The sequence below is a fragment of the Oreochromis niloticus genome, linkage group LG8 (assembly GCF_001858045.2).
Source record: "Oreochromis niloticus isolate F11D_XX linkage group LG8, O_niloticus_UMD_NMBU, whole genome shotgun sequence".
Classification (NCBI taxonomy): domain Eukaryota; kingdom Metazoa; phylum Chordata; class Actinopteri; order Cichliformes; family Cichlidae; genus Oreochromis; species Oreochromis niloticus.
The window spans coordinates 5,870,977-6,015,155 of NC_031973.2; the positions used below are offsets into that span (position 1 = coordinate 5,870,977).

The 144,179-nt window shown below is 39.8% G+C and overlaps 2 protein-coding genes and 1 long non-coding RNA gene across 10 annotated transcripts in view; all 3 read left to right on the top strand.

Annotated features, from left to right (window-relative positions):
- Positions 1-3,740: 3,740 nt before the first annotated feature.
- On the top strand, positions 3,741-11,478 carry ormdl3 (ORMDL sphingolipid biosynthesis regulator 3). Its single transcript, XM_003448664.5, has 4 exons — positions 3,741-4,060; positions 4,627-4,832; positions 5,459-5,610; positions 7,924-11,478. The coding sequence occupies exons 2-4, from the start codon at positions 4,659-4,661 to the stop codon at positions 8,057-8,059; spliced, it is 462 nt and encodes a 153-aa protein (XP_003448712.1). The 5' UTR covers positions 3,741-4,060; positions 4,627-4,658; the 3' UTR covers positions 8,060-11,478.
- Positions 11,479-29,065: 17,587 nt separating this feature from the next.
- On the top strand, positions 29,066-72,589 carry LOC102075756 (uncharacterized). 2 transcript variants are annotated; one of them, XR_003221264.1, is made up of 6 exons: positions 29,066-29,119; positions 51,793-51,925; positions 52,049-52,091; positions 54,285-54,346; positions 71,194-71,262; positions 71,527-72,589. It is a non-coding gene; the product is annotated as an uncharacterized LOC102075756 (long non-coding RNA). The 2 variants fall into 2 exon arrangements; XR_003221263.1 differs by having other exon boundaries at positions 71,194-71,256.
- Positions 72,590-90,379: 17,790 nt separating this feature from the next.
- The window catches only part of thrab (thyroid hormone receptor alpha b), a 165,391-nt gene continuing 111,591 nt past the window's right edge, over positions 90,380-144,179 (top strand). For 2 of the 7 annotated variants that reach the window (XM_005453782.4, XM_019362300.2), the window contains exons 1-2: positions 90,380-90,965; positions 113,079-113,161. The gene's annotated coding sequence lies outside the window, so the exon portion shown is untranslated. Of the gene's footprint in view, positions 90,966-113,078; positions 113,162-125,715; positions 125,865-125,895; positions 126,005-136,009; positions 136,111-144,179 lie in introns of those variants that run through there. The other 5 variants (XM_013273433.3, XM_013273436.3, XM_019362298.2 and 2 more) reach the window with 4 other exon arrangements.

The window sequence follows — 144,179 nt, forward strand, 5'->3', positions numbered from 1 at the left end:
GATGGCAGCAACCAGTTCAAAGTGTGTTGATGGTGACATCTGCTGGTCTTCTACAATCAGACGCTGCTGTTTATCTGCATATTGCAGTCTGATGAGTGAAATATACAGGTGCCAAATACTCACTAATCTTTATGGTATCAGTAGCAAGAGATGTACAAAAAATGACTTTTTCAAACCTTGTAGAAGCTTTTTTTAAACGGACCAAACTGACTGTGTATTCTTTGACTGATTTAGCTTAAACTGCGATATTATAACATTATATGGCACAATATACTAAAGAATGCAACTTGTAGGCCCTTTGAGTTTGATTTTTTGCCACATCACAGAATATATAACTGCTTACAATTTTTCATTCCTGATTTTATGACTAATGTAAGCTACACTAGTTTCATTTTGAAAAGGTTATGATTTTTTTCAAATTACAGAGCAATATTTGGACTTGAAACAATGTAGAAAAAACAAAGAAGCATTCAACTAATTGTTTAAACTATGCTATAACACATGATTTACATGAACTGTTTAGTAACAGAATTTCAAGGCAGACAACAACAAATATATATGGTAAACTTCCTGGGTACAGATTTTTTTCCTGTCCCATTTTTTAGTTAAAATGTTCTTCCCAGAATACATGCACATGAGCTACAGTAATGTCTGTAAACTTATGGATGATAATTGGATACAGATTTATGCCTTGAAGAAAATATTCCTGGCTAAAACCATGCAAAGAATTTACAGTTGATTCGCATCTTAAGGGAGACATGGAAATATGAAATGCATCTCATCATTAAAAGCTCTTGTTGCTGGCATGCATCCTATTAATGGAATCGCATTACATCTGAAAGACTTAGCTAAATGAGCCGTAGGCAAAACCCTAAGAGTAGAGAAGTGGAGTTTACAGAGGAATATGTCTAAACATCTGTTAGATTTATAGCTGTGGAGAAATGAATGCAACCGCATGACACCGAAGCTTTGATCTATCATCATCAGTGGTAACTAAAGTTGTAAGACAACTATTAAATGGCACTCTGGACTAAACCAACAGCTAATGATTTAAAATGGCATTTTAACATATAACAAAACCTGTTTTTCTTAATTACATTTTGGTATTAAGGTTTACCCGCACCATCATTTACACGAGTGTGTGTTACTGAAATCACTGAAATACTCATCTCTTGATGTCAAACGTGCCCAGATGAGTACTTTCATTATCCCCCTCCTCCTTATATGTATTTTATCAGTGTCATGTACTTGGTCATTGTTCCAGTGCCAGAGATGATCTCACAGCACTGACATGCATAGTTCTCATTTGAGCAGAGCTCTAGGTTTACATATCTGACACAACTATAACTCCCAAGGCTATGAGCACACGAGACAGTCCACTGTCAGACGGCTAAACCCGTTTGATGCCACTCATCACAGGGGTACCCTTGGATACAGTAGGTGTCACATAACATTTCATGCAAGCAGAGGACTGATGACCCCCTTGGCTTCAGGCTACTGTGGGCCAAAGTTAGTATATGGGTTTATCTTGGGATCTAGAACACGACACTGTTGATCTTTTGATTTTGAAACCACAGTATGATCCCGTTAGACATTTACTGTTGCCTCTAGCAAGGTCTCCTCTCATCTTGGCTACATGAAGAATCGAGAGCTTTCTTTTATGTGTGTGTATAAAAATTTTGCTACTCACCATTTTGGAATTTTTAGCAGCTGTGAGAGCGTGGCTGATACTGTTTTAACTTGTGACTCCTTGTGTGTTACTGTGGCAAAATGCTAGCCTGTTGAAACCTAATGTAGTGTCTGTGGAGACTCACTGTCATTGGGATTTTATCAGAATATTCACTTTAATTCAGTTTTATTTATCTAGCACCAAATCATAACAACATTTGCCTCAAGATTCTTTATATTGTAAGGTAAAGACCCTACAATAATACAGAAAAAACAGCGAAAACCCCAATATTAAGATGACCTGCTTTGGGGAAACGCTTTGGCGACAGCGGGAAGGAAAAACTCCCTTTTAACAGGAAGAAAACTCCAGCAGAACCAGGCTCAGGGAGGAGCAGCCATCTATTGTGACCAGCTGGGGGTGAGGGGAGGAAGACAGGACAAAGAAACACTATGGAAGAGAGCCAGAGATATAAAGAAAAATAACTAATAAACAGCAGAGGATGAATGTATGGATTCATTGGTAACTTGTGATGTACTAATATATTTCAAGAACTGTCTAAAGACCAATTTCTGTAGCAACTGGAGTGAATCCATTGCTGGATGATCTCTAGATAATTTTGTGTTTAATCTCTCTGTTCCATCATATATTTATAAAATGTTTGTTTTTCTAAAAAAAACAGCCCTTCAACAGCTTCTCCAACTTAGGGCTGTGGGGGGCTAGACTCTTACTCTGCTGATATGGGGGGAAAGTATGGTGACCTGCAATATTTTTTGTCCTTTGTCACATCCTGTAATTGTGACAGTGTCTAACATTTTGATTTAGTCTAGTTTTCCAAGGCACTGCTATCCAGTGGTTATGAACAAAGACCATCATCATAAATCATGTGCATGTTATCATCACACTCTCTTGCTGCCTTGGCTACAGTATGCCAAACAGGGGAAAACAAACAGAGGAAGTCACCAAGTCTAAAGCTTTGCAGATTTCAGTGGAATATGATGGAAAATACCTTAAAGACAAGCAAATGCAGCAACAATAAAGACTATGAAGCTACTTATAACAGGATGACACTGGTGGAATTTTTTGCCTTTATTCTTGTAATTTTGACATTTCACATGGTGGTGAATAGCGACATGAAGTGAAACAGTGCATGTCAGTCTCACAAAGCTCCTGGGGCTAAAAACAAGAAGTGAAATGCAAATCTCAGTATGTTAGCTGGCTACTTTTAGCTGCTCCTTTATTCACAAGGGGATGCCACTGCACGACACATCAAATATGGTGCCAGATTGACAGATTTTTACAGCAGATGACCTTCCCGCCACAACTCCTAAGGGATATGTATCTCCTCACTGGATCAAACTAGGCATACTTCCTTGTTAGGGGAATGTGGAAACAACTAAATGATGGAGCCAATGGCCAAACTAAGGTTGTGTTCCTACTGAAAGCCAAAGACTATTACCAGACAGAACATTAACTTAAGGTTTCTACATTTATTGATAGAAGGTGTGTTAGAAGATGATGAAACAAACCTTTTATGTTTATTGAATTTGCCTAAATTTACTCAGGGAACTGGGAAAGTAGCATTTGACTAAAATGCCATATTGTTTGTCCCCAATGTGCTAAATTCCAGGTCAATTCAGCACTAACGTCAGCATCTGGGCACCTTAAAGGTGCTGTTATAAACGGATTTAGTATTATATACCCAACTGTAAGGCAATTATTTTATTAATAATACAATAGTAAAATTATTTTATATATATATATTTTAGTTTTTTGTCATCAGAACTAAGACGTTTTTATTTATTTATTTATTTAGATAGTTATTTTTGTTTGTTTAAAAATAAAAATATAAGCAATTTAATTGTATAAACTATACTTCCTCGTTTTTAAAATCAGGATTCTTGTTATTAAACGTAGCCTATAAGTGCCAATCACTTTTCCCTGAGCTCCTCCTCTGCCCTGACGTCAGGGAGACGTAGCTACGTGTTTTCAGCGCACTACGCTGTGATTGGCTAAATAAGCTCACGTGACTTGAACACAGCGTATCACTGAAAATTGCGAGGAGCAAAAAAACTCCTCTGAAACGTGTGCCGTGAGAGAGCGACGATGACGTAACACCGTGGACCGTGCTGTGTTGTCACCAGCTGTTGGCTAAAAGAAGACGAAAGAAAAGTGGACGCGTCTCGATGGATTGCGTGTTCACGAGGGGACCGTAGGGCTTACAGCCACGTTCGGAACTGAAGGAGGGGAACCGGGCGACTAATGGAAGCCCCGCAGACTCGTCAGCCGCGCAGGGATAGTATTAGTTACATAACTGAAGCCATCGATAACGGAAAAACTGTGATAACGGAGTAGTGCCCGTAAAGGTCGGAGTTGAAGCCATTTTTCTCTGCAGTAAGTGCAATGATTTCATTAATTAACCCAACGCATTTGAACTTTTCTTGTTTTTTGCTGTTTTTGCTTTCATGCTTCACTTCAAGATCTTTTTAAGGATCAATTGTCTCCAGTGATGTTTCCAGACAACTTGCAAAAGAGCATGCTGGAATGATCAGCGCTTGCGACATTGTTTACTCTAGTCAATCAGTTGCTACTGAACCAGCAGACACCAGCTTGCTCAGCAGTTTTTATTCACGCACAAGGCTACTTCTTAAAATGTGTAAATCTCATTTGATCATATTTCAATGTTTTCTCCATTTATACCACGGCAACAGGCATCTGATTGGCTTGCAGATGTCAGGTTAAAGCCATCATATAACCCACTGTTGCTTTATTGCAATACATAGTAATACATGAAAGTCATTATTTCCTTTATGCAGTTTCATTTAAGGGCAACCAAGCTACATGATTCATTTTCTTTTAGTTGAGTTCACTACAGGTGTCTGTATAACCCTTTAAATATTACCGCTTACCATTAGAGGTTGTAGATAGTCAGAAGGTAACATCTTTGGTTTTTGTTTCAGGAGACCGTTACACAAGTCTTACCGCCGCCATCATGAACGTGGGAACAGCACACAGTGAGGTTAACCCCAACACCCGAGTGATGAACAGCCGGGGTATGTGGCTGTCTTACATCCTGGGCATCGGCCTCCTTCATATCATCCTGCTGAGCATCCCCTTTGCCAGTGTGCCCGTGGTCTGGACCCTCACCAACCTCATCCATAATCTGGTTAGTGGTGTAGTGGTGTCCCTCAAAGGACCAGCACAGCCACGGTTTGCCTTAACCTTTACTGACTAGGTCAAGTCAGGTCAAATCAAGTCGAGGGCACGTGCAGCAGAGTGAAGAGGTTTAGGATGTGGTGAATGAGAGTAAGTTGAGAGCTGAGTCAGAGACATAACTGCTTGCTGCTTCACTGCTCTTAGACATGCCTTTGGTTAATGAGGTGGTTCTTTAACAAGCTTCTTATTTTTTTTTTATTTTTTTTTTTCAAATTTTCATAGTTCCTTTTTTTGTCTTTTTCAAATTGGACAGGCCCACATTTCTTGAGAAGAGCGCAGTATTAACCACACCGTGATCCGGTTACACAAGTGAATTTGCTAGTTGAGGCATGGGCTGTTTCATCATGCAGCTTAAAAGTGTTCCTAATATTGAGAACACATCCGACTTTTACTTATGAGCTTTACAGCAGATTTAGATTTATTTTAAAAGAAGAAGAAGAGGAAGCCCTTAACTTAGTAAGTTAACTTCCTGGAAGATTTTGTACTGAACAAAGTTTGCACTTGTATTCACATATCGATAATCCACTAGTGTGGCAATCATGTGACAACAGTGTTCTGTTTTCCCCTTCTCTGTAGTGCATGTACCTGCTTCTTCATACAGTCAAAGGGACACCTTTCGAGACCCCTGATCAGGGCAAAGCTCGCCTCCTTACACACTGGGAGCAGATGGACTACGGTGTGCAGTTTACGGCTTCACGCAAGTTCCTCACCATCACACCTATTGTCCTGTAAGTTGCATTCCTCTGCTTTTTTGTTTAGTGCTGCTTTTTAAGGACCCCAAAAAACGCTAGAGGACAATATAATGGGACAACACCTGAAGCAAATATGTTAGGTCTAAGGAGAGTGTAGACAGGAAATGACAACCAGAGTAGGTCATCAGTTCTCTGACAAGGACATGATGTCTCACTACCTTGTCATCCATCAGCTATTTTGTGTGTGACAGGCCTAAAGCACAAGCAGCTCGCTATGAATGAACCTGTGTGTTTGTGGCTTAATCACAATGCCAGTACCTTTTATTCTGAGTGAACTTGCACACACTTATACCTCAGTGAAAAATGTATGCTGCATTATAAAATTGAGTGCTTACTATCCTTTGGCGTGAGTGTGGATTGATTAGCATACACACTGCTCCCTTATTAGCCAAGCCTGCACATTGAGAAGGGGCACAGTGTGTGCAGAAGTGCCGCTTGCTGCTTTCTTGGCCTTTTTCTGTCCTTATTAACCACCACAGTTCAGTTTACAGGAAGCACTCTGCTTCCCCAGGGTTTATTTGCCAGCTCAGCACGAACATTGTAGCGATAGCGCTTTTGCAGGTGTGGACTTTGTTTTTGCACTTATTTAAAGGGGCTCTTTGTCATTTTGTTTCGTAACCAGCGCCAGCAGGAAGAAGTGAGCGGTCAGTCTTTAGACTCCAGATGTAAAGGCTACACATCTGCTGAAATCTTCTGGGAGTGTTTTTGTACATGTCCTTACCTGTTCCGCTGAGAGCAGGAAATGCAATTCATCATTCTCACTTAACAAAAACCCCTTACTGCCACACCTAAAAGTGCGACTCATATTAAATCAGCATAGTTTTATTTATCCCAGCATCTCACCAGGATTAACACAACTCTGCAAACATACAGCCAGCACACAAGCCGAGTTTATATAGAACATGTATGTGGTTTTGGGGGGGCGGGGGTCTCAGGGGGCCATAATAAAAATAATAAAAAATCAATAAAATAAGTGTAGGATCACATGATGAAGAACTGTAAAATAAGATGCACACATTGCTGAATTCTGCTAAACTCTATAACAACATTTGTTTTTTACTTCTCATATTTTACTTTGGTTTCCTCTGAGGTTACAATAAGAAAAACTAGCTTACATCTTCCTCATTATGCCCCACTGCACTCATGCAAGATGTTGAACTATGTTGTAAATGTAGACTCTAATCTTTACAATCATTAGAATCTTAATATGTATTATATATTATGTCTCCAACCTCAAACTTTTATACCTTTATTGTGCAGACCCACTGTACTCTGTTTGCCTTTTTATGATGTCGCAGGTCGGGTTGAATTGTGGCTGAAGGCTCAATTATACAAATAATTTTTCAGATTGTTGCAAGTTGAAACATTTCTGTGATAAACACAAGCTTTATAGATATGTTGATTAGGTGTCATCGCTGAATGTAGAAATATTGAATAGGTAATAGAATATTTACTATTTATGAACAAATAGATTGTGTTATACATGAAATCTAGCCTTAGCTCTTTAGACCATTCTAACCACCCCCAATGCAAATGGAAAAAACGTTTATTGATGATGAGACAGAGAGCTTGGCCAGAGACTGCAGTGTGTGGAAGGCCTCTTGAGGCCTCTCGAGGATGGGCAGTGGCTCCCAAGCCGGTTAAGTCCCCTGAAACCTCTGAGAGAGGCAGACAGAGGAAGAGGGGAGGGAGAGCAATCAGAACAACTGCTGTGTGGGACAAGCAGGCATCTGTAGATAAGACCGAAAAGGGAGTGTTTATGTGGTCCTGCTCCCGAACTTCAGATAAATCATCTCATATTCATACATCACTTTAAGTGTTTTATCTACTTCTCATCCTCGTCAAAATTGGAATCATCAGTTAGCCTAACATGCATGTGTTGGGATTAAATTAGATGGATTTAGATTAGACTTTTTAGCTTGTTGGTGCTTGGAAGCCTAATGTAGATTTAGGCTTAGAGATTCTCATTTCAGCTCATTTGCTCATAACCAGTGTTGTAATTCTGTTGTTTGGCACGTTAAAATGGTCTCACATAACAACTCCTGGCACAGCTTTTGGGAATTAGGAAACATCTGGGCGTGATTGCCAGAATAAAACTAAGTGAAAGGTTTTTTATACTTAAAGGGACATTTTTTTAAGGAATTTTCCTTTACTAAAGACATTGTGGTTTTCTTCAGGCTTTTAACGGACTGCCTTGCTTTCATACCAGCAGAGAGAACTCTAGACATAAGATTTGTGTCCTTTGCTCATTGTAATCTTCTCCTTTTTTTGTGCCTATTCTTGATTCAGGTATATATTAACCAGCTTCTACACCAAATACGATCGGGCCCATTTTGTTGTCAACACTGTCTCCTTGCTCACGGTACTCATTCCCAAGCTGCCCCAGCTGCACGGTGTGAGGATCTTTGGGATTAATAAGTACTGACACGGCAGAAGAGGACACCTCCTTCCTGCGTCCCTGTGGACTGCTGAGAGCACACAGAGTATCAAGCTTCTGATTTGGCTGCAGAACCATTGGGATCTGTGGTCGTTTGGCGCCTCGCTCTGCAGAGCAGCACTCTAAATAAAGCCTATTGAGCATACTGCCATGGTACCAAACCCCAGGATGGAGACACAAAACACTAGAGAGCACAAAGGGAAAGTGTTCAGTTGTGATTATTTGTGGAAAATCTTCTTTGAGTCTCGTGATTTTTCCAGAGACATTTTAAAAGGATTTCTCAAAGTATTGTGTACATTTCTGTAGACGTTCTCAAATGTGACAAGTGCCGGGGGAACAGGACAATGTAGTTGTACAAATGTGGTGTGCCATTTTACACTACTGGCACTCTGAGGCAGTAATCAAAGTTATTTTGTATGTAATGATACGCTGCTGTATTTATTCAGCTTCACTCTTGCGTGTAGCTTCCTCTTCCTTGAGGTTTCTGAGCTTAGAGGAGAGCAACAATAGTTTAATGAAATGGTAGGGGACCTGTGAAGTGCAGCGGAGGCGAGACGCAAGAAACCACAAGATTTTATATTTAGCCCTCGCTGTTCTGCTCAGGGCCAAGATTGGGAAGTTAAGCAGCCTTTATTTTTATCTGACCATTTCCTTATTTGGACACCTCTTGTCCTGGTTTGTGCGCTGCAAACCTCCTGTCTGTGTGCAAAAGCACTCGACTGATCTGACTTATCCAAAGGTCCTGCAGTCTGGCTCTGGAGATGGGCAACATATGTTCACGTATGTTTGTTCCTGCTCTGTAAAAGTCCTCAGGATCTGTTATGTTGAGCATGAGTCAGCTGTGTCTGCAGCTCAAACCAGTCAGCAGATTGCATACTGAGTTCTATGTTTATTAGGTACGCTTTGTGCAGTCTGATGCACTGTAGCACTGTTGCTTTCATTTACCTAAGAATTAAAAATCCTCCAGAATGATGAAAACAATGCAACAACAAAGCACTCAGGACAAAGATAGAAAAATAAACCCTTGCAAAGCGGGATTAATCACTTTGTCTGCCAGCTGTAGCTGCCGTTTTTCTTTAATGCTTTCTTTCCTAAAGCATCCTGATCTGGATCTAGGCCAGATATTTGGTATAAAAATGACTTTTCAAAGGTTTGAAAAATGAATTTAGGATGTGGTGTGCTTCATTTCTCTTGCATCAAATTGGGTGGAGTTGCAGGTGAGGATTGTTAGCAGGCTCCATAACATCAATTTTACTGAGTTTTTTATGGCTGTACTTAATTCTCTAGTGTAAGATTTTGATTAGGTAGAAGTAAACTTGTTAATATGGGATAGAAATGTCCAAATCACCCTCTGGAATGTATTTCAAAATTCTCCTCAGAGAGCCGGTATTCATTTACGTTGAGCCTAGTTTTGATCCTGAATTTGGGGATTTATTTTTCTAGGTGGAAAAAATAGCCAAGCAGTAGTCAAACAGTGGCCCCGGGCTTACATTCAATATCACCTTAGGTAGTTTTTAATGGAGGATGCTTCTGGCTACTTGAAGTCTAGTTTTCACTCTTGATTTTTCTTTGTGTTGCTCTTCTGTAAGTACCTGTCTCATGAACTGCTTTAGATTCCACTTTTTTATCATGTTTTTAGCTTACTCCGTCTCCCGTTTGGTGCTGGGCAAGGAGGCTGCGATGAATTTGCCAGATTGTTTTCTGAAATTAGCTGGTGCTGGAAACGAGGCTAATGAGAACAGTTTGTGGACTGAGAAAAGAAAAGATAGAAAAGGGAGACAGGCTCACTAAAGAAAATAGCTGCATAAGATTTTTAAAGTAGGTACGATCCAGATCTTTCAAGAATATCAAGTACTTCCTCGTCATCTGATTGAAATCTCCACTACTAGTCCTATGTGCTGAAGGAGGTCATTGCATTACAGTAAAAATGCTGGTTGCTATTTTCTGAGAAATACAGTGAAAGAGCATCTTTTCAAATCCGCCATGTTTCTTTGTTTTCATTGCGTTTGTCAGTGAAAGGCCAAAGCAGGCCTCATCGTAAACATTCAGCGTCTCTGAGTTACTGTGGGCTGTGTATCACGTGCACAACAGTGCTTTGATTCAATTACACAAACAGTTGTGGGCTACGTCTTGACCCGATTATCTTTAAGAAGACACAATTCATAATTGTTAGTCAAAAATGTTGCCTGACCATCCCAGGTTTAATTTTCCTGGAGCAAAAACCGCAGATGGGCAGAGCTGAAAAATGAATACATTCTTCAAAATGTTTGAAGAAGCATCATTTCATATTTGACCTCTGAAATTGATTAATGGTACTGATTAGTTGGGGACAGGCAGAGAGGGAATGAAACATGAGCTCAAACATGGATTTGGTTTAAAGGTAACTAAATTGTATAATAGTTAATGATAATTCTCATTCAAGGTAAAATTATGTTTTACATTTCTTCTCTTGAACTCAATTTTACGATACCAGATGTTCAGTCAGAGGGGAAAGTCTATGCTGAGATATGAGGATCCATTCAAATCTGTACTGAAAAAATAAAAATGTATAGATTAATAGTTAAACCACTATTGTGCCCTTTAGCAGTAGTAAAAGCAAGAGCAATTATAGATCTAATATTTAGAATGACTTAGAGTGGCAGCGGTAGTAATTGTAGCACATTCATACTTTCCTTAGATTTGTGGTTCACGCTGTCACTACAAAACATGAAAACATTCACGTTATTCAGTGTGTTTAATTGGAAAAAAGTAATAAATGAATCAAACATGGATCATAGAACCAAAGAGTTCACGTATGTGTACATAATAGTTGATCTGCCTGAGCCTTCATGTCTTCATCATGTTTTCAGATGTATTATGACTCTAAAGGGCTTCATTGTAAGACTTGCTACAGCACAAGATAACAATGCATTTACTTTTTTTTTTTTTACCAGACTGTTTGAGAACATAGGATAAACTGAATGTTGATTAAATGTGAAAATTGCGCTTGTAGCTCCTAGTTTGATTTTCTTTTTAAAAAAGTGTACTTGCTTTGTTTTTGAAGGACATTGCAAAGCCATTTTCTGTAAGAGCGCTTGACTCTAAATACAATGTTTTTCAAGCATCATCTCAAAATCCTTCATTGTTGTACTGCGTTTGTGTCGTCATGTCCTCGTTTGCTGGCGTTTAATTAAAATGCAGAAAATGTGTTGGATCTGTAAAGCAATTGGTAATACGAAGCATTGTGCTCATGATTTTTTTGTATGCTTTTCAGTATGTACAACAGGTACAACATGGGGTGAGTCAGCCTCTCCTGTCTTGCTGTGGCTGTGCTTAACTTTTGTTTGCACATCCAGGACTCTCAAGAAGGTTGAGTGTTGACTCTAAACACAGATGTAAGCATCAGACGGATTACTGCTCATCAAAAAGAGAAAGGCTGTATTTAGGACACCTTTTTCAGTGAATACAATGTACTGACATGCCTCCTCCATGACGTGTTTGCAGGAGTTTACTTCAGCCTTTTAGGTTGCTTTACATTATGACTAGTTAGTCCTTGCAGTACAATAGAGTTTGCACAAAAGGAAAAATGAAAATTGTACTTAATAAAAGTAGGAAACACTTTCAGAATTGTGCATAGATGTGATATTTTGTGCTATATTCTGTACTTTGTCTTTGCAGGTACAAGGGTTTGTAGAAAATGCCTGAGAGTATTAACTCTTGCAATGCACCTCCTGAATGCTATGCAGTAACAGTAGCTGTTATTTTTAGTGCAGTGCATCAGGTTATTCAATCTGAATGATTGTCCTAAACTCTGCAGCTTGAAACAGTACTTCTTTGTACTCTCTGTCAACTCTACCTGATAGTAAACCTATGCATCAAATCAAAAATTAAATCCATGGTCTTCTTTTCCCCCATTGCAAGCTGATACTGACACTGTACAGTGCTCACCCTGTTAAACAACACCGGGGGCTGTTTAAACATTCAGTAAGCGAAAGTAACAGTGGGGTATTATGAGGCAGTAAATTAGCAGGGTGTCACACATTATATGAAAGCAATCAAATGATTTAAGTCACAACAATATAAATCCTCATTTTAGGGGCAAAGTAAGCTTTTTATTTGGTGTTAAGCAGATATGAAAAGGCATCTTTCCCATATGTTTAAATACATTTTAAAGTCTTTAACCATGAGCTGAAATCATGTTCAGTCCAAACATTGTATTTTTTCATAGAAATAGTTGAATGACTTGTTCTATGTTGCTCATATTCTAGTACTACATCAGTAAAATCCAGTATGTTGATCATGTGCTTCTTTTTAATGATAGACTATTACAATGCTTGTTCATGCAGAAGTGCACACCCAGTCGTGACATTTATCAAAATTACCTGTATGTGTTTAAATTTGCATAAAGGCCTTCTGTGTTGTTATGCTACGAAAAATAAGAGGAACTTAAGATAAACAAAACTATATGAAAATTAGCATTATTTTAAAAGGTCAGTTACCTTAAAGCAAAAACAAAGCCGTATCGTGACTAACTCGTTTAAGATGGCAGACACAGTAAATGGCTTTTTAATTATTGTAAGGAGGACAAATGTCATAGGCAACAGGCAGAGGTTACAATAAAAACATAGTGCTTTCTGTCAGTGCGCCCCAGGGTGGCTGTGGCTACAACGTAGCTTGCCATCACCAGTGTGTGAATGTGTGCGTGAATGGGTGAATGACTGGGTATGTAAAGCGCTTTGGGGTCCTTAGGGACCATAAAGGCGCTATATAAATACAGGCCATTTACCATTTTACCATTTAAAAAGTATTTTTATAAGACTAAAACTACAGTGAGGGTAATTCCTCTACATTTTTTATTGTAGTTAGTTTTCTAGTTTCTAGGTCTAGTTTTTCTTTTAGTTAACTAAAATCTTTTTTGACATCTAGTTTTAGTGTTTAGTTTTAGTTAACTATAATAACTTTTCCTGAAGTCTGAAAAACTTTCCACTTATCCAGTTCTGTATTGCAGGGGTACTGGAGTCTGTCCCAGCTTTCATAGGGAATGGGACAGCACACCACCATGCTTCCCAGTCTGAAAATTGTGACTCTCAAGTATTGCTTTACTTTTAAGGGCTTAATGATAATAATGAATCTATTCTAAAGTGTTTGTCTCAGGATGCTTTGGCTCAGCTTGCTATTTTCATATTCTTTTTACACTCCATTTGAGGCCGAAGAGACCAGAGCAAATGTGAATGTGTGACCCAGAGTTTATCCAAAAAACAACAACAACAAAAAAAAATGTTTTGGGCTATGCAGTTAAAATCTGGGCCACATATTATGTGCACAATGTAACAAATAACCAGGAACAATGAAAAAATATGAAATATGTATAGAGAATTCTGCAGTTTTAAAAAAACAAAACAAATATGCTACAAGCCAGTCTGTATTTCTACAGTAGAGGGCAGCAAATAGCTGCCACTGACCTTAATATGAAGAGACGTTCCACCTCTATAAATAGAAATACCTCAAGGCGGAGATTATTGGTCTTTCTCGCTTTTTGTCAAGGGGTTTTCTCGTCTCTGTTCATTCACTTATTTATGCTGATTTACACTGTCATAGAAATGTAATGACTTCTTTCTTCTCATCGCTCTCCTTGAAAAGGTGTTAAATTGGTCTGACAGTTAACACTTAATCCAAGCTAACATTTGTCAGTTTGTATGGACGCATGAACGTAAATTATAAAAAATATTTGTTAGCAAAGGATGCAGATATCTGTCATGTTAAACATACGCAGCATGCAGTAAAAATATCGGAGCTGTTTATTTATAATGTCAACATTTATAGTAATTTGATCCTTTTGTTTCATGTGGGGAATTCAACACCTTGTAGTTCCAGTCAATGAATATCAGGGTTTGGTTTACTTTGGGATTTACTACACAACACTGTGCTGCACTGTATATGCTCATAGAGTCAGAGGAGTCATGTCTCACAGGGTGAAAGTTATTGTACTGAATCACTGATTAAATCTGATAAAGATATATTCTTACAGTTTGAACCTTTATTGCTCAACCAAGTCATAAAATTACTATATTGGTATATAATTAGTTACTTGTCCAAGTTAGTTTGTTACAGTTATTTAACCACTCTAACCCTTTTAAGATTGTTTACTTGAAATAAAAACAACCACTAAAACTTTGCAATATTTGTATTTGTAATATTTATTTATATAAATTCTTTTTTTTCCCTACCATCTCAAAACTGGCCACAGAGATTTACTGAGGGCACTAAATTAAAACTAATTCCGCCTCAACCAGATACAACAGAAAATAGCTGCTTACATGTAAATGTAACAATTTAATATAGCATAGAATAACACTCATTTGAAGCTTATTTAGTTAATGAATGTTGTTACCTTTAATATATGTTATTTTTTGATGACAGAAACCATCTTTCTGCAGTATGAGAAATCTTACTTTTAACATATTTTATTGTTATTTTGAACATTTTATTTGTTTTTTATAATCTTAGAAATACTGCTAATAAACATGAATTAAGATTTTTAATAACTGAATATATTTAAAGGATGCAAAACTATAAGATATAATGTTATGATTTGATGTAAAGTAAAAAAAAAAGTATTTTCAGTTGGGAAAACTGTTTAGAAAAACACATCTCTTATGAAGGTGCACTCCCTAGCACCTCTGCAGACTCCTAGAACCAGCAGATTTGAACTATTCTGTAAAATGTTCTGAAATGTCGTGTTTTCAGAGCCTTTTACACAGAATGAAACACACAAAAGAGTTTTTAGGTCTCGCTGCAGAAGGCATGAGCTAATATTTGTGTACCTGTTGTGAACATTATCTTTCTATTTAACATTTACACAACCTCAAAAAAATTCGTATCAATTTTGTATCAAAACTAAACTTAAATATGTTTGTTTAATCTTTAAACAGTAGCTACATCTGATCTAGACATATGCTAAACTTTTCCCTTTGAAATTTACTGTAACCTGATTTTAGATTTGACAGTATTTACTATTTAGAGATCTTTTAAACCTGCTATCATCAGAAAATTAAACATTCACTTTTCAAGCAGGTTGAAGGAGACATATTTTTAAAAACCGTGACTGGCTGACCAGATTTAGCTGAGAAAATGTGATCTGTGGACGTCAGGTGGTTGGCAGTGATTACCTTATGATTGCTTTTGTGTCTCATGCGTGTTTTCTCACACTGCTGCAGAAATGTAAACGAATATGTCTGAAACATCTATGAAACCCAATGACCCTCTGATCTTGTATGCATGTTTAATTTTCCCTCATTTTATCTTAACTCACAACTTCAAAAATAAGTTTGTGCTTATCCCACAGAGGCAGCATGTCTGCTTTTTTCTTTGGAGGAAAACAAAGTCACATGACTGCCAAACAACCAACAACCTCATTAAGTATGGATGACCTCCCGACCAGAAATGCAGTACCCCCATCAAGCCGTCTGCAACCGAGGGGGCACGTGTCTCCTCAAATTGAACATTTTGAAATATGCATGCTCCATGTTGTGAGGCTCCCACTGCGTGCGCTTGGTTTTCCTGTGGATGTGACAGCGCTGGGTCTAATAAAACACAATGCACTCGAGATTCATTTCTCAGCTGCCCTGCTGTGACCTTGACAAGCTTCCACCAGATAATTATGTGTTGATCAAGGGTGTTGAGAGTTTCATGTCATAGGGAAGAAGGATGTCTTGATGCGCGGAAGTGGTTAACTATAAATAGAATCAAACAAGAACTGGATCAATTAATTATGAGCTCTGGATTCCCCGCAGGGTCTTTGAGAAAGCCAAGGACGGGACTGACAACAGGAGACGGCGTCCCTGTAAACACTGCCCTGCTGCCATTGAAATGCACTGTGGGGTTTCCAGAGTTTGCCCCTAGACTTTCTTAAGGTCACTCTACAGTTTAATGACTGCTCTGTCAAACTCTATAAAAAGTCAAACTCAGCCTGAAGTGGACGTAAATATGGTGTGAAGCAAAAAAGGCCTTTACTATATGTTACTAAATGCTATAGTTATATAACATATGTTCCTTTACTATATGCCTAAAATTAACATAAAGTAGTTCAAACTTTAGTAATACGGTATTTGATTATATGTTTGTGCATACAGTCAAGCACAAACATATAATCAGTATATGGATTTATATACCATATGTGCATTTCAGTCATCTCGAATTCCAACATCTAAATTACACACTAAAATAAGCATTGCTGTTTGGCTTTTATTTTGTGGCTGAAGTCACATTCCCAGTGCACAAAAAACGAAAAAGTTTATTTTCTCATACCTGAAAAAAGCGATTTGAATATGAAGTCCAGAAATGAGCTGGTGGGGTTAGTCGCCATTGTATCATATGACAAAAATGGGAGTTTGGACGTTCTCCCTGCACCTCTGTGGGTTTTCTGCAGGTACTCCAGCTTGTTCACTCAGGCCAAAGATATGCATGCTAGGTTAATTATAATCTGTTAACCTGTGTTAGCTCTGTGATGGACTGGCAGTCTCTTCATGGTGTACCACACCACTCTGCCCATGTCAGGTGGAATAAGCTCCATGGGAATCTATGATAGACACTTAAGCAAAATGGATGATATAATTAACACATTCTGCTTTCCAAAGTTGTTAACAACATTTAGAGAGACCCCATCCTTCTCAAAATATCTATGCATGCATCCATCCTCTGGTGCTTATCTAGGTTCAGATCGTGGGGACAGCAGTTTAAGTAGTGACCCAGACTCTTTCTGGTCATTTTCTGGAGGTGTTCACAATCCAGTCTTTCCAGTTTACTAACAGAAAAAAAATTCTCAACCTATCTCTATGGGAGAGGCCCGCCACCCTTCAGTGGAAACTCAGTTTCACCGCCTGTATCTCATTCTTACACGCAAAAGGATAAAAAACTGCAACTTCAACATTCCACCATGAGTCAGAATCTAGTCGTGATGTGGCTGTGGGCTGTCAGGAGACATTCTACGTCTCTACACTAAAAGTGGGATTGTTGTGACATTTGATTTTGCTGCAGGAAGCTTTGTTGTTTGAGTTTCAGCACCATCCAGTTTTGAAGCAAGTTGTTACTGGAAGCCTCTGTAGCTTTAAAGCTGCTCGACACTTATTTGGATACAAGTACATGAAAGTTAAATAAAAAGTCAATGAATGATGTCGTAATTGGTCAATTATTACTCTTCTGATTCCCTATCATGTTAACTGATTAAATAAGTTAGTTTAATTAGTGCTTTTTGCACTACTGACAAAAAATGTATAAGAGTAACCAGGTGGTTCTCACTCCTATAATCCCATATTGTTAAAGCTGCTGGTCCTTCTGCTGTCACTCCCAAGTCATCAATCTTTAAGCTACCCAAGCACCTTTTAGTGCCTAAATGTAACCAGCAATTAAAAGCAAAAAATTATTGATAATTATTTCTTGTGCGTGAAGGTAATGATGCAATGTCCATAATGGTGAGATACATCTGAAAACACTGCATTATGTGAAGCCCCCCAAAAAGAATATGCTGGATAAGCACAAATCTGTTTGTAACTATGATAAAAATGTCAATAAACAACTAAGATGTCCAACTATTTATTTTTTATATAACTAGATCATCATTTTTAAAGTACAATAATTAAAAAAAAAAAACCAAACAACTATTGCATATTTTTAAAAAAGGCCTTAAAAAGTCTTAAATGTAATTAGGTGCAGAAACACTGGGGGATATGCTTAATCAGATGAGCCATAAACAGGATATTTCTATCCACGTTAACACACTCACTGATCTAAATCTGACTCTTGGCTTTTTATAAATTCCTCTTGTCTGTCTTCCCGCTCATAACAAAAAATGAAAATGTATAAACTTGTAATAAAGAACCTCAAAGAGTCCAAAGTGTTTAGCTCAAGTCTGAAACCCACTTTTGTGCCTTTATAGACGAGGACGTCCGCAGTGACGCCTTCAGATGACGAATAGTTTTTGAGCATGAGCTGTCTGGCTTATGTGTCAACTCATAAAGCCTTACCCAGATCTATCACATGTACTATGAATATTCATAAACTGTTCTTGTTTTACATTATTAACATACTCATTCCACCCAATAATAAGATTTATGATGGCTTTGTGACACTCAGAGTTTAAAACCAGCAGTGGAAAATCTGCCGGTCACCATGGTAGTGCCACATAAATTAAGAAAATGCTCCAGAAATGCTGCAATAAAAAAAAAACACATCGCGGCTTAAGAGACAGACCTAATTAGATTTAACTTCACTGCAATTTAGCCCTGCACTGCTGGGTATTAAGCCATGACTAAATCTGAACACCCCTAATTAATTACCCAGGGCTTACTGAGCATCTTGTGCTTGCTTTGTATTTTTGTTTTGTTTAGTTTTATTTTGCCTTTTCAAGGACGGTCAGCTGTATTGTTCTCCCTCAGTCTTTGTCTGTGGCTGTGTTCGCTTCTGTTGTGTTGTTATTCTCACATTTTGTGGAGTAAAGAGAAAACGTGGAAGGGTGAGCTAACTGAGGAGGAGATGCTGAGAAGATGAGAGAGGAGAACAGTGTTTGTGGGTCACTCAAAACCATGTGACTGAAGGCATTTTCAGGTCTGAGCAGAATTAATTAAGACCAACAAAAATAGAAAAAGCAACAAAACAGTCTTTTTTAATAGTGGACATAAACTAATATAGTACTCCCACAAAAAAGGGCACTGCCAACATTTTTAATGATATGTAATAATAATAATATTATATCAAATAAAGAACATAACTGTATAAAATTAAAATACAGATTGCAGGAATACCTCCTCAGTGGCACAAGCTGTGTTATTGTGCTACACAAACACACAAGCCCGGTTGAGCAATTTCAGTTAATACAACCAAGCTGTGAAAGCTAGAAAAAGGTAGATGTCTGCGCTGTCAGATTACCAGCTACCGTGTTAATATAATGAGAAAACTAGATGCAAAAAAATAAATACCAACTATTCAGATGTACATGTTTTATACAGAAGTGCTCTCTTTAAAGACTACCACGGTGGTGTGCAGAGGCAAAGGTACAATGCACGTGCTGTTGTCCAAATACTTGTAAATCTAACCATATCCAAGCCTGATTATTGCATCTCCAACTAAATATCTTCTTTTCAGACAAATTTAGATTAAAGTAGCAGTAGGACTTTGAAATTCTCCCCCTAGAATTTCATTTCATTTCATTTCTGACTCAAGGACTACAAACTGGAAGGTGTGTCATAAAAGCACTTGAGCCCACACCCTGCGCTCTCATCACGAGTACCTTCTGAAGGATAATTTCATCTGCTATACCACAATTACATTACTGAGCATGCAAAAAGCTGAAAGCTGCCTCTGAAGGCCTATGTTCAGGCTGAAAGCATTTCGAATGTATTAGTAAGACAAATCACACTTAGTTCGAACGTACTGTGTCTCTTTCACGGACCTGTTTCCACTTGTCTATAGATTCTTTTTAATCTTCCTAAGTGGTCCAGGTTGTGTCCCTGTAGGATCAGAACAAGAGAAAGAGAAAACTTGTCGTGCAGCTTTCGGATTACCCCGCTGCCCTGCTGCATGTACATATATTATTATAGAACTGTAGTCTTATTTATCCTCAGGTTGTTGCTGTATTTTCAGATCAGATCACAAAGCTGTTCCCCAGCTAATGGCATTCAGCCATGTCAACGTGCATCTGCACCTGCATAAATATGAATGTCTGCGTAGTTCAAAGGGGAATGCAAAGATAAAAGAGACATCTTGAACTCAGCCCACTATGACGATTAGCATTAATGAACGATTAGCATTTTTATTATATAGAATCCAGTTGCCTGCCTTTGATCACCACTCTGCACTGGATGATTTATGCTTGAAAGGTTTTTACTGCAGCTAGCCCCTCGCGGCTTTGTCATATCTTATCACTGCACTGAATTTCAGTGCATAATCAGATGGGTGGGATATATGTTTTTGAAGAACAGACAAGACATGACTGTAAGTCACTTAGCTTAAATCGTTGTTGATAATTTGCTATTAATCTGAGCAGTCATTTGGTGTGGAAGCATCATCTCTCTTTTGTTTTCAGTGATGACAAAAGTTTGAAGCTTCACCCTCTTCATTTAAGGCTTATGCTGAATATTAATCATTTAATCTGTGCTTTTTTAAAAATAAAGCCACATGAGCTTTCTGTCCATTTCTCGAATAAATGGATTTAGACAAATTATCTATAGAGTGTACGTTTTGTGCATCATTATCAAGTCCCATTGTTAGCTGCTGCCTGAGGGCATGCTAGCTGTCCAAAAATAATTAGATGGGATGGTTCTATATGAACTTTGGATAGTTGGTTTTCTTAAAATATACATTTTAAAATGTTACTGGAATTTGAAATACATATTATTTTGTAAAATATGTTTTGCTATATCAGGGATGTTAAATTAAAATTTAAGGAGGTCCAGTTATAGAACATTTCCTCCATCAAAGGTCCAGAATACGTTATAATTCAGTGCAATCTATTTTGAAGGGCTTGTCTGCATGTCATCCTTCACTGCATGAACCTCTTCTAAGGTCTTTCTTTTTTCCTCCTGCCTTCATTTTATTTTTTTATTTTTTGAGTGTGGCAGCTTCATTTACAACATCCTTTGTCCAGTATATCTACTATTCCTCCTCTGCACATATACAAATCATCTCTAAAGCACTCAGCCTGTGCTGTTCCTCTGATATACTTCTAATCTAGTCCATCCTGATGACTCCCAACCAAAATCTTAGCATCTTCAGCTACGCCACCTCCACCTTCTGTCTTTTTGTCAGGGCCACAATTTCCAAACCATACATCATAGCAGGTCTCACAATCATCTTGCAAACCTTTCCTTTCACTTTTACTGCTATCCTGTTGTAAATCACTCAGGACACTCGTCTCCACCAGCTCCACTCTGCCTGTACTCTCTCCTCCACCTCTCTTGTTGATTGTCTGCTGCTTTACAAGGTTGACCGCAGGTATTTAAACTCATATACCTTCACTTCCAGCCTTTGTAAATGAGAAGGAGACAAGAGAAAAGGTGAACATACATACATATTCTTTTCCTTATACTGACTTTCATTCCTCTTCTTTCCACCACATACCTGTGCCTGTCCAGACTCTCTTCCACCTGCACCCTACTCTCACTATAGATGACAGTATAATCTGCAAACATCATAGAGACTCATGTGTCAGCCTGTCCATCCCCATCACAACCAAGAAAGTGCCCAGAGCCTTTGCCTGAGGTAATCAAATCCCCACCTTGAACCCAGTGTCACCCCTACTACACAGCTCACCACTGTCTCACTGTCTTCATGCACCGGCCTCCCATACTTCTCTGCCACTCCTGACTTCCTCATGCAGTACTGCAGTTCCTCTCTCTCCCCATCATATGCTTTTCTTGATCAACAAAGACACAGAGCAACTGCTTCTGGCCTTCTCTAAGCTTCTCCATCAACACTCTCAAAGCAAACATCACATCTGTAGTACTCTTTCTCAGCATGGATCCCCACTGCCGCTCCCTGGCTCTCTTCTCTCTTTAGCTTCAACAACATGAGGGATAAATCATTTTGAGTGCAGCAAATTTCTTCTTAGGTGTAGTTACTGAAAGATGGGGTCTTCTGAAAAGAATAAACTTTCACTTTACATGTGTGCAATTTTTTATAGAGCAGCCACAGTAAGAAGACTGGAGTCAAGATGCAGAGAAGACACTGGGTCTGTGACCATAATATTAAAATGAATAAAATGAGCTTAGAATTACTCCCTTTACTCTGCCAAACCATCGTGCTTTAACACACTCTTATGTTTTACACCTGGATATAATTTACAATAAGGAGCTACAGTATAATCATACATTAAAGCGTACAGTCTTTAAGCTATTACTGCCAACGCTTGAAGCTCTAAAATGCCTCAGGGACCACAAGTGTGTGCGCAGCCAAAAACCTCCAGTATAAAAGATTCTTTCATCACATATATGTGGGGTATGAAACTGTTACCGTTTCTGGATGTCCCCCTAGGTTTAGGTGGATGTTATGATTACATCTCACATGAATGATGAACTGCTGTGGTTTAGTAATGTGGTTCACAGATTCAGTCTGTTGCTTATGTGGGTTCTTTAAATTAATGTATTTTCTGTGGCAGATTTGTAGAAACAAAGTGAGTTTTATGTGATGCTGTGACTGTTTATTTGTTTTTATTTGGAATGACGAGATTTGGAATATGAGTGAATATTTTCCATTATGAAGAGATCCAGGTATGCAGTGCAAGATACAGATATTTCATCTGCTATACCACAGATGGTATAGCATGGGTTAATCTTCATTGTTCACCCTAAACCAACAAGATGACTGCTGCAGATATTCAGCACCAGAGAAGCCAAAGGTTGCTTCCAGATTAGATACTTTAGGTGTTTTAAGTTCTCTTCTTTATGCTGGATTTATAGGACTTTGGGAATTCAATCAGTGCATAGTTTTTGCAGATGGGCTTCAATCTATAACAGGTGTGTTGCTTGTGCATGATATGCTATGCAGAGATTTAATGCTGTTTTGCTGTAAAGCTTGTTTGAACAGAAAAGAGAACAGCTACATCAGCATAAACACAAAAAAGAATGCAGGTTTTTCCCCATATTTCCAAAAGTGGCCTCAGCTGCAGCAGACAGCTACAACGTGTAGACGTGCCTCTGCAGAGCTCTGTATGGCATGAATGCTGGACCATGTTTGAGCCATTTTCAGTGTGACACTTCATGATTTTGGTTCAGCTACCTTTCATGTCTGATGTGCAGTGGCTCAGTCACACTAGAGTAAATATAGGATTGAAACTTCCTTGCGACTAGGAAGGTTGTTAAGGGGTGATTGCACTGAATTTTTCCACACTGGGTGGCTGATTGCAAGTATTTGAGGGATGATGGTTTTGCAGTCTCAACCTCTAAGCAAGGTTGGGCATTTTTTGTTGGAAGGCAATTGCATAAGTCGCCTGGCGGGAGACTGCAATCGCTCTCAGACAGATTGGGAAAAGTTTGCCAGTAACTTCCATCTAATGAGTGAGTGAGTCAGTGAAACTAACTCATCTGCAATGTGTTGCTTTGCAATAAGGGACTCGACTTAACTGGATGCTAGCTGGTTGTATTCTGGTTATATTCTGACTATTAAAGCAATGTCATTGTGCAGTTAAATTGCCATCTTGCAGCAACTATGTTACTTTAGAGGAATTTCCTTTGCAGATATATGAATTTCTGGTTAAACTGAATGTAAGTAATTTAAGTTCATCTGGCCACAGATTTGCAGTTTTCTCAGATTTGTCACAGTCATTGATATAATATCACAAACAGATGTACTTGCCAACTTGAGCCAATTTAATCACAGGCTGATAGCAGACCACTTCAAAATTCATTGCACATGGTCACATACATTGTGGTCCTGCCATGGTCTCCAGCTGGTCACTAGTGTAACATCAACTTTATTGATGTCAGTGGATTACTCCAGAGGTCTCTCTGCTCTTGTCTTTACAATGTAAATTGCTGTTATTCTGAATCTAGTTTAGCCGTAGCTGCTTGTGACCAACCTCTAAGTCATTGTTTCCCCTCAGGGAGCCCACCCCATGCTTTATGGATCATCAGACTCACAACTCATTATTTAAATAATTCAGTAGTGATAGCATGTAAATGATGAGCTATGTAAGTCACCCTGGATGAGTCTAACTTTGCCATGAATAATGTAGACTGCAGCAGGATCTCAGAACTCTGGACACAGCACTGCCTCCATACCACCCCACCCCTTTATCATGCATGGCCCTTCTTTCATTCATCCCTCCTTTTTACTACAGTTTTATTTATTATTACATTACTCTTTGGTTATCCACTCTCTTTGTCTCCAGGTTTTATTTGATCTCTGTCTCGCTGCCATCCAGTAAAACTTCTTTTTTGTTTCTATGCTTCACACTGGTCTGCCTGACCAGTTTCCTCTGTGAAAGCATTAAGAAATTATTCACAGTGATTATTTTCCTCTGCCTGGGCTTACATTGAGTACTTGGCTGATACATGAGGAGCACCAAGGTCAGCCAGGCTGCTGCTGCTGTACCTCCCATATACATCAGTGAATAGAAATATCCTGCTGCATTGCCTGGAGAAAGCAAAAGTGTTACACATGAATCAGACTTTGAAGCCTCTGCTAGTTAGTACTTGCATAACTTTAGTCCTCACTCCTCTGTGAAAATATTATGGGATAATTAGATAAAGCAATGTCAAAGCAAGTCAAAATGTGTTTTAATTTTCTTGAAAATATAATTAAATCTTTTTAAAATTCTAACCCTAACTCCAGTCTAGACTCCAGAGATTTTAATACAATGTTTGAGAAGATATTTGCAGGCTGGAGAGGTGCTCAGAATTTGTAGTGAAAGAAAAGTCCAAACAATTACTGGAATAATCATTCAAATGTAATAATTAACCACAAAACTAAAGTTCAGGACGACTATAATCAAAGAAAAATGTTTTTTCTTTGTGCAATAATTTATGTTTAGCTGTACGGGCAAAAATGGGGAGGTGGGTTGCAAAGCAGGTTGCAGATACGGTAGCACATGTAGGCAAGGTGAAGTAATTTAAAAACTGTGTACAGTATATGAGAATTTCCAAATGGATTCTTGGAAAATTATCACCTGAGCCATAAGTTAATGTTAGCTGGAACTGAAATCAGCTGCTGATAGTTGCATGACTGAAAAGGAAGGTTTACAATATGGTAGTGAAACCTACTGTGATGTGTGGTTTGGAGATGATGGCACTAAAGACAGGAGGTGGAGCTGGAGGTGGCAGGGTTGAAGATGCGACAATTTTCATTGGAAGTGACCAGGATGGACAGGAGTGGAAAAACATATGCCAGAGGCACAGCTCAGGTTGAGCAGTTTGGAGACAAAGTTAGAGAGGCAAAGCTGAAATGGTTTGGACATGTCCAGAGGAGGAACAGTGGATATATTGGATACAGGTTGTTGAAGATAGAGCTTCTAGACAGGAGTAAAAGATGATGATGACAGAGAAGAATGGGTGAAATGAAGGAGGACATGCAGAGGGTTGATGTAACACAGGAGGATGCAGATGATCGAAGCGTTGAAAACACTGAAAGGGATCCAGCAAAAAAAGGGGGGCACAGCGTAAAAATTAAAGGGTTGGTACTTCACAGTAAATGACTCCTCTGGTTTCAGGCCTCAGGTAATCACTGGCCTAAACGGGTTTGCATCCAAGTATTAAAGATAATCCCTGTTGTAACTGTAATAATCAATTTACAGTACTTTAGAACCTGTAAAAATGGGGATACTTGCTAAATGGTTGATGTAATATTTTTTTTAAACCCTTTGAATTATAGTGGAAAGTCTTCACTTCCATCAGCGTTTTTTATTGCTTAATCTCAAATCCCTTTTGATGCTGCACTGAAAAACTTCCTGACTGTAAATTGTGAGCTACAAGGGAAATAAATTTGAGCTGATTAGTGGTAATTTTTTTAAAACCCATTTTATTACATTCATTTACTTTAATAAAGTTTAAGACTTTAATATAGTTTCCCTGATTTGCTCCCTAGATGAACCAATATTGCATTTGTATACTGTAAAAGAATATTACCTGCCAAAATGATTGAGTGGGCTGATCTTATCACTTACCTTTTCAATATTGCTAAAAGATATCATCATTAGACTGATGGACTGGGACTTTTCTCTGTGATTACTTTTTATGTTTTACTTCAACAGAGTCGAATATTGCTTTGACTATTAAAGTCAATAAATTTCAAAAGCCTGTCCAAATGCAGATGATCTATAGTTGTAGGAAGTGGGCTTGAATATAAATGGTGGAGCCTGGGACCAAAAGGCTTGCTGCCTTACAAGAGGTACATAAGTGTGATTAAAAATGTACGTGCATCACCATAACTGCAACACTTAACCCTAACCACAGCTCTCGCCTTGTCCCCTATGGGAGTTTAGATTGAGGGGGACAGAGAAGAGAGGGGTGAGGGGGAATTATATGTGTATATGTCTAAGAGTGATGGGTGATGGTTAGGAGAGCGGAAGACACCGTCTGCCGACTATTAGCTCGGGCTTGACTTAGACACAAGGCATGGCAGGCAGCCGATTAGCTGACAATAAGAAGATGAGTGGCCTGTCCATCCACCTGGCATACATCATGCAGACAGGCCATGGCCCTGCTGTTTACATTTGCACTCCCATTAGGGAATCAGCTCTCAGTCATATTTCTTAGATCCTGGAGGAGCAGATCAATGAAATGAGATGGACTTGTTGCCAGCAGGCCCCTTGTGTCTGAGTGGGAACATCTCTCCTTATCGGATCTGGAGCAGACGTGGGGAGAGCCTTGCCTCAGCACTTTGCCAGAAGGATGAGGCGGGTGAATGCACTGGTGATGAGTCACTTCCATATGTTGTTTATTGATCCGCCGTGGGATATTATACCTCAGTGCTCCTTAAGTGTGCTGTCTGCTCGTCCACTTTTCTTATTTGCATGGAAATGATGATCTCTGAGAGTGATGGAGTATTCCTGCTGTACAATCAGTTACTGCTGTGTCAAAATGAAAGAAATGAAGCAGATAACAAGGGATCAGAGGGTTTAGTGTCTGGCAATTGGGCAGGTACATCGTTTATTCTCTACCAAATTGGTTTTGGTTTGCGGGAGATAACATTTTTTCCCTCTGGCTGATGTGGGAAAGTGAATTCATTGCAGGCAGAGCGCAGAGAGATTTTGTGCTGCCTATTAAAATTCCACATGAATGGTCACACACTGCACCATTATCACAGTCTGCTCAACTGTACTTTGTGACATTTACACACTTCCTTTGTGATTTAGCCGTTTGTTTAAAAAAAGCTAATTTCTAGAGGAGAGTTTGCAAAGTCATAGAAAATTGAAAGGCTATCTTTACAAACTGAATAACACCAAAGGAAATGAAGAATGGCTAACTTGATTCTGACTAGTTATTAGATCTTCTGTGCTTCAATTCATCCATTCCTCTGTCTGATCCATATCTGTTTTCCACCTGCTTACCCAGATTCAGGGGCAGCAGTCTAACCAGAGCTGCCAAGACTTCCCTCTCCCCAGGCAGGGCTTTTCCTGAAGCCAGTTGGCACCCAGGCATCTATAACAAAGTGGACCCCTAGAGCTCCTCCTGCAGGTGGTGGGATCCCAAAGAGGATGGATCCATGTGGCTCCTTCCCTCTGAGCTGGCTGAGTCCTACAGGTAAAGGACATGTCACCACACACTCTCTGACAAGCCCCTCCCCAAGACATGAGTCAGTGCCAGATCTCAGTGACGGGTAAAGACGCTAGAATTGAAAACGAACCAACATTTTTACACTGCTTTTCTGTTCCAATGTGCCCTGTTGTCATATATATAGAATTCTTTTGAATGTATCTAGATTTGGCCCCTCACCCATGACCATTTTGTCCTTTTAGACCCTAAAAAACATTCATCTGTGGAACAATATACAAGTAGTTAAGGATGCTGGGTGAAAAGACCCTATCTATCTATCTATCTATCTATCTATCTATCTATCTATCTATCTATCTATCTATCTATCTATCTATCTATCTATCTATCTATCTATCTATCCGTACTTCCATCTATCTATCTGTCCTTCCATCTATCCGTCCTTCCATCTATCCGTCCTTCCATCTATCCGTCCTTCCATCGATCTTCCATCCGTCCTTCCATCTATATCACTGAAATTTGTAGTCTTTAGTCATCAGCATCGGGGTGGAACATCTCAACACATGACCTCATTTCAATGCTTCGGTTCCTGCTGATCTTTGCCTTCAGTCACTTCTGTAGACTTTGCTTAATGTGAGTCTTCCCAGAGGAACATATACAACGTGCCGAGCTATCCAATGTGACTGAGGTGACTGTGGCTTGACATTGAATGTGTCCTGCAGCCTAATGACACTGGGATCCCTACTGGCATAATGCAGACATAAGTCACATGACATAAGAGTCTGTTGTAGCTCACATTGTGACATGGATATTAAAATATAAATAGAAAGCTGTCTACCTGCAGTTTGCCGTAAAAGTCTATACTTCAACTTAAACACTCTTTTAGTTGAATTCAGAACCATTTTTATTGTCATTTATTGGCATCCGAGGAGAAATCGAGTGACAAGAATAGAATCGGTTGATGTATTACAGTATAGGCCGCCAAAACATTTCTGCTTTGCCAAGTGTTATTATCTTTACCACAGTATTAAATGTTTTATTGGCCATATAGTGTTGGTGGGAACAGAGTATTTCTAGAAAGAAATGAAAGCTTAGAAATATAGTGTTATGTTTTCTAGCTGAGGCTGATACATACACATAATGCACTCATGCTGATTAGCAGAGTAATTACTTGAATTGCTTCCTGTGATTCATTTTAGCGTAATGCACCATAAAGGCCATAAAGCTTACATCATACACACCATAAAGTTCCAGCCAGATGAAATCAGTTTTAATACCAAAAGGCAGCAGGTAAAAGAAATAAGGCCAAAAGAGAGACAAGGCTGGAAGTACACTACTTCCTTCGTATTCTCCAGTTGCTAGGGGGAGCTAAGGGAAGATCCACCCTAATGTTACTGAAGGTTCCTGGCTGTTGTTAAATGAAGATGATAAATCGGTGGCAAAGTGGGTGCTGCTCCAAAAACATCTTTGTGTCCATTATTTGGATACAAAGACCTTTTTATTCAGGTAAGACACCGACTTGTCTCCAACAATAAAAAAGGTTTGACATAAACTAGAAACAGAGAACATTTAACTTTAAAGTAAAAGTTTTGTGAACTTCTCTGTTTCTGGTTTGCATCTCACTTTTTAGTTTCACTACTACTTAGGGCAGAGGTGTCCAACTCCAGGACTCAAGGCCCAGTGTCCCCAGGTATTAGATCGCACCCTGGGTCAACACACCTGAATCAAATGATTAGTTCATTACCAAGACAGTTGATGAGGTAATTTAGTCATTGAAATCAGCTGTGTTGGATCAAGGACACATCTCAAACCTGCAGGATGCCGGCCCTTGAGGCCTAGAGTTGGACACCCCTGACTTAGGGAGTAGTTGGTGAGTGTTTGCACAAAAATCAGTGTTTTTTTTACACACTACAGGTGACCACAGCAATCTACTAATGGCCAGTGCAATTGCAAGGAGGTTTTCAGTGCAGCACTGCATACTTCTATGCAACAAATTCAACCTGAGACACAGTGAGAACGTCTACAGCTATGCTAGAAGCTTTGAAAAGTTGTAATTGGTGATGAAAGGGCTTTCAGAGAAATGTGAATGTCAAGTTTATTACAGTAACTGAGGTTTGAGTCACACAGGCCTTGAGCCTGGGTGACAAGTCCCTGGTTCCTTTGGTTGCCTGGGAAAAATGTGTATTTCTTGACCAGTTGCTGGCTATTGCGAGGTAAAATTGGTCACAAAGCAAGTGCTGCACTAAAAACATCTTTATGATTGCTTTGTTTGCTAGCTGATAGCCGAGGTTGTCTATAGTTTGCATAGAAATTGCAAACTTGTCTGCAAACACTCTCCAACTATTCTCCAAGCTGCAGTAATACTTGAAAAAGTGCAATGCACACCACAAATGGAGACCGTCATCTTTTAAAGTAAACATTGTGTCTTAATGCTGAAACCAACACATTTTCAAAGATGCAACTTTTACTTTTCTCTTCAGAATTTCTATCTCATTTAGTGAGCTGTTGGGATGTGTTTAGAGACAAGTTGGCATCTTCTATACAAACTACAGGCAACTGCAGAAGTCTGCTAGTGACCAAAGCAATCATGAAGAGGTTTTCAGTACGACACCGTGTACTTGTTTGCGATCAATTTCTCCTAGCAACAGCACACAACCTCCTGCAACCACTTGTCAAGCAATTGGGGTATACACAATTTTTCTTAGAAACTGGTGATCACCACAGGTTTACTGACCGGTGTCTAGGCCTGTGAACTGCGGCTTTAGAACTTTTATTGTCACTGTACAGTTGCTTGCACAATGAAATTGTATAACAAGACCACAAGGTGTGAAAGTAAAAGACAATATACAAAAGGAGAGAGAGAAAAAAGCTGTTCTTTAGTCTGTTGGTTTTGCACCTGATGGATCTGAACCGTTTTCCAGAGGGCATGATGTTGAATAGGTGGTGGTTAGGATGGAGGTGGTCTCTTTTGATTGCCCCGGCTCTGGAGAGGCATCTAGAGCTGGCAATGGAGTCCAGGGTGGAGAGTGGGCAGCTGATCACCTTCTCTGCAATTCTGATGACCCTCTGGAGTCTCTTCTTATTGGCTGTTGTGCAACCAGCATACCACACAGGGATGGCGTGCACCAGCACACTCTTGATTGTCGCACGATAGAAGGACACTAGGTCGCTCTGCAGCCTGTGGCACTGCTGGGCTTTCTTCACCAGGACTGATGTATTTGTGGTCCAGGAAAGGTCCTCGGAAATGTGGGTACCGAGGAACTTGAAGGAGGACACCCTCTCCACATAGTCACCTTTTATGGAGAGAGGAGGGGGATCAGTTTTTTTTTTTCTTGCGGAAGTCCATGACCACTTCCTTAGTTTTCCTGGTGTTTAGGGTAAGGTTATTGTAATCTCACCATTCTGTCAGAAGCTGGACCTCATTTAGCAGTCAGTTTCACAGTGATTTCCAGCAACCACTTTGAACCACAAATACTTTTTTCTGTGGCGACTGGTTGTCGCCAGGTGGTTTTCACACATTTGCTATATAGTTGCTAAATGGTCTCAAAGCCTTTGTGAAAGGGTCATAAAGACACAATATATTTAGCTTCTTTGAAAATCAGTTGCATCAACCTTGCTGGGTTTGATAATAGTCTGAAAAAAATTGTTGTACTTCTGATACTTTTAATACAGTTGTTAAAGAAATCCAACTGTAAACAACAACACTGCCAAAACACTGAAGACTAAATATAATGGTCTGTACTACTACCTTACAGAAAAGTACAACCTGGCTTTGCCCAGAAGTGGAGAAAACTGGTGCGCGATTAGGGAAGAAGGGAGTGCAATTTGAAAATGTGACCCAAAGAAAATGCAACATTTTCACCGAACTATAAATGTCCAGAAATGTTACAGACTAAGTATTGTAGTTTAGCTGCCAGTAAGGCTGCCACGGAGTGTGTAATGCTCAGTCACATGCCCTCTTTTTAATGCTCCACTTCCTCTGGACCTTTGCCTTCAGTATGTTCTGTACACATTGTTTGGATGCGCAGTTTCCCTGAGGAACATATACAACATGCTGAGCAATGTAATTTGACTGAGGTGACAGGTGATGGTGACTGTGGTTGTACAGCGAATACATCCTGCAGCTTAATGGTACGGAGATGTCTGTTGGCAGAATTCAGCCATATAACCCAAATGTCATGCATTAGGTGTACTGTAGTTAATTATTTAATTGACAGCTCCACATGCAATAGTTTACTTTTTTATAGAGGATTCTAAGACACGCAGAGACAATTTTCTGAATACTCTGTGCGGCTTTGAAGAAGCTGTGACAACCTGAAACAATGGGTGTAATTAGCATTACAGGCTATATGTGAATTTCTGCACAAAATTTGCAAGAGACTAAAGTCAGGAAATGTGAGCCTTTGCCCCTTTTTTCATTTGTCTTCTGATAGTCCCAAAACATAATGGGAATGCAGGACTTAATTGCTAGAATATCCTTTAAATCAAACGGTAATCACCAGGATATTAAATGTTAATGAAACTAATCATCAGCTGCAATTTTCTCTTTACATCCCATTCCCTTTGTGCTCTGTTCAGCACTTTTTATCTATTTCAGTCGTCCTCCATACAGTTTTTTTTCTGTCATCCTGCTATTTTACTCCTGTGCTGTTATTTTTTTATGTGCCACTGTATTTTCCATTGTTCATATTAAAAGCTTTTAACCTAAAGCACCCACACTAACAGAGATGGACTCTGGCAGCTTAGTGGAGCCAAGCTGACACGCCTTAAGCTGCGTGTGTGTGTGCGCATATATGTTCCAAATGGTTGACCATGTGTTAAGGAAACTATGCTTTTGTACAAATATCTGAACGCCTGCATGGGTGTGCTTTTATGTCGGGCAGGCAGCGTGTCTGGATGGGGTAAATGTGTGCTACATGGGAAAACCTACACTAATACATAACCTGTGTACACAGAAAACATCAAACGACATAAGTCATGCTCGTGTTCAAAAGCATAAAACAAGCATGACATTGTTCTTTAAAACGTGTCCGTGAGCATGGCCTTCAGCATGCACCAATAGATCTGAAATGTTTATAGGTGTGGAGTTGTAACTGCGCCACCCATGGGCTTCATCTAAACTCTGTATAAAATATGCAACTTTGAATCCAAATGCTAATTCTTGGATTCCTTCACTTTTTTTTTTTTAGCTTAACCTTTGTGCTTAGATTGCCAGCATGTTGGTGTTTTTTGAGCCAGAAGTGACATTTCCATCAGAAGAGACTGCTTAGTTAGGCCTCAGTCATATGGCCTGGAGAGCCATCTGCAATCAAAAGGGAGAAAAGAGTATTCCCCAACTGGATGTAAATGGTTGCTTGAGGTTGCTGGGAGTCACAAGCATGGTGCTACACCAAAAATCTGCCTCGCAGCAGCTTTGCTTTTTAAAATCTCAGATCCAGTGTGAATTGTAAAAAGTGCAAACACACACACACACACACACACACACACACACACACACACACACACACACACACACACACACACACACACACACACACACAAAAAAAAAATTGCCTTTAAATTAAAAGCTGCATGTTTTGAAACATGTTGGTTGCAGTGGCAAGCTTTTATTTTGAAGGCAAACTTCCTGATTAGCATCACACTTTTTTAGGATTCACTATAATTCAGAGGGTAAATGGCAAGTGTTCACAAACAAGTTGGCATCTTAGGTGGGTTAAATCAGCCAAGCCTTCTGCTGGACCATCTCAGATTAAAATTTTATGGTTGAAAATTTGAACATTAATGTTGATTACAGTCAAATTGTAGCTTTAAATATCGAATACTTTTCAGGATGGGTTTTTTTTTTTTTTTTTTTTTTTTTTAAATGGTCAATCAATCCACTTTTGGGCCTTTTTTTCCTCCTTTTTTTTCATTTTTTGAATGAGCCTCATGCAAACTATGAGCAGCCCTGGTAATCTGACAGCAACCGAAGCAATCGCAAGTAGGTTGTTTGTGTGTCACAATTTTTGTGATACACTGATATCACCTGGCAATGGCCAGCAGCCTCTAAGGTGCACTTGCCAACCGCTCTGAGCATACACAGTTTTCCCCGGTGACTGGTAGTGGCCAGATTGTTGCTGACAGGCCTGTAGACCTACATGACTGAGACCTTATCATATTTAACCAGCAAACCTGGTTAGCAAGATGCATCCACAAACTGTATGGGTGTAATGCACACAGACATATCTTTTCATTGGAAGCAGAGTAATAGAACAGTAGGATGGCTGTACCAACAGCAGGCCATAATATTTTTGAGACAAAGCCATCCAGGCACAGACACATTAAAGAAGCTTAGTGATCCAAATAAGCAGAAATGACAGCTACCTAGTAAAGCTTTCTGTGTCAGCACACCTGTGAATTAAACCAGCCATACCCCTGTTGTAAGCCTTGCAAAATCCCAGGTGGTGAGTTATGAAATATGGGGAAATTATCTCTGTTTGTGCTGGGATGTCATAATGTTATTTTAATGGGTATTTTAAGACTGAGAAGGTTCAAACTAAAGATGTCTTTATGCTGTGTCTGCAGCCTGCAACATTGCTGTTAACATTAGCTAAGTGTTTTTCCCACTGCCAACATCCTCCTTTCTGCCTACTCTACAGTACCTGTGGTGATTTCTCTCTAATTCAGTATATTTTAACTGCCTGCTTTGTTCTGCTCCCTGCTGAATTTTCACTCTACTTCACATGCAGCTCACAGCACCATACAGAGCCAAATGGCACCTGTGCCACTAAATTTAACTGTAACAGTTTGGATAATAATGGCACTGACTTCACAGTGAGTATTTCTGACTGAAGTTAGATGTAAGGTTATTTTAGACCACCTGCCAAGCAGTCCATTAGCCTGGTCTCATCACAACTCATGGCTACTTTTTTCCCCCTCCCCCAAAACGGTGCTTTTGTAAATCCCCATTTTGGTTCTTTCCATTTGTGTTTCCTCTCCAGCCGTTTCCTGTTCGGTTTCATTGTGTCTGACCTTTGCACCTCTTCATGGCTTTTTTCTCTCATCTGTTCCTTATTTTATTTGGCCAGTTCTTACCTGTGGTTTAGGTTTTTTGATGTTTTTAGACCTTGCCTCTTTGACAAAGAGCTGCATCCATGTAGAGTTGTGCAAAAGTCTTGAACACCTCTCATTTCTTTCAATTATTCATCCAAGGATTTTTTTTTTGTATTTTTAAAGTGTTTATGAGCAATAGTTTCCTCCAGCTTTCAAAAAGTCTTTCAGAGTTTTTCGTTAGACATTATGAATAAGGAAGCAGCTGAAAGACCCTTTTTTTCTAGTTATGACCACAGCACAGTCAGTGGACCCTTAGCTATCAAAGTCTGTGTCCTATTAAACGATAACCGACTGCTCCGATTATGATTATTGCTGTGGCCGTGGCTGTAACCTTGGCTGTGCTTTGGTTGTAATGATTATGGCTGTGACACATTTCAATCGATCCGGTGCTATTGCAGCCATTGTATGTGCACAGTGATTTGACATGATTGTGCTGGCATAGCTTTGATGACTACAGTGTTTAAAGCACAGCTGCTGTAAACATATCATAGCTTCAACCGCAGATGTAGACGCACTGTTTTAACCCCCTGGGTGGCTGTATACTGCTGCAGCTTGGCTTTTTGAAAAGCGTAATAAGCAATAAATTTTGCAAGGGAACATAAAACTTTGTCCAAGGTAACATAAAACTACAAAAGTAGTACTTACAAAAAAATCCCATTGAAACCTGGCACTGTTGTACTGAACCTTGACAGAATTGTGCAAATAGACAGTTCTGGCTTTCAGAAGTGGAAATTTGTATGCTGTCATCCAGCCTTTCTTTCCCTTTCCCTGGACTTTTACTGATGTTTGGGCGATATTGGAAGTACAGTGAATTCAATATCATGCTGTGTGCTCTTCTTTGACGTAATATTAATTGGTTCCTGGAAGAGGAAACTGTATTTGCATAAAGTAAAAATGGTCCCTCAAACTGATTTACTTTGTTGTGGCTTTTTGTTTTGATTGCGGTCCACCATTTTCTATTATGTTGTATTTCTTGAATCTGGTCCATCTTTTGGTTCAAGTTTTAGTTGTGCCTGTTTTTATTTTCCTGCCTGTGTTCTGGACTACCGCTTCCTGATCAGGTAATCCTCACGTGCCATATTTTTTGATTCTCCTTGTAGTCAAGCTATCCAGCCATTTCTTATTTAGTTTTTTTTTAAATATATGACCTCTTGAAAGAGGTGGGAGAAACGCTCTGTCACTCATCCAAGTGACATCTTTAGTCTCAGCTGACTGCAGGTTTCCCCAACCTTATAAACAATACATTTGCAAATTAACTGAACCTAGCTGACTGAATGAACAACGGGCTGTGAGGTCAGTTCAATTAATACGATGAATGAGAGCCACAGACCTTTGTTCATGAGTTTCTTATTTTTGTTTTTTCCTCTTCTTGCCTGTGGTTTATGTTTTTCGTGAATATACAGTGACTGTGCTGTTTTTGGACCTTGCACTAATTTTGTCTTGTCTGATATTTGTCTGCCTGTTTTATTTGCCCCGCTGACTGCGTTCATGTGTATCAATGTATGTAAGTTTACAATTCACGTATTTTAAATTTTAACTTGTCTCCTGTATTATTGAGTCATGTTCTGCTGTCTAACATTATGTAGCTTATCTACATCCCAATAATTGTCAAATATCCAATTATTATCTTTTATCTATTTGTCTATTATGTTTCAGTAATGAAAGAAGATAAATGGGATAAAATAATGACTTTTTATTATTATAAGGCTCCAGTTCTGTGTTGTGTGTAAATCAATAAACCTTGAAAGGGAACCTGTGGAAAGATCGTTAATTTTTACCTGGAATTGCTGTTTTTTTTTGTTTGTTTTTTTGTTTGTTTGTTTTTTACTCTGCAACACTTAGTCTGCTTTCAGAAATATGTGACCATGAAATGTTAGTTTGTTGTTGGCCTAGGCTGTCCCCATGGAGACTTTGCAAGTCTCCCAGGGTGGACAAGTCCCCTGCTGTCTGGACCTTTTGTTAGCCCTCTTCTCCATCACCAGTGATTCGAAAGACAAGGACAAGGTTTATGGTCAAAAATACTGGCTAGATGTAACCTGATGGCCAAGGGGATGGGGCTGTAATAAATATGTTTTAATAGTTCAGTTTTTTGTTTTTTTTTAAGTTTATGAATAATTGTGGGGGAAAAAAAAAATTCAATTCTATATCCCAGATCTGTTTGTTGACTGAGCGGCACAACAAGCCAAAGCAGTGCATGTGAACTGAGAGCTGCAACACAAAAAATAAAATTAAAAAATATTAAAGTTACATGGAAACATTCAAGTTACATAAATATGTCATTTTAGTTGATTTACATAATTGTTTGGAACTTACTTTTACTGAAAAATAGGGTTATTACTTCTAATAATGTTGCACCCTCAGAAAGACATGACTCCATTCTCCTTTTGGCAACTTTATTCTCCTCAGTTCAGGTTTGGAGTTTACAGGCAGCACAGCATATCATCAGCAAACAATGTTCTCACGTCTCACACACCGTTTTTCTTTTCCTGCGCTTACTGATGATATCACGTGTCTGAACTCTGACCTCCTGGAACTAATGAACTACAAAAATTAACTGAAACTACAATAATCAACTGGAAATGTGTCCAAAAATAAAACACCATTAAATAAGTATAGTCTTTAGAGATTTTGCCAACGATTCAGAAAATGTAAGTTTTATAACTACTTTTAGGTTGCAACAATAACAATGCCCAGGCTCCAGTACTTGTGGTCAATGTGTTTTCCAAATCGTGCTCAGATATGGTTAGGTTAATGTATTAAGAGTGGTATATGGCTTGCAGTCACCCTGCTGTATACATTAACGAACTAATTCATTATAATAGCTGACACATGTATTCATAATTTAAATAACTGCTGCCCTAATGAGAATTTATGAAGCTCATTTGAATGTCAAATTTCAGCACAAACACTTTGTTACTGCTCCATTTGTTCTAATTGAAGCAGCTCCAGAGAACACACTTCTCCAAATGTGTTTTCCAAATCGTTTATGATCGGACGAACTGTTTGTGCTCGCAGATTGCTTTCAGAGATGGTAATAACAGTCCTTACTAGACTACAGTACATTGCAAAAGTCTTTAGCCGCCACTCATTTCTTTATGTTTTGCTAAGAAAATTGGAAATAGATGCAGCAATGGATTGAAACAGGAAAGCAAAACATAGTTTTTATAATTCTAGTGAGCTTGAAAGTCTGCATTTAGCATGACGTCCTTTATACTGAACTTTCTTCTCCAAGCTTTCATGTAATTTTTTTTCAAAGTGGTCTTCAGGAATAGTCCTCCAGGCTCCTTGAAGGACATTCAAAGCTCTGCTTTTCAATGTTGGCTGCCTTTTGTTCTGCTTCGCTGTTTTCCTACCCAGGTACGTTGGCAGTGTGTGTGTGGAATCAATGTTATGCTGGAAAAATGGTGCTTTTCGAAAAGGTGGTGCATAGTGGAAGTCTGTGTTCATAATTCCATCAATTTTCAAATCAAATCAAAATTTATTTCTATAGCACATAATAATACAACAAAGTTGACCAAAGTGCTTCACAGTCGGACAATGCAATAGCCCAAGACAGTTAGAATAAAACGGTTAAAAGGAGGGCAAGAAACAATATGGATAAACAGCATAACTAGCCACGAAGTTATCAACTAGTTTGAATCAAAAGCCGGACTAAAATAAGTTTTAAGACTCAATTTAAAGGACTGGATGGACTCGGAGGAACGAATACAAGGAGGGAGGTTATTCCAGAGTCTGGGTGCTACTATAGCAAAGGCCAGATCACCTCTGGACTTCAGACAAGACCTCAGTTGCATCAGGAGCATCTGATTGGAAGATCTTAGTGCTCTATTAGGATTATACAAATGGACGAGTTCAGATCGATAGCTGGAAGCCAAATTGTTTAGAATTTTAAAGGTAAGCAAGAGAATTTTGAAATTGGCTCCCTGTTGAATATTGTATCAATGTAAGTTGGCTAAAACTGGTGTAATGTGGGCATAATTTCTAGTACCAGTTAAGAGACGCGCAGCTGCGTTTTGAACTAACTGGAGCTGGTGAAGAAAAGAATACGGGAGGCCCGAGTAGAGGGAATTACAGTAGTCCGATTTGAAAGTGATAAAAGCATGAATAAGCTTTTCGAGATCCAAGATAAAACTATGCCTTTAAGACCAATGACATGTTCCAATCTTGAGATGAGAATGTTGTGGTCGACCGTGTCAAAGGCAGCAGTCAGATCTAGTAAAACTAAAACCACTGAATGGCCCGAGTCAACAGTTAGGGTTTTTAATGATCTTCTAAGTAATGCTGTCTCAGTGCTATGGCGAGGTTTAAGGCCAGACTGAAATTTTTCATTGATACCGTTAGTATCAAGGAAGGTCTGAAGTTGTTTTACGACTGCTTTTTCTGGAATTTTGGATATGGGGGGGTTTGGAGCTCGGTCTGTAATTAGTTAGAGCACTAGGGTCAAGATTCTTTTTCTTTATAATGGGTTGCACGACAGCGTGCTTAAATACTTGGCGGTACACAACCCGATGACAGTGATACATTCAGTAAAAGTTGCATACAGGGACCAATAGTGGGCAAAGCTTCCTTAAGAAAACGAGAGGGAAGGGAATTTTGACAAGATCTCCAACAAGGCTGGCTGAAATACAGCCTTAAACCATAATAGAGCCTCTACTGTGTTTTAGATTGCTGTAGAAACTCACTGAGCCACACATTTCACATTTGGATCATCCACTGATTTTCAGTTCAGTTCATGTACACTTTGGCATACCTCAGCCTTTTCTCCCTGTTTCCCATCCACGAGAATGGCTTCTTAACAGCCACCTTTCTACTGAGATCATTTCTAATGAGGCTTCAGTGAACAGTAGATGGATCCGCTGAAGGGTGAGACACATCTCTCAGGTCCTGTGTCGGGCTTTGGCTGTCTTGAGCCGCCCTTTGCTGGATTTTTTCCTATTTCTTAAACGCATTACTTTCAGATGCTATTCATCTGCTGCTACTAACAAAGTGCCTAAAGAAACACTGGTCTGTTGCTAAGTTGTCTTTTATGTGTAGACACAACACTGGCTCATCGCTTGAGCTAGGTCTCTCTTTTATGTTTGAATGATTCATAAGTCAGTGTTAAGTGGCTTAATGAACAAACACAAAAACATTCCTCTGAAAATGATCTGGTACAAGGACCATAAAAGACGTAATGCCTGAGGAAAAAAATTGAAAGACCTCCAGAAAACCTGGAGAAGTGTTGCTTAAGACCACTTTAAAAAAATGCAAGAACGTCTGGCTCCTTGGAAACAAAATATAAAGAAATCAGGAGTGGCTCAAGACTTTTCCACACCTCCTGTATATGATTTGGAGTTAAAGCTGTTCCACTAAGGTACAGCCTCAAAATAGATAACATTAAAAAAAATGAACTGTTTTTATTTTTATTACAAGTTTTGTATCAGTTTGGGGAAGATTATCATCTATACAGGAAATTAAATCTGCTACTGTGATGAATTGTTTAAGATGCAGCACAGAGATATCACCGAAAATGATCAAACAATTTACTCTTGGATAACATACTACATTAGAACAGCAAACATGACGAGAACATGAGACCAAAACATGCTAATCCCCTCTCAGAGAACGATGCGTTTCAACAATTTTTGCTCGAATAGGAAGAGCCTCTAATAATCAAAACCCAGGGCTTACATCAAGGCCAGAAGAAAAGGATTTTTCCACAAGAAAATAAAAAAACGTCTGAGAGAAAGCCAGCTGTATCTTCATATGGATTCAGAGTGAAGCTCTTTGAAGGGGTTTGCATTTTTAAAGATGTTCTCAATCACAAGGCTTCTGAACCCATCACGAGGTTTTAGTTTGTAGCTGTATAAAATATTATCCCAGAAGAGTTAGCCAGCTGAGTTTCACAAGAAAATTTCCTCTCAAGTTAAAGAGGGAGAGGGCAGGACAGTGCAGAGCTGTATATGAAAATATACATGGAAACACACACACAGTCGTACACACACATCAGTTGATGGCAGGCTCATTCCCTTTTCTGTCGCTGTCCTCATGTGTCTCCGCCTGGCCTTTTCCTCCAGCTGCTGCTTTGATATTAGCTTCATGAAATCTGTGTGAACACCACAAACGCAGCTAATCTGCCCCGCTGCAAGGCCTCATTCAGATGGTCGCTCAGTCTCTTCTCATCTTCTCGAGTTTTCTCACAGTCTCTAATCCTCCCACCGTCAACACAACACAAGGGCTGTCAGTTGTCGCTCTTTTATTTCTTCTCTCCTTTTTTTAATAACATAAAGCAAGTTGGATGAAAGGATCGAGTGTTTTCCATCACTGTATGCAGACTCCTGACTGTGCAGCTTTGCTAAGGTTTCCTCCAGGTGTCCTGGGACTGAGGTTCATTGATTAGTCCTCTACTCAACCATTTTTGTTACAGCCAGATGGGGCATTTTATTATAAGAATCACTACAACGAGTGTGTCATGGAAAAGAAATGCAAAATTGATCAGCAACAAATGAGTGATGATAAAAACATCATTTTAACTAAGGCAATTACTCTGCTTAGCCTGAGGACACTGGTGCTCTAATAGTTAATACTCTTCTTTCTATTAATTTTAATGCCAGCCTTTTCTTGTATATTACATAGTTGTATACATTTTTCATTTTGACATTAATAATTGGATGGGCTGGGGAAACTGGTGAATGTTTTGAACATTGAATGTCTGAATGGATTTGCCGTTTCTTTTTGGACAATTCGGTCATGGAAAAGCTTTTAAAGTTCTTGATTAGCTTCTACCAGCATTTAATTTTGTATGTTAAATTAAAAAAAGCTTTTTTTAGAAAAATAAAGGTAATATTCTCATCAGTACAGAAACATCGGTGTCCTATTTCATATGTCGGTACAGTTGAACATTTTACACCAACTGATCACCCAAATATTTCTTAAGAGTATTTTTGCAATTTAACTGATGCAGATGTGTCAAATCATGTATTTCACTTCTTAAACTTGCCATTTTGAATACATGAATGATTTAAATGATTTGAGATGGCACTATCCTATCAGTATTCACACACTAAGTATCTACATACCTTGTAGGTGAATGGTTAGTTATCCTAGTTTGCATTGCATTCTTCACAGTTTCAGTAGCGAGTTTTAGTGAGTAGTAGCAACTGTGGCAACCTGTTAGCAATCATAGCAATCACAAAGAGAACATGAATTTTTCCCCTAGTGACCACTGGTTTTCAGGGGATCACTGACTGGTCTCTAGGCCTGCATGACTGGGGCTTTAGCAATCAACTATACAACGGCTGTGAGCAACCAATGGCGTCCTGTGCAGGGATACTTATATTTTTCCCTGGAGACTGATGCTTGCCAGGTGGTCACCAAACAGTCTGAAGGCTTTTGTGCAATTTGGAAAAAATTACTAACACAATAAGTACTAATGAATTCTAACACAATAAGTACTGATGAATTCTACACAAACAACCAAACATAGAATGAAAATGTAATTTTTGGCCAGTAAAGTGTCCAGTTTTTTCTATAAAAGTTTATTGGTATTTCGGTAAATGGGAAAAATTCAATGCATATTTATTTAAGAGGTTTGTGTAACTGAGTCAAGCTTGTTGTCTTTATCTATATTACATTTCTTGATTACTTTAATGTTGATTTAGTGGTAAACATCATAAATCTGGTCCTAAGCACATCCTTTTTTTTCAGTGTTTAGATAAGAAACTCCTCGCTGATCAATACTTTTCTCAGCTGTGCCAAAATTGAAAACTGATGTCTCTGATTGGCCTCAGGCCTTATTTGGTTATTGAGCCCAGGTTTGGAGTCTATTTTCCTCTGCTGAAGTAGACACAATGAAGCGAAACCCAGGCAGGCTTTATTCAATACAGTGGAGCAGATAGAGCATGTACTGTAGGAGGTTTTTTTGGACTACGGATTATTGGTCTTCTTAATGCATTCGATTGATTGCCACTCATGAACACAAAGCAATAGATCACATATTTTTATTGATTTTATAAATCTAATTATATTTATGAGAAGTATTTGCAGGTTTTCTATTTGCTTCTTAGACAGTGACTTAGTTTGAAACCAAAGCTCTCTGAGACTCTGTGACTCTACACACACTTAAGATAAAGGCTTGAAAAGACCATTTGTTGCTTGGGAACCCACCTTACAGACAGTACATACACACGTTACCCAAGATTCAAAGATTTCTCATTAAAACGAATTGCATGCTCAGTGGTCAGAGCCAATACTTCCAGAAAAGACCTCACCAGTCAAAAGAGATGAGTCATTTTCCATTGAATATACTCAGTGAGTCTGTATGCTGTACTGCAACAAGACCAGCAAAATGAACATCTAGCTGTCAATGCGCTGTACTATCTATCAGGCCAGTCCTTAACATCAGTGTTTTATTGTAGTAATTATGTTCTATAAAAAAGAAATATAGTGTGCTACAATAATGCAATATTTATATGAGACACAAGAATGCAATAATATGTATATTTATGTACAATTATACAGTTCTATGACTATAAAAATACAATAAGAAAAGGGAACTAGATGATGCTGATGAATGCTAGAATGATTCAGTTATATAATACAACCATTAAGTTGTTACAGCACTCTTGTTTGAGGAGCTTGTAATGGTAAAAATGACATAAAGCACATCTGTTATAATCAATGGCTTTCTCTTTGAAGATCACTTTTCTCTCAGACTTCAGGCGTACTCGTGCTTCATGGAGTTTCTAAAAGTAGAATGAGAGGCAGAGCCTTCATCAGGCCACTCTCGCAGTTTGGATTCGGGAAACAAACACTTCAACTTTTAAGATTAGATTTACTTTCTGCTAAAGTAGGTGTTAGAAACATGGGCAGTTTTTAACACATATTTAGTAATTCAGTAAACAAAGTATAAAGAAATGTAAACATAAAGAGGTTTACAGGTAGGTCAGAGCAGGACGAGACATTCCTCATGGTATTAAAAGGTCATAAACTGTAGTATAAACTGTTATAAATAAGATGTTACTCTTTTTATGTGACTTTATGTGCTAATTTTGTCTGCAGTGTTACTGTTTGTTTAGACTTACTGATGGCCACAAATGGACAGTGTGTATAATATAATTGAAATAGAATATAAAAGGCTTTCAAGTGTAAATAATTTACTCTTGGAATTACTTGTGTTTATGTGATTGTCTCACCACCACCATTTGCTCATCAGTGAAATAGTGCGACACGATTAGAGTCACCTGTCGCGTTTTCCTGCACACAACATGTTTCAATTATCTGAATTATAAAACAGTTGTGTTTATGGACTGTACAGTACTTTGCTAAAGTCTCAAAGTGAGCGATATTTCTCCAGACTTTTTGAATGTCTTCAAAAAGCCTCAGATTTGGTCCCCGACTTAAAAGATACCATTTTAATGAAAAGGAGACTACAAGCTCTGTACACAAGGTTGCAGTCATTTTGGTTGCAGAGCAGTCTCCAACCACTGTTTTCTCTATTAAGACCTGATACATGATGCATCCGGCCTTTCAATTGATGGGTGAGGTTGTTGGTTTGATATTTGGCTGCTCCAGTTTCCAGGGCAAGATTAAGGCAACTAAACCATGAGTTGCTCTCCAAAGCATTCACTGGAGTATGAATTTGTGTGAAGAAAGCACTCTACAAAAAATGGTAGAAATCAGTGTAGAGGCAAATATAAAGGCAAATATAAAGTGTTTGAAGTGCTCAAATAGAGTAGAAAAGCACTATGAACCAGTCCATTTGCCATTTAATTTCCACAGTAAACTAATTAGGAATCTGCTCACTGAGATCTTAAATAAAGACGTAGTAGTAGCAGTAGTAGTAGTAGTATTTTTAAAAAATTTCTTTTGCAGCTAAAAGATTGATGCCCTGCTGGGTTTTTGAAACAATCCAGGTTTAAGGGACTACCATGGTGGCTTCTCCTTTCAGGCCCAGAGTCTACAACTATCTTGCATCCAGTCATGTGGATATGTTGCATATGTGTCACTATTGTTGCTGAGACAACGCTTTATATGATGATGACACAGGGCTGTTCAGTGAGCCCTGTGTCATCATCATCATCAGCACTGAAGTTGTTTCTAGCCATCTTCATTCTGCTTGGATAAACACTGAGAAATAAAACTAGAGCCAACTTGATAGTTAGAAACCATTTAATGGGGATTTGGTATGCAGTATGTAGGGATGTGAATAAAAAAAAAAAAAATGTGGCTCATTTTTATGCTCTTGCACTGTCTGATGCAGCACTACAGTTGTTGAGTCCTAGGGCTCTGTTGCTTTTTATGCTAGCAATCTAATGAAAAGCTAATTTACACCTCAGATCTCAGCAAAATACTTAGATAATAATAATTAGATAGCTGATTTATCATTCAGATGCAGCTAGGGTCAATTACTCAGTACTTAACCCTCTGTAGCAACTCGTCAGTTACTAAGATAAAAGACAGAATCGATTATTCATGTGTTAATTGGATGGAGATGCACCTTTTAGTTTTGATGCTCTCTAGCTCTTGGCTGACACCCGATCGTGCGCCCACCTGTCTCATTAAAACATATCAAACACTGCCTGAAATGTGTCCTCGTGTGCTCTCTATTATCTGGCACCTGATACTGAAACATGTAAACAGAGTTGACCTTTTCCTGCTGCCATATGCTGCACTGTGATGTGACGCCAAGCTCACCTACATGTCCACGATTCCCACTACACTGTGAAGGACACAGAATGAAGAAGATGTATAAATTACAGCAAATTTTTTAAAAACACACAATTGTTTCATTTGGTATTCTATGGTACATTTTAAAACCTAGTTTATATAAGTACAGCTGCGAAAGAGGGTTTCCACCAGGCTCTGTCATGGCTGTAGGATACAAACAGGACTCAAACGTGGGAAGTTAACTGAAAGCGGCAGCTTCATTGCTGGACATAATTCTGCATTTATGCAGCAAACAAAGAACTAGAAATAAAAAGTAAGGAACTAGGAAACTAAGGAACTAAACTGGGAAACAGAGGACTAGGAAATTACTAGGAGCACAGAGGAAACCCACAGCAAAGAGGCTGTACGACATGACAACGGACAGGGCTTAAATACACAAAGGAGTAACGAGGGAATGGGAAACAGGAGGGAAACACGGCTGGAACTAATCTGACATAACGAGACTGGGAGGAAGCAAAACTGAATGCACTGAACACAGGACAAGGAACTATCAAAGTAAAACAGGAAACAGGACACAGGCATGGAGACGTGGACTTGACAAAGAGACACGACAGACTGGGGAGACACAGGAGATGAACGAACACAGAGACGAGGCTGACTCGACAAGAAATGACAAACACAGGACGGCCCAGAGAACACACGGAGACGACAGACGAAAACAGGCTGAAATAAACACTAAGAGAGGAGTAAAAGGATCACTGAGAACTGAAGAAAAACAAAACCATGAACAACAATAATCAAAAGATATAATTCCAGAGTCTGAAACGACCCAGTACCATGACAGACTCTTTGCAGTCCTGTGAAAAACTAACTATACCACATGTTTCAGGAGCTTGTAAAACCACCTTTATCAGCAATAACTTGAAATAACATTTTTTTGTATGAGTTTAACAGTCTCGCACATCATTGAGGAGGAATTGTAGCAAACTCTTCTTTACAACATTGCTTAAGTTTATTGAGGTTTGCAGGGTTTTATTTTGCAGAGCTCTCTTAATGTCCTACCACAGCATTTCAAGAGGTCTAAACTTTGTACTTTTGCAACACCTTAATACTTTTCTTTTTATGTATTTGATTATTATATTTTAATTATATTAAATTCCTATGGAAGGAGCACTTAGTTTTTCACAAAACTGCAAAAAGGAAGGAAAAAATGTTCTTTTTTGCTCGACTGTATATCTAACAAAAAGGCTTTAGCGTAAAATGACATCTTTTAACTTATTAAGACTCATGTTTATTTAAAAACAAAGCAGCACATGACAAGATAAAAGCTTCAGCTATAAGCGTTACTTAACATTATTAAATTATAATGTTATTAAGTAACCTGAGGTTATAGTAGGGAACCAAAATTCCCTTCACTGTTGTTATTTTGTTATACTCAGAAGACAGATTTCTCTGTCCAAGTCATTCCATCATCACTAGAGCCTTTACTGCAAATCCTTCACGGCAAAGGAAACAAAGGTGGGAAGAAGCAATTAGGGGGCCACTGCTTAGCATCTGACCCAACATATTCCCGCCTCAGGGCTACAGAGAAAGAAGCAGAGGTGACAATGAGTTAAAATTAGATATAAAACAAGCAAATTAAACAAAACTAAAACAGCGGTTATCTACTTTCTTGTCCCCTTTGTGCTTTCTCTTACTCTTTTTATCACGGTGTGCGACCTGAAACACAGAGGCGTACTGTGTGATGCTCATTAGTCTGTGACTCAAAGCTAATCAATAACAAACCCCTACCTGGTGTATACCTTTCATTAACAAACATCAGATTTTAATTAGCAAATAGCACACAGTGGCAGCGTCCTCCACTGAGCCACTGAAGTTGGCTTCTTATCAAAGCTTAAATGTAATCTTAGAGTCTGGCCCAGACTTTAGATTAAATTAAGAGTTTGTTTAAAATAAAGCAAAAAGCACAGATTTGAGTGAGGAAGCAGCTTTTATACATTATTGCTGTTAAATTAAACTATGTTTCCACTTTATTACATTGTGGAATAAATTTTTGATAGCTGGTGATAACAACATTATACTCGCAGAGCAATTTTTATGTGGAGTCATATCGATTTTGCGAGAAAGAAGCAGGATGAGGCTCTCCTGTTTGGGTTTTAAAGAAAGGCTCATTTGACTTCTTGCTTACTCCTATCTGTTATTTATATGGATCTTATTTTGTTTATTTCCAGTTTTCTAAACCTGATAACTGGTTGGGTCACCAGTAACAGCTGCTATCAAGCGTTTGTGATAACTGACAATTAGTCTTTTACAGCACTGTGGAGGAATTTGGACCCACTGTTCTTTGCAGAATTATTTTTATTCTGCCACATTGAAGCATGAACCATGTTAATGGTCATGCCACAGTAATCAATTGGATTCAGGTCAGGACTTTTACTTGGCCACTCCAGTCTACTCAAGTCTTCATTTTGTTTTTCTTAAGCCATGCAGAGGTGGAGGTGCTGGTGTGTTTGGTGTGTTTTGGGTCATTGTCCTGCTGCAGAATCCAAGAATCCACTACATCGACTTCCCAATATAGAATTGAATTCAAAATCCTGCTCCTCACATACAAGGTCTAAAATAATCCGGCCCCATCTTATCTTAATGACCTTATAGTACCATATCGCCAAATTAGAGCAACTTGCTCTCACACTGCAGGCTTACTTCAGTTTTCAAGGCCCCTGTTCTATGGAACCAGCTTCCAGTTTGGATTCAGGACACAGACACTATCTCTACTTTTAAAATTAGGCTTCAAACTTTCCTTTTTGCTAAAGAATATAGTTAGGGCTCGATCAGGTGACCCTGAATCCTCCCTTAGTTATGCTCAATAGGCGTAGGCTACTGGGAGATTCCCATGACACACTGAGTATTTCTTCTTCAGTCACCTTTCTCACTCATGTGTTCACAGGCCTCTCTGCATTGAATCATACTTGTTATAAATCTCTGTCTCTCTCCCACAGCATGTCTTTTATCCTGTCTTCCTTCTCTCACCACAACTGGCAGCAGATGGCCCCGCCCCTCCCTGAGCCTGGTTCTGTCGGAGGTTTCTTCCTGTTAAAAGGGAGTTTTTCCTTTCCACTGTCGCCAAAGTGCTTGCTCATAGGGGGTCATATGATTGTTTTGGTTAAATGCAGAATTCATGGTTCCATTTACCACATCAATGTGTTAGTTATGCCAGATGTAACGGGATTCAAACCTTCCAACAAGTTCAGCTTTTGTGTCGTCAGTACAGAGGTTATCAAGATGGGTTTTTTTGGCAAATGTGAGACAAGCTTTTGTTCTTTTTGGTCAGCAGCAGTCTTCTCCTTGGAACGCTCAAATGGATGCCATTTTTGCCCAGTTTCTTTCTTGAATCATGAGCTCTGACCTTAACTGAGACATGTGAAGTCTTCAGTTATTTAATGTTAATGTTTTTCTGGGTTCTTTTAGCACCTCCTTTAAAGTTTTCCATGTGCTCTGAGTAATTTTGGAAAGCTGGTCATTCTTGGGAAGCTTCACCACTGTTCCAAGTTTTCTCTGTTTGTGTGAAATGGCTCTCACTGTAGTTCACTGGAGTCCCAAAGCCTTAAAAATGGCTTTGTAACCCTTTCCAGGCTGATCGAGTTGAGTGACTTTGGTTCTCAGGTGTTTCTTCAGATGGTGGCATGATGTATTGCTTTTTGAGATCTTTTAGCGTGCTTCACTTTGTCAGACAGGTTACATTTAAGTGATTTCTTAATTCAAAATGTCTGCCAGTAATCAGGCCTGAGTGTATTTAATGAAACTGAACTCAACTTTCCAAAAAAATGCTATTCACAGTTAATTTATGACTTAAACCCTTAATCAATGAAATCATCATTTAAAAACTGCATTGTGTATTTACTTATGTTATCTTTGTCTAATATTAAAATGTGTTTGATAATCTGAAACATTTAGGTGTGATAAATATGCAAAACACTACAAAATCAGGAAGGGGGCAAAATTTTTCTCATCACTGTGCCTGTGTAATCAGATGCTTTTGCATACCTGTGATTTGAGGCAGATCTCTGACTATATTTTATTAATAGTGAACAGACCCGGAGCAAAGACATCACCCTGTATACCTCCCATTCCACCCCTTTTCATTACTGCCTGATGAGGGTTGGAACATCCCTTAAGGGCTTAGGCAGTGCACTAATAGTGGCTGTCTGGTGACTGAGAAGTCTTGTGCAGAGTGCAGTCACCCATGACATACTGAGCTCTAACCACTCATTCATTCAGCTAGAATGAGTCAACCCCACTAGCAGCAGCACCTCTTGTAAACACAAGTGGTCGTAATGCAAAAAACACTTAACTTTTATAATCATTTAGCACAATAAATCACAAACTGTAGACATTTCAGAGCAATCAAAAACAGCAGGTGTTTAAGAGGCGTTTTTTTTCTGGGAAAAACCACAACTCAGCCGATGAGTAGTGCATGTTATTGCAGCTAGTACATATTAGATAAAGATATATCACATGGAGGGTTACAAAAGCATTAAAAATGGAAAAGAAGATGTGACAGTGCCACTGCTCCTCAGCAGTCATGGCTGCAGATCATACTCTTATTCAAACTCAGCCTGCCATTACTGCGTCTGTTTTTGACATTATCAAGTTGATAAAATCTGTCCACGGACGTTTACGCAGACATGATCTTCTGGCATTGTTTCCACACATTCACATCCAGAAACACACAGACACACAAACACGTGCAGACAAATGCTGAAAACAGTACAGGACTCGGTCGCAGCTGATAATTTCGTTATCTCAGGCCGTGCATGTCTGCACAGGTGTTTGCAGTCATTCTGGCTGATAAGACCACTGCTGTCATTGTCAGGGTTCAGTATCACTTTTGATTCCTGCATTCGTGTTTATTCTTGTGAGATTTGAATTCTTGTTTTAGTTCAGTTCTTCTTGTATTTTTGCGTTTCTTTGGGTGTTTTGGCTCCTGTTTGGATTTCATTGCTATTTTGTTTTTGAAATGTGATTCATATTTTGGGTTCACGTCATCCAAGTGATTTGCTCTGGTTTTTTGTAATATTGTTGTATTTCAGCTCTTGCCTTCTTGTGCTTGTGTCTTCTGCATCCTTGTTCTGACTTCTTGTTTAGTTTTATTCTAAATGTCTTAGTGTTGGTTTTGTGTCCTTTTCCTGTTTTAATTTGAAGGGTCAGGGTGACCTGTAATTACTTTTTTCCTCCTGTGTTCTGCCTTCACCTGTGTCCTATTTCCCATTTGTTATCTGTGAGGACTTGGAGTCTGTATGAACTTTCTAAGTTCAGTGTAAATCCATGAGAAAGTCTTGCTTTTTTTCATCCATGGTTTTGGATTTTGGGTTTCCTTTTGGACTTTTTATGGCTCCTGTGTCCTACATTTTGTAGCCTTCACATTGCATTGCTGCACACAGTTAACTGCAACAGCTTATCTTGTGGAAGTACACTGTAGGCTACTGGTGACTATTTATGAACAGTAACATCCTATATATATACAAAATTCCTTACAATGAAAGACCCTCAAAGACAATCACACAGTTTCCTGATCCGTTACTGATGTGCAAAAGCTTCATTAGCGCAAACTGGTTTGAATTCTCATAGAATACTTCTGGAAAGTAAATGTTTTATTTTATAATGTTATTACTGAAATGTCAAAAGAAAAAAAGTTAATTCTGAGCGTGGGGAATGAGAATGAGAGTGGGTGATTTAAACTTCATTTTATGGCTCCTCTTGTCCACATTTTGAATTGTCTTTGAGCGCAAACATCCAGTATATTAATCACTGGGCACACCAGCTCCTGGCATGGAGCTTCACACATACAGTTTCATGTGTATGTGTCAAAGAGGGACAAGTTGTAAAATGTTGTATAATTAACGCATGAAGAAGCAGTAGAGAAAAAAACATGCAATTATGCAAATATCTATATTCATTCATTTATTATAAGAAGACCCCACATTCATCAGCATTTCAATAAAGATGTTAATTTTTCAGTTGGCTTCGATTAAGCTGCATTTCTTTGCCAGCATGTTCTAAAACAGTTTTTTACTGAGATCATACTGAGGTTTAGCCTCTTCACACTGCTGGAAATGATTCATTTTTAATCACCTCAGAGTTGCTTAGACATACAGTATATGTGACAGGCAGAGGTTGTGCTATAATAAGAAGTTACAGGCCAAAAACTTATAGCCAAATAAAAACCTCTGGTGAAACCAGCAGTATGTGCTTAACCTTGGATTTTTTTGTAACTTAGGTGCAATGGGGCATGCTCTAAACACAATATTGACATAATCAGACCATCATTTACTTTTGGCACTTGTTTTGTCAACTCATAAACTCAACTCATTGAGAGAATAGTTATTTGCTTCAGAATGGCTTGAATGACCTGCAAAACGTCAGCAGATTTTAACACTGATTATTAGAAGTTGAAGTAATTTCTGTGGGAAGAAAATAGCAGTAAATCCACTGACTACTAATCAGTGGTACATTTCTTGTAGCAATCCCTGCGGTAGCCACTAACAATGTGGCTGTCGAAGTGGCACTAACTTTGGACCCAGCTGCTTTTATGGTACAATGTGGGTCCAACATTTTTTGTTAGCAAAAAAGGTTAAGCTAAAGGTTCAACAGGTTTATTGAAACACAAGGTGAGTATTACATGGATTGGTACTTACAGAGCACTTTCTCACTACAAGCCTCATTTATACACACTTGTTCATCAATTCATACATGCTGTTTTCTATGCCGGAGCACTTTTAACCCAATGTTCACACACTCACACAGATGCAACTCAGAGTTCAGTATATTGGCTTTCGACATGCAAGTTGGAGGAGCCAGGGATTAAGCCATGAACCTCCCAATTAGTCAATCACGCACTCTACAGGAGGTAGACTGGCTGTGGCTCAGAATTACAGAGGTTTGTAAAGGTTTGCAATTTTCATTTTGTCCAGTCTTGAATTAATTAATTGTTTTCCATCTTAGGAACTCGAGGCTTCAAGGCTTAGATTAACAAGTTATTCTTTATTTTTTGGAGCTGTAGGTGAACAACAAATGGCACATACATGCTGGCGAGGCAGAACAAGGTAGGTTTAGCTATGGTGAATGGCCTGTATTTGTATAGCGCTTTTTACTAGTCCCTAAGGACCCCAAAGCGCTTTACACAACCAGTCATCCACCCATTCACACACACATTCACACACTGGTGATGGCAAGCTACATTGTAGCCACAGCCACCCTGGGGCGCACTGACAGAGGACATGTTTATATCTTTAGAAAAGGTAGCAAGACACAAACAGTCTGAGCAACTCTAATGAGGAAACAGGTGAGCCGGAGTTAAATGCTGAGGATAAATGATAATGAGACACAGGTGTGCCAGCCTGAGCCTGGAGAAGCCACGCCTATTTGGGGAGGAGCTGAACACAGATGACAAGGCTTTAAAACTAAACAATGAGCTGAAAAAACACCGATATCAGTACAAGCCTTAACTGTATACCTCCCATGTTGTAGCCTTGGAACAGTAAATCATGATTCAGCCACTACTGTGTAAATGTACAGACATTTCTCCACATGATAATGATAATGAATACAGATCATGTATTAATTTGTCTATTTTAGCATCATATCTGTTCAACCTTTTAAATATTGCATCACATAAAAATATTCAGCGCTTCTCGTTTGTACCTTTTCTTATCATATTTATTCAGTCACACAACAAGCCCAGAGCAAAGAGAACAGTTGCCAGGTTCCCACAATGCAATGTGTTGCCCTGTGTTTGTTGACATGGCAAATAAATGGTGCAATTATTTCGTGGTATTTACTTTGCCTCTGTGAGAATGCAGCTGGCATTAGATTTACTGAGACTCTTTACTGTACCGTGTAATAGCGATAGTGAGGAGCAGTTAGACAATGTTAGTGTTGGACATAAATGGAAGATTGTGTCTCTGGTTTTCTTTTTACAGCTGCTTTCTTCCTTGTAGCTTTCTCTCTCGCGCTCTCTAATCTTTTGCTGCTCATCTGGAGAGCATTAGCAAAATTGTCTGTAATGGCAGTGAAGCTGTTTAATTTTGTGATCGTGCAAGGAGACAAAGTGTAGGAGATGTCACATAAGATTTTTAAGATGCTCAGATTAGCTGAGGCCCTTGGAAGGGGTCTAGATAAAGACAGTGTGTCCTGTGAAAGAAACTGGATTTAGGAGATAGTATAGCATCCACAAGAAAGTACTTATATATGCAGACACTTCAATCGAACAGACTCACCCACCTAAAGGTCCCAAAGGGCGAAAAAGATAATAAAAGAAAGAAAGTGGAAATAATTACATGATAGTGGAAAAGGGTATAGCTATTGAATAATAACATAATAATAACATTAAGTTTTTAAAACATTTTTAGAGCCTTAAAGTTGTAGAAATCTGGTAAATCTTCCAAAAAATCGAAATTCTTAATGATAAGAACGAATAATGAAAAGTGAATCAGCACAGCGCTTTCTGTTTGCTTCTCCATCCAATTTCAATATTGGTGCTGAATATAGGCAGCGCTTTATTAGAAACAGATGTAAGCCAACATGTACTGCTCTCCATTGTAATCCAAAATGATCCTCTAAGCAAAGCCCAGCTGATTAGGATTGCTTAAGACTGATACACGTAGAGATGTTTGGTCATTTCAAATTCCATCATTTTGTTTATCTGCTGATATTTTTTTCTTTCAGACGCATGAAACTTACACGGATTTCCCTGAAATTTGTTTAGTTATTTGTTCATTTATCCAGAATGGTTGAAGGGTGTTTCTCCTATCTCTTTTTTATTGTTTTCATTTTCATTTATTGTCATTATAGATGCAGTTATGGCTACATCTCCATGTAACTAATAATCACCCATTAATACCAGTCTGTGAATAAATCAGTCAGGCTCTACCTTTAACTCATTTACATTTAATGCACCATTTACATAAGTTATATGTAAGAAATCATCTAAAAAAACTTGAATTTGCTGGACACTACATGCATTTAGGCATGCAGACATGTCAAGACAACCTGCTGAAGTTCAACCTGAGCATCAAAATGGGGACAAAAGTTAGTGAAAATGGCATGGTATTTCAGGAACTTCTGATCTACTGACATTTCCCCCGATGCAAATATCCAACGAGTAGTTCTGTGGGTGAAATGTCCTAAAGCCAGAGGTCACAGGAGAATGGCCAGCAACTGCCTGATGCTATCATGTCAATATGGGACAAAATCTCTGAGGAATGTTTCCAACACCTTGTTGAATCTTTGCCTCAAAGCAGTTCTGAAGGCAAAGGGGGTCCACACCAGTACGAGTGAGGTGTACCTAATAAAGTGACTGGTGAGTATATAACTGCTAAATAACATTCCACTGTTTCTTTCATAAAAGCTGGCCAAGATAGCTGGATAGCTCAAAACATTTGAAAAATACTACAAATAAAACATAAAATATAAATCACAACAAATACACTGTAAAAAATACTCCAAACATAAAATATTAAAACATTAAGTGGCTTCACAAAAGAAACATCACGGCACCTCTCACCTGTTTTTAAATTCACCAGCAGACAGAGCCGTGTTTAAATTTAGATCTTTCTGTAAATTGTTCCTTGTCTAATGTGCAGAAGTAAGAAAATGCTTTTTCCCAGATCTGTCAGAACTCTGCATCAAAAAGAGGCCATCTAGAGAAGTCTACCTGGTAACTGCTGGGACAGAGAAGGGCACGGATATAAGCTGGATCTTTACTTAAAATGAGTTTATAACAAATGTAAAGAGCAAAAAAGTATAATGGTGCAATCTATTAAGCAGAGGACTTTAATCTGGAAAAGCAGGGTTTGTACCATGCAGGCCCCGAAGTCGTGACAGATTTTGTCTGTTTTTAGGCTACAGTCCTTTTTTCTTTTTCTTTTTTTTAAATTAAATTAAATTAAATTAAATAATTGAAGATGCTCTTTTAAAGATGATTTTACAACATATTCAATGTTAAATATTTTCAATAGAATCAATATTTTTTGGTATTTAATCTCTTGTTTTCAGGAATCTAAGGAATTATCCAAGTGACCTTTACATGCATAATTTCAGAGTCAGTAGGTGGACATAAATGATGCACTACATGAATATAGATCAGCAGTCTTATTGATGCACACACGAGCACACTCAGCGACTGGATTTCATTCATTTTCATGTGATATTCATAAGAAACAAACAAATTAAATAAAAAAAAAACCAATGTCTACAAACTATAAGGGAACAGAAATGATACATGCTCCTGGTGTCATGAGTAGATACAGTTTACATGAAATATAAAATAAGCAGTTAATGTTATAACCGTGATATAATTCTTCCATATCGCATAGAAGATGCGATTTTTCTTTCTACCTCAGTACAGGAGTTAAATACAGGTTATGTGTAAAACTCAGCACCTGGGCATGGACACCGCTTCCACAGACATGAATGGGCCTCTCTCAGGAGCTCAGCCAGCAAGGTACTGTGATAGGATGCCACCTATGCAACAAGTTCAGTCGTGAAATTACTACCAGCTATTCCACAATCAATAGTTAGTGGTATTATAACAAAGTGGAAGTGATTGGGAATGATAGCAACTCAGCTATGAAATAGTAGCCCACATGAAATTATGTATAATGTCCAACTTTCTCCAGTGCCAGTCACCACAGACCTCAGAACTTCATGTGGACTGCAAAGTGTCAAAGGTGTGTAAAGCACGCCACGACCGGACTTTAGAGCAGTGTAGATGCCAGACTTCTCTGTCATCCGATGGTCCGGTCAGGTGGTTGCCATGAGAACAGTAATTGTCTAACTATATTGTGCTAAGTGTAAAGCATGATGGCAGGGGGATTATGGTGCAGGAGTTGTGCTCAGCACCTTAGTTCCAGTGAAAAGCACTCTTATTGCTTCAGCATGCTAAGACACCTTGGACAATTTCATGCTCCCAACTTTGTGGGAACAGTTTGAGGACGGCCCCCTTCCTGTTCCAACATGACTGCACACCAGTGCAACAAAGCAAAGTCCATAAAGACATGGATGAGTGAGTCTGGTGTGGAAGAACTTAACTGGCCTGCACAGAGTCCTGACCTCAACCCAAGAGAACACCTTTGGGATGGATTGAAGCAGAGACTAGGGCAAGCTGGGCCTTCTCATCCAACATCATTGTCTGACCTCACAAATGCACTTCTGGAACACACTCCAAGTCTTATGGAAAGCCTTCCCATAAGACTTGAAACTGTTAGCTACAAAGCAAATACCCTTTGCAAATAGCTGCAGAGGGTGGGCTGACATCATATTAAACCCTTTGGATTAAGAATGGGATGTCACTCAATTCATTTCAATAAGGAGAGATCATTTGGAATAATTGGACATGATTTTATTGAGGTAGCAGAACAGAATCCCAGCAGTGATCGGATTTAAGACAGGACCCCCCGGAGTGCAGACACTGGTGGAGGTGAAGATGAAGACTGAGGCTTGAATAGAGCTCCATCTGAGGTGGAGATGGGGAGGAGGCGAGTTGCACGAATGAGAGTCTGAAAGGAAGAATGACAGAGAGCAGAGATTTAAACCACGTGAAGCGGAGCCTGATTGGCTCAAGGAAGGAGGCCAAGGACAAGATGGGACTGCAGTAATGATGTCAGTATAGAGATTGACAGCATGGGAAAGAGGTAGTCATGTTAAGAACAGGAAAGCAGCCAAACACCTAGCAATGCAAGCAGATGAGTGATTACAGATCTTCCTTATTGACCTTAGCAATGAGGTCATATGTATGTGAATGGTTACCTAATCAGTCTTCATACAAACTGTGCTCAGGGCCAGGGTCACATTGGTTATTTTACCAGTTCGTCTCCAATTTACACTGCATTTTATCATTTTCACCAAAATTTCTGATATGTGCATGCTGATGTGCACATATTTTCATGCCTATGGTTACTATTGACCATGCAGTCATAATTCTCCTAAAAGAATTATGCTATATATTTTTGGAAACTTATTGATAATACAAACAAAAAATATAGTATTGAGGACAGAAGTAAAAGGAAGGGAAAGACAAAATCAAAGAAACAGAGAGGTGAGAAGACAAAACTAGGCATGGAAATGGGCCAACATTCCCAGAAATTCTCCCAGATCATCTATTAGATTTCACTTACAGTACATGCACACTCTGAGAATATGGTCTTATCAGCTGTGATAACACTAAAGTTGGGTAACTTTGAGACTGTTGGCATTTCTCTTTGAGCACATTTGAGGACCATGGTGATCTAAAAATAGAAGCAGCACCGAAAGTGCTCCAGAGCTGTGCAAGAACATAGCAATGAGCGGTGCACTGGCTAATTGAATAATAGTTATGGCTTTTGTCCCAGAAATTTACAGTTTACCTTGTTTGTTTGTTTGTTTTTTAAAAATAGGTTTAGATTACTGAGTGCGGAGGGCTTTTAGATCTTTGATAGTGGAATGATGGACTCTATCAGTGTAAAACCGGCTCCCTGAGCTTTCATCTGTTCCTGTAATTTGGCCACATTTTTTGCCTTCAGTTGACAATAATATGGATGGATGTTTAATATTTAATAAGTAGAAGGGGGGAATTATAGCCACTGGCCCCTGGAGCCAGACCTCTTTCCTGTACTTTTGCTGATTTGGCAGGATGTACTCAGCCACTTAGCCACTCAATTACCACTAAACACTAAACAGCTACTGAGATCCTTTTTTTTTTTTTTTCCAAAGGACACGCACCAGCACAGTGGTGAAGTTCACATACATTACTTGCATACCACTGATACAAAATGGACAGATGGGAATAAAGACACTTGTAGTTTCTTGAGCTTACACCAGATGTTTGCTTTTAAGTGACATAAATCTAAATTGGCTTTTTATGGTGAGAACAGTTAATGGGCCGATGGTCACCAATGTAAAGTAACTGGGAGTTGTTGCCATTTAAAGCCTGGACGCATATAAAGATGCTTTGCTGAATTATAGGGAAATAAGATGAGAGATTCTTTGCAACGACCTCGGTCGTTTTGCAGAGCAGGACATCATGTAAGGTGGCATTTATAGCACACATATAGCGCTACCATTATATGACCTCAGGAGCCACCAGTGTTCAGGCTTACAAAGAAAAAAAAATGATTGTGGGTGATTTCACATTCATCAGACTCTGCAGGTGTGTGCTGCATTTTAAAAAATGTTAGTTTTTAAAGTCCATTTTGTTGCTGAAGAGTGAAAGCTTAAGAATACAATACAGGCACCATATAATGGCTTATATCAATTAGCTTTCTTTGTGTCCCATTTTAACGTACTTTGGTCTCTGATTGTATTCATTCACCACAGCATGGTTCACAGGTCGCATGTAGAGCTGTCTGCCATAAAAGACTGACAGACAAAACCGGATTTCTCACAATCAGAGCTGAAAGCCAGCCTACCCCAGGCATATGTTTTTTATACACTAGTCCACTCTGAGATATACTGTAGAGCTATTTTACAAAGCTTCTCAGTTGTAGAAATGTAAAAAGCAAAAGAAAAGGTTTATATTAAAATAAAATGCTTGCATATGTTTTAAGTATTCAAAGATCATGATGATATCTGACTTTGAATACAAAGCCAAAAAAATCAATGGTTGCATGGTAATTGCATTGAATTTTTCGTTGGTAGAAATCTATTGCAAGCAGTAGCGGCAACCAACAAGTCGTCCACAGGTTGACCAGCTGGTTGCTGCATGTACCATCTGCTCTTGAGCCAAAGAAAACTGGCTGGAGTTCGGTTCTTAGAAAATATTTTCTCACTTCAAATTTTATTCTCATATGCTTAAAAGTTAGGTTGCTTTTTTTTTTTTTTTTTTTTTTTTTTACATGGGAAGAAGCAGTTTCAGATCAGGATCTAGTTTGCTTTCATAGCATGTCTTCTTTCAGATTAGTCATATGAAAATGTCCAAAAAAACACATTTACAATTGTATTTTATTACAGTGGGTTTTCTTTCTGATGATTTATGCAGCTTATTGCACATTATCACCTCATTTGCATGTTAGGGATGTGTGTAGGGACATTACCTGCTCTTACTTTAAATTTATAACCTGAAATACTCATTTCTAATAAAAATGTATGGAGTTTTGATAGATACTGCCTCATTTTTGTTTTCACAAAACATGAAATGTTCAGAAAACATCAAACAAAAAATAATTCATTGAATGTATGGTGTCAACTGGAGAAGTTTCATTATGATGTCAACTGATCTTGTCTTTGTTGCCATGTAAAATATGCCCAATTTTCCCCCTTTTTTCCGTTTTTCTCTGATTTCTCCTCTCTGCTTTTATGCACATAAAATGTGTGCAATGGAAGAACATTAGTAGTCAAAAGCAGACAATGATGTCTGACATGTGTCACTTTGTGATATGCAATAAAGACACAAGGCTTCTGTGTGGGCCTGCAGGTCAGTGAAGCTTTGAAGAATCATCCGTCGACCTCATAGTGCCAAGAAAACTAATAAAAGCCAGCTGCAAATACCAGTGTGGGTTTTGTTCAAGAAACAACAGATATTGAAGGTGAAGGATGAAGAGTATGATGCTGTTTTTAATTAATCTGCAGTACCAGCACCATAGAAATTTAATTTTGGACCAGCTGATATTAGCTTTGTCTGTCTCAGTTTTGATAAACAACAAAAACTAAATTTAAAAAAAAAAAGAAAAGAAAAGAAAACTCATAACTTAGGATTTCAGCATTTTATAATGCTATCCTTACGCTAGGAAAATAGTGTTTGGAGACCTCAGCACAACATAAATTACTGTGACCATTTGTTGCCTTTGAAATTGCTGCTTTGAAAATAGGGACCAACCATCTTCAGTCTGCTATCGGTTTGTGATTGACTGGGGTCCACTTGGCAATTACCTGAAGTCTAATTGTGATAATATGGTGATTGTTACTTTTGTGAAAATTGCAAATCTGTTTCTACACACAGAAATTCATAGTAAACACTACTTACTTACAGAATCCAGGCAGAACCTCATTGATATAAAACAGAAATTCAGAAATTCAATAGTGACATAGTTACTGTACGACATACCTTTTTTGCTACTCTTATATGAGGATTTAACCAGAATATACATTTAGCAAAAAGGTGAGTAGAGTCTCATAGAGGTGGATTAGAGATGAGTTACAGTTCTTGGTGCAGACTGACTGCAGAGTGTTGGCAATCTTTATGCATTCATAAATTAGATGGCAATTATTTACAAACTGTGATCGCAGTCAGTTCTGTTGCAGTTGTTTGGGAGCTGGTTGCCTCCCACTATGCAACCCGGCTGTCCAGAGGTTGAGGGTGCAACACCCTCAACCTCTGGATGAGCAGTTGGTTGCTGCTACTGCTTGCAATTGATTTCGACCAGCAATAAATTCAATAGAATTATGAGGCAACCATTGATTTTTGTTTTGCAAGGTGGTTTCCATCCTTTGTTTTTTACTCTGGTGTGACAGAGACACAAGGCTTTTATCCTTTGGGCTGTCAGTTCACATTAACTAATTAGTCATTTGTTCTATAAAACATGCAAATACTGTGAAAAATTGCCAACATAGATCTCCTGTAGAGCAAAAGATAATGTTTTATCTGATTAGCAGTCCAAAACTGACAAAAATATTCATTTGACTATGATGTAATAAAAGGAATTATCTGACATTTGAACTAACACCCCATCCTCCAGTTTTGTTGCAATAAATTAATTTCATTTAGTCAATATCTGCAATTCTTTAAGCTTTAGTTCTACAGATAAGACATATTTGAAGTCTAATGGATCTCCATTTGATTATTACAAGCTTATCATTTGCTATTTAACATTTTATTCATCTGTAGCATTGTTCTTGCTGAATGAAAACTGTGGAGCCACAAGTCTCTGAACCCTACTTCAATACTTGATACTTGTTCCACACTAATGTACAGTAGATAACTCTTTGTGACTGCTTCTGCCATAACCACACGCTTTCATCCTTTCCTCTTTGTTTGACCCTCTCTCCTCCTTGTTTTTTTTTCTCTCTCTCTCACTGTCTGTCTCTTCAAGATAATTTACAGTTGGACATTAGCCATCCTAGTACTCTCACTCACTCCCCTAATCACTTACTGGACCTGCTCCAGTGCATCAGTGCTAGCCTTCAAAAATGTCTGCATTGCAGGGGAGAGCTGCTGACAGAGAGGGATGGAAAGATGTGAGGGAGGTTAATTTACAGTATGTGTTAGGGGAGAAAAAGGCTTGTTTTTGCCTTTGGCTGACTGACATTTCATTGGAGGTGTAGATGCAGTGGGATGCTGTAGGGTTACATCTTAGAATAGAAGCTTTAGCTGTGCCAAGCGCTGGCGACTGAGATATCAGAATTTACATCACACTGTATATGCAGGTTTATCTTTAATGGAAACACAGAGTGGGAAAATCTTTTGCATGTTTAGGACTACTTAAATTATTTACACTTTCCTTTTTATTGTATTTTAAATCAGTGCATGTTTTTTCAGTAATTAGATTTACTGGATTTAAAACCATAACATGACCTTTAATTCACACTGGGGCAGTTTGCAGTGTGAGACTGTGAAGAGTCAGCACCTCAAAGCCTGAGGCCTTTGTTTTCTACCGGATTGCTGACACTGGGTTTACAGGAAAATGTAACCATCTTTGTCCACAAGGAATGGGATTGATCGTGAGATTGATTTGACCTCAGACTTTGCTGTTGAAGGGAAAGCTGAACCGAAAGGCAAAACCTTTGACTTACCTGTCATTTTCCATTCCAGCCCTCACCTATGATCATGAAATGGGTAGTGACCAAAAAAATGAGGTCACAGAGAAAGCCCAGTCACTTAGCAGAAGGTGGCTTGCCCAAACTTTAGAAGGAGCTCGAGTATAGTAGCTGCTTCATGGCTAAAGGTTCGTGATGTGTCTTGATGTGTCTGATTGTGTTCATATGAACGCAGCGTTTTCAGTGGGAGAAACGTTTCGTCACTCATCCAAGTGACTTCTTCAGCATTTTATAAGGTTGGGGAAACCTGCAGTCAGGTGAGACTGAAGAAGTCCCTTGGATGAGTGATGAAACGTTTCTCCCACTGAAAACGCTACGTCCAGATGAACAGAATCAACCTTTTGGGGGTTCATGAGGTGGTTTGAGTATTGGATTCGAATACCTCCTGGATTTCTCTATTGAGGTCATCCTGGCACAACTGATTGGGAGGGAACCACAGAGTAGAATCTCAGTTCACTGAGGAGATTATATGGATCATCTAGCCTAGGAGCATTCAAGATCCCATGGGAGGAACCAGAGATGATGCTGAGGAAAATGAACATCTTGCTTCTCTCTTGCCGCTGCCACCAGATTTTGTAGAAGTGGAAAAAGAAATGGACAACTGCTTTTTGTTTTTCATTATTACTTCAAAGTTTCAATTACACTACATCCATAGTGTTTGCATTCCTAAAGTTTAGTCTCTTTTCCCAACCATAATTTAGTATTTCTGAAGTTTATTACAAAACAAAATGCTTTTTGTTGTCATTCTAGTATAATTCAATCAGAAATATTGTATTTTATTCTATATTGATTTACAGTAGAACACAATTTATCTTTTTGGAAAACAAAACCTTTTAGTCCAAGAAAAGGTGAAAAGGACGTCATGGAGTAAGAAAAGGGAAAAAAAGACAAATGCATGAGCGAGCCAAAGAAGATTAGATGTGCACAACGGGGCCTGACTGCATCATACTGTGCACAGTCATGACCTGCTGGCACTCGGGGCTCCCTGTCTGCTTTGAATCTCTGATCTTTTTTATTTTCCTGGCAGTCTGCAGAGGCCAAATTGTCATGTCAGTAAAGCCTGTATGTTCTCTACGCTGCTTTTATTTTCTTGTGGTTTTGAATGTGAATTACGGCCTGCACGGGCATGCAAACAAACAAGGATTTCATGGGTGCAGCACTTTGATTAGTCCACTCCCTCTGGTTTGTTAATAACCGATGCAAATAAGAATTGTGTGAAAATATGGACACAATCAGATTAGAAGCTGATACACTGCCCTCCGACTGTGCTGTAGAATTCTTTTATTTGGCAGTATGTTCCCCCTACCCCAAAGTGTGAATGGTGTATCTGATGGTAATAAATTAGATCTCAGCTGGAACCACTGAGATCTAAACAAGGGAACACATCCCAACAACAAAGAAATTTTGTTTTGGCTGCAACACGCCTCAGAAATTAAAGCTCACATTTTACCTCCACAGTGTTTCCTCCGCTGCTTTTTGAGTCTTGTTTTCTCAAGCTTGAGTGCAATCAGAGACATCTGTAGAGAAATGGGTGCACAGTAAACGTAATGATGGAGCAGAACAGCCTGTGTTTGTTTTGGCTTCAGGTTGTAGATGGGCTGTATGGCATCTGTGATTCAAAGGGCGCATGACAAGAAATCTGATAGCTTTAAGTCTGAATTTGTAACATAGTAGATGGTTTGTGTCTGTCTATAATAAAGTATCTTAAAATGAGTAAAATTGACAATAGTTAAAAAACAAATTAGCATGCTAGTAAAATAAATGGGAAAATGTTTCAACTCTCCTTTACAGAAAAGATGGAAGCCTTTTATTCTAAAGTATTCGTGTTTTTTGTGAAATGAATGGATTTTGTGTGGAAATCAATGCTGGTTTGATTGGGTCTCAAAAATCTGAAACCAGAGAGTAGCTGGAAAATCTCTGAGGCACAAAACCTAAACTGAGATTGCTTTCGCTGAGTAGCTTTTAATTATACGTTAACTATGGGCGATCATGGCTCAAGAGTTGGGAGTTCACCTTGTAATTGGAAGGTTGCCGGTTCGAGCCCCGGCTCGGACAGTCTCGGTCGTTGCGTCCTTGGGCAAGACACTTCACCTACCGCCTACTGGTGTTGGCCAGAAGGGCCGATGGCGCGATATGGCAGCCTCGCTTCTGTCAGTCTGCCCAAGGGCAGCTGTGGCTACAACTGTAGCTTGCCTCCACCAGTGTGTGAATGGGTGGATGACTGGATGTGTAAAGCGCTTTGGGGTCCCTAGGGGGGACTAGTAAAAGCGCTATACAAATACAGGCCATTTACCTTAACTTAATATAAAGTCGAGTTAAAAGAACAACATTAAATCAAGTCTGTGTTTGGTCTGGCATCCCTCTGCCATTTCGATTTTTTGGCATGGTTTTATTATCTTGGGGCTCTTCCCAAAGTTGTTCTGAGGGTTTAATCTGTCTTATTGTTTTATATCTCTACATGTAATCCCTCACTGACGCCAGAAAGCTGTTTGCATTTGTGTGACAGATTCTTAAAACATGCAAAATTTTATCTCACTGGCTCCAAATTTTGGCCGTATCTATATTTTTATTCCTGGAATTAAAAAAAAATGTATTGGCCCCAAAAATTCAGCACGGGCCAGGTTCTGATTTTATCCTATTCAGCGATTCACAGATTGAAGGACTCATACATGCATTATACTTTTTTACCTAATGAGGAACAGCACTTTCAGCACCAGAAAGATACTTTTAGATCCAATAAAGTCCACTTTAACATAAGCTTGTCTCGCTCAGGGCTCATATGTTGAAGTCCTAGGCCTTAGACACTCATCGAGCCAGTAGCAGTTCCATTACCCTCAGCCTCTCAGCCTGAGGGCTCGCTGTGAGGTAATAACAGCTTCATTGTTACTTACAGAAATACAGTTATGTTGCAGCATTCTTGCTGTGCTGGTTACTTGTGTTTTTGTGGAGAGAGAGATTAAAAGCATTGTAATTTGATGCTGAGACAACACAACAGATGTTTTTGCAAAATCTCCTTCCACTTCTCAAAGGTTGAAGTATTTAAAATGATGCTAAGGAAAAGACTAGAGGATTTAAGATTTAGACATTGTGTCACCTAATGAAAGATTATTATCTTAAAAGTCTAATTCATCCACGAACAAACCCTTTTCCAGTCATGCTAGCACAAATGAAAATTGGTTTGGTGATGAAAGAAGCAATAAATTTGGCAATTGGAGAGACTGTTTGCATCAGTCTTTGTGGGTCTGATCACAGTGTCACCTGTGAGGTGTTCTGGGCATGTCCCACCATGAAGAGGGCCCAGAGCAGATCCCCAGGACACGCTGAAGAGATTATTTCTCTTGGCTTGCCTGGGAAGTCCTTCTTCTGTAGTTGAGTATTTTTACATTGTGTGTAGGTAAAGAAAAAACATGAATAGTTCTTTCTATTGCATATAAAGAAGCTACCTATTCAATAAGGTCTTAAGCTGCGTCCACAAAGGAAGTGACACGCCAAACAAAGACAACAGAAAGTCAGCGGCACTGGGCAACTTAAAACAACTACAATAAAAGAAACCCTCCCAGAGTGAGCAAGTCCCAAAATGAACTTTTCTCTACTTTCTCTACTGAAACAACTGCTAACTGTCAGCTTCAATGCAATGCGTGATGAGCATATTCCTGTGTGGTAATTTGTGGCACTCATAAAAGCCCGGAGACCAGTCGGCGATCCTGTGACAACTTCCGGTCACTAGGAAAAAATGTGTATTCTGCAGCTGGTGTGCAGGTGGTTTCTGGGTGCGGCTGGATGATATCGCAGAAAAGATGTCCCATCAAAAACTTCTTTGTGATTTCTTTGGTCCCCAGCAGGTCATCTGTCGTCATCCATAGTTTGCATGGAAAACACTGATTTGTCTGCAAATAGACATCGGCTGAAATTTGACATTCATTTTTTAAAGGAAAGTTATAGGAATTTAACATATTTTTCAAAATATTCTGTTATATTTCAGGAATATCTTAAGGCTTTTATATTCACTTTAGTTACCACATTTCTTACCACAAGCACAGTTTTCCTGCATTCCTTTTTAAGGTAATTTAAAATTCATTATGCTAAGCTTGTAACCACTATTTAGCAACCACTATTTGGTTTTTTTTGTTTGTTTTTTTGTTTGTCAAGTTCTTGGCTATCCTCAGAAAACAATGTACTTTGCATAATGAGATTTGTGTTTGTTTGACACACAGACAAAGATCTTAAGGATCCAAAGCTATTCCCTGCTGAGGTGAGCGGACTGACCTGTAGTGCATAAACATGAGCACCAGGCCAGCTTAGGACTAAAATAGGAGGATTTTTAATGATTAATTTCCAGGCTGCTGTGAACATGGATGCAGGAAGTCTTCTTTGGAGGACATGTACTCATTTTGTTCTACTTCACTATGAATATCAGGAAGGACTTATCGGTCTTGTCTCTGTGGTAAATCCTCTGCACCTGCAGCGCCTTCCTCAAAGAGACGCTGATGGAGCAGCACTTTGATCCTCTGCTGTCAAATCAGAGCAGCCGGCGACCCTGTTTAAGGGAGTGTTAGTGTGAATATGACGAGTGACGTACATTTGCGGCATAGATTGTGTGTATGTCTGTGCCACTTTGTGTGCTATGAATACATAAACACACACCACAGGGAGTTTAAGACGTGGACTTATTATTCTGTGCTAGCCGCCATAAACCTTGCCTTTACACAGCAGCCATTTGTTTCTGTATTATAAGGAAGTCACACAATGTTGTGTTATGCTGTGAAGTCATGGCATTATTTCTTTTAGCTTGTGCTACGATTGCAGTTATTCCGATTATAAAATCTGCTGATTTTTGCTTTTTCTTTATGGTTTAATTTTTATATCTTTATATCCCATGTCCAACATGACTGGACTTGTTGTCAGCTTGTTGTATTTTGGTTATATTTCTATATAAAAGCAAGCACCCGTGCCATGCTGCAGCTAAATTGTTGTCTTGCTGAAGCTACGTCAGTATTTGTGGGGGAATTTTCTGTGTAAGATCTGTGAGTGCTTTGGCTGCGCACTGTAAATGTAGAAGGCAACAAATCTGAGATTTTTGCCAAATTATCACAGTCAGTCATTACATTATCGCAAAGAGATTGCATCTAATTGCCAGCTTGAACCTATTTGTGACAGGGCGTGGTCTGCGGTGCCGCTGCAGGGGAGGCGGACACACCTGAGCGGCATCCGAAATCACGCCTCGCCGGCATAAAGAGCCTGCACTGGGTCCTGTCGGTTGTTGGAGTGTTCGGCTGAGCTGAAAAGCTGCAGCCCTGAGTGTTAATAAAGATTATGCTGCAAAGCGTGTAAATGTCATCAGGTCTGCTGTGGATCATTTACACTATTCAGTCTCAGCAACCATTGAAAAAGCAACAAGATCACAATTCATTGCACATATCCACAATAATTTGGTTGTGCCCCGGTCTCGACCCACAGCTTTCTCCAGTGTGACTGTAGCATTGCTGGCACAGTGTCTCAGCCTGTAGGTAAGTCACCTTCTTTAGTCTGGACCAAACTATCTCAACAAATATTAGATTGCCGTAGAGTTTGGGCAAATTTTTTTTTTGGGTCACCCCATCCCCTTTCAGAATTTTTTGATCAAATGACAGCAAATCTACCGTTCCCACCAGAATTAATGTGGTTTGTATTAACTCTAATCATTGAAGGCTGGGCTGTTATTCACTGGTGAACATCTAAACATAACTTTTAAATATCACTATTTTAACATGGCTGAGCATGTTGATGCGAGTTTTTTTTCTAGAATAAATGCATAAACCAGTACTTAACGGTTAAAGGCAAAATCCCTAATATTGTTTTTTATGTCTATTTGTGATGCCAAAACAGCTCTTAGTAGTTGGGACATGGAGAGGAGCTCTCCGGCAGTGTCCAGGGCGGTGTGATGTTGGCAGAGGATCCTTTGGGTGCGTGCTTTGGGCTGGGATTTCCCTGTATTGGATTGTCCCTGGCACAACAAACACATGCTGGATTGGATTTAAACTTGCTGGTTTGAAGGCTGGATCAGTGCTTTGGGGTCTGATGCCTTGAGCAGATTGTTCTACTATGGGAAACTGCTGCCATTGGGGGAGCGTGCTTTGTTGAAAATGATGTTTAGTTATGTTCCAAGTGTATAAGTATAATACAAAGCAATAGTGCACAAAACTCCAAATGTAAAGGTATAAAAACAAATACTTGCTGACTTTTTTGGGGGGGAATTAACACACGGATACAGTGATGATTGCTCATAGTCAAAACATGTGTGGCTTGCCTGAAAAGGAAATGTATAATATAGTGGGTGCCAGTATTCTCTTTTTTTCATAATTGTCATAATTACACTTGAGTAAATACCAACAAACAAGGTTTCCCAGCTGAACAATGTGCTGCGCAATATAATATAGTGGTTTTAATGCTGAGGCTAGCACACCATCTTCTAGCAGAGAAGACATCTGTTTGTGTTCCACAGCACAGATCTGTATATACATATATGCTCATCACAGCTACAAAGTAAAGGGATTTCCCAATAGTACACAATAACCCAGGCATGTGTTTGAGGCACAGTTTTGCAGAACATACAGGCCTTGTAAGTGCTGCCAGGAGCCGGGCTTGCATGTGGGTTCCTGACGCATTGCAGAGGCAAACAAGTATTGGACATGCCTCTGTGCTCACACACAAACACACACACACACACAGACACACATATGGTGTAGCATTACAGAAATTACACAAACATCCATACTCATGATTGTGTGTTATCATACTCTCTTCCCACTTGTCAGTCACACGCTCATGCACTGAGACCATGCATTATACGATACTCAGGTTGGCAGAAGAAGGAAGGTGATAATAGAGGAATCGTTGAAGCTTTATATTTCTTCAACTAGGAAGATTAGAATGCAGAAGACCGCAAGAGCAAAAGCAGAGGTGATGAAGGAGCTTCTATAGCTGCTTGAAAAAAGTGAAGTTAGGTAGGATACAACCCAAAGTGTTCTCTGGGTTTAAAGGGCTATTTGGTTGATGTGATATTTATTGATTTCACTGTCACGTGCATGCAGAATGAGCTTTTTTAAAATTATTTTCCATGTATTTATTGTTTTTGATGATCACTCAGAGATGTCTGCGTCTCACAATGGAGGTGGATACAGTTTCTCAAAATGAGGCTAAAAACAATAAAATCTCATATTAAGGGTAGAATAAAAAACATAAGGGAAATGGAAATGCCATAATCAATACGAAATCAGCAGATGGCTAAATTAGTACTTATGGTTTGATGAAGAATAAAATGCATTTCTAATAGAGTATTTGTATTACTATTATTGTAAATTGCCTTTTGATTGGAGTGGTACTGCAATAATTACATTCTTGTTTACATTAAAAATGTGTATATTAAGACTTTCACTTGTTACAATAAAGGAATGAGGTGATCAATTAAAGGTATATAAAGCTTTACGATGGTATGACATTTATTGCTAAGAAGTAATGTAACAGCAAAGAAAGTTTATATTCTTTCAATCACAGATGTACACGAAATAGATTCCCCAAAAGTTTCTTTGACCTCGGTCACCACTTCATGACGTGCCATGATGGCACTTGGCAAATAATCAAGGTAAAGTGCAAAGGTGGGGTGAAAAAAAGAAACACGCAAGAAGAAAATGAGGAAGTTAAATTACCCGAAACGACACGGTGAAATAAGGACAAGCTGCTAAAGTTATTTGTATGTGTAGCTTCACATGGCTGCATCACAAAAGGATGGGAGCAAACTGTGCCACGTATAATATAAACATCCCAAACAAACAGTGCTGCTGGCGTCGACATCAGGCTTTGAAATCTTTGTTCCTGCTTCTGATTCACCGCATCGCTTTTTGTCTGTCCGGGGTTGTGATTACAGAGCGATGCTGACTGAAATATCGTCTCCAGAGCTGTTGCTACTTAATGTTAAACCAACAATCCCAACAGAAACAAGGGCAATATATATATTGACAAGAGATTGGACCAAATATCAATATTGCATCATTTCCTCTTGTAATAACAGCATCAATACGCGGGTGCCAAATATTGATATTTTACTTAAAGCAGGCAGGTGCCCTAATCCGATTCCCAGACATTTTATCCTAGGAGAGTGACCGCTTTATGACTCCTCATCGTAGTAGTAATCAAATAAATGTTTAGGTAGATTAAAGAGAAGTTGCTGTGAAAAAGAAGGAATTGACAATAAGAAATACTGGATAGGCGGGAACAAAAACTACGACTTTACTGAAATCAGTAATCAGTAATATTACACACAGACACCAATACTGCACAGCTGTTAATACATAATTCCTTCTTTTTGCCTATTTTACAGTCGCACAGATATTGCGCAACTGTGCAGTTGTGCAATTCTCAGCCCTACTGTGGACAGTGTAGCCAAGACATTGTATGAAAATGTATTAGCAGTATTAACAGCAGCGCAAATCAAATACTATTCATCTCCATTGAACTAGTGGGGAGTCTTCTATTATTGCTATGGATAAATGTTCTTCCTCTTTTTGAATTGCAGTGCTAATACAGCTGATAAGTATTGCCAAGGCTAAGCATTACTGCTATAATAGGTGCACATGAATTCACACTGGTGTAGTGAGTCATAGCGAAGAGGCAATTTGTTGATGCTTCAGAAGTCCGATAAAAATGGCTCAATTTAAATTCAGTGCAATTTTGTGCCCTCTTACCCTCAGCACAATAACACAGCCCGCAGCGTTTGATTGTCTCTCGCTCTGTTTGCCATGAACTCTGTCGCCATGGACACATAAGCACAGTGCACGCATTTACTGACATACTCTATGGATGCCACCCCCTGTAGGCCATAACTCCCAGTTACATACAGAGCGTCTGATTACAGCAGGGCTGAAATGTGCAACACGGGGCATCGAACAGCACCGAGCGTTGTTGGATCACTTGGTCTTATGATTAAAAACCCCACGCTGCACGGCGGTGCAAGACCCCAAGAATTTTAAACTGTTTAAACCTTTGCTAAAAATGTTTAGTTTAATGGAAATATTAGAACATTTATTTTTGGATGAATTGTTGCTCTTGGATCAAACATTCCTTTGATTTGCTTAGAAAAGGGAAGAAATCATGTTGGCTTCAACGGTGACAATATATCAAAATAACCCAGCTGTCACAGACGGTGTGAACTCATCCATCAACTTTCAAAAACGTTTACCCAAGTGATCTCTCTGTTCTACAAATCTGTAAATATCTCCTTGCTTCTGCTGCTGATATCCAAGTTTTTGTTGTTGTTTTGTTTATTTGCCAAGAGGGATTCAGACCTTTCCGTGTTAGGTTACGCTTCAACTTCCTCAAAAACTTTATAAAGGAAATGCTAAAAGAAAAAAGTGATTAATCTGAAGTGTTTACTGTACTCTCCAGAGCTCCAGCTGGTGCTTTAGCCCTTTTCCCTGAAGCGTGCCGTCATGTTTACATCTTGCTGAGGTACAGGTATTATCAAGTGATTGATTTTCCAAGAAATTCTGTGCTTTAAAGCGGTGTTTGTGCATTCTGACTCCCTCCTCAGCAGGATCGGGATAATTAACTGAGTAGCCATGAATGTCTTTATTTGTATGTGTAGCTTCACATTTGTGCATCGCAAGCTGTGCTGTACAATATGAAAATCACACACAAACTGTACTGCTGACTTCTCTATTATCAGTCTCTGAAATGTTTGTTCCTGCTGTTGATTCAAAGTATCAATTTTTCTCTCAGACGGCGATCTTGATTATAGACAGATGCTGACTGAAATATTATCTCCAGAGCTACAGTTCTTTACTGCTTTTCAGTTCTCTGCCAACACAAGAATGACTGTAATTGCACTCCAAGAAGTCCTAGTGCCATGTTAAAAGAAATGTGAAACATACATGTCCCTGTTTTGAGACGCTGATTGTACTCTCTTCAGGAGTCTTGCATTAGAGGTCAGGTTTCTGATTATGAAGCACAGTTAATGCACTTCTGTTTTAAAATGTGCTGTGAAACTCGATATCTTACATGAAAGAGCTGCTTGTTCAAATGTGCGTCACAGACGTCAGTCGCTTTAATGAATACAAACAGAAAACTGTACTTAAAAGATAGTCGTAGACACTGTTTTGGCACCCCTGTGTTTGTGAACTCACATTTTGTGTCACGGTTTTCTTTTGTTTGGTTGTAATCACTGGTTCTAATTTTACTTTGGTTATTTTCACTAATTGTCACCTTCCTGATCAATAGAATTGTCTATGGTCCTGTGTTTAGTCAGTTAATTACCAACCAGCATGTTTAATTCTCCAGTTCTTTGTCAGATTGTCTTGTTTTTAATAGTCAATCATTTCAGCATTTCTTGATTTCCTGGTGTTTTTTTTCCCTTGAGTTATTGATTAAGCTGTGCGTGACCCTTGGACTGTTCTCAGGTTTCCCCCTTTTTCCTGTGTTTTACTAGTTTGGATTAAAGATTAATTAATTTTAGTTTTATCTTTTGATCATACAATATCATGTGCCTTTTTTCAGTGATGTTTTACGACCTAATTTGAGTTTTTAGTTTAGTTTTAGTTAAGTACGTTAACCTTGAATGGGACCATGCTTTACAAAATGGTCATATTGCTTGTATGAAATTTGAAACTTGTAACTGAGACCATGAGCTCATTAGAAATGTGTTTGCTGAGGTCATAAATCAAGATGTAAGCAGATTTTGTGTTCTTGTATATGTCCATACAACCAGACTTACTCAATACATGAAAAATTAATTCATCTTGCAGCTGTTAGGAAACCAGTTTCTCTTATCATTACAGCAGCTACTTTATTGGCTTCATGTTTCTGTAGTTTATATATAATAATTATGGGTTTGTGCTGCCAGAAGTGATCAGACTGAAGTGATGGTACATGTCTGTAATTCTCATTTAAACTCATTTTTAAAATGAGGATTTTTCAGTTTTTACAGAATTGCCCTAAAAGATATTTAAGAACTGCAAAAACATGTAAACATTGTAAAAGCAGGAAAATGACATAATTCAAACACTTCATTTCAAAAGCTAAGGCTGTTGTAGTGTGTAACAATATTTTGCTTTGTAACTAAATGCCATTGTGGGGTTAATAATCAGCTGGTTTGGGGTCTGTACACACAGCAGCACACTGAATGAAAAACTATGCAAACAAATGTATCCTTCCCTCAAAGGATCTCTTATTGTCGACACAAGCAAAGCTCGTCACTGTTTAGGAATATCAGCTGAATGCACAGACACACACTCCTTTAGTGCTTAAAAAAAGAAAAACATTGTTTTTGAAAGTCTAGCAGAGAATCTTCTCAGCATGCTTTCCGTCTTCTCATTCATTCGCTCTCGATTGTTTTCCCAAAAGCCTTCTCGACTCTGTTTAGACACGTTTCCTTTTGTCTCTTTTGTTTCTCCCCTGTATCTTCTTTTACATCCTCCTCTGCATTTAAAGTTGTTTTCTTCTCGGTGTTTTCTAAGTCAGCGTAATTATACAACCTTGGTACGTATGCTTGCTGAAAACCACCGCAGAGCCTTCTTGCAAATAATCCTGTCAAAACAAGGAAGATCAATTTCACTGGGGTTGTACTGAGACTAGGAACTACTGACTGTGTATTTGTTTACTGTGCCACAGACAGAAAAGGGATGTGTGACGCAAACACACGCTTATTTTCCATGTTTGTGGAAAATGCACACAGAGTGAGAACACAGGAATTGATATTCTGACAGGAGAGGATTCAGAGAGCAGCGGGGAAATGTGTATAAGAAGTCTATTATTTTGCAGCCATTAGAGCTCAACTGCACATTTTATTTTAAACATCCACCCTGACCTCCGCTGAGTCCTCATCATTAAAACGGCAGCTCTGAATAAATGTTTGTTGTCCCTATTTTAGATCTCAGGACAAGCTGCGTGACTGCATCACCATATCTTGCAGCTGAGGCGCACTCTCCATGTTTACGCATCCTTGCGTTGACTGATGTTCATGCTTGGTGGATATACTTGGTAACTGGACAATAAACCCAGTGTGTAGCTGTAAAATTACAATGTATCTCTGCACTCGTTTATTGTTTTAAATTTGACACATTCTGTGTAACTTTATTTCACTATAATTGATATAAATAGAATAAATATGCCAGTTATTCTAAAGATATCTCTTACTGTAATCATGTGTATGTATATATGTCTATATGTACCCTCTCCTCCTTAACGAGCAGGCCAATCAGAATGAAACCTTGCACAAACATTGCCCCACACACAGCAGTTATATGCAAATTGGAGATGACCTGAATGATATACAGAAAAATCAAAAGAATTGGGATTTATATTAAAAGCTTTTTAAAAACATATATATTTTAATAAGTTTATGGCTCAAAGTTGAATTAACCTCAGTTTCAGGTATTTAGCGGTTAGACCCCAATAGCCCAGCAGAGCAAAACTGAATCCCAGTGGTGATCGAGATTAGGACAGAACTCCTCGAAGTCTAGATGCTGGTGGTGGAGATGAAGGTGGAGGCTTGACTAGAGCCTGAGTGATGAGAGGTGGTGATCGGGAGGAGGTGGGTTGCTCAAAGGTGACTGCAAGGAAAAATGACAGATGCACAGTGAGATTTAAAGTACGCGGACTGAAAGCTGATTGGCCAGAAGAAGGCAAGCAGAAAGCTGATTAGACTGGACCTGTGACGTCACAATCAGTTGGACAGCGTGGGAAAGTGGAAGCGATGTAAAACTTAGATTAGCCAAAACCTGGAAAGCAGACAGGTGAGCGACAACAGATCTTCCTTACTGAACGTAGGCATAAATTTCATAGTGAAGACTTTGAAGCTACTCTATAAACTGGAGGAAAGGGAAAAACCCCAATAAGCATATTACTGGATTTAAATGTTGATTTTGGCAGCTTTGTGAACAAGTTTTTCATAATAGCTTCAGTGTTCAGAATGCACACTAAAGGAAGTTTCTCACGGAAAGTAAGTACTTTCCGTGAGTACTTTCCATGCTGAATTCCCTGTTGTCAATCCAAGCTTTTCACCTGTTTCTTATATCTATCATATTTGCATAAATAACACCTCACATCTAGTGTGGCTCCTCCTTAAACAAATAACAAAGAGCTGCCTCTCAGTCTGCAGCTTCCTCACTAGTTTATGGTAACTAAAATGTCTCAGCCAGGAAAAAAGTTATATCTGTAGTTATTCCAGAGTCCTGATATGTTTGAATTTCAGTAGAGTTGGCCTTGTTTTTGATTTCTTGTATTAACCTTGTGCTTTGATCGACTTGTTCCAAGCCCCTCAGTGCTCTTTATGCCATGTTCTGTGTGTGGTTCTTGCCTCTCAGTCAAAAATCCAAAACAACTGAAGTGAAACCCTTAAAGGGTTACTGTGCTTTCAAATCACCCATTATCTATTTTGCTGCCTAAAAATAGCAGCTTAATGCTACTTTCACAAAAGGGAAGTGTCTGGGCACGGCAGGATTACAAAAACTTTTGAGTAATGACCTTGCAGGCTTGTTGGCTTTGAAATTGTTGCTTTGAGCATTTGGATCAACCACTAACAGACCTGGTCTTCAGAATGCCTTTAGTGCGTCAAGACAATGATAAAACTCCAAAAAGATGGAATTAGTCAATCACTTTGCAATTGCATGGAGTCAAGTTGGCAATTACCTGCAATTTGTTTGCAATAGATGGCGATTAACTGTGATAAAATGGTAAAAATGACCAACCTGTTACTTTCTGCATGCACAGGAATTTGCATTAACTGCTTTAATTCAGAGCCCCCTTTAATTCTTCCACAAATAGTAATGTAGTTGCTGCAGAACAGCAATTTAACAGAAAAATGACCTGGGGGCTCAGCAACGTTGCTTTCATATAAGAAAATAACCAGAAGACAACCAGTTGGCAACCAGCTGAGTGGAGTCCCCTATTGCAAAGAGATGTGTCGTAGATGAGTTGTGCTTACTCAGAGTGATTGCAGTATGTCAGCATTTATAAATTAAGAATTGGTCTCTGAATGCACAAACATTGCAACCACTGTCACATTTCCTAGTCACAAGGAGACTGCCATCCTATTTTTACTGTAGTGAACCATAAAACATGTTTCAACTCAACTGTGCATGATGCAAACACTTTAAAAAATGATAATGCAGATTTAGGAAAGCATCTTCTATTGTGTAGCGTAGCTACTTGAGAGCTTAATATGCTGGTTTGATATGTGAGATGACCTGATGTGCAAAAATTATTATTACTGTTAAAATAGGTCAGCTGTTCAAGAGTCTGATGGCAGTGGGGAAGAAGGAGTTGTTGAGTCGAGATGTTCTAGATTTCACACTTCTAAACATTCGTCCGGAGGGCAGAAGTGTGAACAGTCAGTGTTGGGGGTGTGTGGGGTCTTTGAGGATGGAGGCAGTTCTCTGGACTCTGCGATGGTAGATGCTCTGCAGAGAGGGCAGCGGACTTCTGATGATCTTCTCCGCAGTTATTATCACTCTCTGCAGGCATTTGCGGTCCATAGCAGTAGTGCTGCCGTACCATGCAGTGATGCAGCTGGTCAGTGTGCTCTCCACAATGCAGCATCGTGGAGAGCATAGAACCTGCTGAGGATCTTGGCCGACATACCAAATTTCCTCAGCCTCCTCAGAAAATACAGCCGCTGCTGAGCCTTCTTGACCAGCTGTGGGGTGTTCAGTGTCCAGGTGAGGTCCTCACTGATGTAGACGCCCAGGTACCTAAAGCTGCTCACACTCTCCACTTCAAGCCCCCGGATAAACAGCGGCTGGTGAGGCCTCCTCTTCTTCCTAGTGTCCACTATCATCTCTTTTGTCTTATCAGTGTTGAGGGTGAGGTTGCTGTCCTCACACCATGACACCAGACCGGCCACCTCTGTGTTTTAACCTAGAGACAGCATGATGAGTCTTATCTTGGCCCCTACGTGCATCTATCCATCCAAAGTTGGAAAAAGATGATCATTTGGGTTAAATAACACCCGTTTTTTCCAGGTTACCATTTACTGGAAATTTACTTTACGGTGTATCTACAGGTTCTAATAATTGCAGTGCAATGCGTGAGAAAATTAACTTCTTTTTTTTTTTTTTACATTAAAATGATGCCGTAATTCTAAACCTCACAACAAAACTGAAAATGAGATTAACATGGGGACTTTAAGTTGGTATGAAAAGGGAACTAGTGTGACCTCATTGTCAGAAAAATGTTTAAAAAATAACTATTACATTAAAGAAGCATCAACAAAACTCACCTTTAATAGTAACTCTTAATATCTTTGCACTCAGAAACAGTTCATTCATAAAAACTAATTGTCCTGTCATATATAATACATCTATCCCTAATATCTATCACTATCTATCCACTGCTGTCATCTCACAAATGTTCCAATGCAGTTTTTTTTTTTTTTTAAATCATCAGTTTTGATCTTTACTAACAACACATGAGTGATTTCTGTGTCTCTCACTGGCTCAGAAAAGTCGAAAGGACTCCTAACATCCTGTAAAGAAGCTGATTTTAGAGCTAAAGCATTTCAGTCTAGTGCGACTTTGGATAGTTTGTTTCAATTTTGAATTATGTATAACAATAACCTCTTTATTAAATTAACCTCATCGCATTAGCTGCGCAACATTTTGGTGAAAATGTTCACATTTCTAGATCACATCAACTGTTTTTTCTGTCAACACTGTGCAGCAGAAACATGATGCTGAAAGATTGCCACCCTCATAACGTCGTTATGGTGAACTTCTTATGAAGCTTTAGCCTGTTTTCATGTGTCTGACTGCACGTTTCGTCCTACTGATTATAACGTCTACATTCACGTGGCACACTGGGCGTTTTGCTAATCACCGCTAACACCTCCACGATGGAATGACACGCTCGCTGCTGTGCGTTTCAAAGGGTTTCCCTCGTGACTGGCCATATCCATTTGGATTTTGCTCCACAGGGCTTTTGCCTCCCTCATTTTCTCCGTGCTATTGCAGAGCCAGAGGAAGTCAGTCTTCGCCTTTGCTGAGGCCCAGCCGTAATAAGATTTGAGGGACATCAAAGTGCCTCTCCTTTGAGGAGGAAAAATAGATCGGATGAAAAATAGGCCTGAAATGCAAATGTCCCACTGCGCTGATGAACATGAGTCAGCTTCCTCAGGAGTGCTGCACAAAGACACGAAGACAAGCTTGGACAGTTCAGAAGTTTTGGAAAATGAGTTCATGGATACATTTCAAAGAAAAGCTGTTTGTGTTTAAAACAAGATATGAATCATGTTGTGATGAAAGGCTGCAGTTGGAAAATTGACACTCGGAGGTAATGATGTGAAACTGTTGAAAAACAAGACAGAGATGAATGCACACAAAAGCAAATACACTAAATAAGTGAGTCAACAAGGGAGGCACAATGGCATCTCAAGAAGTGTCATTCCTTCTTTTGAGGAGCATGAATGGAGTTGGCTCGTGCTTTGAATACTGATCACTGACCTCGCTGCAACGTGAAGCAGGATTAGAGGCTGTTTGTGTGAACAAACTTTGAGGTTAGCGCCGACTTTTCCGTCTCAATGACAAGTTCGATCTAAGCTCTGTCTATGCGCTATTTAATTACCTGACACTGTAATAAGAGCGCGGTAGTGTAGTAAGCATATGAAAAACAAGAGTTTTCAAGATAACACGCTTTCATATCAGTCTGCGTTTCCTGTCTCTGTGCTTTATCTGCTGCCTTCCTCTTCCTCTGCAATTGGCAAGCTTGTTTCTATAGTGTTGTGTTTGTTTGCCTTTAACTATTTATTGACAAACCAACCAAGTGGAAGCTCGATTCGGCATTGATCCGCTCCCTACAGCTACAGATACTGTCAGGGGTTGGCTGAGGCATAGTTTCCTGTAAACATTAGGGGCCTGAGAATTTAAACAGATGCGTGGATTTGTGTATGCACAGAGATGTCGCATGTGTAGAATTTTTCTTTTTTATGAAAGCTTGAGTGTTGCAGATGTGCGCAAGTTTCATTTCCACTTGTAAAGAAGAAGTGCAAGTCTATAATTATGAATTGATTTGTTGACTTGGTGAACTGAAAATAACTTTCCACTGATGTGGACAATGAAGGTATTCTATTCTTTTCTAATCTAGTCTAGTCTAGTCTAGTCTAGTCTGGTCTGCACACACAACCATTGCACACATTTGTGGTATTGGATTTTTTTTTAGTCAGTTATCCTTGTTACAAAATGCCACTCTCATCTGTCTCTGCGCTTTTGGACATGATGTAGCTTGTTGCAGCGCATTCACGAATCGAGGAGATGACGTTAGTCTATGAAGTCTTTCTCAAAAAACCCCTAACATCAGATACCATCACTGTCAAACAATTCCTGGACTCCACAGGAAAAAATACCCAACTTTACAGCGTAGAGGATTCAGTTTCAGTATTCAAATGAGTTTTTATGGACCAATTTGTACCGTTTCTGCATCAGTACTTGGTGAAATTGGCTCTGTTTGTTCAAGGACAGCACAGAAATTAGGTGCCAAATAAGGATTCACCACATACTGGTGTATTATGCAGTGAGGCTGTTTAATTATTCTCAGTTGTCATCTTCTAGCATTATCCTTGCTTGCTGCCTCATCGTGCATATAGGCATCATATACTCCTTTGTCATCTCTTGTCACAGAGTTGTGTCACGGGGTGGTTTTTAGGACATTTTTAATATCTTAAGTATTCAAATATTTAACAGTAGTGTAATAATAATGGGCATTCTAGAGTCACAGCGTCCCAAGACAAAAATTAAAAAGGGGGGGGCTTGCAACCAGCGTTCATCACCATAATCTTTTGTTGCTGAGGACGTGTATAAATGTTATTGCTTTAGTTTTGCTGATTTGTTTTTTTTCAGCTCCAGGGGCCTGCTTCTTTGCAGAGATTTCTTTTCTTTCCTTTTGGGATGGAAGTCCTCTTAATCTGGTTTTTCATAGCTTTAATTGTTGGTTTACCTCATTTGTTTGTGAAGGGAAGTTCCCAGTTTGTGGCTTGCACATACTCCTTCCACTTTTTTGCATTATTTTTTTCTTTACTGCCAAACATTGGTTTATTTTCTGTTTTCTGGAGGTTTTTGGTGCAGCACCTGCTTTGCATCTGACTTCAGGCAGGAACGGCCAGCAACCACTTAAAAAAAAGTGTTTTGGGGGAATACACAAGTTTGGTTGACCGCTCTTTGGGCCTGAGTGACTGCAGCATTATCACTGAGATATGTTGAGGCTGCTTTTCCTGGTTGTGGCTCTTGCACAGTTAGATTTGTTAGATTTGTGTAAATAGTATCATGCATGCCACTTACAAAAAAAACTGGGTGGAGTGGGGTGGGCCCTCATCTGGGAGGCCAGGTCTACTGGGGCTCAAAGCAGGAGACATGTTGCCTCCCACCAGGCAACCTGTGCAATCATGCTGTGATTATCACTGTTCTGAAGCGTGGACATAAATGCATTTTTATACACCTGGTAAGTCCTGCTGTCTCGTTCACGGACGTCCTCAGCTCTCCTGTCTTGCTAACTGTCTTGCTAACCAATAGGAGACAGTTTGTTTTGTAAAGAAAAATATTGTTGATATAATAATAGTGTCAATAGTGTTTTCAGTGTGCTGGGCTCCCACTAGGGGTGCTTTTACAAATTTTCTACTAAATTTAACCAGATCTCAGTTTGTATTAAAGTTACATTATCATCTTATTTACTCACATCATCTTATTTCTGCTGCTGTTTGCTTTATTGCTCTCACTTAATATGTTTCGCCTGCGCACACATTTACATTTCAGTAATGCAAATAACAGTGTGGAAGTTTGCGTCCCTCTGTGTGGGTAATGGGACATTTTTCCCATAGTGATTTGGATGACGTTTGATTGTTTTTGCTTTTTATTACAAATGGAGCATTTAGAGGAGCATTACGAGAGCATTTGGGCTGTAAGTGCTGCTGGAAATGGACAGTTTAAATGCAGTCTTATGCTTTTTTTATTCACATATTTAGATTTACGCTCCATTAGGATATGTCACATAAATGAATATGAAAGTATAGTAGAGAAAAAGACATGAGATGAATGTTTAGAAAGCATCGCAGAGAGCGAGGAAATAATGCCTGGAGGCTCCAGGTGGATATAGAGAAATGATCAGGGTTAAATCATTTGGCATCCTTGGCCTACTGGGCGTCTGGACTTCTTTTCTCTGGAAGATCATCCTTTTGTGAAGAAATACTGGTAGGAATATTTTGTAATGAAAGTCTCAAGGGGCTAGTAAAAGCAATGGTAATAATAAACAGTAATACAGCACAGCTAAATGAATTTCCCTTGTGTTTATTTCATAGCCACACAGCAAGGATAACTGAAGGGATGACAATGAAGTTAACAAATGAAACAAGTGAGTTTTGTGAAAGGAGGGGAAAAAACATTACAGTTTGTCATGTTCACTTAAATACAATGGAAGTATCCTAGAATCTACAATCACTGCTTTTACTAAGGGGTGTGATGTAGTAATATTCGTGCAGATGGCTTTAATATGTATAAATGTTATTGCTTTAGTTTTGCTGATTTGTTTTTTTCAGCTCCAGGGGCCTTAGATCCCTGCTTCTTTGCAGTGATTTCTTTTCTTTCCTTTTGGGATGGAAGTCCTCTTAATCTGGTTTTTCGTAGCTTTAATTGTTGGTTTACCTCATTTGTTTGTGAAGGGAAGTTCCCAGTTTGTGGCTTGCACATACTCCTTCCACGTTTTTGCATTATTTTTTTCTGTACAGCCAGAACATTGGTTTATTTTCTGTTTTCTGGAGGTTTTTGGTGCAGCACCTGCTTTGCATCTGACTTCAGGCAGGAACAGCCAGCAACCACTTAAAAAAATGTGTTTTTGGGGAATACACAAGTTTGGCTGACCGCTCTTTAGGCCTGAGTGACTTCAACATTATCACTGAGATATGTTGAGGCTGTTTTTCCTGGTTGTGGCTCTTGCACAGGGAAAGCATTGCAGTTAACATCATCACCTCACAGCAAGAACGCTCTGGCCTCAGATCTGTTGCTTCCATAGGTGTGAATGTGAATGGTTGTCAGTCCGGTGATTAACTGCATGTGGTGCAAAACACATATCAGCAGTTGATTCTGTACACGCCTCAGGTAGTTTTCTTCCCACAGCGATAGGAGTTGGTAATCTTGCTGCAGAGTTAAAGACGTACAGCCTGTCAGCTTCCCTGCTCCCTCTTATTCCATTACTCCCTGCAGTATTTGAAACTGACATGCACATTGGATGAAAAATGTCAGCATTAACCTGCTTTTCTGCCACTGTTTCACAGTGAGTCTGTGGTCTTTGCCGAGCAGAGACATGGTTGCAAATGCGACAAAGTTAAAAGTATCTTTACATGCACGTAGCATGTTTTGAATTAATGTGCATTTAGTCAATTATTCTGCATTTTTACCTTAATTAATATATTAATCCTAGTGCTTCGGAGCACCACACAACAAAAATCTATTTTTTCAGTTTACTCTGTTTTAACACAAGTGTGAGAAGCCATCATCTTTTCCCCACTTTGAATTCCCAACTCAAAATTATATGTGCTGATCTATGAATCCTCGTTGATTTCAGCTTCTATTTAACCCATCAAAAGAAAACTCTGTAATTTTGCCCTTTACATGATCGATACTTTTAACCTCTGTAGTTTGTGTGATTTTGACAGACAGATTAAAGACAGATTAAAGTTTCAGACAACCTTGTGTCTCATATTATTGCTTGCAAAACACACTCTTTACACCACATTTAGTCTGTTGGGATCTGGTCACCCTAAAGCCAAAATTATGCTCGCTTGCAGATGTGGACAAGGACAGCTGCAAACATCACAGCTGAGTAGTTATTCCTATTATCCTTCTTTTTTCTAGTCCACTTGGAGTCTGCCTCAAGGACAAATCCATAGTTGCTGCATTATAGTACACATTGCAAAAACTGAAGATCATCCATTTGCATTTGCTCTTTGATTATGAAATGTCAGGAATCCGCTGCACCCATAGTGTCACAGCTTCATTAATTTAACAAAAAAGTACATAAAACACAACCTGTGTTCTTTACTGTGTAACAATAATGAAACAAAAACATAGGTAGGTAGAAAAACAAAGATTTTTGGGGGGAGGGTCAGTGCAGCACCATGTTATTTGTGACTAATTACAGCCAGCAACCTCCTGCAACCACTCTCCAATCAGCGAATACACATTTTTCCCTAGTGACCGGTGGATACCAGAGGAACACTCACTGGTTTCCAGGCATATGTTTACCAATAGATTTCACAACAACTATCAGCAGCATTCAGCAACCAATCAGGGAGTACTAATTTTTCCCTCGGAACCAGTCCCCAACTGGTCTCTAGGTCTGTGTGACTGGAGCCTTAGAAACTGACATTTGAAGTAGATCTCACACAGATTATACTAGATGAAAAAAGCTATTTAAAAAAAAATCTTATTTATAAATGTATTTATTTTCATTTGCTTTAATCATTTATTTATGAATAAAAGTACAAGTAGTTTATTTTGTGACCACGGTTGCTTGATCTCACATATTCTTAAAAAATTAAGATGAATATCTGAGAATGTATTGCACTCAATTTAAATGCAAACAAACAAAAACATTCATAATTTTATTATCACGTAAACTGTGTGGAAATAATGGACCCTCTTCAATTGTTTCCCCAACACAAGAAATGAAACGTTTTAAAACCCAGCAGTTGATTGTATTGTACTGGCACATAACCTTGAGCACAGCAGGGCCTGTATTAAGCAAAGAACAATATGTTAACTTCAGTCAACAGAGATTGCTATCTTTATGGGCTGGATTAGGTACTTGTGCAATTAAGGCAGAGTACAAGCTGCGCATGGAGCGATCCATTATTCAGAGTAGAGCATCTCTAGTATCGGGCTCTGACAGCCATTTGTTAGATTAACTCTCACTCCCTTGGACTGGACAATTCATGCTGAAAAATGTATACTTTAATTGGAAAGTGTTGCTCCTTTACCTAAACACACTAAGCTTGTTTAAAGAGTTTGTCAGAATGGTGGATGCTGCTAGGGTTCTGTATTCATATTCAAAAAGGATTTGACTGCTCATTTGCAGTTGCAGAGGATCACCTTGCAAATGTCACAGGTGCAGCTTTCCATTAAAGTGGGGTTTTGTTGTTATACCAACAAAGAAACACACAATCAGCGATAGGGTCAGAAATACAAGTGCAAAGGGAAAGAAGGAAATGAGGTTAAATCGAGGGCATGGGCATGACTAATGCTCACTCTAAACCACTTGTTTTTAAGCCTTTGTCCTCTCAAGTGTGAAATATTGTGGTCTGAATAAGGGATTCAAGATGCAGCTACCTTTCGCTCATTGGATTTCAGTGGTCTAGCCGGCATGAATATATTTATTGTATTTTCAGATGAATTCCTCATGTGGAAATTGCATTTTATGCATCGATTTTCTGGTGCTAAAAAACAAAGATTACCAAAGAGAAGCACTCCCAGTTAGATTGCTTAATAATTGAAAAATGATTTACAAAGCTGGTTATGACATTTGGTATCAGAGTCATATTTACATTGTTCTTGTCATTTTGACTGATAAGCATTTTTTTATAACAAGCTTTTTAAATCCTACACATTGTACGAATAACAATATGTAAAAATTAATTCATGAGCAGGGCGGGCAATCAGTGCTTCCATAGGATTAACACTGGAAGAAAATGGGGGTTTAATTCAGTCTGTGACCTATGCAGACTGTTTTTATTGCTTTTTTAAATCTCCAAAATCTCTTCAGCGTTGTAGCGTCAAGTGCAAAAAGCTCTAAATGCCATTTTTGCCCTTATTGTATGGAAATAAGCCAAGGCTGCTTTGGCAACATTTAGATATGGACTTGAACTGAAAAAGTTGAAGGATGTCGCTCGTGTGCTCTGGCATTTTGGCATAATTTTACTTATTATATGTACAGCCAAGCAAGATAATTAACAGCTCAAGTAAAGCAAATCTTTATTTATATAACACATTTCATTGCATGGGGAATACAGTGTGTTTCACAGAAAGCCAACGATCATTAGAAGAATATGCATATGCATGGGTACAGGTTTCACTCGCACACTGGTGGGAAAGAGGACATATTAAGCGTGCAGCCTGGGGGTTTCCAATTAGAATTTTTTTAGTGTCAGAAAATTAATTTCCTCCATGAATTGTGGTGAATTTTTAAGCATGAACATGTGTCCTTTCTTCATCAAATTATGCTGAACATGTCTTTATTTCTGTAAAAGAAACATAAAAACCTTTTCTTTTCTAAATAAAAGGTTCTGTTTGGTTTGGTTTTTAATTCTACTGAGAGTGAGGAAAGCTTAGGGGGAAAACATATAATTTCCACATATGTGCATGCTGTATGGATTGCTAAATGCAAAATCACAGTGACAAATTGTACAAAACCCAAGTGAAGCACTGCAAGTTATTTGTCTTTTTAACTGCAATAAGTGTCTCGAATACAATCCTGAGCTTTCCATCAATTTCTAGAAAGAAAGAAAAAATCAGTGACTCTTTGCAGACATATTTGACTGTGCCAGTGTTCCCATTTGGCATTTTTTTGGTTTTGTGGCTTTGGTAATGTTGACAAATGGTGAATCCAAATCCAAGTCTCGAATTTCCCAGATGCTCTCTCTGCGTTTCTCCACAGTCTGTGGTGGGAATAGATTCATATAGAAAGGCTATTATCCATCCAGCTGTCCATCTTCGCCCTCATTCACGTATTCATCCATCCATTCTCCAGACCAGATGTCCTCATGGCATCTTCCCCCAGCTCCTTTACAGCCAAATCTCTGCATGCATGTAATGTGCACCAATAGGATTCTGTAGTAGCTGTATGCCAGTGCAGGAAGAAGGGCTGACATTTGCAAAGCATGTAGCCAAAGGTTAAGTTTGGGTAGTGCAATGTGTAATTAAAGTGCTTGATTGGACACTTGGAGGCTTTAATATTCATCCTTGAAATTTATCTTGTTGTAAAGTAGTTGCTTATGAATAAACCCAGCACTGAATTTGTGTGTCAGTAGGTGGTTGTACTACATTGGTCTGGCCTGAATATTTGAACAAATCCTGGATGGATTGGCAAAAACTAAAACTGTTCTAAAGTTCACAGTTGATGCATTTCTCCACCATGCTGATCCCCCAGCTTCGTTTCCACCAGCAGGTTGATTTTTGATCCAGAGTGAACTAGTCCTGCATCAACTGGCTGGAGCACCGTGCAATTTGGCACACGGTTGCTGTCCCTCAGTAATTGGCGTCCTTCGGCGTTATCACAGCAGCAGCTGAAACTGATGACATCTGAACTCAAAACTCCAGATGCAGGCCAGTAAATCACGCGCCTATTCAACGCCCCCTTTAAAGCAGAACAGAGAGGAATACATCATCATTATTATTAACTGGTGTCTTTCTGTGAACAGCCGGTGGTTATTTGGTTGTTGGTGCTTTATTTTACAGAACAGACTCTTCCTGAAAATAGAAGTGGAAATGAAACAAAGCGGCAAATGACACCAGCACGACGCCAAACAGAAACTCTCATATCAGGGTTCACATTTTAAAGCCCTGTGTGGGAATGCAGACACACAAGAATCTTTCATGTGTATGCTGCAGTGGCATTTGCACTTGAAATAAACCTTTATTCTTTACACATTTCCACTTCTGCAAACCCATCAAATGTAAATGCCACACATTCTGGGCGTTCAGTGTGAACAGAGTGTGTCACTCTCGGAGCTGGCGACTGCCTGCATATTTGCAGCAAGATTAGCTGGACAGAAATATCCGTATGGTTTTCAGGGGCTGTACATTCACCGAACACAGGATGTCTTTCAAGACTGGAGAGAGGAAGGAGAAAGCTTTTGAATCCCTGAAGCTTCACTTCATAAGATCTTCCGGTGCCATGTTCTTTTTAAGAAAAAAAAGTTGGACTTTATTCTAAAAAAGATGTGATGGTATTATTTATATATCTTTTTTTTTTTTGAAAAAGAAAGCTTTTGCACTTTACCATTTGATGATAGAATCCCTGATGCCTTCGGGATCTCAGCGTGACGGCTTATTTGAAACAATTGTGGTAATTTTGCTGCAAGAAAGAAGATTATGTTTTTCCAGCTGTTATTTTGATCAAAATAAGTGGAGTCTATTATCTCTCAAGTTTAAATGTAACATTATATTTGATGATAACAAAGAATATTATCTGCTCTGTATCCACAGTTGTTGTTAGTTCTTAAATAAGTGGAATGATGCACAAGAAAGCGAGAATGAGATTGTAGTGAGAAGAAAACATGTTTTATTAAATATGATGCGTAATTTAGGGGTAACAAACATATGGCTCGCAGACCAGAAATGGCACAGCAAGGGGTGCAGTCTTGCTGGTTGCCTTTCTAACATCCAGTGATTTAAAAAAACAAAAAAAAGGAATATATAAGATGCAGTGCTGTTTCTGCTCCGGTGATTCCATAATAACGGCTTAGGGATTAAAAACTGTGAGAAGTATTTCTAAATCTCACAAGACTTTGTAATTATAAAGAAGGAAACACCATATATTAGAGCCAAACGTTAAAAAACAACAACATTTAGAGCAGTCTGAAGCCTGCTATTTGTCTGATGCAGGTTTCTATCTGCTCGGCAGTGCTGCATCTCCTTTGTTATATTTTTCACTTCCAGCAGGGCAAAGGTCTGAACTGCATGCCGGTTGCTTCAGCATCCCGACTCCTCTGCTATGAAGCCATGCTGTTGTAATAGCCACAGTATGCTGTTTAGCATCATCTTGCTGAAATATATAAGCTTCTGTGAACAGGACATCATCTGGATGGAAGCATGTGTTCTTCTAAAACCTGTGTATATATAACCTTTATAGCACTGATGGTCCCTTTACATATGTGAAAGCTGACAATTCCATGGGCACTAACGCATCCCCATACCATCAGAGACAGCAGGGTTCTGAACTTAACTCTGATAATAAGCCAGACCGTCCCGCCCCCCTTAAATTCAATTCAATTTTATTTATACAACGCCAAATCACAACAATCACCTCAAGGCGCTTTATATTGTAAGGTAGGCCCTACAATAATACAACAGAGAAAAACCCAACAACCCCCTATGAGCAAGCACTTTGGTGACAGTGGGAAGGAAAAACTCCCTTTTAACAGGAAGAATCCTCCGGCAGAACCAGGCTCAGGGAGGGGCGGGGCCATCTGCTGCGACCGGTTGGGGTGAGAGAAGGAAGACTGGACAAAAGACATGCTGTGGAAGAGAGACAGAGATTAATAACAAGTGTGATTGAATGCAGAGAGGTCAAAATGAGCTTTGATCCAGAGAAGACGGCAGCGTTTTAGAATTATGTTGACATATGGCTTCCTCTTTGCTTGACGGAACTTTAACCTGAATTTGTTAATGGCACAGTGAACTTTCACTCACAATGACTTCTGGAAGTGTTCCTGAGCCCATACTGTGATTTCCATGACAGAATCACGCTTGTCTTTAATGCAGTGCTGCCTGAGGACCTGAAGAGATTTCTCCAGATTCTTGGAATCATCTGATGATGTTATGTACTGCAGATGATGAGACATTCAAAGTCTTTGCAATTTTACATTAAAGAAAATTATTCGGAGTTTGTTGTAATGCACATTTTTGCCCCTTTTTTGCCCCTGTCCTTAATTTCCACATTTTTTTGCTGGTGCTATCAAATTAAAAATAAGACAATATTTGTAGACTGTCTTGATGCATTCTCAATCATCCAGGAAAGTAAATCTCCAAAAGTTGATTCTGTTCATCTGGACGTAGCGTTTTGTGGGAGAAACGTTTCGTCACTCATCCAAGTGACTTCTTCAGTCTCAGCTGACTGCAGGTTTCCCCAAACCTTATAAACAGTACATTTGCATAATGACTGAAACCAGCCCACTGAAGGAACAATGGGCTGTGAGGTCAGTTCCTTAATCATCAGTTCCTTCAGTGGGCTGGTTTCAGTCATTATGCAAATGTACTGTTTATAAGGTTTGGGGAAACCTGCAGTCAGCTGAGACTGAAGAAGTCACTTGGATGAGTGGCGAAACGTTTCTCCCACAAAATGCTACGTCCAGATGAACAGATTCAACTTTTGGAGATTTGTAGACTGTCTTTTTGTTAAATTTTATTTAGAAAAAGATTTGATCGGAGTAGGTTTGGACATGTATGTTTAAAAGATATGATAATTGATTAGGCCAACAGATGAATCAATAAAATCGAGTGCTTTATTGAATAAAAATATTTCAGTATCCGCCTTTCTTTAAAAATCAACTGTAAAGGGATATTAGTCAAACAAGACAATAAACTCGGAAGGATTATTGATTATTTTGCTGATTATTTCTAAGATAAGATAAGATAAGATAACCTTTATTAGTCCCACACGTGGGAAATTTGTTTTGTCACAGCAGGAAGTGGACAGTGCAAAAGTTATATAGCAAAAATTAGAATAAAATAAAATAAGAATAAATACAGTACACAACTGTACAGAATAGAATAAAATAAAATACTATATACAGTAGAATAAAATATACAATAAGATAAAAATAGAATACAAATGCTATATACAACTGAGTAAAAATACAACGATGCCAGAAAAGATTATTGCACATTAGTCTTATTGCACATGTGTGGATGTGTGTGTTTGATCAGCTGCAAAAGTCTTTGTTGTGGAGTCTGACAGCAGTGGGGAGGAAAGACCTGCGAAATCTCTCCGTCCCGCACCGTGGGTGCCGCAGTCTCCCACTGAAGGAGCTGCTCAGTGCTGTCACAGTCTCCTGCATGGGGTGGGAGATGTTGTCCAACAGGGATGACAGCTTAGCCGCCATTCTCCTGTCACTCACCACCTCCACTGGGTCCAGAGGGCATCCTAGAACAGAGCTGGCCCTTCTAATCAGCCTGTTCAGTCTCTTCCTGTCCCCAGCAGAGATGTTGCCGCCCCAGCAGACCACACCGTAAAAGATGGCTGAGGCCACCACAGAGTCATAGAAGGTCTTCAGGAGTGGGCCCTCCACTCCAAACGACCTGAGTCTCCGCAGCAGGTACAGCCTACTCTGCCCTTTCCTGTAGAGGGCGTCTGAGTTATGAGTCCAGTCCAGTTTGTTGTTCAGATGAACACCAAGGTACCTGTAGCTGTCCACAGCCTCAATGTCCATACCTTGGATGTTCAGTGGTTGCAGTGGAGGATGTTTGTGCCTGCGGAAGTCTACCACCAGCTCCTTGGTTCCTTGGTTCACTTCATGTATAAAATGTCTGAAAAGCATGGGCATACTCCCATATCGTCAGTTTACGTTTGATTTTTTTTTAAAGAATTATTCAATAAAATGCTCAATTTTATTGATTCTTCAATAGACCTAATCAGTTATTTTTAAAAAACGCACGTCCAAACCGATTCCAATCAAAATATAGCTATTTGTGGAATCCTATTAATAAAATGTGTCTCTATATTATTTATTTTATTATTAATATATATTATTATATTTTCCCCGGCTCTAACATTGTTTCCTATTACAGTATTTCACGCCTCTGTTACGTTCATTCATGACATCTGAATGTTCATTGAGGTGAATGACTCCCAGATTCCCAGGGGGAGGGAGGGAAGGATGAGGAGGAAACGGGGATGGAGGGGGCCTCCGAGGGGGTGATGATGAAGTCAATAAATAAGGACAAGTGAGGCGAGTCAAAGAAGAGGATTGCGCCGCATTTCACGCGACACGAACGTCCCGACATGTGTCCGTGTGTACAGTGCGTGCTTTACAGTGGAATTCCTGTAGAGAGCAGTAGATAGTTTTAATAAGTGCTTACACCGCCGAGCGCTCCCCTTACTGTACCGGGCATAAGCGGAGGGAGGAGCGAGCGTGTAGTATTTCTTTTTCGCTTCTTTCCCCCCGCTGTCGTTGCAGCCCATCCAAACGCTACTGGAAGGCAACAAAAAGGGGAAACAAACGGCTCGAATCCGCGCTGAAGCTTTGCACGAAGGAGCACTGGGGGTTGTTGTCCGAGCGCGGAGATAATTTGACGGTACGAGGCGCAGCAGCTTGGCCGAGGAATGGGCTCGGAGTGAGGGGACGGGGGAGCCATCCAGCGCTTCTCTACTGCTACACTTGTGCATGAACCGGGGACTTTCTCCCGCTTTATTTCCGCCTCGTATCCCAGCTGGAAGTTGTGTCCAAACCGCGTGGGGAGTAACTGAAGGTGAGTGTCGCGATCATGCCGAAACACGTCCGACGTTCACAGCGTGGTGGGCAGGCAGTTGTTTGGCGGCGCTAGCCTCAGTAGCCCGGGCTGGTTTGACAGATCGGATCAGCAGCGAAGGGTAACGCACGGAGTGGAGTCCAGCAGGGGCTGGGTAATCCTGCTCGTCACTCCGGCACCACTGTATCACTCCGGCTAGCAGTTGTCAGCATACCCAAAGTGATCGTCAGGGTACTGATAGAGCCTTTTTTTTGTTTGCTTTTGTTGCGGTTAATTGTACTGTGTGCAGCTTGGCATTTACGCCTGCTGCACACTGACGCGCGCACGGTCAAACCACGCATGCACACGTGCACACACGCATAGGGGCTGATAGCCTAACTGATAAAGATCAGTAGCTATGACAGGCTACACCTACAGTCCTCCTAAAGGGAGCCTCAAGTGGCGGTTACCTGACCCTAATTTGGTTTCCAACTTTTTCTTCCCTCGGATGTTGCAGAAGTCACAGCCCTAGTCCAGCAATGCGGTCTGTAATCTAGTATCAGTAAGAGCACTGCAGATCAATACTTATTACTATGATTTAAGGCTCTAATAAATTAACTTTAAGTCAGGGGCGTTTCCAGGAGTTATTTATTTATTTTTTTACAATGGGGTGGTGAAGGGGAGGTCCACAGGAAGTCAGTATATTTGATCAGAAATAGGGAAAAAAACCTGTTTATTATATTTTCAGGCTCCCGTGCAGACTTGTGCACTAATGCAAGCAATATTAAATCAAAACTGGTGCTGCACAAGAGTTTAAGCATCATTTTGTAGAGGGTGGGATTTAGACTCTTTAAGTGAAAGCTATGGCCATAATTTAGTAATAGTATTAAAGATTATCATCAAAAGAAGTGTCAACAGTGAAAATAGTTATTATACAGATTGCACTTATTGAGTCATTAATGTGTGATTCACAGCAATCGTGCTGAAGCATATGATTCCACTTTCAATTCTGCTTTATCAACATCAATCTGCAAAAATAGCAATTGACTGTGCAAAGCTATAAAGGTATATGGTGGTTGAGCAAATCTACTGACTGTATGCAACTGCTGGTCTTATCCATGCTCTCATTCATTGGTGGGAGGCCAGTGATATGTCACTGATGGGAGTTGTGTCACTCTGTTTCTCTCTCATGGACACCACAGCCCTGCTCAGGTGATGCAGAAATAAGATTTTAAATCACTGGAAATGATCTTGCATTGCAAACAGTCCTATAGATCAAAACGAGTGTGACAAATGCACTTTTAAGTTTGCAAGATCCTATGTGTGCATGTATTTTGTGCATTTGTGTAAATGTAGCTGGTTACATGATAGTCCCTGTAATCCTTTAGGACCTTTTCTCTTCCTGCTTCTGTCTGTGCACAATTAACGCCCAGTACAGCTCTGATGATCGCTGTCAGATCTGATCACTTTATATCGCACATATCTGAGCATTGTTCTAGTTGATCAGCACATTAAAGCAATTACAGCTGTTAAATGCTCTGTTATGCTGTGCATCCACTAATGCAGTTTGTTTTAGATAAACAGCTGCAGAATAGAGTACAGTTCAATACAGTAGGGTGGTTAAAGACAGCTTTGGCATGAATGCCAAACCAAATGCAAAGTGTTGCCAACTGAACTGCTTAATGATGCCAAGAAACACCTTAATAATGCTTGTTAATATGCAACAGCTCCGACTGACAGACGACAAGCAACACTGACACCTTCATCATCCCCACAGAGCATGTGAGAATCCCTGCTGAAAACAACCACAGTGCACAATTGCAGATCGTTAGTAAATGCAACTGGGATTGTTTCCTGTGCGCACTCACAGCTGTTTGCGTGCAAAAGCCGTCATCACCACATTACAGCGCTATAATAATGAAATCACTTAATGTAGCCACTCTGCTTAACGCCTTTCCTGGGTCTGGATTCTCAGTGGCTTGTGCTGTGCTGATAGAAGGTGACAGTCTAAAAGCTGTAGGCTCTTGCAGTTGAATCCATCAAGCTTGCAACAGAAGCACTTTCTCTGGCTCAGTGAAGCATGTATCAGATAGCAGACTATAAGGATTTTAAACATGCTAACCAGCTGCAAATCATAACATGGAGAGTACATTTGGAAGCACTTCAGAGATAGAGAGCAATTTGCACATCAAAAAGACCTGAAACTTAAAAGTGTATTAGTCATATTTTTGGACGAGGCTCTAAATGACCGTAGAGTCTTGGGATTTTATACAAAAGCAGTCTAAAAGTGTTACTTTATGTCACATGAGGTGATATGACCCCGGATGGCTGCGATTCATTAATCATTAGCTATCAGTTTAAATCTCAGGGTTCTGTCCCTGGGTTGATTATTAGCCTTGGACAAATCCACCATTCGAGTGTAGCTGTGTTCTTTAGAGGTCCATTTAGAGGCTGTGACTGCAAATGGACTGAAAATGAGGTGTGAAAGAAATTTAAGTGATGTTTTTGAGACTCACACTTTTATTAGTGTAAATGTATTTATTTTTTCTATGCAAAGAAGAAAAGCAAATAAGAATTCCTGGCTCTGCTTGCCGACTGATTGTGATGTAACAGGGTTGCCTGAAAGATCACAAGGATGGTGGATGCTCTCTTCTCTTCTCTTCTCTTCTCTTCTCTTCTCTTCTCTTCTCTTCTCTTCTCTGGGGCTCCTTAAGGGGGCCAAGGGTGACCTTCAGTCTCTCCCGGCAGTAAGCACCCCAGCGGGCCTCTCTTTTTCAGACGCTCTTTCTTTTCGTCTTTCTTCCTGGCCTCCTTGCTCTTTTTCCTGCTCCTTATCCCCCCCTTTCCCTTCTCATCATCTACTCCCATCCCCTCCCTTTTCCCCGTGGTGGGGCAGCAGAGCTGAATGCTAAGAAACGTAGAGAGTTCACTTATATAACCTCGACTGTGCAGCTGATGTCCTGGTCTGTATCTGCTGTATAATGATGTCAGAGCTGTCTAGAGAGGCAGAGGGCATGCTGGGTAGGCCAATATGTCAAGAGCTATTCCTGAACCTAGTATGGTGAATGGGTTGAGTCCAAGTTTTCCTTCCGTTTTCCTCTTTTTAGCCTCCTAGAGTGCATTTGGACCTAAATTCCAGGTACTGACTATAGAATTGACAGTCTTGGTAAAGGGTCACAGATTTTATTAGATCATAGATTTTATTAGCATGTGTTATCACATTACTCAGGCACTCTTTTCCCCATAAATGTAAATTCTTGATTACCATAGGACATGTCAGTTATTCACTGGTCTTCACTTTCTCTTTGACTTTAGTTGCCCAACATCTGTGAGCTGACCCAAAGAGTTTTTGCCCTCCACTAATTAAATCATGAATCTAAATCGTGAATAGATTTCATGGATGTTTTCAGCTTTATTCTGATGCATTTTATCAGTAGAAACATCCTTATTCCCGTACAAGTGCTCATGATGTTTGATTCAGTTTGTATTTATTCAAGCAAAGAAATTGGCCTCTTTATGCACAAAGAGAGTGCTCAGATGACTAACCAAACATCCAGCATCTTTGACTGAGTGTGCCTATACATGATTATGCATACTAATTAATGAGTCCAAGCATGCAAGAAAACAAGAAACGATGATAACCTGCATATTTAGATGGACTTTAGGGCTATTGGAGAGTTTGCCAGCCCTGTATAATGCTTACAAATGTAGGTTTGGTGGTAGCTTGGAATAACATACAGAAAACTAGGGATTTGCTCTTTCTTTGTGACAGTGCTGCAAAACATTTTTCAAATCACAGTTAGGTAGCTGATTAATTCTATTATGACACCAGAATACAGAGTTATACTTATTTCTGTCACTTATAATTAATTTGATTAATTAGATACCTAAACAAAACCTGTGCATTTACAATAAATGCTGTGAATCTGTTACCCTTTTACAAGCACTATCTCCCATTTTTTCTGTATAAAGGCAGTCTCGGCACCCCAAAGAGTAGCGTCATTGTTAAAACCTTTTTGTATCACTTTTGTTTTTCAGGGTTTGATTTACTAAAGCTGAATGGGCATATTTATTTATCAGATTCTCAGAAATAACAGTAAATTCACTTATTTACTGAACACACCCAGACTCGTTGCCTTTAATATAAGCGAACCAATTGTTCTTACATTCGTAGTCACTCCCAAAGGCTGTTGGCTCCTAAGCCCTCATATGAGTGTAGATTTGGTCTCAGTGTGGTTAGGGACACAGAAACCACAGAGTTTCCTCCCTTTTACTGACTCAACATGTGACACAATTTTGATACACAGAACTATCAGTGTAGGATTGGTGTCCTCCTCAGTTACACTGTGTGCACATCTAGCTGACAGCCCAACACATTAGTGAGAAACAGCAACGCTAATCCTAATATTAGTGATAGGTGAAAGTTATGTACTGAATACAAAAATGCATATGATGTTACTATCAAATATGAAATTGCCAGAAAAGTGGTAGGCGCATATCTTCAACATCCTTACTGTTAACTACATGCATGTCCTTATAGTTTGGTCATTTCATCAGACTTAAACCCCCAAATAACAAAATGTGTTGAAAAATCTAATAATCAACTGTGAAGAAGAGTAACACACAGAGTTCGTGTTTGTAATTATGTCCAGAAATCAGTATAAGACCTGGATATTTTAATTACTGAATAAGTTGATTATTATTTTTAAATTACTTGAATAACGCCAGACAAACCAGTTTAGTTCAGTTTGCCAGTTTCTAGGCCCCAACATCTTCGCGTCATGTGTTCAAGTCCTTGCTGTACAACACAGAAAAGTGCAAATATATTAGTTTTGACATTTTTGTCCTGATGTTTATCAAAAATGTATTCATATTATTTTTTTCAATTACCAGATCGTTGGTTCGGCTGCAATTTAATAGCAGGCCATCCTGCTGTAATATTTTGGGCACACAGTAATGGTTCTAATGGAAAGTGGCAATTCAGACCTCATTAGCAGAGAAGAATGAGGCTAACCCTCCAGTGTGATGTCGTAGCTGGTTTGCGTGCTGCATTCAGAGGCCCATGACGCTCCACCGCTGATAAGCATGCTGTGTTGGTGAGCACGACAAGAGATTATCACTCTGCTCTGCACCAGTCTTCACACAAACCTCTGGGGGTCCTGCTGTCTTTTAGATACTGCAGCATCTCATCCCTCTAGCACACAAACACACTAGTAGATGTATGACATCAGATGTCAGCCAGCAGCGGGTACCAAGTTTGTGGTTTTCTTTTCTTTTCTTTTCCTTTTTCATAGTGTCGTATGTTTGGGCCCCTCCTTTTCGTCTTCTCTTTGTAGGTTAGGTTTCGTTTTAATGCGTAGTTGGGGTTTTTTTCAGTTGTTTCTGTTAAGCAGTGGTTTCAATGCAGATGGTTACCAGAGGCTCCCCTGCTTTATCTTATTTCTCATTCCCATTGAACCGTCGTTGCTCTCTGCTGCCGCTTCTCTTTGCCAGCTTTTGCTTCACTACCTTCCAAATCACCAGGGAAAATAATAACTTGTAAAATGGCCTTTATTGGACAGAAAGAGCTGCAAGAGTGTTTTACACAGCCGCCTTTCTTTCTTATTAACGCCAGTCAGCTTGGCTCTGCCGGGGTACGACTGGGGCCACTCACAACTAGCTTTTCATCAACGGGAATACTTGGCACCAAGGGCTGTGAGGTTTATTTCTGCCAGGGTGAAGCGTAGTACTTTACGAGGTGGAGTCCATCCGACGTTTGCTGGCACTGCTTTCTCTCTCTCTCTTGTCTCTCTGTGAGAGCCACCTAAGTTTATGCAGATTTGTTGACATGTTGAACAAGCAGTTCCCATGACACTAAAGTGGATACTTACAAAAAAAAAGAATGTTATAAAGATTCGAAGCTTAATCCAGACAGATTCCCTACATGGGCATCCAGGATTAAATGGGCAATAATGCTTTCATTATCTTCGCCCCTGGGGCAGAAGCTAATCAGCTCATAATCAGAGGTCCTTTGAGAACTCCTTGTGTGATTATAAGTCAGTTTGTATGTGAGTACAACAGACGAGGACGCTGAAAATAAAAGTAATCAAAGATAACTGTAAGTTTACTCTAATAATACTCTTTTTGTTGCACAGAAATATTTGTGGTAGCTACTAAAGAGGTTTTAGCCAAAGCCTCAAGAACATCATCAGCACCGTAATTATGATCTTCTTTGAATTAAGTAACACAGATTCAGCTGGTACCTCAGACCTCAGGCACACAAGCCTTGGAGACCAGTTGGCAAACCCCCCTGGCAACCTCTGGTCGCTGCGATAAAAATGTGTACGCCGTAGCTGGTTGGTTGGTGAGTGGTTGCAGGCAGCCAAAGCATTCGCATGGAGGTTTTCTGTGCAGAGCATGCCTTTCAGTGACACATTTTACCAAGCAACAGCATGCAAACTTCATCAAGCTGTGACTGTTACCAGTGTGCTGTGCATCAGTCTCTTACATGTGTAGGAAAAAACCCCAACTGCTCATTTGAACCCCGGAAAAACCCTGCTGATAGCTGTTTTAAATGCTGTCTTAGATTATTTCTAATATCCTGGATGTATCCCTGTACTAAGCATGTGCCAGTTGTCAATTTCTTTATAAATACTAATTTTCAAAATGTCGATTTACTGATAGGCAGCATCAAAACTGATGTTTTTTGTTTTTTAAATTTAAATATTTATTTTTACTTTGGTTTCTGTTTTTTGCCAGTGAACCAGAGGAAGCTTCCTTAGGAAAAAAAAAAACAATTTCAAAGTCCTTTGGCTCTTCGTCACACTATTTTTGCATGATTTGCTGGTGCATAATTGATATGACACAACAAATTAGTCACAGGCATCAGTCAATGTCTTTATTTACCATTAGGCAAACAGCAGCCGCACCATCGTGGCCAATATCAATATTAGGCCAGTGTATCGGTTAATCCCTAAACTGTGCTTATGACACGTGTAAAATATCAGAAAGTAGTTCAAAATGCCTGTCAAAAATGAAACATTGCACCTTTGAAAAAGCTGTTGTGTAAAAAGAATAAAGATCACAATCACAGCTAAATACCTCCCAGCATATGGGAGCAGAGCGCAGCTGACAGGGCTACAAAGCAGTGGAGCCAAACGAACAAAAACTGAACAAATTCTGCTTCCACTGGGAAATTTTCCACGCTTCAACATATTATCTGCCGGGGTAATGAATAACTCTAAGCAAAGAGATGCTTATAACAAAAATCCACAATTACAATTTTGGCTCAGACCCAAGCCTTGATATGGATACTCTGTCCTGCCAGCATTTACTGTACATCACTCAGCATTTCATTACCGCAGAAAAGAAAAAGCCATGAGTACAGGACAGTTTGACCTCCTTTATCCTTTCAGTGTGTGTTTAACGTGTTTGCCTTGCTGCTGCTGCGCTGTATTGTTGAATAGAACTTAACCAGGATTACTTCTTTTGGGAAACCAGGATTTAATTTCTCTATGAAGCCACTGCAGCTTGAATTCTGCTAAAACCCCCTGATTTAGGAGCTGAATGAATGGTCGGCCGTGGAAGCAGGAGTTTTATTGCTCCCTTTTTTTCCTAATCTGTCACGCTTGAGGAAATTTAGATGGACTCGTTCCAACACCTGATGGTTTGGCAAGATTCGAAACACCACCTCTTAATCTTTGTAATTTTATTTATTTATTTTGTATTGGAAGTGAGGATGAGGCCATTACTTATTCCATGCAGTGCTGCAAAGTAGCTACACTTACAGTTGGCCTTCGGGAGAATAGCATGCAGCTTTTCATTAGGGCCAAGGCTTTTCACTTTAGATGGTGTGGAAATAGAAGTGTAGTAATGAGGCCGTACTTTGCTTGTTCTACAGCACCAGCCTTGCTCGTCGGGTGCTTGTATAGTCTCTGAGTTTAACTAAAGTAACCCTTTCAGTATGACCACTAGCCATCTTGTAGATGTTTCCATCTGATTTTATTTTAGTGGGATATTACTCAACAAATAAGAGTGTAAATTGTGCTTGCACAGATAATGTTACAATTGCATTTTCAGTGGTTACATTTGCAGCTGTACTGCAGCACTTACAGAAACAGAATAGAATACCTTTATCTGCCATTGTATGGGTAGAAGGCGAAATTTGGAAGTGGAAGCTATAAACATTCATCATTAATTTCTGCAAATTTGAATATTAATTTAACAATGCTGAAAGTTGAACTGTTTAGTCCCATGCATACATCCTCCTTGCATGTTGCTTTAAAGTTGAAGGTTGGTTGACACCAGACCTTTCGAGCTCTAGTTAGTTAACCTTTTTATATATATTTTTGTCATGTATAATTCAGTGGTACCTATACCATAGCTGCCACTAGTAGCCACTGCAAAGTTGAGATGACTTGTCCAATTTGTGCTGCTAAAAGTTATTTCGCTGACTTTTTTATTGTCACTTCTTGGTATCTGGCCACCACGTCGCTGCTAATCCTCTCCTGTGTGGACTTCCGTTTGTCTCATAATGCTTCTGTGGTAACTGCTTATCTGTTACTTCTGTTAAACTGTTTCAGCTTTAAGTCACTGTTTTTGGTAGCTGTTGTAACATCTTTGGTACCTGCTAACTAGTTTACATGGTCTGCCTCTTTGTGTCTGAGTTGCTGTGGTTCCTAAATACTTCCGCTTTGCAATGATACCACTGGTAGTTGATCAAGAAATATCTAGGAGGGTCAAAAATTCACCAAATCATAATTGCAATCATGTTGCAATAGTGACATCCTATTACGGTGCCATACTCGAATTCGGTGAACTCTATAGAATGAAGTCAAGGCAGACTTTATGGCTGGCTGCTTAAAGATTAAGAAACTTTGTGGCCCACAGCACAAGTACCACTTTGTACCACTAATCCTTCTACTACTGTTAGTTACTGTTAACTAAAAGTCCAATCAGTTGTTGAAATTGTTATTTCTATTTTTCTGAATGAACCATTGATTCTGTATACACTCTGGCTACTGCATCCCTGGTTGGAAATCAGTGTTGTGCAAACACTTCGAAGTACCATCTGCTAAGTATTTGTGAGATATTATTAGGTATTTAAAAAAAGGTTTAGGACTGTGCTTTTAAGACTTATCAAGATTCGAATCAGCTTAGTTATGGCAGGTTGCTCTCATTTCACTACTTTTTAAAGCAACTGCTTCTTAAGCCAGAGAGTGACCTCTAGTTTGGCCATATGTGGGGTTTTCACAGTAGCAGTCCCAACTCCTGTCTGACTGATGCAAATATGAATGTGCATGCAAGATATTCCCCCGGCTAAGGTAGTAGACGTTGGTTTATGTTATGACTGTCTGTGAGGTTAAAAGATCACTTCAGAGTTTAGTTGAGCTCCTTTGAAGTGTGACCGACAGTTACCCACACTAGGCTCTCTGTTATTGCGCGCCGTGCACTTTTCTGTTTGAGGAAACTTTTTTTTTCTGACATCACATTTCCAAACATTTCTGAAGACGTCATTTGCCCCCCTCTCTCCCTGATGGCGATTTTCCCTCCTCCCGTCACAGCGAATGCACCGCGTTTGACAGAAAGTGAAGCCGGCCACCGGCGGAGCGAGGTCAGCTCGAGCCCGAGTGTTTCTGTAAACATTGGTTTGTCAGCTGGTCTGTGATCGAATGATAGTTGTGGAAATGGTCTGTCATTAAACACAGCTGCAGGTAGGTACACTGTGGCTTGTGGAGAGGCTTACTGTTAACAGGAAATGTCAATCACCTTTACAGAAATTTGTTGATGGGTGCTATATCGGGAGTGGGGTTATTAGTCATCTCCTGTTGATTAATATCTCTCCTGCATGTTGACACATTAGCGCAGTTGTTTTTCACACTTGCGTTTTCTGCTTTTTCAAGGAACAATAATATTAATGAGGGAGGATTATTCTAATTAGCTTGCACATTTTAAGAATGTGTTTCAAAACATTTGGATATGTTATAAATACATATTCATATGAAGATAATGGTTGTGAAAAACAGCGTGAGCTCTGCCACTCGGTCCTGAGGGCTTAAAGTATTTTTCAGATGAGCTCTTTAGGGGCTTGGTTCATGCTCATGTGACCTTTGTGATCTTTTTTTTTTCCATCCGAAGCAACCCTACAGGCTTCATTTGCTGATGCTCGCTGTCTATATCGATATAACCTTTTAAAGCTGTTATAGAAAACTCACACTGTGCAGCCAAGCTGAGCAAAAAACCCACATGCCGACTTTGATGCTCTTCTTCATAACGCTGGATTGTAAACTCGATATCCGAAGGTAATGTTTTACAGATAAGCCAATAAATAAAGCTAATAATGGCATTTTAATCAGCAAAGAAAATCTAGTAATTAGTTACAGGCCTATCTTTCCTGTCAGACACTGTGAAATGAGATGATTTTTAGAGCATGTAATTAAAAAAAAGAATATAATTAATTTGTTTGCGTTTATTCTTTTTATATCAGGAATCAGGTTTGCCATCAGTCTATGTTTTAAATGAGTCAAAGGTGTAAACTGAAATGCTCAAAGGGAAATTTGTTCTACTCCACCTGTGAAAATTGCAAATAATGAAGTAAAAGATAGTAGAGCCAGTCTTGTGCTTCCAGTCTTCCCTCAAAACTAAAAATCAATCCAGCGTATAGGAATGGTTATTTTCGAGAAGGCTGCACTGCAAGGTCTTTCGGCTGATTAGGAGTATCCTGTAATTAAATTCGGAAAACTTCTTCAAGAATTACAGAAATTTGGAAGCAGTTTTAGATTTGAAAAACCCACCAAGGTCCCTCAGTCTACACACAGCCTTGCTAGCTTTGCTCAGTTGGAATTTGTGATTAATCCAGGAATCCGCGCAGCATTTTAACTAAGTCTATGCTTCAGGTTTTTTTAAATACCTCCAAGGATGGTTTAATACAGTAAAATATAGATGACAAAAGAGCCCAGCTGATACTGGGTTTCTGGGGTGGATGTCATTACTCATTGATTGCTGCAATGGTGTTTTTGCTGTCCTGGCACAGCACTCTCTCTCTGCTGTGCTTCACTGGGTGAGCGAACAGTGAGACTCGAGAAAGTCACAGAGAGCAGTGGCAGATAGCGTGAGTGAAACTCACTCCTCTCACCCACAACAGTGGTGGCAGATGGCTGCCCCTTTCTGAGCCTGGTTCTGCTGGAGGGTGCTTCCTGTTAAAAGGGAGTTTTTCCTTCCCACTGTCATCTAAGTGCTTGGTCATATAGGCGTCGTCTGATTGTTGGGGTTTCCCTGTGTCATTGTCGGGTCTTTATCTTGCAGCGTTAAAGCGCCTTGTGTATGTTGTACAGTCTGGTCAGCCATGATGCTATTCTGTTACAGGTGCTGCAGAAAGTGAAGGACTGTAAACAGTGGATGTTGACGAATAAACAATTTCACAAAATCATTTGCATTTTGGTCAACATATGTCCCTGTATCGGTATATGTACAGTAGGCCAGTATTGGCTAGTGGTCTGTCTCTGCGTGACAGGATTCGCAGGAGAGTCGAGGAGTGCTTTTCATCTCTACCTGTTAATTTTGCTAGCCAAGCAGCGGGATGGAGAGCTACACGCTGGGAGGTCCAGGGTGCAAAGTTAATGCCAAGCACCCTGAGGCAGTGCATGTGCATGTGTGTATGCGTTTGTACAAGAACCAAGAGACTTTTGGATCTGGCAGCCTCGTACATTCCTCATCTGAATTGTTTCAACTGCAGCCAATCAACAAACGCTGGCACATGGCAGAGATCGGTGTAGTCCAAGTTCATTCAGTTTCTCACTTGTACTGAAAGTAACAGAATTTATGTGTGGGCATGTAGTGAGAGCTGTGTTATATGTTAATGCGTGTACTTGGTTGGTGCTAATAGTATGCGTGGGAATATGTGTGGGCTTGTGTAATTCTGATTCTTAGAGCACAGTGTTTCTGCACCGTCTCCATGTGTTTGATGCCGACGACAGGCTCATGTTTCCCTCAACATAACTGGCCTAGCTAGAAGGAAACTTAATAGGCAAAGTGTGAGGCAACCACTCTGTGATTAGTTTGCACTACCGCTTTGAAGTAGCCTTAGCCTGGCAGTGCTGGACACAGAAATTCTGGCAAGCTGCACGCAAGCATTGCACACTTGCACAGCCACTCAGACAAACTATACGCATGCATGTACGTGCATGCTTTCACACCAGCATCTAAAAACCGGACATGCATGTTCACAAACACATGCAGACAGCTGTTCTTAGTTACGACGTCGTCAGCTTCAAATTTTATAAATCACTGCCCTTTAATGAACACATGTTCACATTCATTTGCCTTTACTACTGACGCTGGCCCTTTTTTATGTCTCATTTTTTTTATTATGGGTTAGCGATCCACCTCATTGATTAGTTTGTGTTTTAAACATCTGCATTTCATAATCGGCGCGTCGCTAGTTTGCACAGATTTGTGTATATACACAAAGGTACATCCATTTCATTTTTCCGCTGGCCGACCAGCTGCCTGTTTGTACAGCTCTGTCCAAACTGTCTCCAGTGAGCGGCTAGTTCTGTGCCCAACAACAACTGTTCGGCTTTGTTTATTGCAAGATGACACTGGATGGCAAAAGCAGCTGCCAATAGCCCTGTATGACAGAAACAGCTTCTTGTATTGCTGCAACAAACAAACTGACAAAAAAATGTCAGTTTGTTTGTTTAGGATTACTTTGACATGGGTAAACTGTGTACCATTGCAAAATTCTCAAGCTGTTTTCTCAAACTTAGAAGAGAAGACAGTGAATACTGTCCAGTCCTGAGCATGCAGAAAACACATAAAACGCACCAGAGAAACATCAACAAGAGCAAACTGAAAGTACGCATGTAGCCCCATGCAGCACATGGATTTTAAGTAAAGCTGTTTTCAGGACTGAACTGATGATTGAAACAACGGATGAGGTGTGAAAGTGAACCGTGAAAATAATCAAATGAGTCCACAGATGATTTATAGATTTGTTTTTAGGGTGGTCCAGGGTGACTGACGAAGGTGACAAGCCGGCAGGCCCCTGAGAAGAAGCTCCAATTGCTGCTTGTGTTCTCTCACTCGTGTCCCTGACCCTTGTCCAGGTTGGACGGGCTCCAGCTGGTCCTCCGAGCGAGCGAGCGAGCTCTCCGTACTTTCACATCTGTAGCCCTGTTTTTGTGCCAAGGCAGGCAGCGCTAACCCCTCTGACCTTCCATTCGGGTTTGTGTGTGAGAGGGAGCGAGAGCTGTAAACAGATGACATTACAGTGAGGAACTGGCATAAAGGGAGAAATGGTGCCAAGACCGTGTGTTTGTATTATGAGTTTGTTTATTCTCTCTGTGTTCATATCAGGTGTCATGTAAAAATACATTGTTAACAGTCTATTGCTTCCCCTTGTTATTGGTTGTGTGCGCGTGTGTGTGTATGAGTGTGTCAGACCTTATCTGACACAAGGGATTAGCAGACTGAAGCCAGCCTCTGGTCTTCTTTAGCCTCCCTGCCTGCAGAGGTCCATCTGATTCTTGTTGCCTTGCTGTTTTGGGTTTATTACCAAAAACGACACGATTTTTTGCAATTCCTTTTAAAGTAATCAGCATCTGGGACATGCACCGGATATCCCCCACTGTATCAGTACGGTGAACTATAAACTTGAATTTCATTTTGGAATTGAGGACAAAGTCAAAGGGAGCCAAATCTGGCGTGTAGGGCGGCCAACATTTACGTGCATCCAGCTGCCTTTGTGCCATAATTACCCAGTTGAGCGTTCTCCTTCAGATGCTGAAGAACGTTAGAAAGTCTTGCTGTTGCAGTCTGACCCTGGGGGGTGGATTTAAGCTGCGCAACCCTGTTAATGTCAAAGAAAATGCTGTGTATTTTTTGGGCTCGTGCCCCTGATAGTCTTCTTCAGTCCTTTAGACTGCAGCCTCTTCTACTGCAAACTTTGCATCCTGTTTTCATCACCAGTGATGATCCTCAAGGCAGGTTTGCTGTCAAAGAGCCCTGCAGAGTAGGTTATTAGACAGGATACTGACTACCAAAGTTACTGCGAGCACCTGTTGTGTGGCTGTGCACTTCTCATAGCTTTTTATGAGGAATTTTTAGAATGATTTGCAGGCATCATGATTAAAAAAAAGTTTTTAAATGTGCAGTTTTTAAATAGTAGCCAAATTCCTAAACAAAAAGATCAGGCTGTGCACTTTTATTTTATTTGGCCTCTTTTGTCATTCGCGGAGGAATCTGTTTTGCCTGCACAGGATTCAGATTAACTTCACGTAAACAAGGGGTTCACAGGAAATGATACAGCGTGCAGCCCAGCCTTTGTTAGTGTTTGCGATCTTATCTTGATGATAACAGCCTCACTCTGCTCTTACCGTCTATCAGACTTCAGTCACAAACAATGGTGGGTTAATGAAATGTAGTCTGTGCACAACTAAAAGCTCTGATAAATGTTACTTTGAAAAAATAACATCTCTCCCAGCTATCCTTGAAAGCAACTTCTATTTTTTACTAATTTGGGCAAACTGTACCTTTAAAACTAACTCGCAGCAACTGCGAAACATGCAGGAAAAGTTAGATAGTAAGCACAGTGCACTCGAAAAACTCAAATACAGAAAACACATTAAAACAACTGGTGGGAGGGGGCCATTATGTTTTATTACTGTATTTAATGCCATACTGTATGTTCATCGTTTTGGCCTAATGCGAGTCGATTGTATGCTTCAGAAATGCAATAAATATGTATTTTGTTTTTGCATCCAACTGTTGTGCCAACAGATTTTATTATTAGAAATGAGCACCAGTGTATTTCCAGCGAGTGAATAATTGATTATTGAACCGTTTCTTTGGGAACAAAGGCCTCTCGCCATGCATACTGATGAGCTCATACAGTACATGCGCCTGCCGTGCATAGGGTACACACATTTCCCATAAAAGGCCACTCAAAGATATAAAACTGTCAGCAGTTGAAGCAGAGCATGGTCTGGTGCTGTACTCTAGATCACGTTGGTATACGTGTTTGTCTGTGCAGGCTTTGGTCCTGCGGCTCACTGCTGCTTCAGTGAATCAGAGTCCAAGAGCTTCTTTACTCTAGATTAGAGAAAGGAAGGAAATTAGAGAGAAAGAGAGAGCGAAAGCTGAAAATGGGTCAGACATCTAAGAGCCAGGCATTTCTTTTCTACGATGGGTGTCAAGACATTATCCAATTGCTTCTCTTTCCTCCTTTATCTTACTTTCTCTTTCTGTCTTGCATGCTCCCCCCCCCGACTCTCCCACTATTCCAGCCAAAGAAAAGTGCAAAGGGAGGAGAAAGTTATTATGCCTGGCATGGCTGCAGAGGACGGCCTTTAATTTGGACACAACCCAGCTGATCAATCTCCTCATTGGCTCGGTTACAGCACTGTGTGTTTGTGAGTGAGCGTGCGTGTCCAAGCCCATACGTAACAGCTAAGCTTTTAAACTATGCAAACCAACAGAGTGTTCCAAAAGTAAAGCACACTGGATTAATTCCATGTGGAATTGACTTAACTCTGTAGACAGAGCCGTGGAGGAACAATGAATTGGATTAAATCTGGAATGAGCGTTAGCGGAATAAATGTTGCAACAAAGTCAAAATAAAGGACCATCGGATGCATGTTTGGAGTTCTATAGATGCTGATGTTAGACCGGGTCAATGGGTTTGGAAAGAGGGGCTCTTGAATGCACACACACACAGATGGAGGCATGCATTCATTCTAATTTACATTTAAGTAACTCTGCGTGATTTGCATACTGTGCAAACATATGGACGTGATTCAGCGGGTGGTTTGGCAAAGAGGGAGAGCCTGCAACATTTCCTTTTGAGGCTTTTCTCTGGCATTGACAGCATTTAGCTGACTTCTTTTAGGAAGCATTAGTTATAAATGCATGACAGCAGCTTTCCAAAACAGCAGCCTCGGTCCCCTTAGAATTCATTTTAACAGGAAATCCCCGAAAGGAAACAATAAAGTTTATTCATAAGTGTGCTGTAAGGAGCACAGGGTCAGTTATTTTCTTTTTATTCTAGTTAATTATTTTGCCAATAAAATGCAATAAAATGTTTGCAGTTTTTTTTTTTTAATTGAAAATAACTGTTTGTTAAAACAGCCAAAAGTGACGTTCTCCAATAGCCGCTTATCAGTACCAGCACCTCACAATGAGGCCTGCTCCCACAGGAAACATCACGGATAATGTTGTAATTCCAAAGCACTTACGTGACGTCACAATCGTGGAGCAAAAAAGCCAAACAACATGCTCAGTTTGGCCACAATATACAGGATATGCTGTTTATAAACTGTATTTTGTATTAACTTCACTGCTGTTTGCTTGCTTTCTTAATACACAGCATACAGCCGTGTGCAGCACTTCATGCATTTGCATTAAATGCCACTGTCTTTTTTATAGCTGGTTTTTTTTTTTAACTTAAAAAAAAATTAGGACTAACTGCTTTTAGGCAAAGCGGCCACCATATTTTCATGTGGAAGAACTTGATGCTTTTTAAAATGTCAAGCTTTGGATAAATGGCTCGCTACTAAAGCTGAGATTTGTCTAAAAAGATTAACAGTCCCCACAGAAGCTGTCATCTTCTTTTATTATTGCGTAGATAAGCATCACAGTGTGCTTGCAAAATATTGGTTTGCAGGACCGGCATACTGATTTTTTTATTTTAAACTCGAAGACCGAAAAGCTCATGGCGAGAAAATGGAACAATACTTAAACCTGAAACAGCTTTGTGAGAAAACGTAATAGCGTGTTAGTAAATATCTTTTTATGCGGTCTTAGGATGATTGCAGAGCAAACAAACAGACTCGTACTCGCTCCCTTTTCCATCATCTGCTTTTCTGATGGACTTTTGATTGAAGAGCAGAAAGTAATGGCATTTTATTTTTCAGTCAGGGCAAAAGTGAATCGAGTTTTCTTGATGTTGTGTGACATATTTTTTTTAACATGAGCTATTTTGCTTTTCTTCTGGAAAATAAAATAAAAATTACAACAATAATCAGGGTAAGAGCTTCCTAATAGTTACAGTATTTATCATTGGGTTTATCCAAGGATTTAAAGATTCTTTGTCATTATTCAGTCACATAACGATATTCTGTGTGGTAGTTCTCATCTTTAAACCAGCTGATACTGAACACAGACAGAACCCATTAAATAAATAAACACAATAGGGAAACATTATAAACAATAGGTAGCATTGTAGTTACATGCTGTAAAGTGCATGTCCCCGTCTTTTTAGGCATGAGGTGTGAGCTCTGGGGAAGAAGCTGACCCTCAGTCTGATTCTTGTTTTTTTGGTCCTAGACTGTCTTCGAGATGGCAGCGGGACAAACAGCTTATTACCTGGGTGGGTGGAGCCATCATCTGGACAGGGCCAGCATACATTGTCATAGAACTGGGAGAGGAATTCCTACAATCCCCATTACTGTTCTGACTACCTACCTTTGCATACACTCATTGGGAACTTCATTAGTGACATCTGTTCATCTCCTTGTTAACACAAATATCTTATGAGCCAGTCACTTGGCAGCAACTCAACGCATTCAGGCATGTAGACATGGTCAAAATGACCTGCTGAATCTTAAACAGAGGTTCTTAGAATTGGGAGTAAAGATTAATTATGTGACTTTAAATGTGGCATGGTTGCCAGATGGACTGGTCTTAGTATTTCTGAAACTGCTGATTTACTGCAGTTTCAGAAGAGAAAATATCCAGTAAATTGTAGTTTTCTGGGTGAAACTACCTTGTTGATATCAGCTATTAGTGGCAAATGGTCAGACAGCTTCATGCTGACAGGCAACAGCAACTCAAGTAACCAGATGCTCTTCTGCAACCAAGATGTGCAGAGGTGCATCTGTGAATGCCCAACATGTTGACCACACCAGGTTCATTCATCCTAAAAGCATAACATGTAGTTACTGTGCTAAAATATGGAAACTCTGCCCCAACTCAGTTATATCTGCTATATCATCTTCCAAACATAAGAAAATCGTTAATAAAGCTTTATTGATAAAGCTTCCATTATGCATCTGGGATGAAGGGGGCTTGTGTTGTATTCATTATGTGGTGAGACTCAAGGAAGAGGAAAGAAAAAAGCCTCAAGGAACAGCTAATATTGTTTAATGCTTTTAAAACTGCCGCATACATAATCTGTTGTGAACATCTGCTGAACCTTGAAATCAGGCATTGACCTCTCGGTGTGGCTGTGTGTTGCTGTGCACTAAAGCATGTCACAAGAATGAAGCTCATGTGAAGACATGTTACGCTGTTGAGGAAATAAGTCAGTCTCTCTCAGGCTGACAAGTTAGAAAAAGAGCATTTTTATTTTTTCAGTTTACTGCTCCTCTTTGTATCATCTGTTTTTTTTGTGCATCACGATCGTTTCAGAAAGGCAGGAATATTAATGAGAAGCTCATATACTGCCATTTGTAATCTCTGCTCCCTGCTTATCTTTTATTTGCTCAGACAAATTACTGAAGTAATGATGTTTGGCTCGGGTGATATTTTTATGCCTGTATTTAAACACCACAGCAATAGTAGTGCAATAAAGATGCAACTGCTAAAGCCGGTTGTTAGCTATCAAAAATAGATTAATCGATGCTGATAAAGAAATGCGTTGTCTAATACTCAGTGCAATAAAGCCTTCCTAGTATGCGTTACTCCATGTAAGTCCTTTGTTTTCTTTAGCACTTAGGCGTTATCCAATGAGCTTCAGGCTCTGTGGATTTTCTTTCTGTGACATTTCTGAATAGCATCTTCTTTTTGTGTTCCAACTCTTTAGAATAAAGCACCGGGTTTTCATATATAGCAAAACAAACCAAACAAAAAAAGAAAATGTGGAGTGGTGCTGTCTCAAGCTATAGCTTAGCAGGGTGCTGGCCTAGCTCACCTGATTCAGCAGTTGATTATATGGTAAAGGGTACAGTGTGTGTGCCCCCTACCCTCTCCCTGATTTCCAGTCTACACTCTAAAAAAACTCTAAAAATAGCCTTTAATTCTGTAATATGTTTAACATGTTGATCCTGAACGCAGCTCATTGCTTTAAGTCAGTTTTGGAGTCTGATTGGTCCTTTATGTTTTTTGATGAGCTCAGCCCAGTGCATTGTGGGATATGTCGCATGGGACGTAAGACGCTGCCGAAGAGTTTGCTGCAATGACTGCTAGCGTTGTTAATAAGTTAAAGCTTGGTACGTCTGGACCCTTTGTGCATACCAGAACTAGAATACGACTCAAAATAAAGTATCATTAATTACAAACAACAACTTATTTCTCTGTCTTTTTTAAATAGAGTTTATAATGTAGGTTTGCTGTCAGGTTTACGTCTTCTCTCTGCCACCTGTGAGGATGCATATTTATCCCTCCCCAAGTCCTAAGAGCTGGCTTAGCATATGGATTAACTGAAGAATCAAATGCATGGCTGCCACACTCGATCATCTCAGCCAATAATGATGAAGGTTGCAGAAACGTACATTTCTTCAACTTAGAGCTGAGTTATGGAAGAGGTCCGTTGTGAAGTTGTGCGTGATTCAATGATGGTACAATAAGCATCTTTTTTTTCCCTTTGATTAGTCCATGAGTGGAATGACTTTCAAAATGAAGTAGTAAGGCTTGGCCTCTCTGGTTCATTCTGTTAAAAATTAAAGGCCTTTAATAGACCTCCCTGCTTTACAAGCGTTAGGTAGCACCAACTAACTGCTTCTGAAATTAGTTCACTGAGATTAGGTGTGGTGAGGTCTGCTGTAAGTTCTTAGGTCCATTATTTTATTGGCTACCACTGGGAGGAGATGCTAATGCTGTTCCCAAGCCCTGATAGATTGGGGGTGGGTTGCATCACAAACCTGGACAATAAGGAAAACACCCAGATCCACCTGCTGTAGCGACCCTTTGGGAAAAAGGAGTAGCCAAAAGTACCTTTTAGGTTATTAGCAGTCACCGTGGTTTTTTGTGTGTGTTCCCAGCATAAAATGAAAATAAAGAGTATCAATCCACGTAGCCTCTGCATATCTTTATATTTTAATTTGTGCAGCAGCAACAGCTGTGAGACAACATCTAACACCCAAAGGCCACCATTTCTGTTCGGCATTCCCGTTGATTGTGCCGCCAGCAAGCTGTTTTTTAATGAATAACTTCATCATTATCTTTTCAGTGCAAGATATGATTTTATGTGTGCTGCCTGTCAGGTCAAGAGGAAAAGTGTCAGCGGTGATGTGCGTCTGCGACTGAATGTCATCAGATAATGATACAAGCTATGAAAATGCATCTAGTATGCCAAACAGAAGATTATGATGTAATGATACCAAGTGTGTTCTGTTGTGTGTGGATGTCTCAGTCAGAGCTTTGAACGTATTTCTTTACCTGTCACAAGCTTTTGTCACATTGTTAACTACACTCAGCAGGCATCCTTACTTTGTTACTCTCTTGACATATAAGCATGTGAACATATTTGTGTGTATGTAACAGTAACTGCCTTAAAGAGGATCCTGATGTTTTGCACTGTTGACATGTTGTAGGCCTTCTTGTAGGAGTTGTGAAGCTTGCCATGTCATTGGCATATTTTCTGACTACATTCTGGTTGAACTATTGTCTTCATTTTCAGAAACTCTCATGCATTCATCTTAGCCTTTAGCCCCTCTCATGTGATGCTGGAAAACAGACTTTTTTTGTGCTTGTTTCTATTTTCACACAGTACACAGTAATGTGGGCACCACCCTCTGCACCCCCTCCACCTCCCACAGGGTGTGAGATACAGCATCTTATGAACATGGGCATGTGTTAAACATTTTTGCAGTTTATATACAATTAAATGCTAATAGAGTGGGAGGCTGGAGAGTTGGAGGGAGTTAAATAGCTGAAAGCATGCAGCCATGCAGAGCGAGGATACAGAGGTCAGCACAGTTGTGTGCAGACTGCGTGTTTTAGATGCATCGCCTATGGGGAGAGATAGGCCATGGCTATACATGATTAGAGCGTGCGTGGAACTATTGTGAGTATAAATTTACTCCTATGCCTATCTGAGCTATTGCGAGGCTCAATTATCTGCGGTTGTTCATCCATGTAGCTGAGTCCCATACTCTTGCATGTGCTGCCTGTATGTATTAATTAATCACTTCAACCCCCCTTTTCACGATTAATCTACCAATAAAAAAAAAAAAAAAAGCTAAATAAAATCAAGCCATCTTGCGTTGGCGTTTTTATCTGACTGAGTTTGTGTTGTCCGAAACACAAACACACACAAAACGTTATTTAATTTGCTTCTACCAGATCACTTCAGTTGATCTGATATAAAGGGCCTGTTCAGAATAAAACAACTCAATGTTAAATATAATTTACTTTAATGGTCATATATCAAGGCCAGCACTATTATGCTTATAGCCTTTAGAAAAAGTGCAGGTATGCCTAGCGTGAATGCTCTTTCTCAGCTTGCTTTTTACTTGCCGTTCATCAGCATCGCCACGAGTTTGCAAGTACCTTGATGGTATTTGTTGAAGCATCAGGGGTAATTATTCAATTTTGCTAATGCGACTTCAAGTGAGTGTAGAAAGTGATAAAAATATTTAACTTGGCCGAGATGTCTGTTAATATTGCCTGGGGTCTTTCGTTTAGGTACAGTAATATGTGTTAATATTGAAAGGTCTTGCTGTACAAAGTGTAATGAAGTCAAGCAGCCAGTAAAGTGAATACCTGCATAGTGTACTGGAGAGCTGTATACTCCATATACCTGCCCGTTGAGAGTTCTGCAAGATTCATGCTATAACGGCGAGTTGATGCCTTTTGGCCAAAGAATCAAGATAGACAATTCATTTGGTTGAAGGATTAGACTGCTAAGCTTTTTAGTGGTAAGCTGGTCACATGAAGATCTAAAATTGGTTTTGATAGACAAGAAAACCTTGCCCCTCCTTTGGGGATTTTCCTCTCTTGAACTCCCAGACTCCTCCCATATCATCCCTGACTTAGCAGTACATGCATGCTTCAGTGGCCATGTGGATTTGCTTGTGCTCGAGTTGTGGCCGTCTGTAGGATTTGGCTCACAGGATTCCTCTGAAAGCCTTTTCACTCCCTGGAACGTTTGGCCTGGTGAATGTTTTGCTTTTGTTGGCAACGGCATGAAGAATCACAGATTGTCTCTTCTGATTGCAGAGTCTGCGAAGACCTGTGTTGGGATAAAAGCTGTATTCAAATCTAAAGAAAGGGCACTGAAGTGAAGGCAGCTGACAACCAAGGTAAGAGAAAGTTTTCATGGCTTTGTGTACAACGCTGGCGGCTTGTATTAACTGTCAGACTTCGTCAATGGGATCTGTTAGTGTAATGGTACTGTGATACATTGACAGTGAAAAGCCTGGTTGGTGGTTGGTGTTACTTTTCCACTGGAACACAGTGTCTCATTTCCACAGGTGCAGAGTTGATGGGGTTTTTGTGGTTGTTTTTTCGGGAGACTTGGAAGAGTTCTGTATACATAGTACATATGAACTGTACACTTATTGACTGACACTGACATGTTTGTCAGGTTCCCATGGTTTCCACCTGTCAAGAATGTCCAGAACATTGGAAAACGATCAAAAATAATCCATCCAGAGCGTTTCCTCATCTTTCCAGACGAGCTATGTTAGCAAACCTGATTCTGTTTGCCACCTAAGCACCTCAAGGGTCACATGTGTTGTATGAACAAGCTCCAGACTTCATTTACAAAGCAAATTGCGTGCTAGATAGTTTTGCATTTTGCATCGCTTAATGATTCTTACATATGATCCTGTTTCCTGTGTATGCAGCTTTTTCAGTGTGGCAAATGAAAGAAACTACACTTTGAACATGCCGTTTAAGAACAATAACAGTGTGCATTATGTGTGCTATGCAAACACACTCTCAACTGGTGCAACATCCCTGTAGGGTTGTGGAGGGTTGAGAAATCACTCAGTCTTGACAAGACAGTAAATGTGGACATGGTGGAATTAACCTTGTTCTGCAACACATTTTCTGGGCCAGCTTTTCTTTTTTGTCTGCTGGCAGCAGGTCAGCGTATCGTCTGACACTTTACAGTGCTGAAGTTGCAACAGTCAACGATTTTCCCCAAGAGCGGTGTCTTGCACAGTGTTGGACTTTTGCCTTTTATCATAACTGCTGTTCACATGTTAACATGCTGTGCTTCACTGACAAGTCATGTCTTTAATTCAAAGCGGCGTTCCTGATGACTGATGATCCCTTTCTTGCTTTATGCATGTTCTCACTGTCTAACACCGCACTGGTTGAAGGAATAATTGGTCGAAGTCTGCTGAATCCTAATCAGGTTTTGAGTCTGATACAGAAGAAGTAAAAGTGAAAGATTCATATGTAATGACTTCTGTTGGCTGAGGAGTAGGAAACAATCAAGCTTTGAGCTGCAACCTAATAAATGTTAACAGCCTGTGTCTACAATCGGAAAGTGAGAGTAACCGCATATATAATGTTGATTAAATGCGTGCATTAAAATGAGAGCTGGAGGCTGCTGACATTTCCAAGCTTTTATTTCTTTAGCTACTTTCTCCAAATGCAGGTGGTCCCAGGTCAGAACTTGAAGTTGACAAGCTTGAATTATAGATTTGATATAAATCAGAGATTAACATAGAGACTCTGACATGTGGAACTGATATGGTGTTATTAGGGCCAATGTTTTTCTGGGGATTTATAACTCAGTCCGTTTTGTTGAACTGCACAATCACACACAATCGGAGGGCGGCTTTGGGCACTGCGGTGTCGATCTATATCTTTCTTACTTTGGCTGATTACTGTCATCACTTTGCAGAGCCAAATTTCATTTTGACATTTGGGATAATGGCAGGAACATGCTTCTCTGCACTGTGTATAAAAACATTCATACTGTAGATTAAGGGTAGATATAAAGCAGAGAAATTCAGGGTCCAATCATCTACAGCAGCTAAAAGCATTGAATTAAAATTGTTAAAATATGTTGGATGAAATTTTAAATAAGCTAGGGAAAAGTAGAAAGAAGTTTGAATATGTTTGGAGATCGTAATGTCTATATAGCCGAATCATCCAGGTTTGACTGTGTGATGGTGGGTGCCACAGCTGGATGTGCTTCTCTTTTGAAACCTTACTGCACATTGCTACGATGCCACACTGTTGATTGTTTAGTGTGGGAGCACTCCTACACACCTACATTGATCTGAACACTTTTGTTTCCTTTGTACCAAAAAAAAATATAAAAGATGTGTGATAGCATCTGGTTACGTCAAAGAGCTAACTAGCATCATAATTATTAGAAAGTTATCATCTGCCGCTTCCCCATTTCTATAGTTCTCCAAATCTGTGTGTATTGTTAGTTGCTTTGAAGTTCTTCCTCTTTTTGATATGACATTGTTTGAATTTACCACATACAGAGGGATAGTTACCCCACCTCCTACTAGCTTTTTAAGGTATAGTTACATAGTGAATAGGACATACAATGGTCATTTTCGGTTGGATTTTATTGTACGAAAAGCTGAGTCCATTCGCCTGCATCACACTTTAAGATTTGTTTTAGTGACAGCAATAGTAGGTTTTGTAACAATCAATCCATCCATTCATCCAACCATCCATGATCTGCCGTCATCTGTGTTTTACAAGGGGCAATAGTCCAGGCAGAGATACCCAGTAGCAGAAACGCCTTAAATACCTTACCTAGGAAGACACCCTGGTTAGGTGCCTGAACCACCTTGGAACAGTGGCTCTCTGAGGCCCTCTTGAATGATAAGCTCTTTCCTCTGTCTCTCAGGCAGAGCCCAGACACCCTTTGGGTACAGACTGATAGAGTGAGATCACAGCAGAAATGAGCTTTCGCAAGAGTAGGTGAGAGTAGGACCGTAGATCGACTGGTAAATCTGCAGCTTTGCTTTCCTGCTCTTCACCACAACAGACTGATACACACTCTGCGTTATTGTTGTGTCATGTCAATCTACTGCTCAAGTCTCACTTGTGAGCAAGATCCAGAGTTACTTTAACTCATCTACTTGGAAGAAATAGTTAGATGTTGTAAGAAAGACTTCTAATAGCTTAAAATGTGTCAAATAAAGGGCGTTATTACTTCTGCGTCATTACTTCTGACTAAAAAGGGTGGAAGTCATTACTGATATTTAGGTGTGGCACTGAGATTATGTATTTCAATTGCATTTTGATTAGAAACAGAATGATGACGTGACGCACATTGTAGTAGGTATCAGTGCAAACATACCAAGTGCATTTTAGATGCATAAAAAAAACTCCTTTCTTAAATGGGCCTGCCTTCTGACATAAACTTGAATCAACGCTCTTGAATCAAATGGTCAGGTTTGCTGGCTGTGTGAGAACGCAGATTACCCATAACACACAGATAAACTCTGTAACAGCAAGATAAATATCTGTAGTTGACAGAGCCTACCGCAGTTTATGAATTGTAGTACTGACTAAAAATGAAACGCCTGGTGTCTGAGTGTTTTGTAGTTTGCTAATTGCTATTAAACCAGAAACCACAATGCAATCCTTTTCTAATTATAGTCAATTGACTTTTCTGTTGTGCTGTGCCGAGCGACTAAATCAAAACAAAGCAACCTCTGTCAGCGGATTGAGCGTCGGGCATTGCCTCTGTATACCCTCGTGGCTCTCAGGTGGCAGAGAGAACGAGCAGAGCCACTCCCTCCCCATCTGTCGTGCCCGTCAGGGGAATCACCTTCTCGCTCTGGCACACACTTGCAAACAGACGCACGCACACACACACACACACACACACACACACACACACACCTGGGAATGCATTCACAGCTACAATCATAAACAAGCGCAAGCACAATCAAATGAGCATCCACAAGCTCACAGTCGCTGATAAAAGAAATGGGACGCATTCCGATTCACGCAAAGATAATCTGTGAGCTTTGCTTATCTGCAGACAGGATGTACCTGGGGATGTGTAAAGCAGGATAGGCAAAGTGTGAGTGGGCTGAAAGCCAGTGGCTGAATTGCTTTTTTTTCTTTGACAGTTTGACTCACCACCTGCCTGGGTAATCCCAGCGTTCGCTTTTGGACAACTCGCGTACCAAGCAGCAGTTTCACTTTGATTGAATTGAATTCGTCAGATGGCCATTCAGGCCTTTGCTGCCACTAACGGGAAGACGTAAACTGTATGACAGTTAAAGCTGCGTAGAAGAGAGACACAGTGACATTTAAACTGAAACCATTTCAGTCAGACAGATGAGCGTTCAGGCTGTCTCTGTATTAATGCTGTCTCCTTTTCTGTGACATTTGAATGAGCTTTTTTTTCCCTCCACATTGGTGATCAATAAAGTAACTTAATAACCTGCCTCGAGACTCTAGGATGTCTGGACAGAATAGAGTAGCATCAATTTAGTGCAGTTTTATTCTGCAAGGAAGCAAGGAATTCATTTAGAAAGACAATTATCAAGCATGCTTCCAAAATCATTTCCAGGAACAATGGAAACAATAACTGAATAATGACACTGGCTAATACCAGGTGTGGGTTTACCTGCGTTTTGGCTGGAAACATGGCTGGGTGTCAGCGAAGCAGTAGAGACATGACACTGTTATCTCATTGTGGGTTTTTTTTCTTTCTTTTTGTGCAGCGCAAGTGCTCTTTGCTTTCCAGCATATGGCTTTATTGTGTTGTAAACAAGGGGCAGCTATAATGTTAGGCTGCAGCATGATCGAGGTAGCGTGTGTGGTATTTTATGAAACTGTGTGGTTTTTAGGACGGCTCTTTCATTCACTCACAGGAAGTGGTTTTTGCCTCTTTTCTGCAAAGCACAAAATGTTCCTCTTTTGCAGGTCTCTTGATACTTATTTCATTCATTTCTTTGTGATCACGCCAACATCTGTATTAAAGACGAGCTCTGCTTGGGGTCAAAGCGGAAAAGTGCAAACCGCAATTGGTAAAGATTAAAAAGGTTTTGTGGTGTAATGTAGCTACTCCTCAGGGCCGTGTTTGTATTTGAACTGTAGTTTATTGGTGCTGCACAGAAAAAAGATAACGTGAACTATATATTAAATATATTTTACCACCACAGCCTGTTTAGATTGTCTTTTAACTGCATTCTTTTCATTACATTGATTTGTACTGCTTTGTTGGAGACACTGAAGATAACTGGCACAATGGCACAACAGGGAAGGAAATAGGACTCAGCACCATCTACTCTTCTTCCTGTCGTTTGTTTGTCGGCCCAACTCCAGTGCTAGACTTTTAATCTTCATATATGAAGGTGCTCTAGTTAAAAGTTAAAGTCCAGAGAAGCCTGCACTCAACGACATGCACTCGCTCACCCTCCGAAATGCTTACTGTGTGGCCCAAATGCAAAATAAACAGACCAGAAGAGAGACACACCGGGAGTAAGAAGTAACAAGAGCGGGAGAGCCTTGTTCACATACACTAACTAGCCATTTCATTAGGTATACTTTGCTAGTATTGAGTGGGAGCCTGTTTTGCCCGTAATTCCTCATGGCCATATCGACATGACAGCATCTCACATTTGTGCAGGTCTGTAATGTAAATCTCCTGTTTGACCACATCCTAAAGGTACTCTCTATGATTGAGATTTGGTGACTCAGTTTCCTCAGCTGACAGGCGTGGCCGTCGGTGTGGTCTACTGGTGCTGTAGCCCATCTGTTTCAACATTTTGGGCGTATCCTGCATATCTTGGCGGTAATGAGTGGCTATTTGAGTTACTGTTGCCTTGCTATCACCTTGAGGTGTCTTCAGAGATGCAGCAGTAACTCAAATGAGCAGATGCTCTTCTGCAACTGAGGTATGCAGACGAGCATCTGATTATTGCCTGTTTATGGTACTGTTGCTTGTCACCTCTGAACTCTAGCATTAACGAGGCATTTTTGCCCATAGGACCGCTGCGTACTGGGTAGAGATGGTTGTGTGGGAAAATCCCAGCAGAGCAGCGGTTTCTGATATCCAAATGTCTCTGTAATCACACAGTCGCATTAACCTCTGATTTAAATTCAAAACAATAGAAATGTAAAAGTGCAGAGGTGCTAGCATGAGGTTGCACGGTACGTGGTATATGGGAATTTATTCTGCCCGGAAACAAAGCAGAGCAGAATAAATTTTGTATAAATAATAACCGTAATGATAAACTGTTTTTAATACCGCATTTATTAAAAACGTAGATCCCAGCACCATCCATCCTTCTTTTAAACACAGCTGAGTTTTCCTGGAAGATTTTCCACCCAGTGGCAGACAGAATTACACACTGAAAGTGGGATTCATAGGCAGCCAGTGTTAATGCTGATTATGGTCCATTTAACATAGGTTAAAAAAAGAACTCACCTATTCAGCGGAGCAAATAACATACATTACTAAACACAATCCACAGTTTGGATAGCTTGTTTTAATCGAGCAGCTATCACAAAATGAAAATCTGGATCTCATATCATAAATATTTTAACATTTTCTTGGGGGGAAAAAAAGCTGCATCAGAAGACGAAAACCAAAAATAGATTTAATTTTGTAGCTTTAAGTCTTACACAATCTCAACATTTTAACAAACAAATGAACCAAAATGCTTTTGAGAGACTCCGCAAACATGTTTGCATTGACTTGTTTTGCTATCGTGTCACACTGTAATTGAAAAAAATGACGTTAGGCTCATTTAAAATAGGCAGCAGCTCACAGCACAGGCAGTGCAATTTAATCGGCTACAGAGCTGACTTCTCTTTTATTTTCCTCCCGCTTTGTAAGCCATGATTGCAGCCACATGCCGTTGTTCCATTCAGATCACATACTGCAACACTAAGTCTTCATCAGGCTCTTTGAATTGCTTGTCACTGCAACAGCTCCTGTCAGACAGCCAACTGTATTTCCTGGTGTGAAACAGATATGATTGTATCGACTGCTATCCAGTTTCAAAGTAACAATGAGGCAGTTCTTTTAGCAACCCAAGCTGGAAACATTTTTCTAAGTTCACAAGATTCACGGGGAGCTTGTGTTTCCATACAAAGCAGTGGCAGCAAATCTGACAGGAATACAAGTTTCTTTAAATGTTGACATTTTAATGCATCCATATAACAGACAGGTTAGTGGAGTAAGGTTTGTACACTCAAAATAACAAACATACTCGTAGCTCTTTTGCAGCTTTTTCCAAAATAGCATTATGTGTAAACAGTCTGTCATAACTGTATTTGAGTCAAGAGTGTCAAAAACCAGCCTAGGGGCCAGAACTGCTCCACTAATAAAAGTAATTAATTACTCTAATTTGTCTACTTTGCAAAAATCTTGAGCTACCGCCCATTTCTTTATGTTTTCTTTCCAAGGAGCCAGACCCTCTTGTAATTTTTCAAGTGGTCTTGAATAGTTTTCCAGGATTTTTGAAAGTCTTTCAAAGATTTCTTTTGGACATTGGCTGGGATATTTTAGTTTTTTTTGACAAACCTGGACATGTGGAAGATAACAGAAGGAGTAGAAGGCGTCAAAAATATCTACAGCAGATGAAGAGTAGCTAAAAGGCATGTCCCTAAGAAACAGGAAAGATGCATTTGGTCCTTCAGTTGATCCACCTGCTGTTAAACGAAACCTCGTCAGAAGTCAGATCTCTTAAATGGAAGGGAAATTTGGAACAAAATTACTTAAGAACTGAACTGAACATCAGTGAAAACAGGTCTTATAGAGTGATTAAATCAAATCTGAAATTTTTGAATCAAATCATCAATAATATGCACAGAGAAGGTCAGGAGGGAAGTACAATGACTACAGCCATCTGTAAAACGGTGGAGGCTTTGTCTGGGTTTGGGGCAGAATTTCAGCAAGTTTTGTTGGAGATCTTGTCAAAATCAATTGAATTATGAACTGTCATTGTGCAATATTTGAAGCAGTTTGTAATTAGAAGGATCAAAAGCAGCTAACGAAGACCCAAAGTTCCAAAGAAGAACTTTGAATGTCCTTCAAGAAGCCTGGAAAACTCTACCTGAAGACTATTTAAATAAATGACAAGAAAGCTTACCTAAGAGAGTTTAAGCTTTGATGAAGAATAAATGAAATCATGCCAAATGTTGACTTTCAAGCTTGTTGAAATTGCTGCATCTATTTCCCTTGCAAAGAACTAAAACAAGTTGTCACCACTGGTTTAAATAAAGGTAAAATGAAATGAATAGTTTCAAGTAATTGCACACATTTGATTTAATGGCTGTTTTATGAATACTTTATACTCCATTAAGCACCAAACCCCAGTTCACATTTCCCTCCTGTTTAGTTCTTTTCACTTAAAAAAAATCAGTGCCCCCTCCCCACTTGTTAATCTTTCCGAAAGTGGTGTCAGTTGAGTCACGTAACAGGTGCAGCAGGCAGTGATATGATCACAAGATCCTGCCCAAACATTTTGGCCCCCCGCCATGTTAAATATGTAGTATACAGTCCAGTCTGTCCCCGTGGTGCCAGAAAAACATGCTCAAAGTACTCAGCCACACCAGACAGATCATTTTGTTACTCTGTCTAACGTTGCCCTGCTTGTGTTTGGTCTCGCTGTCACGGTTCAGCTATATGGGAATATAGATAAAGGTAACATATACCTTGTGATGTCTTTCACCTCAAGCTAAGGACAAAAACATCTGAGCTACTGCTGCTTTACAAGTTTAATGAATAAGCCTTCAGCATGGATAAGAAGCACTGTACATTAAATGTTGATTGGACAGAAAGTAGGTCATTTTGTTGCATAAGCTCCGAGGGAGTACATGCAAGAACATGCTGGCTTATATTTTTCTATACTGAGTGTTTATCACAGCATGTGGTAGTGGTGGTGGAGCGTTAGTTAGTGCACAGTGTTGATGTTAAATGCAGTTTGTGCCATCTGCCCAGAAACTGCATTTCCATGTGGTCACCTCACTGAGAGTCCAAAGAGAAGCCTTTATATATAATGATGTAAAGAGACAGAGAGAAAAAGGAAAGATTTTAAAAAAAGGACAGAGACGTTTGAAAGGGACTTGAGGAAGGGGAAGAGGAAAGAAGTGGCCTGTGACCAGTGGGCAGCGGTAACCAGTTTAGAAAAGGGCATTCCAGCGCTTTTGTTGTCGGGCCACAAATATTCCAGTCTTCCCTTCCTACTCCTTTGCCACACAAGTAAAGTGAACTGTGGAGGACTCCGGCAAAGGCGGGGAAGAGAGAAGACTTTTAAAGGTCTCACGTACAGTGGACATCATTGTGTCCCAACTGTTAGCTCTACACTTTGTTTGGCTTGAGTTTCAGCCATACATGTGTATGAGATTTTATTAAAGACAGACTAAGGAGGAAATTGAGTCCAGCCTCAGAACTTTGTTTGCAGATATGAATGCACACACAAACACCACCTCCCCCACGCACACAGGCCAATGTGCGCTCAAATACGTCGACTATATTCAAATGTTTTTCTTAAGCTTTCAAGCACATAGTGAGGAGATGGATGCAGGAAGGTACTGGCGCACCTTTTGTACTGTATTTGGATGAGTTCCAGGTCACTGAACCGAGTCCTCCACTTTCTCATTAAAGATACAATTCTAGAACCTGAGCAGACTCAGTTCAACATGCCATGACTACTTAAAGCCATATTGGAAGGAGAGCTATAGGAGACCAGGTTGTGAAATAAAGTTGAATAATACTGACACAATTTTTTTAACTTATTGCTTGGTTGAACATTAACTGGTTATATCCATATTACAGAGATGGTAGTAATAAGCCCAAACGTATGGTTCATATTATATTACAAGTCTTATTTTCTCTCACTTTAAAGCCTCTGCTTTGCTTTGTCTTAAAGTTCGCTGTTATAACGGTTGAGTTTTCCCTTGGTGGCATTTTTTTTATTGTTTGATGTCTCGCTAAGCTGCCAGCTGATGCGTTATCTCCATTCTATCAATTGCCCATGTGCCGTTTGGCAAAGTACCTAATCCAAGTCTGTCAGGGTTAGTTTAGCTGTAATTCTGCCAATGTGGTTTGACAAACCTCTGCTGTGTGTATGTGTTTGTGTGTGCAGGTGCTGTCAGAAACTTTGTTCAGCACTTGTCCGTTAGTCAGATAGGCCTGCAGTGCACACGCTTCTTTTTCACTCAAATATTTGCGAATCTTTAAGCTTTTTTTTATTTATAATGCACCAAATCACAACAACAGTCACCTCTAGGTGCTTTAATTGTAAGATAAAGACGGTACAATAATACAGAGAAAACTCGAATAATCAGATGACCCTCTATGAGCAAGCACTTGGCAAAAGTGGGAAGGAAAAACTCCCTTTTAGCAGGAAGAAAACCTCAGGCAGAATCAGGTTTAGGGAGGGGCGGTCATCTGCTGCGATGTGAGGGGAGGAAAATGAGAGAGCTAGAGATTAATAATAACTAAAGTTTAAATGCAGAATGGTGTATAAAAAAAAATCATTATGGCTCATATTTCATTGTTTTACTTTGTGTTGCTAGGCTATTGAGATTAATTAAGTTCATTATATTCGTGTGACCCCACCTCACCCTAGATAATAATCGGTGTGTATGAGTTTCCATTTGGATATTGCTATAAGTAGAATAGGCGACTGATAATTTTGGGGTAAAAGAAGTAAAAGATTTGGGATAAAAGAAATTTTACTCTCAAGCAGAACAGAAAAGAGAAGCGACTGGAGACAAATCTCACAGTGAGTCAACTTTTGAACTATTAGCTGATTGAGATTTTCCTCGGATTTGTTGTGAGGATGCTGGATTATGGGATTGTACAAACGCAGTAAGCAGCTCACTTTGCAGCATGGGTTGTCTGTGGAGTCTACGGTGAAATCCGAAGAAATGATCAGCTCTGTGGGGCGCACCAAAAAGAGTCGGCTCACTGTTTTCGTCCAGCTGTCCATTTCTCAAAGTTATTAAATTCATTTGTAAGAAGTTTACCCAACAAAGTGTACAGTAGCAGCTATAGCAGTGCTTCTTAGTGTTAATAAATGAAGCCCTAATGTGAGCCTGAGTATATACTGATCAGCCTTGGTTATTACACACAGAGTCTGTTTCAAGACCTGGTGGGGTTAGGGTAGCCTAACCCCACCAGGTCTGGGTGTATAAAGGGTCTTGGACTCGTTAACATGGCTCTTGAGCCGTTACTGGGCACTTCTAGCAGGATGGTGGGACACACTGTGCTGCTTAGGGAGTGCCTTTATGATAGGATGGTGGGTGGGTTGTTTTATAACATTGATGAAAGACCCCTAAGTGCAGAACACTTAACTGTGACTAAGTGATCACTGTTACTAACGTCACCTGTCAGGGATTTTAATCTGTGTCTGATCTGTGTGACTGTACATCCCAGTGTGTGTGCACATTTGTATCAATTGCTGTAGCTGACTCTTTATATATGTCTCCCTGTCTGTTTGTAACCCTGTTTGTGTTTGTGTGTTCTTGCGCCGTGTCTCTGAATGCGTCTCATTGTGTTCATCACTGCCCGTGTGTGGACTCCCAAGGCTGTGTGAGTTCATTGTGCGTGTCTCCTCCTGTTTAGATAACGCCAGTGTTCTCCATACGCGGAGAGACAACTGCAGAGGCATACACTATGCATGCTTATGTGGTCAGGAGAAGCCTATGTTTTATGGAACATACTGTACTAAGCTGCTCTGCTGCAGTAAAGGGGTTATAAATAGAAGGTGCTGATAAAGAGTAAGAAAAAGGGGGCACGGTGTGAAATAGACTCACCAAGCCGGTTACTGTTTAAACACTCAGACAGGAGCTTAAGGAACACCAGACTGGGCTTAAACCAACACTACGGTAGATTATATAACCATGAACAAAATTAAAAGCACAAGTATTCTCAGTAGTGACTTTCAATTGATGTGTCTATATTTATAGTTGAGGTTTGGCTTTCATTACCTGACGTATTTATGATTTTTATTAGTGAAGGAGCGCAGAGTCATATATGTTAACTGTGAAGGCTGAAACCACATGGAGGTCTGCCAGATAGGTTCACTGGGGGAACAATTCAACTATTCTTCACCACCACAGTCGGCCAGCCTTACCTGGCATTTGCACCGGACCTCATTTTCATGTGCTGTTTTTGAAGGAGGACCTTTTTCGTCTTTGACTTTGTATGCTTCTGTTGTTTGTACAGTAGCTGCAGTCATCACACTGCACCGCCCATGCATTACCAGTCCACAAACAGTCATCTCGAGACGGCTTATATTAGAAGTTAAGAATCTCAACAAAAGGGCTGCGGCGGAGAGAAAGTTCTCACTTCCAACAGGCAGACACCTCCATCAGAAACAGACAGAGAGACGACACAGAGAGAAGTTAATAACACGCTGAAGTGGCATGTGAGTGGAAAAGGAACGCTCCATGCATCAGGGGAAGTCCCCCCAGCATCCTGAGCCTATAGCAGCATAAATCAGGGATAGTCCAGGCTCACTCTACCCAGCCCGAACTGTAAGTTTGATCAAAATGAAAGTATTAAGGCTGATCTTAAAAGTAGCGTGTTTCTGTTTCCTGAACCACCATTTACTTGAACTGGTAGTGTGTTTTAAACTACCAGATGCCAGGAAGAACAAGGGAAAGTATTTATTTTTAAGACAATAGATTTTCAACTTTTCTTTAAAATTTTGGTGATTGGAGGATAGTAAAACATCTTTAGCCAAACCCTAACTTTGATCCAAGAATCTGGTGTGGTCCCGCTCTGAAACAGACCCTTGGAAAACCCGGAGAAACCAAAAAAAAATGACATAAATAATTTTCTTATTTATTTATATATATATTTTTAATTTGATTTAAGGATGATTATGTCCTGTCCAAAACAGAGAGGGGGATTAACAAACCTCACCCAGACTGATGAGCCTCTAATTAGCATCAGCTGGTTTAGTGGAGGCGTACTGCCTGGGTGGCAAGAGGCGCAACACATGACGCCCTCTCGCTCGCTCCTAATTCTCCAGGCAATTAACTCTGCTGTTCTGATATGAGCACAATCCAACATCAAACAGATTGTGTGCTATGGAACTGGTAAGCAACTCACATGCACCTCTGCTGGGAAATGTCTGCAAAAGTTCAGGAATGGAGTGCATGTGTGAAAACATTTTCAGGACAATTATGAGGGAATTTTCCTGCAGTGCATTGTGGTCACCTCGAAACAGGACAAGTTGGTAATATATCACACCTTCTATCTATAGAAGCGTCATGATTTTAAAGAGCAAGTCATAGTTAGTTTAAACACATTGAAACTGGCAGGAAGCTTTCCGGTGGCTGAGCAAGAGAGATGACCCTATACCTGCCATGAGCGATTTTAAATTGTTTGTCCTCTGATCCAAAAGGTTACAATGGTTTACATGGATGGGCTTGCCTAGCCTTAGAAAAAGATGAAATGCAAAGAGAACTGTGGGCTTGCACACCCGCGGCCCTTCTTTTGTTGTTTTATCATGTTGGGATTTTATTCTTTCAGAACAATATGTTGTGAAGACAAATTGAGGTTTTTGCACTCGTGTTTTGCAAAAGAATCACAGAAAAATTGATCCCAGATCTGTTCAGTCTCACTTTCACCTGCCTTGCTTTTCCACGAATCCTTAGCCTTGATCTTCCCCATTTCCCCCCCCCTTGCTTTTACCTTCTGCTGTGCCTCCATAACACTCCTTCAAATTTTCTTTATGCCTTTGTGTTAACACATGCGATACATGCACGCGCATGCACATTCAAACCATATCCATTTGGCTCCCTGCACACACTGCACCCCCAGTGTTCCCATTTGGAATTCTCCCATTCCCTCATTTCCAGAGTCCTGTTTTACCATAGCAACACCAGCATGTCTGAGCTCAAACACACATTTCATATTCACCACACTTCGCCCTCTCTCTTTCTCAGCCTCAGTTCTGGGCCTGTTTTTATGGCCAGCTCCCCGCTTACTGTGTTCCTTCAGGAATTTTGGCGCAGATTCAAACATCCTAAATCAAGTACAGGCTGCCACAGCAGCCCGGGCCCCTTCGCTCCTCGTCTGCCACCCCACATGTTGACCCCAGGGAGTATTTGTGTGCAGAAAGGGGGCTGACAATCAGGCCACTGACAACCTGTCCCAAGAAGACTTTGCCGCCTGTCACATCCCTTTCCCCCTGTCGCTTAACTCCTCCCTGTCCATCATTTTCCCACTCTTTTACCTTCAGTTTGTATTGTTTTGTCACTATTTGATAGATTAACATTTAACTAACACTATCTCAGTCTCCTACGAGGATGGCTGATTTTGTAGTCCCAAGTTAAAATTTTAGAGAGATTAACATTTTATATGTGTCTGTGTATCATTGACGCCCAAGCACAAAGTGTACCTTTGTCATTATTTTCAAACTCAGTTTCAAATTGAGCAATCTGATTTTTTTAATTATTTTTTTGTCAGTGTCTGTAGTTAGTGTTTGTGGGGGTTTTTTAAACTTTAATCTTGATCTACTTGGAATTTCGTTTTGTATTGTTGCAAATACATTTCTTATAAACCAGCGCATTTGTTTGAATATCTTAAAGCGGTAGCCGGGTACATATTTCACCAGTCTGGCTCGATGGAATCAATAGACTGTTTTAGGTAGACGACTTCCCTACAAAATCAGATTTTCAAACCTTTCCTTTGGCAGTTTATGCATCTGGATTGTTTTGGTGTGAGATTTCCAGACCTCGAAAGTCTGTTGAAATATCTGCCTTCGTTTATAGATATAACACAAAAAGACAGCACACAGCTTTTATATTTGAAAGACTTAGGAAGGATTTTTTCAGAATTCATGACCTGATTATCTGCAGTCACTGCTAAAACAAGAAAACCCCCAGTTCCTACGTGAAACTGCTCACTTTTAGTTTTATGAATTTAATCACATTAAGACAAACTTAATTTGTTTAAACTAAATTGCTAAAACCTCGTATTTTATTTTAGTTTAATGGATCAAAACAGTGTCATTTGACCTGCAGTCGCTTCCATTCATCTGCAGTAATTTGCAGAATGAACCCAAGGAGAGATCACTTGCATCAAAACCTGTTTCAGTTTTTAAAGAAAGATTAAAAAAAAGTGCAATTGGCAATCTAACGATTCTCTCTACTTTTGTCTCTTTTCTCCAGGGCTCATTCCCGCTCTGCTTTTCTTATTTGTGAGGGGAAAAAAGCAACTGCTCCCCCCCAAAAAGTCAAGTGGAAAGAAAGTAATTCTACAGATGTTGTCTGTCGGAGCCCAAAGTTTAGTCAGACTGAGGATTACTTTCTCCGTCTTCCTTCCCTTTACCTCTTCATGACCCTCTTGAATCATTTACTCATCTACACTTTGTTTTTCTCTCCCATACGGGACATCTGTCTGGTTTTTATATGCTGATTAACTTAACTGCCTTTAATTTTTTTGCACTGGTGTGGTGTAACGCTAAGATCTGCTAAGCTCTGTGGACAAAGGAGGCCCTCTTTTTGTTCTTTCATGTGGTTTTGTGTACATGAGACTGGACGTGTATAGAGCTACTCGAGACACTATCCAAGTTTTTTCCTTCATATGCGAGATGCTCATATGACAAGCCTGCTGCACATTAGTCCAGTGATTTACAGAGTTTGGCTGTGGCGCCAACCTCACCCCCTCCTGCTTCGACTCTCTCGCTGGTTCATCCGTCTTTGGTTGTCCATTGTATTTGGTCTGGTTTAGATTCTCAGTTTGATGGCTTCACTGCTGGAGAGAGAACACATGTGCGAAGCGGATGTGTTGCCTCGCGTTTTCACAGCCAACTCCCTCACATCTCGCCAGCTGTCACTATCACATTGAAAACTAGAACCTAATATTTTTCATGCCTTTTATGCGCTACATGGAATGGCACTGCGTTCCCATCAACATTTAAAAATAACATCAGAAATAATCCCAAGGTGCCAAATTGAAGTCGGAACAGACAGACAGCTCTGAGCTTATGATTACCATATTTTCAATGAGGACTTTGTCCTTGTGGCGTTCATGGCTTTTAATGGCCATGCATTCATTTAGTCTTACACAAAGGCATCAAACAAATGTAGGCTGTAACGGATTGGCGTGTTTCTTTTTGTTTTTTTGAACAGAGTGTGTGGCTTGAAAGGCTTTGGACATCAAGTTGTCTGTCAAGACACTTTCTTTGTTACAGTGAAGTTATGCTGGTTTCTGTTCTCAATTGGTGAGGCTGTCCCGATCTATTCATCATCCTCTTCTGTTGCCATTCAGTGTACAGTCATCATATACAACAGTCCAAGCCTATTGTGGTCTCTCTTGGAAACCAAACATGAGTAACAGACTTTTCTTGATTGGTTCAGGAATCATATTTTTTTTCTAGTTATTATTAAATTAGAAGTTGTCCTGCGTGACCCGATGTCTAGAATTTCTTTAGCAGTGTATGCGAGGCTTGCCTCTTTCCAGATCTCTAAACAGCAGCCAGCATTTCTAGTCTATTCAGCAACTCTGTTTGTCAGCTCAGTGCCCACAGCGGTGGCATCAGGAATGGGGACGTCATCTTTCTACTTAGCTTTCTTTCTTTCTTTCTTTCTTTAGGTTTTTCATTTATCAGCTGATGAATGAAAATGACTAAGCTCTGCTCTGTAAATTATTTACTTGTAAAGCAGGGATGGGCATCGCAAACTAGCTTTTGCTATAAATGCAGTGGCGTGTTGCCTGGTTCATGTAACGTATTTATCTCTATGTGTTATGGCGCGTCTAGGGGTGGCCAGACCATAACATAGGGGTGATCCATCCCCGTCTGACCCCAAGCAGTTCAGGAGGTAGAGCAGGTCACCTACTGATCGGAAGGTTGGTGGTTCGATCCCTGGCTCCTCCAGTCTACATGTCAAGTATCCTTGGGCAAGATACTAACCCCAAGTTTCTCTCCGATGCATCCATCGGAGTGTGAATGTGTGTGAATGTAGCTAGAAAGAACTAAGCATAGAGAAAGTGTTTGTGAGAATGGGTGTGATTGGGTGAATGTGGCATGTTGTATACAGCGCTTTGAGTACTCCAGGAGAGTAGAAAAGCGCTATATAAGAATCAGTCCATTTACCATTTACATCACACAATTAGTACTGTTTGATGGTGATTTATTTCCAGTGAGTGGATTAAAAAAACAAAGAAAAGGAGCGAATTATAACTGTGGGCTGGACCTAATGCCAAAATAACAAACAGAAGGAGCCTATCTCAAGGTTAAATCAAACTTACCTACTCAAAAAGAGTGAAACCAAACGACAGCAACGTACCTCCCTAACTAACAAAAACATGAGAAACCTGTAATCAAAGAAAATGTCAGTCCACCCCTTAATGCTCCTGTATCAAACAAACATGGCTAGACAGGGAACACAAAGTCTGCCGGTTGGGAAGGGCCGAGGATGAATGACTGGCCGTCCATGGTGGTGTCATCTTATACGTTGTCTCCAGAGTGTTAGCCAATCTGTATGGTCCGTCCCCTGGATCCACCAATCACGGAGAGGCACCTGCACACTCAGATTTACATATGAGACAGCATTACGACAACAGTCGTAAAACTATGTAAAAAATAAACTAAAAAAATGAAAAAGTGCAAAATTGCTGAATAAGGACAACACAGTTGAATTCTCTGGAAGTCTCCAAGCTATGCTAGATAATCTAGTCAGGTATTGCTAGCCCTTCTCACTCACCACGACACCGGGCACACTGATGCTGTTTACTTTTTTGTTCATTCATATGGCGTTCTTCATGAGATAGCTTCATTTAGATCCGTTGGCTCACTAGTTTTGTCTGGTTTTAAACAAAAATAGTCCCCATTAGGCTATTTTAGCTTTTTTTTTCTTACAGTAATCGACTGTGTGGTGCGAACAGGGATACCCCCGAGGCTAAACTACAGTCTTGGCCATGAGCTAGTACAGTTTGTGGTACGTTTCGTTACAGAAATCAGTCTCAAACTGGCATATGTTTTTGGTTTCAAATCAAATCGGTACACTGACTGCTCCACTGTGCTGTTGTACTGTTCCTGGTTGACTGAAAACACCACTTGTTAGTGATTAGCTAAGGCAAAAAGAAAATGAGCATAAACCTTCTGGCAAAAGTAAATTGGCAAACGTGAACAGTATGTCAGACTGAGTGAACCAGTTGAGACAAAAAAGGCCTTTTACAGTGCAGAGGGAGCTCTTTTATCTGTTCCCTGACCTTATATCAAAATGATGACATTCCTGGCCTGACCTTCTTTATCCCGCTCCTGCATATCTTTATCTTTTATTGCTTATATTGAATTATCTTTTAATATTCTCCATTGACTGTACAGTCGGTATTCTATCTTGTATCTTCTCCAGAAATGTCTCACATTTGATATGTTGCTCTGTTGGTTTGTTAGCCAACAGAGCAAAAGCTGCAGGTCTCCTGAGCAGATCTCTTAGAGATAGAGTTTCCATAGATTTGATCACAGATCAAGTATCTGTCACATCTACAGTTCTCCGTGTACAAAAGGAAAGCATACAGTTACTCTACGCAGATTGGGTCTCTGGCAGAGATACCTGATCCAGGTAAAATGTGGCAGTTGATACGATGATTACAGTATGTAATCATCATTACAGAATGTACAAAATCAGTGGAATCAAGTTTTCTGTAAAGAAAACATACAATAAAACCCCCAAAAAACGAAACACAACACATCCATTTAGGTTTTATTATCGTCCAAATAAGTTTTAACATTCTTTGGTTATTACTGCATTTGACATTAGACAGTGCGATTGTGATCTTTGCTTATCCAGAAGAAAAAAGTCAGACTTCGAGGGTCATGTGATCCACTGTTTTGTTTGTTTGTTGTTTTTCCAGTACACTGGTGTAAAACCTAAACAGCCGTTTGGTGCTTATTAACAACAGACCCTTTAGGTAGATTTCCACAACTTGAACACCAAGATAATTGGGTCACAGTGCTGATTTACAAGCTCATGCAAACTTGTACTTTAGTGCTACAATTGCTTAAGGTATTACATAAAGCCTTAAAGAGTGCAGTTGTACAGTAGTGAGCACTACATCTCTACAGGATGTGGTTGGCTGTCCGGTGTTCTACCTTCTACTAAATGCATAACACCCTACAGTATCTATGTTGCGGTTGGCAGCTTTGTTGTTGCTATGTTTTTTTTAACACAACAGCACTACATGTGTATCAACCGCAGAGTTTGATAGCGCAATCGGTCAGACCATGAGGTGGCAAACGCTGTCGCTTTTCGGTGCCGCTTGTCAGATGCCTGTCTGGTTTCCCAGAGGCGTCTCTACTCTGCTGTTGTCTGAGGCAGGCGGAGGAAGGTAGCAGTGTGACAAAGTCAAAGTTAGTTCAGATCAGCCTGGAAATCTTTTTCTGCTCGACACTTATGAAGCTACTGTAAGCAAGTACTGTAAGGCCCTGTGCAGCTGTGAAGCTGGAAAATAATAATATGGTGAATTTTACAGAGTGCATTTAGTGTGTTTATTTAGATCCTGCTGTTGAAAATGCTCAATGAAGGTATTTTCAGTTGCCAACAAGGTCTTTAAGTAAACAGGAGTCAGTGGAAGGACCAGGGCGAGTTGTAGTGAGCAGAGCTGGCTACAGCTTGTGGTGTTTTATTGGGTTGACTGCCCCTGGGAGGGGTGGTAACATTATCCTCACTTCACCTGTCTCTTCTTTGCTCCACTCCTTGGAGCTCATTCCCGTCTATACAAACACACATACAGGGAAGAAGCCCCCCCACCCCACCACACACACAGTAACTAAACAGAGCATGAAGAGGATGTAAATTGAAGCGACTGTAATAGCTGAAGCTATGTGCCACTAGTGTACTTGAGTTTAGGTACAGATACTACAGTAACCCTTGATTTGACATTTTTTAATACACTGAGGAATATGGAATAAAAGAGAAGATGATGAGAAGATGATGTCACTAAGAGCAGATAACCCTATGGTCAGCTCATACACCCCGCCCACCCGTCATTCATACTTTCTAATTGTGAGATGCAGCCAATAAGAACAAGCACAGTTCAGAAGAATGGGAAGGTTGCTAAAACGAGCAACTTTTCACTTCTCGACAACCATTAATTTATGACTCTTCTGTGTCCTTGAAGATGCTGTCACAATGCTCTGTGACTTCATAATCATTACATCAGTTCAGATAACCAGTCATGAATAAAGTGTTAGTGAGAACATGCAAAGGTGACATCTAATTTTGATGACGCTTTCATGCCTGACAGCGAGCACAGCCCAGCTAGTTTACAAAGGACAGCATTATGAAAGAACAAAGTATTTATCAGATCAAAGAAGAAATGAACAAATCCAAGGTTTGATGCTCAACACTGGTGCTTGGTAGGTTTTAATATCTGGTGCTGTGGATGTGTTTGTGTACTAAAGTGTCCTGGTTGAATGTCTGTGCTGTTAATGAGAACTGGGCTTGTTTTTCATTTTGTTGGAGAGATCCTGTTTGGCCAGCTTGCTTAGTTTGGGTTGTGTTTGACTCATGCAGCATGTTGTTAGTTCTAGGAGGAGCACTGCCCTGACCTCACCCACAGATGAAGAAGTGCTAGACCAGGTCACTGACTGCAGGGTACACAAATATACCTCATACCAGAGGGAAACCTTTCATTGTCTGTGGTCTTGTCTCCTGTTGTAATCGCAGTCATTAGTGGAAAATTTGAGTGACCTTAGGTCAGCCCACTTTGAGCAGCTTGTTTGTTTCTCAGAATGGTTTATGGATGGAAAGAGACCTAACCATTGGCTGAGAGGAGGTAGGACATCCCATTCTGCATCCCCTTCAAACGTCCACTTTGGATTACACGTCCTCAGACAGAGTTGAAATCAGTGCTTCATTTGTTACTGGAAGCAGCTAGCTTCACTCTGTCTGAGGGTTAAAAATACATAAATTAATAACAGCATTTCTGAAGCTGAAAGCTGAAATGCTAAAATCATCCTTTTAAGTGTCTCAAGATGAATTTCACCTAAACCCTTTAACTCATTGCTCCCCTGCATAGCGCCTCTGCAAATCTGCTTCGTCATAAAGCAGAAAGGCTTTTAAAATATCTGTGCTTTCAAAGAGAGCCTGTTATTAGCTACTTTGATCTTCCTTTTAATTACCCCCTGCGGCTCCCTCTTTAACACTGTTAGACTTAGTAAAAGGCCACAGTTACATGCAATACCATCTGACCTGCAGCCGGCTCTGACACAGGCCTATGTCTGTGGCTTCACTTGTTGAACATCTTGCTGTATTGTGCCATAGAGCTGCGTGCATAGAAGAATAGGCAGCAAGGTAAACTGCCTTATTATCATGGTGAAGTCCATAATCCTGGACTGTATACACCAGGGCAGCGTTCAAAGGAGGAGATAAGCAAAGACAAAGGTTGTGTTCACACTAAGTTCTGCTACAGAGTTCAAGTGAAGCAAAGCAATTTGTTTTATTCTGATATAGGGGTGGGTGTGCTCTTTAAGATGTTCCCTATAGACTGGGGCGGGGCCTTGCCACGTGGCCAGAGGGTTATGCAGTTTTATTACATAGGAAAATATATGGTGAGAAGCAGAAGTGCAGCTGTCTTGCAGTGATTTTCCGGTCACCCTCTGACACACTTTGCTGATATACTTACTGGATGATAAAAAACAAAATCTAAAAGTAATGTTTTCATGACAGTGATTGATATGTGTGTCTTTCACTTAACTTTATTGGACAATCATGTGTCTTAATTTGCTTTTGCACTTCATCATTTTCTTGCCAAAACCCTACAAATTTCCTTTTTCATATATATATATATTTTCAGTTGTGCAACCTGAAGGAAATGCTCCAGTCGAACTACCTCATGAACATCAATATTCTGAAATGCAACGAGTTGAAGCAGACTCCACTAACCATCTTAAGTAAAATGATTTGTATTTGCAGTAGGTTAAAATCATTTCACTGCCTTGTTGTTTCTATTTTCTGTCTGTCTGACAGTAGATGTGAAGGTAGGCTTTAAGCCGACTGTGGCAAAGCAATTGCAGAACTTTGACCCAAAGGCAGCGTCTCTTTGAGGTTTTCCTTCTTGTGAGAAATAAGATGAATGGTCCTCTATAAGCACATTTAAAAACATACTAATTTGTAAAAATGCAAATGACTAAAAAACCAGCTAGATGTTAACGGTAGCTTTCCTTTTTTGAAAAACTATGATTTATCTCTGGCAGTATAAATTTCTACTCTTGCAGCTTTTAACACACTCTTGCTGCCAAGGGTTTGACGAGAACATGTGTTTCTGTTTTAACTCATATGAAGGTCCCTCTAAATTGTTTAAACAAATGACATGTTCTTTCTGATTTGTTTTAAAAAGTCATTTTCCGTCCATACATGGAGCTTCATAGTTTACATAAGAACGGTAGTCTTTTTGGACATTTTTTTTTAAAGAAAGATAAAAGAAAACTTCACGAAATTTGGAGGAGATCGCCAATTTGACTCTTACTGACTGTCTGTTCTGTCTTTCTTTTTCTGCGCCTCTTTTACGTTTCACCTTTGCTTCCTTTCACTTATTGCCCCGCCCCCGCCCCCACTGCTTCTTAGGCCTCGCTCACCCTAGAGTAAAAATAGAATGGCAAGCTCCATGTGGCTATGAAAAACCAGTGGTTGGCGAGTGATTGCACTGGATTTCATTACCGTTTGGGACTGATTGCAAATTGTTGTGGTGACCAATTTTGGCCACAAGGCAATCACGCAGGTCGGCTGTGGATTTCTATGCAGGGAAGGAGGCATCTTGTTCCATTTATGGAGATCAACAGATTTTGGAGCTTCAGAGTCAATAAATATGTAAAACCTTTAATATACAATCATAAACTGCAAGTTCTAATTTGAATGGTGACGTCAATGACATTCAGGTTAGGGTTGATGTTTTCATTCAGGACTGTGACTGCTCCTCAGTTGCAAAGCCTCTTGCTAAAAATCTGGTCATTAATGAAATGAACAAGCTTCAACTTTTTGTTCATGAATTCATGTATTATAAATCTGTGCCAAATTGCAGATTGGTCCTTATTCTGTGCAGTCTGTTGGTGGTCAGTCCAAGCTGTAGTACTGCACCACACGTCTGAGGCAACAGATTTGCAACTGATCCCAATTAAAAGTAGTATTATTGAGTATGATTGCATGTAGGTGCCAACTTGACCCAGTGCAATTGAATATTAACAGCAGACTGACTCTGTCTTATTGCTGTCTTATCCCCATTTTACCAGCGTCTTGATGAACCAAAGTGTTAAGTACACCAAAGTGCAGCAAGACAGCAGCTGACTGTAAGAGGTCTCAGGTCCCTGTCTCTGAACCAATCAGCTGAAAGGTACAGTGATTGAAAGTCGATGTCACGTGCTCACAGTAATCATGGTCTCCAACCCCTGTTTTCTCTAGTGTAACTGCAGCCTCATGCAAACTTCACCCACTTTCTGTGTTGGTTTATCACACTCGTAAAACTTTTGCACCACAGTTTTGCCCCGTTTCTTCCTCTTTGTAATCGTATCTGCAGAGACCAAAGTTGGCACATGCAAAAGTTGAAAGAGAGTGAAACTTTGTATTTCTCTGCTTTGCACTTTCAAGTATAGAAAGAGCCACATAATACCCCCCACCCCCCACCCCTACAAGCTCAAAGCTATAAACAGGAAAGTGCTTAATACAGTCTGTGTGTGTGTGGTGGGGATTTCTGTTGATAATGTAATTTTGCTGATGTAAAGATCTGTGAAATTAAGGTTTTGTATGTTGGAGTTTTCTGTAAACTGAGCATCTCAGCTTCTTTGCAAGTACTCGTTGTCCTTCCTGTAAACATCTCCCATTGAGATTAAGATTGAAAACTTGAAGCACTTTCCAGTTTAAGAGCTCAGTATTATCTGAAATGTTGTGATGCCAAAGCTGATGCAGGAAATTCGAAAGCGATAACTAAATTACTTTTTCAACAACGTTTAATTAAAAAAGCAAAGGTTCCGGTTAATGTTGTCACAGCCACTAAAAAACAAGACCCAGTTTTGCTGACTTATGTTATGTAGAGTTCTATTCATGTACACATTTAAACACAACAGCCTCTGACCAAAGGAGTGCACTGGTGGCAATTAAAATGGTAATTTTTTGCATGCGAAAACCCAGCTGAAGTCCAAGAGCTTCATTTTTTACTTTTTGTATTTTTTTATGTCTCAAATATCGCAGACAGACCCTGAACATGGGATTCGCACATGTCACTTTAAACTGCATCGTCATCAAATAGGATGCACAACCCGTCAGACCAGGCAAAACCGTGTGGAACTCTTGTTGAAATGTTTGCAGGACGAGCATTTCTAAACCCAAATGGCATTGCAGAGTGGGACAACAACTGCAATAGTGTGATAACAGTTGAAATTGCCTTAGTCCCGGCTGTTAGCGGCACCTGCTAATGTTTGCTGACAGATTTTGCTCTTCCTACCTGATCGGTGCAGTCCTTGCAGGCATGGCGTTTGGTAACAGTCAGGTCAGTATAGAATCTGAATTATCAGCCTCGTCAGCCCGCTAACTGAGCTGGAGTATGCTCAGCAATCCCATGCGCTAACATGAACTCAGATTCTTTTTCCATCTGTTTGTGTTTTTCCAAAGATCCCGTAGAAATGTTGGATATTGGGTTGAGCATCGATGTCATGCTCAATTAAGGTGGTAAATGGTAAATGGACTGATTCTTATATAGCGCTTTTCTACTCTCCCGGAGTACTCAAAGCGCTCTATACAACATGCCTCATTCACCCAATCGTACAAGCACTTCTAAACACAGTGCAAACTAACCTGCATTCACACACATTCGTACTCCGATGAACGCATCGGAGGGCAATTTGGGGTTAGTATCTTGCCCAAGGATACTTGACATGCAGATCGGGGAAGCCAAGAATCGAACCACCGACCTTCCGATCAGTAGCTGATCTGCTCTACCACCTGAGCCACACCCACATATGGTATGTGACATATGTGACGGTGTGTCAGAAAGGAGGGACTAGCACGCCTCAAACAGCTGAAAATGTTCTATCATACTAAAGTACAGTTCTGCATTATTTTATTGAATTTGATACAGTTACTGTATATCTCTCTCTCTCTCTCTCTCTCTCTCTCTCTCTCTCTCTCTCTCTCTCTCTCTCTCTGTATATGTGTATATATGTATATATAGATAGATAGAGATAGATAGATAGATAGATATATGTATATTGATTAGGTGATTCTGAGGAAATAGAGAGACCCACTGATTTTCTATAGAGTGACTCTAAGGACAAATACATTCATATTTAGATGTACTAGCCAGGAGTCCAGTAACAGCATTTTGAAGCAACTGTAAGGTCACAGTACCTTCTATCCACTTCAAGGTTTAAATGTTTTAATTATGTTTTCACTGAAGGTCTGACGTGACTTTAAATATTCTGCATTAGGGTTAAAACTCTGCAGTGATATGCAGTGAAGTTTAGTTGAGGTAGAAATAAACTGTTTTCAGGATTTCCACACAGATAGTTTGCCTGTACTGTGGACCTGCAGGCAGAACTTTTGATCTTTTCACCTGGCCCCCGTCATGCCGTCAGTATCGTCAGAGGTCAGAGACGAATGTAAAACTCAACAACAGGTTGACCTTTAGAATTTTACAGAGATGCATCACAAACCTTGTGTATGGGTTTGTGATGCAAATAACCAGTATTTCAATATGTTGTGCATTCAGTACACTAAAAGCTTATTGTGCTCAGTATCACAACATTAGGTAAACATTTAGTTGCTTCAGATTTAAACGTGGATGCAGATTTACATAAAGTGGGCTATGCTTGTGTGGTTTAGATTAGAGTTTTGTTCCAGCTCTTTCATCTTTGCTCTCTAGAAACGTCTGTCAGACTCGGCTCTTCTTCGTGAAGAAAATGAAAGCAGTGTTCAGTGTGGTTGGTTCATGTGGTTACATTAATGCTGTCATTTTAAGGGTACTTATGTCTGCGCATGTATTTTAGGTTTGAATAATGAGAATCGTTATGTGTTAATTGACAACAGTTAGCAGATGGTGTTAGCATTTAATACAGACTGATTATGTATTTATCAGAACTCCAGCATTAAAGCTAGCTGCTTCATTCCTGGTTTGATTTCTTGTACGCATGGCTACTCGTAAAAATCTGTAGATACTCCACTTCTGCTTTTCTGAGTGACATCACAGTCCCCGGGGTCTCTTCTACAGAAAATGTGATGTGAACAGTGCGTCACTCTGTGCATGTGTGTTTGTTGATACAGCAGAGAGGAGGAAAGTTTCAGTTTATTCAAAAAATGGAGAATGGGGAGAAGAGTTTGCTTATTATGCAGCGATAAACACAGAGATAGCATATCCTTTGCAATGTGTGACATCATGTGGTGAGTCACATGGTTTCTCGCTGTTTTGTGTGGCTGAATGCAGCGAATGACCTCAAACGTCAGCTCCTAATTGTCACTGATTGTGCTGTAAAACGTCACAGATTTAAAAGGGAGTTTATTATGCACATATGTATGAAAGCTTAAAAACTGAATCCCAGTGGCTTCTTTACAGATGCCTGCGCGAATGCAGTGAGTCAGTGTATGCTCTGGGCACATGTGGCGATGTTTCAAAGGTTAGTTGGACTCGTGAAATTACAGTCAGCAAACTTTTGAATGTTAAAGTCATCATGTGGTGGAATCTGCAGCATCAGAGTCTTCAAGTCTCCCAGCCTCTCATCACATATGTTCTTAAGGCACTAACTAAAGAACTCAGCGCACCGCAGTCTCTGCAGCATGCTGGGTTATGTTAATGACATGGCTGCACAAAGGAACTGTCTGCTTTAATTATGGAAGTGTTGGACTCCTGGCTTCTGCTCTTGTTTCTTTTTTTCCCCCCTTTTTTTAATAGTCCTTCGTCTTCTTCCGTGCACTTCCTTCCCCTTTTTCAACTGCTCCCCACTGTCCTTTGATTTTCCCCTCCTGTGCACAGTGAGGAGAGGTGGGCTAATCCTCTGTATCAAATGTGTCACCTACTCTAAGCAGGAATGAATAGGCCCTAGATTACCACCAGACACTAATCGCATTTAGCCTTCACGATGATAGCTTCTGTTCTGGGTTGGGCACTGAGGCCGGTGTTATTTGACGCATGTCTTGAGTTTTGGTCGGACACAGCTGTTGCCATGCACCTGTTGTGCGTCTTCCTTCCTTTTTCCTTCCTGAATTCTGTGGATGGAGGGGAGTTTTGTTTACATAGGCACAAAAGCCTATAGAACTGCTGTTATGACAGTGCACACAACTATGTCTGAAGGTCCAGCAGGATTTTTCGTACTGAAAGCTGATCTTGAGCTGAGTTCTGTGGACCAATCATTTCTGAGCAGACTTTGGTCAAATGATCGCCCTGAAGATCCAAAAAAGGAAATACAGTTACACCAAAGTGCAGTTTCAGAACCACTGGCTATTGTTTGTTAGCTTTTTAACATGTATCAGCAATAACTGACTCACAAAACAGGAAGTTTCAGACCCTAGATGTAGAGATGCATTGATTGTAAAAGTGTGATTGCCATTTTATTTCTAAGAACTCATCAACTATTCTTCAATGCAACCTGTTATTTTTGTAATAAAAGAACTTATTCAACTTTACAATTTCCCCCTGCAGTGAGTTAGTTTTTTTCAGCTGGGTGGAGGTGATTTTAAGTGTTTGATTAGGTTTGCTGTTACAAACGTTTTCATGGTGGTCCCTCTGTGGTTTACTTTAGCGAGCTTTGTGTCTTCACTCACACTGGGGAGTTTGTAAGCTAACAAGTGTGTGCCTGCACCGATGTGCGAGTGCTGAGTGTTAATGAAAGAGACAGACATATGGGAAGCTGACCTGCCAGTCAGTAGTCGGGGCCAAGATTGCTCACGATCGTCCGATTCGTGTCCCTGCAAGCTCAATCAATGCATTTCTTACTATATCTGCACTCTGTTACATTGATATCATGATTTCACTAGAAGCCCCAGAAAATGTGTTTTTTCCTTTGAGAGAGTTAAATAGGATCAGTTTTACGTCTGTGCTCGAGATGTTCCTGCCTATTAATTTAATAGTTGTTAAAACAATAGAAAAAGAATTCTCACAATTTGAATGGACAAAGTTAAACAGTGGGCAAACAAATATTTTGAGCTGTATATAAAACTGTTATTCACATCCCATGTTAATAAAATGTTAGACATGACACATGCACATAGAATAATCCTTTAATTGTCCCACAAGGGGAAATTTGGTTGTAACAGCAGCCAGAAAGACACATATACAAACAAACAGGACACAGAACAGAAACATACACAATTTTTCTTACATATTTACATTAAGGACAATGGTTACTATAAACAGAGTACTGTACAGTCATTAAATTAAATATAAATAACTATAGATAAGAGGCAAACCCAGGTTGTAGTGCGAATCGGTTGATTAACTTATTGCAGTTACAGCGCAGATGTAAACATCTATGATTGTTGGGAGCAGTTCTGATTGTACAGTCTGACAGCTGCAGGGAGGAAGGACCTGCGGAAACGCTCCTTCATGCATCTAGGACATACAACCTTCATTCACAGAGAGAGGGAAGTAGAGCCATCTGCAGCCCCGGGCAGCGGGCAGTGGCAGTCTAACAAGTTTAAACTGGTACCTGCTGTTGTGCACTGATAAACTAAACATTATATTTTCAATCGACTAATATTTCTGGCACCAACTAACGTCTAGTCGATTAGACATGCACATCCCTAATTTGTACTGTAGCAATGAGGTTGCAATAAGCAGCTTGATAGCATAGCTTAAACACTGAAAATACATGGGAACGCTAGAAATAAATGGCCTTTCAGCTTCTCTAAAGCTTTGAGATTTTTGTTTTATTCTGTTTGGAGTGGAAGAGTAAGGGGGCTGTTTCTTGGCTGTGTGCTTGCGAAATATCCATAGCTGTCATAATTCTTCTCCTTTATTACACTTGACAGGTGGAACTGCAGATTTCATTTAGGAAAAAAAGGGCTAATAGTAAACATACAAGGAGTTTCAACTGAGATTTTGAATATAGCTGTAATTTGACACTCGACTAAAGACGCTCCCTTGGAGATTAAAATGCTAGATTCCCCTTCGATGAGGACAAACACATTCTTTCATGTACATATTTCATGCATAAGATCAGCTAAAGTGCTACATGTAGCATATAAAACACAGAGGGACAGCTCCTTGCAGTCTCTGTCAGTGTGTTTTAGATATATTGTGTTACTATATGGGTCAACATAACGTAACATAAACATAACCTAATTATCTCTTGGACCCATTTTTTATGCCTGTCAGGCTTTGTTTGCATTGGCTGAAGCTTAAATGAGGGCATTGTGGACATCACAACAGCCAATCTACGAACAAGCTCTGCAAATTAGTTTGGACTATAAATGCTGTGTTGTGTGGCATTGGTCCATATCCTTATACAAATAAACTGCAGATTCATAGAAGAAAAATCACGGTGTTTGATCAGTGGTGCAGCTACCTGGACTAACTACATCCTGCCCTTTTTACAAGGCATCAAAACAGGCTGAGAACATAAATGCCAGTGACTGTACATTGCTGTAACCACTTTTTATATATTTAGTTTAACATTAATAGTTACAGCATTTTAATGAGGTATTTCCAACGTGGTCAACTTGCAAGAGTGATACAAAAGTACATTTTGTGTGCATGTTTTATGTCACGGGTGTGATGTTTTTTACATCTCAATACAATATACAGAAACGTTGTCTCGTATTATACCTCCGCTGCTCTTTCTCTACCCTCCATTCTCCATTACTCCTCTTCCCAGCACATACTTCATTCAAATACAGTGTCAAGGGCACTGGAGCAAAGCTATATGCAGCTTGACCAGCAGTAAATTTGCCTTCTGTCAAGCCCTGTTCCAGTGTCTTCTCCTTATTTGCCATGACCTTCGCACTACCCTCTTTCTGTCTCCTTGAACCATGCAGCTCTGCAGGCTCTCATCAGCAAAGCCTTGTGTCACTCTCTGTGACTCCTCTTCCTTCTATCGCTCCTTATTGCCACCCCCTCCCCATCTCTCGTTAGTCATCCTCTCCCTGAGAGCTGTGAATTTTATGACTGCTCGTACAGTGAACCTAGTCTTCTAGACTGAGGCTAAACGACCGCCCTTGGAATGACACGTTCTAAAGCCCCAGCCCGATCTATTCGTAATCTTAATAGATCGACATAGATGTATTTGGTAGAACATTTTCTGTGTTTTCCTTTTTCTTAAATGTGCGAGGATAGTTTCGAGCATGCGCATCGATGTAAAATTATTTTCTTCACAGCTATTGATTCCTGACATCAGAGGCAGTATCTCCAGCTTCATAGCAAAGTGTGCATTCAAATCCAAATGACGTTCTGCTTTAAAATGCATGTAAAAGCTGCACAATGGAACAATTTCGCTTATTCCTAATTAACATAAATTGCAGCTGGTTAAAACAGAAACAGGAAAACCTGCAAGTTTAAGTTGCTGCAAGCCTCTTTGCAACCCATCTTCACTCCATCTTGTCTTTATTTGTGATCTATATGTCCTAATCAAGGTCACATTTCTTCCTGCTCACTGTGTTCTGGGCGGTTCTTCCCACTGCTCTTCCTCCTTTTAACTTCTCATATATGCAAGAATTGGAGAATGTTGAAGTCCCAGAAAGGAGCTAAAAGTGTAAACTTTGTGTGAACTGATTACTTACAGTTGTGTACATTTAGGTTTTATTAGTTTTGTTTGTTTAAAATTTGAATTAATTCAGCTGGATAAGCAGTACTCTCAAAGATGCTGGATCCTCTAAATGATACACGCAGTGTCCTTTGGTATGGTCGACATGAAGCACCAAATGCAGCATTAAACACTGAAGGCAAACACATCCAGCAATGTAAAGCTGTGACAAAGGGCCTCATGTCATATTTGGGAAATTTATATTTCCTTTTTTAATACTTTGTTTCAGTTCACTTTTTGACACAGGTTTTGTTTTGCTGTTTGGTTAGGTTTAGGCACGAATGCTCCTGGCTAGATGTAGGAATGCACCGTACGGCATCCTTAACCTTGGATATTGAAGAGTTACACTACAGCGTGCTTTTAGATGGTATCGATACAGTGCGGATTATGAGTTCTGCTCACATTCCACATTGTTTCTGTTCATTCATTCATTATTGATTATTTTGCTGTGAGAGGACATAAACAGCAGGCCTGCACAGGTCTCCAGCCTGAACAGGGCTTTTTAATTATCTCTGAGTCTGAACACAGATGAGAATTTTTTTTTTTTTTTTAAACAAAAACAGCTTGAATTCAACTCAGGTGTGCAAAACCTCCATCGCCATGCATTTCATGTAATTGTCTTGCAATGTGCAACTGTTAGAAAAACATGCCACAGTTATTCATTCAAAGGAATTGATAA

What these genes read in the sequence shown, in the direction of transcription:
- ormdl3 (XM_003448664.5), top strand. Translation starts at nt 4,659, where the DNA reads ATGAACGTGGGAACAGCACACAGTGAGGTTAACCCCAACACCCGAGTG. An exon ending in CCAACCTCATCCATAATCTG is followed by an intron (nt 4,833 to 5,458) that starts GTTAGTGGTGTA and finishes CCTTCTCTGTAG; the next exon opens with TGCATGTACCTGCTTCTTCA. An exon ending in ACCATCACACCTATTGTCCT is followed by an intron (nt 5,611 to 7,923) that starts GTAAGTTGCATT and finishes TTCTTGATTCAG; the next exon opens with GTATATATTAACCAGCTTCT.